This window comes from Pan troglodytes, chromosome 2 (genome assembly GCF_028858775.2).
Source record: "Pan troglodytes isolate AG18354 chromosome 2, NHGRI_mPanTro3-v2.0_pri, whole genome shotgun sequence".
NCBI classification, from domain to species: Eukaryota; Metazoa; Chordata; class Mammalia; order Primates; family Hominidae; genus Pan; species Pan troglodytes.
The window spans coordinates 49,904,549-50,047,214 of record NC_086015.1 but is presented as its reverse complement, the minus strand read 5'-3'; the positions used below and the strand labels follow the sequence as shown (position 1 = coordinate 50,047,214).

The window sequence follows — 142,666 nt, the reverse complement described above, 5'->3', positions numbered from 1 at the left end:
AGTAATCAAGATAGTGTGACACTGGTGAAAGTATACTAGCAGAACATAACAGAGAGCCCAGAAATAGACTTGCACTAATATAGTCAACTGATTTTTGTCAAAGACATATAGGTAATTAAATGGATAAAGGATATTTTCAACAAGTGGTGCTAGAACAATTGTACATCTACATGCAAAAGAGGAATCTATACACAGATCTTACACCTTTCACAAAAAACTCAAAATGCATCTTAAATCTAAATGCAAAATGCAAATGTACAAAACTTCTAGCAAGTAACACTGAAGAAAATCTAGATGGCCTTGGATTTTTTATGAGTTTTTATTATTTTTGTTTTTCTTTAATTTTTGTCTTCTTTTTCTGATACCTAGGTAGGACCCCAAATTGAGGAGTTTTTAGATACAATACTGTGAAAGAAAAAAGTAATAAATTAGACTTTATTACAATTTAAAACTTTTGCGCTACAAAAAAAACCTTGTTAAAAGAATGAATAGACAAGCCAGATACTGGGAGAAAATATTTGAAAAAAATTTTGGATATAGGACTTATATCCAAAATATAAAAAGAACTCTTAGAACTCAATGATAAGAAAACAATCCAATTTAGAAAATGGACAAAATATCTAAACAGACCACCACAGATGATAGACAGATTCGAAATTGCATATGAAAAGATGCTCAACATCATATGTCATTATAGAATTACAAATTAAAATGTCAGTGAGGTACCCCATGCACGTATTAGAATGGATACATTTTTTAGAACCTGACATCAAATGCTAATGTGAATGTGGATGTCTAGCAATGAGAATGCTCATTCATTGATGATGGAAGTGCAAAATGATCCAGCCACTTTGGAAGACAGTTTTACAGTTTATTACAAAGCTAAACATAGTCTTATTGTTACAAGATCTTTGGGGGGTCTGTTTTCTGGCTGGAAACCTGTGGCCAGTGGTGCCTTTGCCCAAGTTTTCCTCAGGCCCACTGGGCTTATCCTGCTCACTCAGCCTGGCAGGCTGCACTAGGCTCACACTACCAGTCTGTATCCCATGCCTCCAAGGGAGACTGTGAGTCAGGCATGAAGTGGCAAGGGCTGTGTGAGCAAGTGTGGGTTCCAGCATTGCACAGTGAGACACGCCAGCTATGCTGTGGGGTGGGCAGCTCCAGGTGCCAGCCTGGGTGCTGGCTCTCTGTGAAGCTATGGCTGGACCAGATGCACCACAAGCAGCTTCCCCTGCTAGCGTAAGGGAATGCAGTGGTACACGGAAACTTAGAGATGCTAGGAACCACAAGGCCCCAAAGAGGAAGTCATGGTCCTAGCTTGGGGAGCACCCCAGGTCTGGGATCCCCAAAGGACCACAGCTTTTCTCTCCTCTTCGCCCATGTGGCAAGCAGGGGGCATGTTTCAGCACTGTTTGTGTTACAGTTCTTTTAGCGTCACCATTTGGTGGGTCCAAAGTTCTTGTCCTGCAAACCAGAAGAATGAAGTATGCAGAGAAGTGCAGCATGAACAAGATGAAGAGCTTTATCAAGCAATAGAACAGCTCAGAGAAGACTCACAGTGCATAGCTCCTTTCTGCAGCCAGGGTGTCCCAATGAGTGTTCAGCTCCTACCAGAGAGGAGATGCTGGAGTGGGAAGCTCCTCTCTGCAGGCAGGTTATCCCATTGTCTCTGCAGCTCTCAGCAGAGAGGAGGCCCTAGAGTGGGTAGCCTCTCTTAGACAGGTCATCCCATCGTCTCTTCGTCATCTCTCCATCCTCTTCCCAAATCTGGCTGAGTCCAGGGTTTTTATGGGCAGCAGAGGGGAGAAAGTCCATGGGTGGCCATGGGCCAGAACAAGGAAAGGCACCAAAATGTCCCCCTGTGGTTCGTGGGACTGTCAGCCCAGCCACCTGGCTTCAGGCCTTCCCCAGCTTGAAGGTGGGGCTTCACCAGGGACCTGGCCCTTTCTGCCCAGGAGCTTGTTCACCACCCACTACTGTTTATGGGACTCAGGCTGTTCATGCCAAGGGTTGCCTGCAGGCCAGCAATGAGCTGCCCTCAGCGCCCCCCTCCTCAGCCTTCCTCCTGTGCTCATCGGTGCCCAAAGTCCAGAGGGGGCCAAGGTGACAGGGCCTAGCATGTCAGCACTGCCCCAAGCACGCACACACCTGGCCAGGTTGCAACAGCACCCAAGCTTGGCCCCAACCTTACTCCAAGATCAGAGCAGGCAGTGACAGCGGGGAGAAGCCAAACAGCAGGAGCAGGTACTTCCAAGCCTGTGGGCAGGGGGGGACCTTCCCAGGCCCCCGACAGTGCAAAGATGCCTGGATCCATAGCCACAGCAGGGTGGCTGTAGCAGTGCCTTGGAGGGCGGGGCTCCTGCCTGTTCCTAGCTCCCAAGAGCACAGGGGTGCCCAAGTCACAGCCATGGCTTCAGCAGCTGCAGTTGTGCCTGGGGAGTTCCGTGTCCCACCAACTTCTAAGGGGCAGGGCTCCCATTTGTCCCCAGCTCCTGCCGGCTGTGTGGAGCATGCAGCCCCAGCCACACCTCCTCTCCGCATTTTCCCCACAGTGGTTCTGGGCAAGGTGCAGGTGGCGTGGTGGCCCTGGCCAACCCCGCACAAATGAACCTGACACTCCCAGGGCTAGCCCTGAAAGTCCCAGCTACACCTTTGGCCAGATATTCACTGGCTCCCAGAACATGGCAGGGAATGAGTTGAGGCTGCGGCAGAGGCTCCAGGCCTGAGAGTAGGTCCTGCCCGGCCATGCAAGGGTAGGGGTGGTGTGCAGTAAGCTGCCTCAGGGATGCAGGGCATGGGGATGCAGGGCACAGAGGTCCCACCACCCCCACTGCTGCTCCTGCAGCTGCTCCTGCCACCACCGCTCATGCCTCCCTGCTGCAGCTGGCATGATGGTAGCAGCTGCTCTGGATGGCCCGCCACTGCCATTATTATCATATAATCCAATCACACTCCTAGTTATAATCGAGCTCAAAACTATGTGTAAACAAAAACCTGCATTCAAATACATATCGCGTATAAAATACTTTTTTATACATAGTGTATAGTGTATAAAGTATTTTTCATAATTTCAAAGAAATAGGATTAACCAAGATGTCCTTCAATAGGTGAAGGAATAAAAAAATCTGTGGTATTTCCATACAATAAACTCAAGAGATGCAGAATAAGCATTTAACAAAACCCAACACCATTTCATGATAAAAACACTCAACAAATTAGAAATAGAGGGGAATTTCCTTAATCTGATAAAAGGCATGTATTAAAAACCCACAATTAACATCATACTTGTAGTGAAAGACTAGAAGTTTTTCTCCTAAGATCAGAAACAAGACAATGATGTCCATTGTCCTCTCCTATTTGACATTGCATTGGTGGTTCCAGCCAGGACAACTAAACACGGTGGGGGGAAGAGTACCCAGATTGGAAAGGAAGAAGTGAAACTATTTCTATATGCAGATGTCATGACTTTATAGTACATAGAGAACTGAAAGAATCCACCAAAAACAAAAACAAAAACAAAAAACTATTAAAGCTAATAAATAAGCTCAGGGTACAAGATCAATATATAAAAATCAGTTGTATTTTTATACACTAGCAATGAACAATCTGAAAATGAAATTAACAAAACAATTCCATTTACAATAGCATAAAAATACTTAGGAATAAATTTAACCAAGAATGCACAAAATCTACTCACTGAAAACCACAAAACAATGTGGAAAAAAACTAAAGAAGACCTACGTAAATAGAAGGACTTTCAGTGTTCCCAGATTGGAAGACCCAATATTGTTAAAACGGCAATACTCCCCAAACTGATCTACAAATTCTAAGCAATTTCCATCAAAATTCTTTTAAAATTTCTTGATAGTGTCCTTTGACACACAAAAGTGTTGTAGGTTTTTTAGCCCTTGCATCTGGCTCTTTAATCCATTTTGAGTTAATTTTTGTATATGATGTGAGGTAAGAGTACTACTTTGTCTTGTATATGACTATCTAGTTTTCCTGGCACCATTTGTTAAGAAGAATATTCTTTTAACACTGAATGGCCTTGTAAATGGTCTTAATTTTTGACCCTTGTCAAAAATCAGTTGACAATCCCAGCACTTTGGGAGGCTGAGGCAAGCAGATCACTTGAGCCCAGGAGTTGAAGACCAGCCTGGGAAACATGGTAAAACCCTGTCTCTATAAAAATTAGCCAGGCATGTTGGTGTGCACCTGTAGTCCCAGCTACTCAGGAGGCTGAAGTAGGAGGATCACTTAGGCCTGGGAGATTGAAGCTGCAGTGAGCCATGATCGCACCACTACACTCCAGACTGGGCAACAGAGTGAGAACCTGTCTCAAAACAAACAAACAAAAAATCAATTGACCATAGATGTATGGCTTTCCCCATTGTATTTCATTGATCTATATGTCTCCAATCTTGAATAGAAGAAAGAACAAAGTTGGAGGATTTGTGATTTCAAAACTTACTACAAAGGTAATCAAAACTCTATGGTACTGACATAAGGATAGATGCAAAGACCAATGGAATATAACTGAAAGTTCAGAGCTAAGCCATAGCTATAAATCCCTATAATCTGACTAGGCAAGGATTTCTTAACTACAACAGCAAAATCACGAGCAACAAAAGAAATAATTTATAAATTAGATTTCGTGAAAGTTAAAAACAGGTCAGCCACGGTGGCTCAGGTCTATAATCTCAGAGCTTTGGGAGGCCAAGGCAGGAGGATCACTTGAGGCCAAGAGTCCAAGATTAGTCTGGGCAATATAGTGAGACCCTGTCTCTACAAAAAAATTAAAATAATTAGCTGGATGTGGTGCTGTGTATCTATAGTCTTAGCTACTTAGGAGGCTGAGGCGAGAGTATCTCTTGAGCTCCAGAGTTCAAGGCAATAGTGAGCTGATCATGCCACTGAATTCAGGCCTGGGTGACAGAGTGAGGGCCTGCCTCAAAAAAAAAAAAGGAAAGAAAAGAAAAAGAAAATGTAAAGCATTTGTGTGTCAAAGGGTATTATGAAGAATTAAAAAGGAACCCAAGGAATGAGATAAATTATTTTTAAATCATATCTCTGATAAGGATCTAGTATCCAGAATGTAGAAATAACTCTTACAATTTAATAATAAAAAGACTAATAACTCAAATTTTTAAAAGGCAAAGGTTATGAATAGACACTTCTACAAAGAGATACACAAATGACCAATACACATATAAAAAGATGCTCAACATCTTTATTCATTAAGGATGTGGAAAAACTGTCTCCTACTGTTGCAGCTGTTTCACTCCTGTTGTTTGGTGAGGGGGAGGGAGTGTTACAGCTCTTTTACTCCCCCCACTGGTGAGCTCCAAGTTCTTGTCCCACGACCAAGAAAAATAAGGCACACAGACACTGGAGAGTGAAGAAGGCAGAGTTGGATTTATTAAGCCACAGAAAAGCTCTCAGCAAAGAGAGGGGACCCAAAAGAGGGTTGCTAGCTATAAGGCTGAGTCACAGGTTTTTACAGGCTTAGAATGAGGAAATACGTGCTGATTGGTTTATGGGTAGGCTTGGAAAAAGCACCACTCAGGAAGAGGTACAATAGTGTAAAGAACCAATTGGGGGCTGAAGTGAAAGCTTGGCCTGAGACCTTGGCCCAGGACCAATCAGAGGCTGAAGTGACATTACACTTTATGCAAATGAAAATTTGGCAAGCAGCTCATCACAGAAAGGTAGGTATATGTTAAACAGGTAAAAGGTAAGGACCAATCGGGAGGAAGCATGTGAAATGAGACAAAGGCGTGCCAAGGAGAGGGATATATGTTCAAAAAAGGAGTGGAATTTGTTCATCTGGATTCACAGAGTAGGTGTTTCTATTCAAACATGCAGGCTCTTTTCTTTATCCAGGGCTTGCAGCTTGATTTTCAGGCTGTTCTTGGTTTGAAGGAGTTCCACCAAGGATCCACCCTAACTGCCTGCCTGACTGGCTTCTTCCTCCCTAATCTCTCACTAGCTGTCCCCCTCTGGCCCCCTGGCTCTCTCTGAGACTCCTCCCATCCTCCTCCTCCAGCCTTCTGGGCAGGACAGGTGTTTCAGTTTCTTTAAGTGAAATATGAAACAGAGAAGCACCATTTCTGCCTCAAGACGCATGTAAAGAGGTGTAGATTCAGGTGAGTTCCTTTACAAACATTTTAAACTTATGTTTTCCTCTAATTGTAACAGCCTATATCAGGAGTTCTTAAGCTTTGCTGCACATCAGAACCACCTGGAGGGCTAGTAAATACGCTGATTCCTGAGCTACCTCTGAAGGCTCTGATTCCTTTGGTATAGGGATTTCCCAAGAATCTGCATTCTTTTCAGAAAAGCTGATCTGGGCTGGGCGCAGTGGCTCATGCCTGTAATTCCAGCACTTTGGGAGGCCAAGGCTGGCAGATTGCTTAAGTCCAGGAGTTCCGGATTGGCCTGGCAGATTTCTTGAGTCCAGGAGTTCCTTACCTAACATGATGAGACCCTATCTCTGCAAAAAATACCCCCAAAAAATTAGCTAGGTGTGGTAGCACACATCTGTACTACCAGCTACTCAGGAGGCTAAGGTGAGGGGATCACTTGAGCTCAGGAGGTTGAGATGTGATCACACCACTGCATTCCAGCATGGGTGATAGGGCGAGGCCCTGTCAAAAAAAAAAAATCAAAGAAGAAAAATTGGCTGGGCGCGGTGGCTCCCACCTGTAATCCCAGCACTTTGGGAGGCCGAGGCAGGTGGATCATGAGGTCAGGAGATTGAGACCATCCTGGCTAACACGGTGAAACCCCGTCTCTACTAAAAATACAAAAAAATAGCCAGGTGTGGTGACGGGCGCCTGTAGTCCTAGCTACTTGGGAGGCTGATTCAGGAGAATGGCATGAATCTGGGAGACGGAGCTTGCAGTGAGCCAAGAACACACCACTGCACTCCAGACTAGGGGACAGAACGAGACTCCATCTCAAAAAAAAAAAAAAAGAAGAAGAAGAAAAATGGATCTGGGAACCATACTTTGAGTAGACCTAACATATAAATAATATTTTTCTTATGCTGAAAGAAGTAGAGAGGTTTATTTGGCTATATATCTTTATGTAAGGCCTTGTTATTACTGATGGTTGTATAATTTACAGCTGTCTTTCTCAATCTAAATTATATTACAGTCCAGAAAGCTAAATTCACTCCCTTAGAGTTGAGGTGGGCCACAGAGATGGGGAGGGAGAGAGACAACCAGCAAAAGGGAGCCAGGCCACTGAATGTAACTTGGAGAGGTTTGAGATTTGACATCATTTTCCTTTATCTCCAAAGGCTTCCAGGCCCAGAACATGACTGCCTCTGAAATTTTTGAGTAAATGAATTAATAACCAGCAAAAAAAATGATTTTTATAGATGTCCAATATCCCTTTTATTTCTAATTTGCTGAGAGTTTATATCATCAAAGGGTGTTGAGCTTTGTCAAATGCTTTTCTACATTTATCAGAAAAGATCATATAGTTTTTTTCTTTATTCTATTGATATGGTGACTTAAATTGATTTTCATGTATTAAAACAATCTCATATTTCTGGGATAAACTCAACTTGGTCATGTTATATTATTCTTTTAAAATGTATTGCTGGATTTGATCTGCCAATATTTCGTTAAGAATTTTTCTGTCTATGTTCATGAGGAATATTGTTCTGTAGTTTTCTCTTATTGTAATTTGTTGGTCTAATTTTGGTATCAGGGTTATTCTGGCCTCATAAAAGGAGTTAGAAAATATTCCTTTATTTCTATTTCTTATAGTTTGTGTAAAACTGGTGTTATTTCTTCCCCAAATGTTTAAAAAAATCACTAGAAAAATCCTCTAGTTCTAAAGTTTTCTTTGTGGTAAGGATTTATATAGTTAATTATATTTCTATAACAAATGTAGGGCTATTCACATTTGCCATATCATCCCATGTCAGTTTTGATATGTTGCATGTTAAAAGAAATTCATCCATTTCATTTAAGTTGTTGGATTTTTTAACATAAAATTGATCATAATATTTATTTGTTATTCTTGTAAAGTCTATAAGATCTGTAACATATTTCTCTTTGTTCTCAATCAATCTAGATAAGGCTTCATCAATTTTTTGGTCTTTCTCTCTCTCTCTCTCTTTTTCTTTCTTTCTTTTGAGACAGGGTCTTGCTCTGACACCCAGACTGGAATGCAGTGGCGCCATTATAGCTCACTGCAGCCTGAAACTCCTGGCCTCAAGGGATTCTCCTGCCTCAGCCTTTCAAAGCATTGGAATTATAGGCATGAGCCACTGCTCCTTGCTGATTTTATCAATGTATTTAAATGTTGTCAAACAACCAATTTTGATCTTGTTCATTTTATTTTCTATTTTATTTTTTCTGCTTTTATTTTTATTAATGCCTTCCTTCTACTTTAATTAGCTCTTCTATTTCTAGCTTATGTCACTGATTTAAGTCTTAGATTTTAGACGTTTATTCTTTCTAATACACGCATTTAAAGCTATAAATTTCTCTCCAAGTACTGCTTTAGTTGCATTTCATGAATTCTGATATGTGGTATTTTCATTATTATCAATGCAAAATATTTTATACTTTGCCTTTTGATTTCTTCTTTGACTCAGATTCTAGAAGTCAGTTGGGTTTTTTTAATAAAACACAATTACTTTATTGATTTCTTACAATCAAATACTGCCAACTAGCATTACTTCCACTCATGCATCATTAAAAACAAAGGATATTTCCTCCTTGGTATTTTCAAATGATGCATTATACAATAAACAAAATTAGAACTTAAAATGCACCCTGATTAATCATGTAAACTGGTAATTTGTTTAAAAAAGCATAACTAACAATTAAGGTGTATATCTTACAACTAACAAATAAGGTGTGTATCTTACTCACCTTATTTAAACAAAATGGGCATTAACAAAATGCATACAGTCAATACATGATAGAAAGCATGTTTCAAATACAAGGCAGCCCCTTGGGCCACCATATTATTTAGGTTTTGCATTATCATTTATGACATTATAGATTAATTACACATAACATATTTTATACATTTTAACCCTGAAGATAAGAAAAATAATTGTTGCTTGAAAAAAATTATTCCAAGTAGCCATTTGGTTTGTATCAGCAGAAACTGAACCTCCATGAGTTTAGTGTCTATCAAGTTGGAATCATTAGCTCAAGTCAGTGAATGAGATATGCAACGCATTTCACAGTGACTGTTTCCCAAGTCCTGGCAATGCCTATTCTCCCACAGTCCACCAGATGATGAAACATTTCCGGGACCAGGATGCCCCTTCTACGTGGTTTTCCCTTTTCATTTTTTTTTTTTTTTTTTGCTGGATTAACTATTACTGTATTATTTCCTCTTCTCCCCTCTTCTGTGGCCTTCCATTTTAATTATTCATAAATCCTTTCAGAATATTCTCAGGGAGATCCATAAGGGGAAGTTCTGGAGATGTAAAATCCAAGGGAGGAAGACTGGGGATTGGAATGTCCTTGGCTTTCCCGGCATTTGCTGCAAACTTCTGCCAGGTTGAGGAGGCTGTAGCAGTTTCTGAATGTGGCGGCAAGCTCCGTAATTCTGACGTTTCTACAAAATCAGCATCTACATCCAGCTCTTTTTCTACTGGACCTTTTTAGAAGTCTGGCCTTTTCAGCCTTTAGTTATTTTCTTTCCTTAATCTTTCATTCTCAGCCACAAGGAATTCCACATGCCTCTTCAAATCTGCAATTTTGGTTGCCTACTCCTCTATAATTGTTTTATCATCTTCTGGGGCTTTGCTTCCAATACATGGCTCTGCTGGCTCACTCTTTTGCTGAAGTAAATATAGTAGTGTGTTTGGATCCCTGTCAAAGATCCCCTGAATCTCAGGCAGGCGTTTCTCTGAAGAAGGGCTGTACTTCTGAGAAAGGGGGCTCTGGCCCTCCGCATCCTCGGCAGAGAGTTTGTGAGATGCCTGAAGATGGGCAGCTACATCCTTGTCTGTGTTCTGCTAGGCTTTCAATCTTTCCTCACGCTGGGCCCTTTTCCATCTCTCTTGGATGAGGAGGAGCTGTTTCATGTGGCTATCCCTTTGCAATTCCAGTGAAAGATGAGCCTGCTCAGATTGTGTCAGCTTCATGGCTTCAGAAAGATATGCCGCAGCCTTTTTGTGACAAGAAATCGCCTCTTCGTATTTGCCTGCAGCTAATAAACGGTCGGCTCGTCTGCTCTGCTGATGAGCCAGGTTGAGGGGTCCTTCCATTACTTCCATAGACAGCAGCAGCCTTAGGAAGGGGAGCGGTGGGGCCAGGGAACATGGAGGGGACCGCAGGGGAGCACGACGCAGCCGCGTCCTCTCTGGGCGCAGAGGGAGCAACAATCTCGCCACTTCCTCCTCAGGCCCCGCGCCACGGGCCCGCCCCCTGCGCCGCCGCGACCCCGCACGGCGCCATGGCGTCACACGCGCTGGTGTTTTTAAAATTATTTCCAAATTATTGAAGCTTTTCTTGATATCTTGTTATTGATTTGTAATTCCTTTTGGGTCTTTTATATAACTTTTCTTTCTCTGCTGAGACTTTCTATCTCTCCTTTCATTATGAATATAGTTTCCTTTATTTCCTTGGGAACAGGTATAATAGTTAGTTACATTTTGATACATATTTACAAATTCCAACATGTGGCCCCTCTCACAGGCAGCTGCTTGATTGTCTTTTCTTTTGAGTATGGGTCATGTTTTCCTATTTCTTTATATGCTGAGTAATTTTGGATTGTGTCCTAAACATTGTTAAGTTGTGTAGACTCTGGATTTTGTTTCATTTTTCTGAAAAGTGTTGATTGGTTATTTGGTGTTTGTCTTAACAAGCATTTAAGTTTTATAAATAAAAAATATAATTCTAAGCCTCACAACTAACTGAATGGACTCCTCAGCCAAGGAAGGGCATTCTAAAGAAATATTAGTTCAGGCCATGATGGGAATAGGTAGTCAGACATGCCTCATTATACTCTCCTCCTTTTGTAATTCAGCATAGCTGACCAGCATTAACATTAAAGCAGCCCTTAAGCCTGATAGAATAGACTCTTTGTAGCAATAAGATACCAACATGACAGATAGGAATATTTTGAAATGGTCTTGCAAAGCTATCTCTTGTGGGGAAAATACACTCTGTAGAGAATCCCCTTCCCATTCCAGGTCTTTTCTCTGATCCAGGAGAGAATTAACTAAGAGTCTGGCATCTTATTTGGGTTTTTTGTTTGTTTTTGAAACATGGTTTTTCTCTGTCACCTAGGTTTAGGTGCAGTGGCGTGATCACAGCTCTCTGCAGTCTCGCCCTCCTGGGCTCAAGCAATCTTTCCCCACCCCCCAGTTTCCTGAGTAGCTGGGACTATAGGCATGTGTCACCACACCCGGGTAATTTTTAAATTTTTTGTAGAGACAGGGGTGTCACTATATTGCCTGGGATGGTCTCAAACTCCTGGGGTCAAGCAATCCTCTCCCTTTGGCCTTTCCAAAGTGCTAGGATTACAGGTGTTAGCCACTATACCCAGCCACCACATGGCTTTAAACTCCATGTCTCTATCATTTCAGATGCTCTAAACATCCCTGCCATCTGGTCCAGATGGAGTCCTCAGGCAACCCAGAGAGCACCACCTTTTTTTACTATGACCTTCAGAGCCAGCCGTGTGAGAACCAGGCCTGGGTCTTTGCTACCCTCGCCACCACCGTCCTGTACTGCCTGGTGTTTCTCCTCAGCCTAGTGGGCAACAGCCTGGTCCTGTGGGTCCTGGTGAAGTATGAGAGCCTGGAGTCCCTCACCAACATCTTCATCCTCAACCTGTGCCTCTCAGACCTGGTGTTCGCCTGCTTGTTGCCTGTGTGGATCTCCCCATACCACTGGGGCTGGGTGCTGGGAGACTTCCTCTGCAAACTCCTCAATATGATCTTCTCCATCAGCCTCTACAGCAGCATCTTCTTCCTGACCATCATGACCATCCACCGCTACCTGTCGGTAGTGAGCCCCCTCTCCACCCTGCGCGTCCCCACCCTCCGCTGCCGGGTGCTGGTGACCATGGCTGTGTGGGTAGCCAGCATCCTGTCCTCCATCCTCGACACCATCTTCCACAAGGTGCTTTCTTCGGGCTGTGATTATTCCGAACTCACGTGGTACCTCACCTCCGTCTACCAGCACAACCTCTTCTTCCTGCTGTCCCTGGGGATTATCCTGTTCTGCTACGTGGAGATCCTCAGGACCCTGTTCCGCTCACGCTCCAAGCGGCGCCACCGCACGGTCAAGCTCATCTTCGCCATCGTGGTGGCCTACTTCCTCAGCTGGGGTCCCTACAACTTCACCCTGTTTCTGCAGACGCTGTTTCGAACCCAGATCATCCGGAGCTGCGAGGCCAAACAGCAGCTAGAATACGCCCTGCTCATCTGCCGCAACCTCGCCTTCTCCCACTGCTGCTTTAACCCGGTGCTCTATGTCTTCGTGGGGGTCAAGTTCCGCACACACCTGAAACATGTCCTCCGGCAGTTCTGGTTCTGCCGGCTGCAGGCACCCAGCCCAGCCCCGATCCCCCACTCCCCTGGTGCCTTCGCCTATGAGGGCGCCTCCTTCTACTGAGGGGCCTGTGGCGGTGCAGGCGCAGGTGCAGGTGGACAGGGACTGGAATGGGGGTCATGGAGAAGCGGGCCTGGAAGGAGCATTGCAGAACACAGCAGGGTGGAGACGTCTCCTCCGCTGCAGGCGTGCAGTGAAGATCATTCATTACACCAGTGGGTCCCGCCAGCCTCTCATCTGCGGGAAAGTGGCTTCCTACCTGGGAATTTTATACTGCCATCCAAAAAAACATTTCTTGAACTCTGAGTTCATCTTGCACGCTCCTTCATTTAGACATGTGTTTCTAATCACTGTTTAGTTCAGAAGGTTCTAAGACATGAAAGGATTCTGAGAAAGGTGCTTCCTTGGAGACTTCACAGGGCCTAAAGCTCGTTGTGTGTGATAACTGCACGATGCTGACAAGACAGTGCCTCCCTTCCCTGACTGTAGGGTCGTCCCTACTGGTTTATTCACTTTGGAGGCGCCTGGCTCCGTATTCCTCAGGTACTGCTGGATGAGGCTGTCTGGAAGACAAAAGTCGCCATACCCTGAGATAAGCAGTCATGTTGATATCTGGATTCTAAAAATCCACAACTAGACTGGAGAAATGTTCTGTATCCTGGATCCAAGTCCTAGCCCACAAACTGGCCCTTAAAAATTTAGCTCATAAAATTTGATTGAAGGAATGAATTTAATAAGTGCTACCTTCTGCACTAAGTATTTATTCAGAGAATACAAAGATGAATGAGATACAGTTGCTACCCTCCAGGGGCCAACAGCCCAGCCCCAAAGGCTCACCTACCTTGGTGAACACCCACCTTGGTGAAGGCATCTAGGGTGGACTCCTCCAACATCTCATCCTTCCCAGGTGGATAGTGAGCTGACTTCAGATTTATCACTTTGTACCTAAAGTGTCCTCCTTCTATTTGGTTGATGGTGCTAGCTTCCCCCCACCCACCCACACTCCAAACCTCAAGTCCTCTTGGAGGCCTGTGTTTTCTTTTCCTCAACGCCCACAGCCAGGTCCAAATGACTATGCCTGTCTAGTGGCTTTCAGAGTTGACTCATTCTTGCCATTGCATGCCCATGGTTTCATCCCTGAAACAGGGCCTCACTTCCTTGGCATCTCCCCACTGCTCCTCTCTTTCCCCACGAGGCTGCCCTCTGCCCTTACACCAGGTGCTTCAAAACCCTTAGTGGCTCCTCATTACTTACAAATGAAGTCCATACACTTTAGCAAGGCTTTCAAGGCCGCCACAATCCAATGCCAGCCAACTTTTCCATTCTTATTCCACTCTAAGTCTCCTCCCCACAGCAGCTTGGGATCCAACCCCAAAACACCACTGGCCTTCTTTCAGACAGATATCTCCCCAGTACCCTACCTCTAGGCATTTGTCATGCTGTCACCTGGGCCTGGAACATGTTCTAGCTGACAGGCCAGCTTCTCCAGGAAGCCCTCCCCAATCTGCAAATTAGAACACTCTCTGGGTTGTCGTGGGATTCTGCTTGTCCCCTCTAAAATAAAACAACCTTGTGTTGTAGTTACACACATGCAATGTCTTATCTCCCTGCCCCATCAGGCTGCAAGCTGCTTGAGGGCAGGAACCTGGTCTTGAACCCCAGTGTTCTATCACTGTGCGCTCAGTGGGAGCAAAGAATCAACAGCTGTTATTATCCTTCAGATTTATGCTTCTTGGGGAGCCATGCCCTGGGGCACACTTTACCTTCTTTGTCCCAGGCTGCTTCTCTATAAATATTAACCTTTCTTTCCTAGTCTACACTCTCAGAGAGTAGTAGAAAGAGAGTAGGGTGTAGTAGTAGAGAGATTGCTTATCTCTCTCTGTGGCGATGGCTATGCTTCACCTTGCCTTCTAGTTCATGGTACGCATCCCTGCCTCTCACACTGGCCCATTGCTTCATACCCAAGGGCATAAATAAAAGCCACTCTCTAAACTTTGCCATGCCACAAAGACCTGGGCCCAATCTGTGAACCTGATTCGGCTCTGGCGTGGGGATTTGGAAAAGCTTCCCATGTGATTCTGACATGCACCTCCATTAGGTATATTTGGCTGCAACTTTTTTTAAAAATGAGTCCAGAGTCTTCTACAGTCCCTTGAGCAGGGATTTGCACACAGAAGACACTCAATATCTTGTTATTGAATAAAGTAGATACCAATATAGCCCTCTGGCCAACCTAGAGAGAGCTTGTAAGGCATTTCCCCTTCAGTTCCAGATGCAACTTGAATGATCTATTTGCCAATGGGGCAGTAGATCTGGAGGAGTTTATCAGTCTAGGGAAGAGCCAGGGCCTAGTTTTAATAATGAGGCCAGTAGCACCTGCTGGACAGGGCTGGGCGGCATACCAGTGAAGGGAAGGGGCTCCCATGGACCTACCTGCCAGCCTACAGGTGGGGCCACTACTCACCACCGATGGGAGAAACAGCATAAGGAAGAGATAATGAGGTAGTTTGTGGTATCAGAGCTAAGCCTATGGGCTTCTAGTTGGCCTAATCTTTCAAACACAGTTTCACACTGATTCTTAACATTTTGTTCAACTTTTACTCAGAGGGCAGGCTGAGCCAGGGAGCAAAAAGGCAAAGGACTCCTACTCACATACCCACTTAGCAAAACCAAAGCACCTTGGGCTTTGAACCCACCCTTCTTAGAAGGCAGGTTTGGGGGTTGAGGCCCCTTGAGAAGCTCACTTCACCCTCTCCCCATGCCATCCCATTCCTACCCATCCCAAGATGCTTCTCTTGTATTTCTTTCAGCACATCCAGCCATCTCCCTGGGAGCGTTTCATATCTGACTCTTTATACTTCCAGTGATGTTTTGGCATCCCTAATAGACTGGCTCCCAAGGCAGTCTTTAATCAGGAGTCTTCCCCTAATCTAGCTCCTCAAGAACCCAAGGGAAGAGGCACAAAGAGAAGTATGAATAGGAAGATAGAAGGGTAACCCAGTCAGAGAGGGAGTGGCGGATGAGACTGCTGAAAAGGAGTTGCCAGAGAGTTGCACACCATGAGCCACGCTGTCTGTCCCTGACCACAACCTCCACTGGCCACCACCTCCTGGGCTTCCCCTCCCTCCACCCACAGAAACCACTGCCCAATCTCAACTGGACTCTTGCAGGCCTATCTCTCCCTCCAAACAGAGGTGTCCTGGACACAGAGCTGCAGACCTCTAACCACTCCTGGAATATAAAAAAACCCACAGTGGTTCTACAGCATTTACACCTCCAGTTTCCCTCAGACAGAATCCAGAAGAGAAGAACCTCGCTGATCTCTGAGCAGAGCATGTCTCCAAGCTCGGGCCAGCCCCAGACCTCCAATGGCCTCAACTGGAGTGGAAATCCCTCAAAGGCACAAACCCAGTTCCTACCATCTCCCTCAGTGCCTGGCAATGTTTGTGGTTGGTTGAGTGAGTTAACAGGAGACCATCTTTTGGCTTTTTTTCTACCTCTGTTTTCTCTTACTATACTTGCCTACATCTCATCTTCTGGTCAACACCAGGTACTCACCCCATGAGCTTCTTGTGAACTCGTCTGGGGCCCACCGGCCTAAACATCATCTTTTTTGTTTGGAATTAAGCTTTGTTGAACTTTTCACAGGTTTCATTTGTGCAAATGCCTGTGATGGGACAAAAAAGTCTGCAAACATGGAAACCTGGTCTAAAGATGTCCAAAGTAAACTGTCTGTGGAGTCGAATGACATTTGAGCCCTGGACCTAAACTCCAAATCCAAGCTCTTTCCCACTGTGACCTTGGGCCTCTCAAGGCTCAGTTTCCTCACCTATAAACTGTAGAGAAGCCAATAACAGACTCACCCACACTATGAGGCTGTGCATGAAGTCATGTATGTAAAACTACTTGCTTTGTTGATCATTCTGTCCCAGATAAGTATGAATTATTATGCATCATTTCATTAAACAAGAAAGCTTCGCTGTGTTAATATGCACAAGTAAAAGATTAGCATGTATTGTCTTACCTTTGGCTGGCTGTCTTAGTCAGTTCGGGCTGCTATGACAAATACCATAAACTGGGTGGCAAACACTCAGCCCACAGCATTGATTATGTCCCCTCATTTCTACCAAGAGCATATAGGTTCTTAAAAGTCTTCTACTTATGGAGGATCTGGGTTAGGGATTCAGGATTGGAGAACAAAGTGTGGAAAAAGGCCTGTGTGAGTCAGGGTGGTGGGAAACTGGCTCAATTTAGACCTTAGGTGAAATTGTCCAGGAGACCAAGTCTATCTTGAATGCTCTGTGACTCAATTTCCTATCCCCATTTCTCCCCTGGCTTGACACCCAAGTCTTCTGTCTCCAAGTCCAAGGCTTTTATTTTCTGTATTATAAAATATTTGGGTCTGAACAGGGACCGTTCAGAAATACAGTCCTACAATCAGAAGGTATGATACTATTATTGGCTGGAAATTTCAGGCATGCTGAAAACTTGGTGGGAGATACTTGGGGGTTTCAGGGAAGATTGGGAAGGGTAAGAGGGATTATCCTAACTCTTCACCAACTTATTCTGAGCACAGAGCTTTGCTCTCTACCTTAAGGCCAGCCCAGATCATAGATGTGGGGTTGCTGCAACCGCCCCCCCCACATGTCCACTGGCCCCTCCACAAAAGGAAGTGAGACCAGAGGGACCAAAGAAAAACAAAGGAAGCCTGGTTCCTTGACTTTGACCATGTCAGAAAATCAGCGTTGAGCATCATTCATGGTTAGAAAGAAGAACTGGACAGTTGGATGGTTACAGGAGTGAGAAGGGAGAGAAGGGTGTGAGACAATGGCATGCAAACCTCCAGGCAACCCCTGGCTACTTTTGTGGAGTATTTTCCCAATGCAAGAGCAGAGCAAAGCCCATGTTGTGGAGAGTGAGACCACAAAGATGAATTGGCCCCACTCTCAAGTTGGCCACCCTTTAGTCATACCCATTTGAAGAAAAGTTCCCATAGGATTACTCCAGGCCCAAGAAATTCCTGTTCCTTTTCCCAGACCACCTTGCTGACCTCTCTTGACTGAAAGAAAATGACCTGGCTTGATTGTCCACACAACTGGGGATGCTCACTTTAAATGTATTATTAAAGCTCTTCCAAGGCACTTTGCAATGAACTGTGGGAATGTGGGGTAGGAGGTACCCACCTTTACCTGCTCCCACCCTCAACTTTGGTTGCAATTGGTTCAACGATATGCCAATATACAGTTTCCCAATAGTAAGGATAAATTGCGGGGCGGGGGTGGGGGAGGAAGAACCACTGGGCCCTGCTAATTTATCAAAGAATCTTCTGTTTACTTCAAAATTAGAGAAAAAAATACAAATCAGGCCCACTTTTCTGGCTGGGTCTTTAGCAAGTCACTTCCCCTCCTTTGAAGCTTATTTCTTCATCTTAACTAGAGAGGTTTGCACTCAGATCTATTCTTATGCTTAAAAACAAAGTCTATAGGTCTAAAATTTCATGGCTTACATTTTGATGAAGTTCTTCAGGGGATACAAATCTGTAGCTTAGGGCAGGTTACAGGTTGAATTGTGTCATCCTCTGCCCCCAGATTCATATGTTCAACTCCTAACCCACAGTCTCCCTGAATATGACCTTATTTGGAAATAGGATTATTGCAGATCATATAAAATGAGATTATGCTGAGGTAAGGTGAGTTTATAATTCAATAGGGCTGGTGTCCTTGCAAAAAGGGTAAATTTGGGCACAGACACAGGAGAATGTCATGTGAAGACTAGAGTTATGCTGCCACAAGCCAAAAAACACCAAAGACTGCCAGCAAGCGACCAGAAGTAAGGAGAAAGGCATGGAGCAGATTCTCCCTTACAGCCCCAGAAGGAATGAACCTGACACCTAGATCTCAGACTTCCAGTCTCCAGAACTGTGAGACAGTATATTTCTCTCGTTCGAGCCACCCAGTCATGGAACTTGGTTAATGGCAGCCGGAGCAAATTAATACAGGACACAAATTTCAGTGTGTGGGAGCGGAATCCCAGTGCACCTCCAAATCTTCCATGATGTTCCAGTGTCTCCTGCACCTACACAGAAGGCTACACCTAACTGAAGACATGCAGAGGAGATTGGAAGCTAGTGTTTACTGAGACCTACTATGTATTAGGTCCATACATTTTCACGTCTCACAGCTACCTTACGAGGTTTCTGTTTTCTCCAGTTTGACTAAGGAGGATACAAGGGACCAGAATAGGTCACACTCCAACATCCAAGGCTACATGTCAGATCACACGCGGAGCTTAAAAAATACTAATGTTGGCCAGGCACAGTGGCTCATGCCTGTAATCCCAGCACTTTGGGAGGCCGAGGCAGGTGGATCATGAGGTCAAGAGATCGAGACCATCCTGGTCAACATGGTGAAACCCCGTCTCTACTAAAAATACAAAAATTAATTGGGCATGGTGGTGTGCACCTGTAGTCCCAGCTACTCGGGAGGCTGAGGCAGAGGTTGCAATGAGCTGAGATTGCGCCACTGCACTACAGCCTGGCAACAGAGCAAGACTCTGTCTCAAAAAACAAAAACAAACAAACAAAAGAAACACTAATGTCTGAGTTTCTACCCCAAAGGTTCTGATGCAATTGTTCTAGGGTACAACCTGGCCTCAGGATGTTTTTAAAGTCTCCTGGTGGTTCTAATGTACAGCCATGTTTGACAATCACTGATCTAGTGTCTTTATTCATTCAATCATTCACTCAATGAATATTTATTGAGCCACTACTGGGTGCTAGAAACTGTGCTATATCCCTTGCACACATTATGCCACATTCTCACAATTTTACAAGGTAGGCATTGTCACTACCCAGATGAGAAAAGGGGGGCTTGGAGAGATAAATGACTTTCTTAAGTTAAAGCCAAACTCAGGTCTGTATTGTACCCAAACACCTACTCTTTCCATCACATCTTGCCAATTTCCCAAATGATATGCCCATCAGGACTCTTAACCATAAGCAACAGAAATTGCCTCTAGTTGCCACGGCAGAAGAAAATGTGTGGAAAAGATACTGCACGTGATTTCATTGTAATTGCATCAGAGATGCGGCAGGGTACAGTGTCATGATGTCTGCAACTACATCACAAATGATTCGGCAAAAAATTAAAAAAAGAAAAATGTGTGTAATTATACATTAAAATTGGAGAGAAATGACATATAGAAGAGGTTATACTCAAAGAAAGAGAAAAGCTGTTGGGTAGCTCACAAAACTGGTGGGAAGGCAGAAGAAACAGCTAGAACAAAGGGAGGTGGTCTCTGGCACAACAACCGCAGGAGCCAGAGGTTACAGTGACTCTAGAAAGACTTCTCCCACCCGCATTACAAAACACAGGTACACGAGGCTCACAGAGTGAGCCAAGGCCACACACCCACACTCTGGCCTCAAGGGAGCTGGGAAAGAGCGCCCAGGCTTCCTTATCTCCTACAGAAGTGGGCTCTGCCTCCCACCAAGACTCATGTGGTGAGGAATCCCCCCAAGCAGGGAGAGTTCAGCCACAGGATCAGCTAATGGCCACCACAAGTGTGAAAAAGGTTACTGAGGTTTTCTACTGCTCTGCCAGTAGAGAAAGCCAGTGGCTTACAGTCTAAGCCACTAAGATAGGAGGTCAGAGGTGTGACACCACTGGGCACACCAAAAACATTTTAGGATAAGCCTTTGACAAGTGATACGATCAAACCCCACCCCAAATTGCTCCCATCAGCAGTACTGCTCCCTGCCCACATCAACAGAACTACTCAAGAGACAGTGAAGCACTTGGAAAATGGCGGGCTCAATTTTCTACAATAGTACTATTGAGAATTTCCTTCCTACCAGCCATTTACTTAAAGGTTATTTCTTGGTAGCAAAGCTGAGTTTTTCCAAAGAGGTTTTTCAATTTCTTCTCATGTCTTAGATGGAGTTGATTTCCTTTATTCTGAGTGTCAAGAGCCAGTTTGAAAATAAAAGAACTTGGGCCGGGTGCGGTGGCTCACACCTGTAATCCCAGCACTTTGGGAAGCTGAGGCGGGTGGATCACGAGGTCAAGAGTTCAAGACCAGCCAGGCCAACATGGTGAAACCCCATCTCTACTAAAAATACAAAAATGAGCTGGGCGTGGTGGTGGGGACCTGTAATCCCAGTTACTCGGGAGGCTGAGGCAGGAGAATCACTTGAACCTGGGAAGCAGAGGTTGCAGTGAACTAAGTCACACCACTGCACTCCAGCCTGGGTGACAGAGCAAGACTCCATCCCCCTCCCCCCACCAAAAAAAAGGAAAGAAAAAAGAAATTAAGAGCAATTTATTTTTCCACTCAGAAAAAAAAAGACTTTGTTACACTGTCTTGGCCAAGGAAATACTTAAGTTTGTGTTGAGAATTTGGAGGCTTCAGTAGTGGAAAGGTCACTGAATTTGGAGTCTGAAAACCAAAATCGTCCCAGCTCTGCCACTAGCTGGCTGGGGGGCACTTTTTGAAATAGCGATGATGAAAATGATGATGATAGTGGGGGTGGTGGGGGTGGTGGTGATAGTGACAATAATGATGACAGTGGTGGTGATGGCGATAATGATGACGGTGCTGCTGCTGCTGATGATATGACAATGTAGCCAGCAATTATTCGGCAGAAACTTTACATCAGGCACCATGGTAGAGGGCTTGGATTGCCTTAGCTCATTTAATGCTCCCAAAACCATTTGGAATTGCTGTTACTGCCCCTTCTTCTAGATGAGGATGGTAAAGCATGGAGGGATTAAACAAATTATCCAAAGTCACATAGTCAGGACTCAAACCTAAGCTTTCAACTAGCACTGTGCCTCCTTTCATAACCCTATTGACATTTCTAGACCTTAGTTTGTTCATCTGCAATACAAGGAATTAGATCAGAGGGTTTTTACCAGGAGTACATGACAGTATCACCTGGAAAGGTACTTAAAACTACAGATGCCCTGACCCTGTCTAGACCTAATAAATCAGAATGCTGCAGAGGGTAACGCTCCAGGACATGTATTTTTTGTTAAGCCTGGATGGGCCCAGGCAACTATATTTTTAAGTACCTTCATCAGAAGTGATTCTGATGACCCCAATGAGAACCAGTGAACCAACATACTGACACTGGTCCCTTCTGTCTCCTCTGGTTTTCATCTGCATGTGCCAGCGTGTTTCCTGGAACACTAATCCTTAACATGGTTCATGACCAGGGGTTCCTGGGGTGATTCAGTTGTAGAAATACCATCATCTCCCTTTTCTCCATTGTGGAGACTCCCAGCACTGCCTGAGGCTACTTCATGAGGAGGGGTTACCAGAGAGTGGTGATGCCAAGCCCCACCTGCTACTCCGCTTGACTCAGCCTCTCACAGAGATGCTGTCAATGTGAGCTGAGGACCATGGCTGCTGAGCTTTTCCACCCAGTCTTCTCAGGAAGTCACCTCTCCACTGTCCCTCTGCCAGGACACTGCAATGAGTTTTCTCCAGTTTCCTCCTGCAACTCCAGCTTATGCTGTCTCCCTCAGGCCATTGCCTCCTTCCATCAGTGTGGCTTGGAGGGACTGGGACAAGGATGAAGGAAGAGGGACTCATCCTTCTCGTTGCCACTCTATCCCAAGCCCGACCTCTTTTTTTGAGAGAAAATCTCACTCTGTCACCCAGGCTGAAGTGCAGTGGTGCAATCTCAGCTCACTGCAACCTCCGCCTCCCAGGTTCAAGTGATTCTCGTGACTCAGCCTCCCAAGTAGCTAGGATTACAGGCGCCCGCCACCACATCCAGCTAATTTTTGTATTTTTAATAGAGATGGGGTTTCACCATGTTGGCCAGGCTGATCTCAAACTCCCGACCTCAAGTGATCCACCCACCTTGGCCTCCCAAAGTGAGTTATAATTTCTAATCTTGTGGCTAATTTGTGAGTTTTACAAAGGCAGTCTGATCCCCAGGCAAGGAGGGGGTTTGTTCTGGGGAGGAGCTCTTAACATCTTTGTTTCAAAGTTAAACTGTAAACTAAATTCTTTCCAAAGTTAGCTTGACCTATGCCCAGGAATGAACAAGGGCAGCTTGAAGATTAGAAGCAAGATGGAGTCAGTTAGGTTAGATCTCTTTCACTGTCTTATTTTCTCACTGTAATAATTTTTGCAAAGATGATTTCAAATTATTTTCATTTCCTTCATGATAAAGTAGTCAAAAGCATAGAAACAGAAAGTAGTAAGGTGGTTACCAAGGGCTTGGGGGTGGAGGAGCTAGTGTCTAATGAGTATTGAGTTTCAGTGTTGTGAGATGAAAAAGTTCTAGAGATCTGTTGCACAATAATATGAATATACTCAACATTACTGAACTGTACACTTAAAATGATTACGATGATAAATTTATTTTGTTAGATAATAAATTCAATGTTACATGTTTTTACTATAATAAAAACAATTTTTTTTTTTTTTTTTGAGACGGAGTCTCACTCTGTCACCCAGGCTGGAGTGCAGTGGTGCGATCTCGGCTCACTGCAAGTCCGCCTCCCGGGTTCACGCCATTCTCCCGCCTCAGCCTCCCGAGTAGCTGGGACTACAGGCGCCCACCACCACTCCCGGCTAATTTGTTTTGCATTTTTAGTATAGACGGGGTTTCACCATGTTAGCCAGGATGGTCTCAATCTCCTGACCTCATGATCTGCCCGCCTCGGCCTCCCAAAGTGCTGGGATTATAGGTGTGAGCCACTGCACCCAGCCAATAAAAACAATTTTTTAAAGGGATCTGAGATCAAACTGAAAGTCATTGCTTTAAACCAATTGTATGTTGATGACACCCACATTTATATCTGCCACAGCTCAAACCTCTCCCCTGCATGTGGGCTCATGCATCTTGGTCAGAGGTGTCCTAACCAGAGTGATTCCATCTTTAATAAAGCTGGGATAAAGCCAAACCTGCTGAGTTACATTCCCAGGGAGCTGGGCACTCTTGGTCACAAGATGTTTATGGTTGAGGGAATGAGTTAATAGTGTTAACTAACTAAATAAAGACCCAGAACTTATGGAAACGTCCCAGTACTTTAAGAAGAAAAAGGATTTTTAGTTTAAGAACAGGTTTTGCTTTAAAGATAATAGTAACAGGAAAGTAACAATACTAATAGACTGTTACAAGCTGATCACAGGCCTTTGTGATAGAGTACACTATTCTTAATAACTTAGATAAGCCAGCACTACGTTTAAGGTAGTGCATTCCTCCTCTTGCTTTCTGAGGATGCCCTACTTTGTAATTGAGTAGCCTCTAATAAACTTAACTTCAATATATTCTGTGACTCGCCCTGAATTCTTTCCTGTGCAAGATCCAAGAGCCCACTCTTGGGGTCTGGGACAAGACCCCTTTTCTGGTGATAGCTTCTGCCTGCCGGACACCTCCACTTGGATGTCTAATCAGCATCTGAAATCTATGTCTAAAACCCAGCTCTTGACCTGCCCCCTACATACAACCCCACATCTGCTTCTACAGTCTTCACCATTTCTGCTTTTGCTAATTCAATTCTTCCATTGGCCAAAAAGCTAGGAATCATCTTTGGTTCCTTTCTTTCTCTCAGTGTTTACGACCAGTTCATGACTGAATCTTCTCAGCTCTACCTTTTAATCCACTTCTCACCCCTATCTCTTCTGTGACCAACCGCACTGACTCACCTGCACTCTCATAAGTGGCTCCCTGCTTCTTCCCTTGCCCCTACAGTCTATTCTCTTCCGGCCACGCTGGCCTCCTTGTGGCTCCTCAAACACACGAGGCCCAGGTCTTGACTCAGAGCCTTCGTGCTGGTTGTTCTTTTTGCCTAAAATTATTTCTCCAGTTATCCCCAAGGCTCACTCCATATCCATCTCACCATGTGGCCTTCCTCATGGCATGACTGTCTCAGGGTAGTCAGATTTCTTTTTTTTTTAGACGGAGTCTCACTCTGTCACCCAGGCTGGAGTGCAGTGGCATGATCTCAGCTCACTGCAAGCTCCGCCTCCCGGGTTCATGCCATTCGCCATTCTCCTCCCTCAGACTCCCGAGTAGCTGGGACTACAGGCGCTTGCCATCACACCCGGCTAATTTTTTTTTTTTTGTATTTTTAGTAGAGACAGGGTTTCACCGTGTTAGCCAGGATGGTCTCGATCTCCTGACCTTGTGATCCGCCCCCCTCAGCCTCCCAAAGTGCCGGGATTACATGTGTGAGCCACCGCACCCGGCGGGTAGTCAGACTTCTTACGTGAAAGTTCAAAACTCCAACTACATCATTTTTCGTGACTCAGCCTTGGAAAACACAGTGTTGCTTCTGCATTCTGTATTGGTGGAAGCAGTCGCCAGCGACTCAGGATCAAGTTGAGGGGAATTAGACTCCGCCTCTTGATGGGAGAGTGGCAAGGTCACATTGTGGAAAAACACAAGGGATGGGAAACCGTATTGTGACCGTCTTTGGAAAATACAATCTGACACAGTTCACTTTTCCCAGTCCACTTTTAGCAGATTTCTATTTCAGATACCATTTCTGCCTAACAAATTATCCTGAAACTTAGCAGCTTAAAGCTATCATTTTATTTGTTTATTGCTCACGGATTTTGTGGGTCAGGAATACAGGAAGGGCTCAGCAGGGCAGTTCCCACCTAGGATCACTTACACGGTTGCAGTCAGATGTCGGCTAAAGCTGCCATCATTTCATGGCTTGACTGGGTAGGACGTCCAAGATGGTGCAATCACACGGCTGGCAGGTGACACTGGTGTCAGCTAGAAGCTCCACTGGGCTATAGATGTGGACTCTCCAGCAGGGAGTTCTCAGTGAATCAGATTTCTTACATAGCATCTGGCTCCCACAGAGAACAATCCCAAGGCAACCAGATGGAGACTGCACTGTCTATTCCCACCTAGCCTCAGAAGTTCCATAGCATCACTTGCTGCGTTCTTTAGGTTACAAGCAATTCACAAAGGTCAGCCAAGATTCAAGGGGAGAAGACATAGAATCCTCCCACCCACCACCACTACCTCTGGGTGAGAGTAATGTCAAAGACATGCTTATGAACATGTTTTAAAATTGCCATACTCATCTCCTTCAAGTTTGCTAAAATGTCACCTTCTCTTTTTTGTTTTTTTAGTTTTTGAACATTAAAAAAAAAAATAGAGACAGGGTCTTGCTATGTTTCCTAGTCTGGTCTTGAACTCCTGAACTCAAATGATCCTCCCACCTAGGCCTACCAAAGTGCTAGGATTACAGGTGTGAGCCACCATGCCCAGCCAAAATGTCACATTCTAAGAGAGACTTTTTCTTCCCACCCAACCCCCGATCCCAGCCTTGCAATTCCTTTTCCACGGTTTCTTTTTCCCCCATAGTATCTGTCACCTTCTAACTTAACATTTAAATTATCTCTTTATCATGCTTATTGTCTCCCTCCTCTAGAATATAAGTTCCATGAGAACAGAGATTTTTGTCCATTCAGTCCACTGCTGAAGCCCAGGCATCTAAGCCAGGAGTCAGCAAATGGCCATATCTGACCTGCTGCTGTTTTTTTTAAATAAAGTTATGTTGAAACACAGCCATGTCCATTCACCTATGTATTGTCTATGGCTGCTTTTGCACCATAATGACAGACTTAAGCAGTTGCAACTGAGACCATATGAGCCACAAAGTTTAAAATATTTACTTCTGGCTCTTTACATATAAATTTTGTCAACCCCTGATCCAGAATAATACCTGGAGTGCTCCATAAATATTTATTGATGAATAAATAGCTGTGATTTAACCAAATACAACTTTTCTATTACCAAACAGTTTCTATTACCAAACTCTGTTTTTGTTTTTAAGTATAAAACAAAGAATGGGCACAAAGAGGCCCACTTCAGTGTTTTTTCCCAAAATAAAGAAACATTTTGCCCAAAGGTGAATTGAAGTCCCCATCCCTTACAAGATAAACTGCTCACAAGTATGAAATGGCAAATCTCCAGCTGCAATTGCTTCCTGGACTCCCGGAAGCAACTGCAACCAGGGGCTCATTTTTAAACATTTGGAGGTTCCCCAGAGTCCTGTGGTATAGGACTTTGTTTTTTGTCTTCATCCAATCCTGTTTTCAAAACTTATTTGACCACAGGGTCTAATATTGTTGATGAAACACTCTTTACTATCTCAGGGAACTACTTGACTCATGGAGAGAGTGACTGTGATATTATGCAATAGATATTTGGTCTTCATCCCCATTTCCTGGCATACAACTCCTAAAATTCTTGGAATCTTCCAAGTGCTATGTTTTTTGTATGCTAATGTTGACTTGTTAGTAATGCCGAATCTGCATGGGTCTGCAGCAACTCGATTCTGACCTCCTCAAAGGAAAGAATTCAACTGAGGGGCATAAGGCAGAGGGAGAAACAGAGGCAAGTTTTAGAGCAGGAGTGAAAGGAAGTAAAATACACTTGGAAGAGGGCCAAGTGGGTGACCTGAGAGATCCAAGTGCCCCATCCGGCCCTTGACTTGGGGTTTTATACGTTGGCATGCTTCTGGGGTTTTGCATCTCTCTTCTTTGATTTTTTCCTTCAGGACAGCTTGTCCTCAGTACACTGGCCTGCCAGCACTTGGGAGGGGCTGCATGCGCAGTGTGTTAAGGAAGTTGTACATATGCTCACTTGAGGCGTTTTTCCCTTACCAACTGAGTGTTCCTAGGTGAAGGTCATATACCAGTTAAACTCCACCATTTTGCCGCTTAGTGTGCATGCTTGAGCCCATTTTCCCCAATTCCTGAGATCTTACTGGGAAGCCACTGATCACCAGCTTCAAGTGTTTTCTGTCTATTGGGAGACTGTCTAGTTGCCAGCTGCAACTAATTACTATTTTAGAGAGACAGTTTGACAACTGCCTGACCATCATCGGATAGTTGCCTGACCATCATCGGAGAGTTGCCTGATATTCCTGGTGGGGAGGAGGGCCCCCTTGTGCCCTGCTCATGTCTGCCTAACTACCTACTCTAACATTTCCCCCCTAAAGAGTCCAAGACCCAATTCTTTGGCAAAATGGACGAAGAACAGTCTTCTGTAACTGCTTCCTGCTGACAGAGGGGCAGTGGTGGTTGTTCTGTGGTTCTTGGCCTCTTGCTAGCTGTCAGGGCAGGTGGATCCATGGGTTGGAGTTGAGTTTCACTCAGCTCCTGTAGCATTTGGGAAGCTGAGTGAAGTCCATCTGCCAGTCCTCCCCAGGATATGTGCCTCTCCTTTGGATTGCACTTATTAATGGAGGGGGCTTCTCTCTCAGAGGATTATTTATGGTGCACAAGGTGCAGGCTTGACAAATCTGTTGAATAGTTTTATTTAGTGCCTTCCTGCTAAACGCCCATTTACAAATTTGCCCCAGTCTGTCCTTTCCAAGGCGGCAGGAGTTGTGGAAACTCTTGATGACTTTCTTCGGGAGGCTTTAGGTAGATAGAGAAGCCCTCCCAACCTGTACCAACCACTGATTTCTTCCTTATACCCACGTTGGGTGGCCCAATCTATTTCTTCCTTAGTGTACTGGAAAGGGGGCAGTTCACTGGTGGGAGAGGGGAGCGAGGCCTCCATGAAGGTATTTTTTGAGACGGCTGCCTCTTTAGCTTTTTGGTCAGCTAACCGTTTTCCTCATGCAGTTTCATCAGAACCCTTCTGGTGTCCTCTACAGTGCACTACTGCCACTTCCCAGGGCAAATGAACAGCCTCTAGGAGCTCTAAGATTTGAGGCCCATACTTAATAGGAGTATCCCAAGCTGTTAGGTACCCGCCTTTCCTTTCAGATAGCCACATGGACATGAGACACCAGAAAGGCGTATTTAAAATCTGTATACATGGTTATTATTTTTCTTTCCCTAGTTTTAGGGCTCTGGTTAGTGCAATGAGTTTGGCTACTTGCACTGAGGTCCCCGGGGACAGAGCTTTAGCCTCCAGAACTAGATGAAGGGACACTATAGTGTACCCTGCATATCTAGTTCCATTCCAGATAAAACTACTTTAATCTGAAAACCATATTTCGTCCAGATTATCTAGGGGCTGATTCTTTGAGTCTTCCCAGCTGGCAAAAATTTGGTTAAGTATCTCACAACATGAATGTGTTGAGTTATAGTCTCCTCGTAGTGGCAGTAAGGAGGCTGGGTGAAGGGTGGAATACCACTCAACTGTTACCTGTTGGTTTTCTAACAACAAGACTTGGTACTTTAGCAGTCTGTTATCAGTGTGCCATTATGGCACTTTTATGTTCAATAAGGGGCCTACTTGCTGGGATGTCAGGAGTCGGACTGACAGTCCCATGGTGATTTTAAGGGCCTCCTCAAGTAGGATGGCCACTGCAACAAGTGTGACCACACTTGCACTACTGGGTCTAGGTTCTTTAAAAAGTAACCTACCGGATGTTTGATTGGCTCGATGGTTTGAGTTAGAACTCCTAGGGCTACACCTTGCCTTTCAGTGACAAAAAGCTGAAATGGATTGGTTAGTGTGAGTAGCCCAAGGTCTGGGGCTTGTAAGAGGGCAGTTTTTAGCTGTATAAAGTCTTGCTCCTGATCCTTTACCCAAAGAAGTGGGTGCCTATCAGTCCCTTCTTTTAGAGCCTGATATAAGTACTGAACAATCCCACCATGTCCCAGTATCCAAAGTCTGCAATATCCTGTGATCCCTAGAAAGGCCTGATGCTGCTTTTGGGTGGCTGGGAGAAGTATTTTAAAGATGGCCTGTATCCATTCTGGGGAGAACTTATGTTCTCCAGGGGTCATGATTATCTCCAAGTATTGGACCTCTTGTCTTAGTAGCTGTGTCTTGGCCTTGGACACCTTGTGCCCTCTGTCTGCCAGTAAATTTAGTGTCTGGACTAGATGTTGGATTCCCAGCTGTCTTGTGGGGGAGCAGATTAACAGGTCATCCATATGCTGTAGGAGCCATCTGCCCCACCTCAAGAGTCAGGTCCTGCAAATCTCTAGCCAAGGCTTGCCCAAACAAATGGGAACTATCTGTGAAACCTTGTGGAAGCACTGTCCAGGTGAGCTGTTGATGCCTTGCTTTCTTATTCTCCTACTCAAATGCAAATAAAATTGGGAGGATGAGTCTAGGGAGATACGAAAGAAAGTGTCTTTGAGGTCTAAGACTGAAAACAACTGAGTATCTGGAGGTACTTCTCCTAGAATTATTAATATATATGGGTTGGGGACCACTGGGACTACTGCCTCATTTATGATTCGCAGGTCCTGGACTAGCCTGTATTTGTCATTGCTCTTTTTTTTTTTTTTGAGACGGAGTTTTGCTCTTGTTCCCCAGGCTGGAGTGCAATGGCGCAATCTTGGCTCACTGCAACCTCTGCCTCCCAGGTTCAAGCGATTCTCCTGCCTCAACCTCCCGAGTAGCTGGGATTATAGGCATGTGCCACCATGCCTGGCAATTTTTTTTTTTTTTTTTTTGTATTTTTAGTAGAGACGGGGTTTCTCCATGTTGGCCAGGCTGGTCTCAAACTCCTGACCTCAAGTGATCCACCTGGCTCAGCCTCCCAAAGTGCTGGGATATAGGTGTGAGCCACTGCGCCTGGCCTCATTGCTCTTCTTAACAGGTAGGATGCAGGTGTTACAGGGCAAGTTATCGAGTATTAATAATTCACGTTACAGAAATTTTTCAATCAGGAGCCAAAGTCCCTCTTTGGCCAGCTGCCTTCTACAAGGATAGCAAGAAGGATCCTTGAGATGAATTACTACAGGCATTGCCATTATGGCCTTTCCATGTATTCCTGTGGCCCAGACCTCTGGATTAATGGAAAGGTCTGTCAGCAGTTCATCCTGTGTGTGGTTTCCTTGAGGCATAAGATTGCATTTGGAAAAGGAGGTGTTGCCTTGGAGGAAAGGTTAACTAAGCCTCTAGTCTAAATAAACTATCTCTACCCAAAAGGGGCATAGGACATTCTGGCATCATTAAAAATGAATGAGAAAAGATAGTTTCCCCCTACAGGCACCAGAGAGGAGGAGTAAATCTTCAGCTTATAGGCACCTCATTTAGCCCCAGCACCAGCGAGGATTTGGAGGATAATTGCTCAGGAAAAGAGGTAAGCACTGAGTAGTCCGCTCCCATATCCAAAAGAAAACTTATAGTCCTACCTGCCATGTCCAAAGCAGCCCTCGGGTCTGTCCCTTCAACAGTGATGTTCAATCTGGGAGCTGGCTGATGTGTAGGGCTCCTTCAGCTCAAGGCCATCAGGGGTTGGGATTCTGTCCCAGAGTCCCTTCGATCCTCAGGGCAGTCCCATTTTCAGTGGCCAAGCTTGTGGCAGTGGGGGCAAGCCATGCGGGGCTTTTTTCCATCAGTCCTATTGGGGCAGTTTGCCTTCCAGTGGCCTGCCCTCCTGTGCTGATGGCAGTTACCTGCGAGGGTAATCTGAGGGCAACCTGGAGGGGGCTGGCAGACTTGTAGTGCAGCCAAGAGTTGGAGCTGCTACTTTTCCTTTTGTCTCCCTTTTCCTGAGCTCTTTCCTCCTTCTCCTGGTTTTGGTTGTAGAAGATTGAGGAAGCTATTTTGAAGATGTCAGGCCCGGGGTGTTGGGGCCCAGTGCTAGCTTTTGGAGTTTCCTCTGAATATCTGGGGCTGCCAGAGTTAGGAAATGGTCCTTTAGGGTCAGTTGTCTTTCTGGTGTGTCTGGGTCTAGGTTAGTATGTTTCATTAGGGCCTCTTGTAGCCTCTCTAGGGGTTTTCAAGAGGGCCTTGATCTATTAAGGCCGATTTATTATAGTTCATAGGCTCTGTTTTGCTAGCTTTCATTCCTTCTATCAGACAGAGAAACATGTGGTTCCTTGCCCATATACCCCCCCCCAGGTATGGTAACCCGAATTAGGGTCAACCTAGGGAACTGCGGTGGCCCCCACAGTGTTGCCACCAGAGTCAGTCATGTGCATTGTAGTTATAAATTGCTGGGTCACCTCTGTAATGGAGTCACATTCTCCCTTAGACAGAGTTTGCCATAGTATGACTGAGAGGACCCTCCAGGTGGTTCAAATGTTTAGCCCAGTTTACGGAACGCTTTGATGTATTTTTCAGGGTCTTCCATAAACTTCCTATTTCCATCTTAATCTGGCTCAGGTCTTACATAGTGAACGGAGTCTGGACTCTAGTGGGTCCACTGGGGCTGCTAACCTCTTGAAAAGGGCATAACTTAAGGCGGTGGTGTCCAGAGGGTGGCCCTGGCTAGAAAGAGCAAGGCTCCAAGGCTGGAAGACTTGGATATAAGGGGTAGAAGGGGCAGTGGGGTTTGACCCAAGCTCTGCCCTTGGTTCCTCTGGGGCTTGAGCCCTGGGTAAACCCAATAAGAGGCCTCCCAAACCAACTGGTGGGAGCTGCCTGACAATGGCCGCTATCATCACTGGATCCATTTTACAAGCCTGACAAAGGCCATGGTTGTTTATTAGGGCCACGAAGGCCTGTACATAAAGGATTTCTGTTCATTTTCCCTGTTGACAGCAAAACAAATCTAGTTGATGGATTGTATTAAAATTTATGCTTCTGTTTTCTGGCCAACATTACTGGTCCTGGAGATTTTATTCAACCCAAGCTGTGTTACAGAAAAATATTAGCCTTTTCCTTTTTAGGGTTTGGGGTTCAAACTTTTCTCACTTCTTGAGGATGCATCCGAGGGGCATGTCCCATGGTATGAATATGTGATTATCCATCTGTGAAGAGAGAATAGAGGATTAAAAAAAAGGGAAAAAGAAGGTATCCTCTCTTATTTCCCTATTATCCCTTCCTGAACAGGGTATCCCCCATTCATCCTTGGGGCTCCAGAGTGAACTGGTCTTACCTGGTACCCTTAAGCTTGCTCCCGTCTCATCATGATTATCCACCTGAGAAGACAGGAGATACCAGAGTGAATAGGGGGCCCCTTATTCATCCTTGGAGTTTCAGAATGAACTGGTCTTACGGATACCCCTAACCTTGCCTTCATCTCTGTTCTAGGGTAATCTATTCTGTGCCTGTAGCCTGGGACCAGCCTTCATCTCTGTCCGGTGGGTACTTTTGTCTCTTGAGCCTGTGGCCTTGGGCCAGCCTATATCCTTGTATCCATGAACTTACAGTGACTCTCTCAGAGCATTCTAGCAACAAAGTGAGTATCTCTTTTCTTATCATCTCATTTCACATTTTTCTTAAAGTAGATGAGAAGCCTGTGTCTGTACCAGTTCAGCCAACTGCCAGAATGGAATGGACTTCTTTCCCTTCAAATATGACCTTGAAGGTCTGGATGCATATTGGCAAGGGCATGGAAGTGATTCAAGAAATGGAGGAAAACGTGTATGTGAGATTCCTCGTCCTCCTCCCTAACCATCACCTGATGGTTGCCTGACATTCCTTGGCAGGGGTGAGGGGGTCTCCTGCCCTGCTCATGTCTGCCTAGCTACCTGCAATAAGAGACTGACAGCTTCAGGGTGGGGCTGGTCACCATAGACAGAGGCATGATTAGAGGGTTGGGACTTAGCTCCACCACCAACCTACCGAGAGGGGAGAGAAGCTGAAGGTTAAGTTGATCACCAATGGCCAATGACTTAATCAATCATGCTTATATAATGAAGCCTCCATAAAAACCCAAGTGGCCTGGGTTCACAGAGTTTCCATACCACGTGGAGGTTCCTGGGGGGTGGCATGCCCAGGGAGAGCATGGAAGCTCTGGCGCCCCTTCCCCCATACCTTGCCCTGTGTATCGTCTCTTTATCTGCATCCTTTGTAATATCCTTTTAATAAACTGGTAAATGTGTTTCCCTGAGTTCTGTGAGGTGCTTCAGTAAACCAATCAAACCCAAAGAGGAGGTCTTGGGAACCCCAACTCAAAGCTGGTCAGTCAAAAGTTCTGGAGGGCCGGACTTGTGACTGGTATCTAAGGAGGGAAGCATGATTCTTGGGTTGTGGGCCCCAAAGTGGCAGGCTCTGACACCATCTTCAGGTAGACAGTGTCAGAATTGAATTGGAGGACACCCAGTTGGTATCTGCTGCAGAAGTGATTGCTTGCTTTGTGGTGGAAAGGAATCCTCAGGAAATGCAGAAGTCTTCTGTGTTGATTGTTGTGGTGTGAGAACAGAGGAAAACCGGTTTGAGAGTTTTTCCCGAACAGTAACTATAATGTATTGAGAAAATGGGACACCACTGGGAGTGAACAGAGGTGCTGTGAATATTCATGCTGGGATAACAGGGCTCTCTTGGCTGAACCAGGAAGTATAGTCCCCTTATTCTGTGGGAAATGCTATTTTCTATTATTATCACTTAAAATGGAAAAAGTCTAAATCTGTATTATCAAGAGCTTATTTTAAAATTTCAAAAGTTTTCAGTTGATGAAGGGTTGAGGAGAAAAGTCAATAGTAGAGTTATGAAGAAAAAATTCTGGAAAATATACATGTCAGAATTCAAACCAAATTCCGGAGCCCTGAGGTCCACATCCTTCTGCATTGTCTATGAATCATTACTGAAAAGCTGTGTTCTGTAGGGGAAGATAGCTCAACCAGCTTAGAGCTGTTGATTCTGCAGTCAACTTCTGATTCCTTCCCTGGGTCTTACACTCGAATTTTCCAACAGAGAGATTAATTGACCAGTGACTATCAAGAGGAGGCTGACTCTTTTGAGCTGCCACCCCATGCCATTGGCATGGCTGGCATCCACTTCTGGCCTGACCAGCAGGGGCCACAATGGTAGGGTCCTTGGCAGAGCACATGGCTGCCCCATGGAAGGAGCTGCCATCACAGTGGTTAAAGGCTTAAACTCTAATTGGACAGACCTGAGCTCAAAATTTGTCTCTGCCACTATAAGGTTTGGGCTTTAGGCAAATTAGCTAACTTCTCTAAGGCTGTTTGCTTATCTGCTTAATGTGGATAATTAGGTATCATGAGACTGATATAAGGATAAAACTAAACCAGGTGTGGAATACACATAACATGGCACCTGGCACATACAAAGCCCTTAACAATCATTCCAAGAGCCTCATCCCTCCTCAGGGCCGTGGGCACGGTCAGCTTCCCGTGAGGAATAGTCTCCTCTTCTGCCACTTGTTAAGGCTGTAAGGAGAGGGTGTGGGGATTTGGTGATTTTGAATCTGATCTCTTAATGTGTATTCACATCAGAACACAAGAATATGCTGCGTTTGTTTGTATGTTTGTTTGAAAGATTATAGTTTGAAATACTCTGCTCTATCTATAAAGGAAATCCAAGTTAAACTACCTGAACAGTAGTGATTTTGTTAACCTTCCCTGTATCTGACAGTGTGCTGGGTGACAGAAGACCCCTCAGGAGCCCCCAGCTCTACCCCAGCCTCCACCACTCTCCACCACTTATTAGGTGAGTGGACCAGGACAGTCATTTAACCTCTCTGAGCTTCATCTCCTCATCTTCAAAGTATGATAATGAATACTAATTTTGTCACCAAGTGGCTGCAAGTTTTAAATATAATGCTGTATGGGTTTTTGTTGTTGTTTTTTGTTTTTTTGCTGGGGGGCTAGGGACTGGCATATAGGTCCTCAATAAATATTAGGTTTGTTTTCCTTTTCTTTTCAAACTCCTTTTGGGTTTAAGTTTCTGTGGTATTATGATGTCTGTCTGTCTATCTGTCTATCTATCTATCTATCTATCTATCTATCTATCTATCTATCTATCTACCTACCTACCTATCTATCTTGGTTTTCTTCCATGGTTCCTGGCTCATAACTCCCATAGCCCTTGTTACAGTCTTTTGTTATGTTAGGTATGTTAGGCTTCAGGAAACCGAATCTCTCTGGCCTTCTGCCCTCCTTTCACCTGCTTTAAGGCAGGACTCTAATCTTCCCCCGCCTTTCTTTCTTTTTTTTTTTTTTCTTTAAGATGGAGTTTTGCTCTTGTTGCCCAGGCTGGAGTGCAATGGCTCGATCTTGGCTCACCGCAACCTCCGCCTCCCGGGTTCAAGTGATTCTCCTGCCTCAGCCTCCCTAGAAGCTGGGATTATAGGCATGTGCCACCACGCCCGGCTAATTTTGTATTTTTAATAGAGATGGGGTTTCTCCATGTTGGTCAGGCTGGTCTCAAACTCCCGACCTCAGGTGATCCGCCCACCTCAGCCTCCCAAAGTGCTGGGATTACAGGCGTGAGCCACCGTGCCCGGCCGCTTCCCCCGCCTTTCTGATTATAGGTCTTAAGACCCTCCCAAGAGAGGGTCCTCCCCTATACCCTGGGGGGAGCAATGCTGACATCACGAAGCTTCCATAAAAGCCCAAGAGGACTGGATTCGGGGAGCTTCGGGATAGCTGAACACGTGGAGGTTACTGAAGAGTGGTGCACCCAGGGAAGGCATGGAAGCCCCACGCCCCTTCCTCCACCCCTCATCCTACGTGTCTCTTTATCTGCATCCATTGCAGTATCCTTTATAATAGACCAGTAAATGTGTTTCTCTGAGTTCTATGAACCACTTTAGCAAATTAGCTGAACCCAAAGAGGGTATCGTGGGAACTCAACTTGAAGCCAGTCATTCCGAAGTTCTGGAGGCCTAGACTTACAACTGGTGTTTAAAGGTGAGGAGGCAGTCTTGGGGACTGAGCCCTCCACTTGTGGGATCTGATACTCCAGGTAGATAGTGTCAGAATTGAATTGGAGGACACCCAGGTGCGGTCCGCTGCTCAGTGTATGGGGAAAACCCCACACACATCTGGTCACCAAATTATTCTCCTGTGTTGATGATTGTTGTTGTGTATGAGTAGAGGAAAAATACGGTTTGAGGGAGGTTTTTTTTTCCCCACACAGTTTCAAACAAGGATATTGGACCAGATGACCAACATTAAAATCTCTCTCATCCTTAATATTGCATGAAGCTGTTCAGACAGTGGTTGGAGCAATGATTTCTCTTAGACCACTACATTGATTACTTTTCTCTTTGTCATCTTCTCACTCCCCCCGTTTTCTTTCTGTTCTCCTTTCTGTTAACAAGAGTGGAAATCACTTCTATTCATGTACCTCCTCCCAACCCCACCCCCAAACTGACTACTCCATCCACCCAACTCACTGTTTTAGCTACATCTAATTCATAAAATTAGATGGCTAATGAGATGTCATAGCCTAAAATCGACTAAGAAATTGATTTTCTTTCTGTATTATTCCACCCAGACAACATCCTGCTTCCTCAGTTTAGAATGTTGGGCCACCACGGTTCCTGACTGGATACCACGAGCTAGGTCCTACAAGGGAGAGAGCTGTTTCTGGCTTAAATGATGAGAACTAGGGCAGAGAGTAAAGGATAGCCAGCCACAGCTAAGGAATGCAGTCAGTTAGAAGCCAAAGTCCCCGTGTAGCATTCCTCTTTTCTACTGTGCCCATAGCGGACACTGATTGAATGCATTTTGTTCTATCGTATTCAGTTCCACAGTGCTTTGCAACACCCATCTTATAAACAGAAGTTGGGCTGAGGATGGGGCCAAAGTTAGGGGTGGTAGTTCATAAACACGTAGTTTTTGAGCACTAATTTTAAGTAAGACCCTGATATTAAGAAATAAGGGGGATTAAAAGATGGGAAATTAGGCCCACCAATACATGTTTTTCTATTTCTCAATATATCAAAATATTATCATTTTAACATGCAATCACTAAAAATTAATGAGCTAGTTAACATTCTTCGGACTCTTTGGTACCTAGGTGTATTTCACACTTACAGCACGTGCACGATTCAACTCGAACTAGCTACCTTTGGAGTGCTCCTTAGCCACACAAGAACAGCGTTGTTGTCAAGATGCCAGACCTTTGATTTGTGGCCCTCCGGGGTTGCAGGCGTTAACCTGGGGCCAGCATGGGTCGCGGGTGGGACAGTCGGTCCGGGGACTGGGCGGTGGGAGCAGTTAACCCCCGCCCTGCGGAGTCGCCGGGAGTTGTAGTCGGAGCCCCGGGAGTCCGATGGGAGTTGTAGGCCTCAGCCCCGGGGAGCACGCCGGGAGTTGTAGTCCGCCCCCGCCAGCCTCTTGGTGTGCGCGTCATGGCCGTCGGCACCGCGGTCCCGTCCTCTTCCGCTTGGCCCCAGAAAGTTTCGGTTCTGCCCGGCGGTGGACCCACGAGCGCGTAAGTGCCGCGGAAGACCGGCTGGACTATGGGGGCACCTGGGTCGCTCACGATCCCTGAGCCGAGAGCTTCGCTCGGGGCGCGGCTTGTCACCTGTTGCCCTTACAGTCCCCGCCCATCCCAGGTCTCCCTCAGACCCTGCCCGAGCGCCCCCGCCCGTCCTTGCCCAGCGGGCCGGGAAGCACCTTGGGCCGGTGGAAGCCGGCCCAGGCACCCAGCCTGCCTCTGTTGGTCGGTTAGAAAGACAGACCCCAAACACCAGTTCCAAGACCCCGGAGGGCGGAGGGCCCGCAAAGGAAAGGAGCCCACCATGCGGCGTCTCAGAACAAGCCTGAATGTCTTAGCGCAGGATGGGGCAGGCCCCGGAGTTCCTGCCTGCGTGGTCTTTAGGAAGTTTAGTCTCTGGCCCAGTTGGGCCGGGACAGCCCAGACCTTCACTTTGCAAGGACTCCGCTGGTGCTCGGATCTCTGCCCTCTTCCCAGGAGGGGAAGAAGCTTCTTTCTTCCTGGCCCATCCTTTGGCCAAGACCTATTCACTATCCACTGCCCCTTGTGCCCATGCGCAGGGTCTCGAGCTAGCCCCCAGGGGTCTTTTCCCGAAACACCTGTTGTCTCTGGTGTGGCGGCACTGCACTGGACTGGAGTCCGTGCTGTTGAAACCTGGCGGGGGTGGGGCGGGGAGGGGGGAGGATGGCGGAATTTTATTTTTTGTAAGAAAAGCACATGTGGTTGACACGTTAACCGCGTGGCCCCCTGTTAAAGCACATGTATTCTCTGATGTCCCTGTCACTCTTCACTGTTCCCATTGGGTGTCCTCTCCAGAAAAAAAAATAGAACACTTGTTGAAACTGCCTGTGTTGGCCAGAGCCTCTCAGCCCCTCTGCTTGTCTTACCACAGCAGTTTCCTTTCCCGACAGAGAAATGGGTCAGGGGCTTTTGCGGGGCAGAGGATCCAGGGCTTAATCTGCTCACTGGTTCTCCTGCCCCTGCAGGCCTTGTGGTCTCAGGCAGCAAGCTTAATTCCCCTGCCATCTGCCTAATGCGGCTGGAGGGTGTTGGGGGCTGGTGTGGGGGAGGGGTGGGGAGCTGGAGCTATCATGCCAAGGTTTTCTGCTTTCAGTAGTTCCCACCTTCTGAAGTGGACCCCTGTTGAGTGAGCTCCACTTGACCCTCCCTTCTGTGACAACCACTGTTCTGAAAGCATTGAATGCCCCATACTAGTTGTGCACCGTGGTTATTATCACCCTGAAAATAAGAGCTAATTGTCACAGTGATGGATCTCAGCCTCCTTTGATTAATAGGATCTCTCCTAAAGGCTCTTGCTTTAGGAAATTGAGTTTATCTGTTTATGTTCAAAGTGACTATCTTTGTGTAGCACTTCATTTACTTTTTAAATTGTTTTTAATATTTTATTAGAAAAATAAACATACAGAATCACTGAAAGGATTGTATGGTGAATATCCGTATACTCAATTCTTAATATTTTACTTTGATTTTTTTTTTATTTGCAGTTACTTTAGAGATTGGTAACAGTCTCAGGCAGTGATCCTTTAGCTGTTGTTCGGATGACCTTTGCCCCTTGGGGCTGGGTTTGGAGCACCAGTATAATTTCAGGAGCCAAGTTTTTAACCTGGTCCTTTTTGAGGGGGATGGCCCCCACAGATGTTTGTGATGAGAGGAATCACCCATAACAGAGCAAGATCAGAGCAGCTGGTAGCTTTGACCCATATTGGTCACCGAGGCTATGGACTGCTGACTCAAGAATACAAAGTAGGTACGCAAGAAATGGCAGCCCTCTCACCCCCACCCACCCTGCTTCCCTTTAGGGGAGATGTTTAGCTGATAGGTAACTTTTGTTTACTGAAGATTCCAAAGACACAGCTTTGGTGACTCAAGACTAGAATGTCTTTAAACATGAGGCAGAGGAAGTGTGTTGTCTAGCTGTGGTCTTATGGTGGAAATCACTGGTAGGCACCTAGATTTAGGAACCACGTTCACTGCAAGCAGCCCTAGGCAGCAGGTAAGGGTCATTAACTGGTGCCTGTGATTACAGAGGCAACTTGTGAGCACAGATGAGTCCATTATGGTCAGGGCAACATCTGCTCACGTCATGACTGCTATGTTCTTGTCTTAGTCAAAAGATAAACAGTATTTTGTTTGTGAGCTCAATGCCAGTTTCAAGAAAATAAGAAGTCTTTATTGGTATAAGAGCCTCTATCTGAGCAATTAAATAAATCAATAGGGTGGGAATTGGAATGTTTCTGTGGTTCTACCTATGGAAATGCTGTTTACCTTCTTGCTGTTCGTTGATACATCACAAAAATGGCTGAAATATCTGTACTACCCCCATAATAAGAGCCATTGCCTTGGAGCAAATGGGCCCCATGGCTTTGAGAAGAGGAGGATGGCAGAAGCTGTGCTCAATTGGGCAAGAGCAGTTTTATCCCTTTTCTCACATGGGAGCCAGTCAACCTGTTGATTTTAGTAACCTCCAGTGGTCCTTCCTGTTCACTTGGATCTCTGTGGCATTTGAAAGGCACCAAGGGCCTGTTTCTCATTAGGCCGGATGCCATTTGGAGGATGTGTACATCAGTGTGGTTCTGATGAAAGACTTAAGGAGAATCTGTGGTTTGGGTATAGTATTGTGGCCCTGTGGCTGGGACCCAAGGGCTGATCTGGCCAACTACCTCAGGAATCTAGAGTACTATACCCTAGGCCAGTCCCAGGAACCCGAGTTAGGGGAAGTCCTTAGCATACAAAAGAAAAGCTTGGACCAAAAAAAGCATTCCAAGAAAACCATTAGCATGCAGGGGGCAAGGCCAAGAGAAGAATCCCTATGTGAAGTCCAGGATAGGGCTGGACAGCTGAATCAGAAACAGTGGTTTAAAATGGAGCTGGAAGGAATTTCCTGAAGTTGACTCTGCAGCCCCAGATGCTTTTTCCAGGGTATCTGTAGACTTGGTCAGGAGCAGGGAGGGGACACTTAGAAGCCTCAGCCACTGAGAATGTCTGTTACCCCCCCTTTCCCACCTCCTTCAAGGGTTGCGATTCTTAATTAATTCACATGAAGGAAGTTTACCTCTCAACATTGCATCTGAAAAAAGAAAGGTAGGAAGATGTCAAATGACTTCCCCAGGACAGATAGCATGCCTAAAAATAGTTGAGTAAGCTAAATATACCTTGGGTCTCACCCAACCATGGCATGATCTTTGTTGCATTATTTGTTGCATAATACATAATGGAAAGTTCACGTAACTAGTCTGATTCCAAAATCTAAATAGGGTCCCATTTGACAAAACTTGGCTACCACTGGTAAGAGAGAAGAAAATATCTTGCTCATTGCTCCAACTCCAGCTTCAGAGCCATCCTGGGTCCTGCTTGCCCCTCCCATCTGCAGCATGGCCCCACCTCCTGCCTCTCTGCACCTACGCTGGCACTGCTGTTGTCATGCTCCTCCCCAAGAAGTGCAACAGAACCCAGGCCCACCAGCACCTCCCCTCCCCAGGTTGCCTTGTTGATGGTGTCACATGCACACTTTCAGGAATGGAGAGACAAGGGCCTTGGGAGGTGTATTTGTGCTAGGGCTGCCATAACAAAATACCACAGACTGAGTGGCTTAAGCAGCAGAAATGTACTTTCTCACAGTTCTGGAGACTGTAAGTCCCAGATCAAGCCATTGGCAGGTTTGGCTTCTCCTGAGGCCTCTCTCCTTGGCTCTCAGACAGCCGCCTTCTTGCTGTGGCCTCACACGGCTTTTCCTCTGTGCTCCTGCATCCGTGGTATCTCTTGTGTGTGTCCAGAATTCCCCTTATAAACTCACCAGTTCCAATTGGATTTGGGCCCACTCTCATGGCCTCATTTAATCTTCATTACCTCTTTAAAGGCCCTGTCTTCAAATGCAGTCACATTCTGAGGTATGAGGGTTAGGGCTTCAACATCGAAATGCGGTGGGGTGGCGTGCACAATTCACCCCCTGACAGGAGGTTTGGGTTAGCAGGGTTGTTTGTGAGGGTGGCGGTGCTTTTCATTTTCCAGGATGGGGTGAAGGAGGCTGTGGGTAAGGCTTCCTCGGGAACCGAACTGTGGTTCACACTTCCTCCTGTCCACACCAAACCCAGCGAGACTGGAGCAGCTGGCCAAAGGAAGGTGTAGGGAGCATGAGCTGGGCAGGGCATGGCCTTGGCAGAGGGAGCAGAGCATTCAAACCCTGGAGGCAGGGCCCAGCCACAGAAGGGCATCGCAGGGATGCCTGAACGTAGGCAGAGGGGAAGGAGGGAAGGAGGAGGGACAAGAAGATGGGCCTATCCCTATCGAGGTCAGGCAGCCCATCTGTAAAGGGCCTCACAAGCTGAGTTAAGAGATTTGTACCCATGTCTGACAGCAGTCACTGAGCTCTCAGGACACCAGAGGTCTGTTTATAAAGAGAGGCTAGGTAGGCAGTGTGGAGTAGACACACTTCATCCATCCCTGAATTATATTATTCTATTCACTCTGGGAATAATAGCTCACAATATTTTTACAATAATTACAACATAATGTTCACAATTTCTACATGGTGTTTTAAGTGCATTATTTTAGTCAACATACAAATAATTTATGCTCAATAAAGGAAAATTGAAAAATCAGAGAAATAGAATTTTTAAAAAAATGTGCTCATGATGGCCAGGCGCAGTGGCTCATGCCTGTAATCCCAGCACTTTGGGAGGCCAAGGCGGGTGAATCACGAGGTCAGGAGATCAAGACCATCCTGGCCAACATGGTGAAACCCCGTCTCTACTAAAATACATTAAAAAAAAAATTGCCAGTCGTGGTGGCGTGCGCCTGTAGCCCCAGCTACTCAGGAGGCTGAGGCAGGGGAAATCACTTGAACCTGGGAGGGGGAGGTTGCAGTGAGCTGAGATCGTGCCACTGCACTCCAGCCTGGCGACAGAGCGAGACTCCATTTCAAAAAAAAAGTGCTCTTGTTGCCACCATTGAAAGATTAGTAGTATTTACATCTTTGTACATTTCTATGCCTCAAAGTTTAGTTTGTATGGTGGGGCAAGGTATGTGTTTTGTTTTGTCTAATTCATTCATTCATTCAGCAGTAATTTATTGAGGGCTCTCCATGTGCCAGAACTGTGCTAGGGGAAATCATGAACAGCAACGAAGTTTACAGTCAAGTGGAAAGAATAGAGATTCAACAAAAAATTACCATTGTGACAAATGGCCCCAGAAGCCACAGAAGCATAACGTGAGACTCTGCAGTGAGGGCTGAGAATCATGAGCGGAGTACAGTGTGGTACCTTGTATGTTCACTTGTTCTTATCAAAGCACTTACCAGGCCTCAAGTGCTCCTTCTTACTAGTTTTTATTGGGGTATATGTTATCTATTTCTCCTGCTGAGCCTGAGTTCCTTAAAGGTCAGAGCTCCACCCACTGCCCCTTTTCACAGCTATAGCCCCGGCTCCTGGTTCAGGCTTGCCTCTTAATCGTGCTGCCAAAAAATACCTTTTACCTGGCTGGCAGTTTGTTAGCACACAGAAGTTGCCTGCTGCTTCCTCAAGGCCATGTTTTGTGGCTATGTCATATTCTATCAGAGATTCAGTTCTTAGTTCATAACTAGCTGGATTGACCCCCTGACACTTCGGTCAGGAGAGGTCCCAGAGCATATAATTTTGGAGATCTGTAGTTTTTCCCCATCTAGGTTGGGCCTGTATTCTTTGGAGCAGGAGTAGATGCACCAGTTGAGTTCTTAATTATTGATGCAGTTGTTCCAGAGATTGTCCAGATTCTCATGCCTGTCATTGTCACCTCTTGGATATTTTCTCAGCCCCACAGCGTCAAGTACAGAGGTGTGGCTCCTCCCTTGAGCAACTGCCCACCTCACTAAAAAAAGACTTGGCTTCCCCAGATCCAAAAGCAACACCTCAGAGCCCTCTAAGTCCTGCTCTCTGGGGTCCATGGACTCGAATAGTGGCTGTTTTGTATGTGTTCTGGGAGAGCAACCAAGGAACCTGCTATTGTTGGTGGGGGGGAGGGGACCAAGAGAAGGTTCAAGAAGCCATGGCAAAGCCTCAAGTTCTCATTCCCTTTAAGAAAGAGAGAAGATGACAAGCAAAAAGGAGTGTTTGGGAAAGATGACCCAGGCATGCAGTGGGTTAACACTTTAATCATAGGTCCAAGGGGTTGGGTCACCTAATGAGTCTTTGTTCACGTGTGCTGAAATGCCTGCCTCTGAGCTGGCCTCTGGCAAACTCCGGAGCACTGTCCTAGCCACCCTCTTGAAGCTCTGGGAAGGGCAGTCTGCCTGCCCACTGATTGTTCCAGCCCCTGGGCCAGCAGGACCTCCAGGCCTTCGAAGCTGCAGGTACCAGCCAAGTGCCTCCCTTTCTGTAGGTGGTAACTAGATAGTTGCCGTTGGGTGTGCTGAACCAGGCCTAGGCAATGGACTCTTCCAGAAAGGCTTTTCTGCCTTTTTAACCATCCTTGTCCTTAACATTCTTTCTTGGTCAGGGGAGACTTTACAACTGGTAGGCTCCTCCTTATTTGGGACTGGGGGAGGAATCCAACTGTAAGGTGTCCTCTCTGGGTCAGCCCTTAGCTATTGTGTTGGGAGCAAAATTTTGAAGGTGGAGAAAGGTTGACTTCCACGCCTCCAACCTCCTCCTCCCCTGATGATTCTTCTTTCCTTGTGTGACTACTCAGATGCTGTCTGAGCCAGTTTCTGGGCAATATTATGAGTATTAGTCACTTGGACCATAGCATAAATAGGTTTACATGAGTCAGTCAGCATCTTTGTATCTTAATTTGACTAAATTGCCGTTGCTATTGTTTAAGGCATTTAGGGCATCTGGGCAGGTATAGAAAAAACTTGGAGGTCAGAGAAGGTCCTTTACTTCTAAAATGATATCTAGGTCATGACTAGGAACTCATACAGTAGTACCAAGTGGAAAATAAGAATTTTTAAAAATGCATTGAGTCCCTTTTCCTCTTTGTCAGAAAATTGGATGTTTTCAGACATTTTGGATAGGCTTAAACATAATTTTGAGTTGTTGGCAAGGAAATTCAATGCTTCCAAAGATTTTATAAAATGCATTTCTCTGATATTTGAAAGAGCCTGTCAGAGACAGCAACGAAGGTTTTTACATGTTGTGCAACAAGGACTGTGGGTTTATGAGGTGATTGGCACACTGGGGGCCCTGTGAGGTGTGTGAGTCCTGGAGTCCTTACGCTGGTGCTGAGGCAGCCGTGGTAGTATGTACAGAGCTTTGAGTGTCTCCTGAGTTAGGAGAGCCATTTGCTAATGGGTTGTAGATGTCAGGATCAGGCTGGTTCATGCCAGGAGTCTGTGATTCCCTCAATGAAAGGGCAAGCTTATCTAGAGACACAAGGAAGTTGGCCATGTTTGGAGAGTGATCTTGCCCATTCTGTGCCTTTTGTTGGTTAGTAATGACCTCAGACCGAGACGGAGGAGCAAGGAGGGCAAGATGCTGAGTTCCTGAAAATAGCATCCCCATGGTGACCATGTTCTCTATGGAAGCTCTGATTTACTTCCTGAATCCCTGTGAGGTGATGACCCAGAGCCAGAGTGGGGAAGCCCACCACACCCCACAGGCCTGGCAGGCAGTTTCTTAGGGCTCATTACGCTGGTGGCGACACAGGCTCTTTGAAAAATCAGCTTGTGTAATGAGTGGCTGGGAACAGCTCACCCCACGACCTGGGAACTTGACACCAGCCAAGAGCACACTCCCAAGGTCAGACAGAGAAGGTCTCCTGCCTTGGGCTGACACAAGGGCAGTGTCACCAAAGCACCAAGAAGTCTTAAAGGAGTGTGTTGCCATCTGTGTTCAGGCTTATGATGCTGTTTGGGTTTGCAGACATTGTTTCCCTTGTGCCAGACTCCAGTTAGGGCTGGTTTCCAGAAAATCCAGCTGGTTGGTTCCTTCATTGTCCTGGCCGCAGCCCGGATGAGCTACTCAGGATCTGTTGTTGCTATCACCTCCTTCCCAAGCTCCACCCTCTCCACAGACATGGTCAGAGGTGTACACACAGACCCAGTGGGCTGCATTTAAAGATCACAGGGTATCACTCCAGTCGTCTTTCTCCAGGATTATTTCTCTCAGAGACTGCAAACTCCTCTGTGTTGGCAGCAGCCAAATAAGAGGAATGCAGATAGAGAAACAGCCTTTACTCTTGTGTGCCTCCGTCCCAGCATCCTTTTCTTCTTGGCTCTCTCCAGTGACTGCCTGTTCACTTTTTAGGCCTGGCCATCACAGAGTGTCTACCACTTCTCCCTTCCCCAAGCTGAATTAAATTTTCCCTTCCTCAGATCCCATTGCATTTTTTTTTATAAATTCATCCCAATGCTGCTTTTTTGTGAGATATAATTTATAGTTATATGAGTCGTGACAAGTATATGTTTGTCAAATACATATAGTCATGTAACCATCACCGTAATCAAGGCAGTAAACAGAATTGCCCCCCATATTTTCCTGTGCTCCTTTGTAGTCAGACCCTCCCTTCTCCCCTAGACCCTGGCAGCTACTGATGTGATTTCTCTCCTAATGATTTGCCTTTGCCAGAATAGCATATAAATGGGATTGCACAGTTGTGGTGGTTTGAGAGGCTTCTTTGACTCAGCACAGGGCATTTCAGATTCCTCCATGTTGTTTTGTATGCCCATAGTTCATATCTTCTCAGTACTGAGTGCCCATGACTTTTTATCCATATCTCTACGTGAGCCTCTTCCATTGTATCTGGATATGTGATATTTTTCCATCTGTCTCCTTGATGTGTAGCCAGGCTCTTCCAGGGCTGGACTGTGTCTTGTGTGCCTCTGTATCCCCAGCCTGCATGTAGCAGACACTTGACGGAATGTGCTAGGGCAGCTGTGTGTTGATAGTGGAGGTTCTTATCCTCTCTGACTCTCTCTAGGGCCCCGGCTGGTCCCTGCTCAGGCCTGTGTTCAGCTGGTGACCCGGAGAGACACCCAGGGATGTGCAGGCAGGCTTCTCATAAAGCACTCCCATCCTCAGTTTGGTGTCCCTGATGAATGGGTGCCAACACTTGTTGGGAGGTTTGGGGGGTTCTCTGTGGCTCCCCTGAAGCTCTTCTCTCTGGGACTCATGAATTCCTGGGACTGTGGTACGGGCATGTGTCTGTTTCCTTCCTCCTAAGCCAGAGAAGCCCTCTTTGGGCCTTGTTTGCACTGAGTCACAGCTACATTGGCTAGTTAGTTAAAAATAGGCTCTAGTTATCTCTGCCCTGTGATAGGCCCTCTCCTCGGGCAGAGGCAGGAATCCTTATGTAAATATTTGGAGGAGCTTGTGGCTGGGGTGGTTTCCATGCCAGGATCTGCTTGCCTGGACTCCTGGAGCCACGAGGGCAAGGTGGCAGTGGGAGAGTGAGAGGTGGCATGTGTTAGAACACTCAGGGTGTTCACATTACTTGGGAGATGCTGGAGTTCATGGTAGTACCTCGAGCCGATGGAAGTGGTTGGTCATTTGCTGTAGTGACAATGGCTGAGTCTTAAAAAGTCACTAGGACTTATTGGAAAACCACCAGGTTTGAAATCAGACTGACCAGAGTTCAGTCTCTGTGATTCCTCGCCTTACTGGCCCGTGGCCTAAAACAAGTTACATGACTCCTCTGAGCATCATTTTCTCCTTTGTAAACAGGGACGATGTTATCTGCTCCACCAGGGTGATTGTGAGAATTAAAAGTGATCATGTATGTAAAGCACGTAACAGAGCCCTGCACGCAATAGACCCTCATTTAGTGCTGGCTGCCGCCACAGCCAACTCTAGTCTTGCTATCTACTTTGCCAGCAAACATTACAACCTTGCACTGGATATCTAAGGGAAGAATGAGAGGTCCTGAAAGGACGTAGGATCTCCAGATGCATGTCCAGACCTCTTTCCAATGTGCTCACATCTCTTTAACTTCTGTTGGCCTTCAGCCCTACGGTTAAATCACTTCAACAGCTGCCCATGTAGGGCTGATAACTCAGGACTCACCAGCTGGGAGAGGACTGTAACCAAACTTAAAAATAGAGACACATCCATTGCCTGGTGCAGGGGCTGTGCAGGCCTCTGGAGAGAAGGCCAGGCAGCATCTGCACACCCAGGCTGAGTTGGACTCTGGGCAGCTGGAGGCTTCAAGCCTCACGACGAAGGGGACCCTGCCAGGCAAGCCCGGCTTTCCTTGGTCCAGAAGTTCTGAGGGTATGTGTCCTCATCCTCTCCCCCAACTAGCACTGCCTGGCTAGAGACTGACCATTCTTCAGAGAAAGAAAGGTGGAGAGGGTGTGGGGCCAGGTGTGGGGGAGATGGGGATCCTTAGGCTTAGCAGAGCTGTCTGAAGCTGGGCTGCACTGATTCCGTGTAGCCTTTGGTATAAGGGGATGGAGAGAGCCACTAGGTGGCTTTTTAAAGGAAAGTAAGGCAGTCCTATCTAAGGTGAATGGAAAGCGAGCTCAAAAAGATAGGCTGCAATATGATTGATCTAATTTCTTGTTTAGCCCCAAACCAGGTCACTGTGTCTGAATATAAGTGTGTCAGAAACAAACCAGAGAGTGCCCACAGAACAAGGCCCACACAGAAAGGTCAAGCCCTCCTGTTGAGGGAATACACCCAGATAGGGTGACCTTTGTGCCCAGAGCAGAGTTCTCTAATATTGTCGTTAAATTGTGTCTGTGTCTGCTTCCTCCATGGCCTCCCCTTCCTCTGTGCAGGTGCCACCATGGAGTCTGACCACTGCTGAGCAGACAGCCACCGAGGGCCGAAATTCTGAGCCTTCCTCTGGACCCAGGCGGGAGACACACAGACAAGAAAGGCAAACTCACCATGGCCTCCACCAATGCAGAGAGCCAGCTCCAGAGAATCATCCGAGACTTGCAAGGTATGGTAGGTTGCTGGGCAGGCTGAGTTTGGTTTTGAGGGACTTGTGGCAGGGCTTTTTGCTGTTGCCAGTTGAAATTCAACCCTTTCATTTTTGTTCACACAACGAGTAATTGGAGTCCTCAGGTCACATCATATTGAAATATTTGGGTCTCAAATATCCACCTTGTGTAAGGCTTGGAAAGCTTGCCTGGTTTCCTTTCAGAGAACTGTAAAGCCAGTTTGTAAACAAAATCATACACCCGGCTCCAGGACTGGGTCTGATTTCCATTAGTGCACACATGTGTGTTTTGAAGCTGCCTGTTAAGTCTTTGGCTAAATCCCAAACTTCTGGGCTCTGATGAAGTTGGCTTCTTTGGAAAAGAATGTTCTTTCTCCCACTGAGCAGGAAGGACAGAGACCCACCTGTCTTGTTTTGCTGCCCAACCGGGTCCTGGCTGGCGGATGGCCCATTGCCTGGGATGCACTGTAGGTCCAGTCCTGCTGCCTCCCAGACTTCCCTGAGCTCAGCGTTGTCCACTGAGAGAGGCTATGACTTGTATCCCTTATCTCACTGGAGAAAAGCAAGGCAGAGGAAGGTGCAGATAAAGTTTCATAGACTCAGGAGAAACGGACTATTTTCTTTTTGGCTGCAAATTCCAAGTTTCACTCTTTCAGATGCTGTCCCAGGGGTCAGAATTTTTATAAGTTTTCCATCCCCACTCATCACCAGTGCTGACCTTTAAGCTCTTCGGAGCTCTAGGACACTTGATACTACACAGTCTGAAGCTGACCACTTCCTCCGTGCCTGCAGAGTCCGCTGTGACACTTTTCTGACAGACTAAAGGCCCAGGCTTCTAACTGCTTGGGCACCACAAGCAGTTATCTCCCATACCAGGAGCCATTGGCCTAGCATGGCCACAGTGCAGTTCTCATTCTGAAGTTCCAAAGTCAACAAGATAAAAAACATTTTCTCAGGCTTTTAATCTTGTGTCTACCATGCCTTGGGCCTCTGATAGCTAACAATTTCATGGCATTTGATGTGCACCGGGCACTTTCTATACCAACAGTCTGGCACCAGTCTATGCTCCTAACCACTCTAGTCTACTTTCAGCTAAGACGTTAGATGCTTTTTTAAATCTACACGGAGAGGCAGAGAAAGTGAAATGCCAGTCTCTGCAAATCTGAGTTTGCCACTGGCTTTAAGAGGTTTCTCCATAAAGTAGATAGTCTTTTCTGTGTTTCAATATCTGGTTCTTGAGGATAACTTTGAGACCTGGAGGTCCTTATTGGGAGGGAAGAGGGTGAAATAGGGGACCCTCAGGTAGAGCTTCTGATCTAGACCATTGTCTATCCCATGTACCAGCTGAGTCTGGCCACCCCCAACATCCTGGGCTGATTTCAATGTCCTTTACGTAGGCCACAGAACACTTTGGTGGGAATTCTTGAAAGGTGCCACTTTCTCAGTACCCTCCACTTTCATCTGTTGGTAAATGTCTTAATAAGCATACAAATCTACAGCATCTACCATGAGAGTGGAGTGTCCTTAACTGAGGCATCTTTGTGCGGTACACAGCCTTCACTCCTCTGCAGGGCAGCCCACTTATCCTCTTGGTGACAGCAGTTTCAAAGACTTTGGAGTCAGGCAGGGGTGTGCTCAGCTTCTGGCTTCTCTTTTAACCCTGGAAAATGTTGGACAAGTCCCTTCACCTTTCCAACGCACAGTTGCTTCCTTCATGTGCCAGGTGGGTTTGATGATAACACCCACTTCTCAAGATTATTGAAAGAATCAAATAGTAATTCCTGCAAAGCTAATATTACTTAGAGTGTCAGAGATTAGAGCTGAAAATTTCATATTTCATATCCAGAGTCTACTCCTTCAAAGTTTCAGGAGTTCCCAGATCAGGTTGCGAGTGTTTACCTGGCCTGAGGAGGCAGGAGGGTGGAGGAGGAAGGCTCTTTGTCTCTCCCAGGCCCCTGGCTCACTGGCTGTCAGTGCCAGCCATTGCAGACACTTCTAGCAAGGTACAGTGGACAACAGTCACTTGTAAGAATCAGTCCCAAGAACCTGTCTCCACCATTTGCTAATCTTTGCCTGAGGGGTCGTGTTGATTACATTTTCAGCCATCTTAGGCTTGGCTTCAGTCCTGGACAGGTCTGCTTCAAACCATGGTTCTTGGGAGCAGGGTTTAAGAATTTAAGAATTGCCAGAGAGTCAGATAGTTTTGTGAAGCACATCCCAACCATCTCTGCTGGGGAAATGTTTTCCAGGATCTAAACCAAATCCAGTGTCTCGATAGTCCCTCTGTCCCACAGCAGAGGCAGTGAGTGAGAGTCAAAAGTGGGTTTTCCTCTTTTCTACACAGGGAGGTGAATTATCTTAGAAGTTAAGAGGTGGGCTCTGGAGTTAGACAGCTCTTGAGAAAACCAGGGTTCTTATTCCAGCTCTGCTGTTTGCCACCCATGATCTTTGGCCAAGTGCTCTGATTTCTCTGTACACTCCTCATCTGCAAAATGGGGATAATCATAGCAGACTTCATAGATTCTAAATTGTACTTTTTTTTTTGACATTTTAACAGCTCTGAAACTGTAATGTATATTATAATTAATTGTATCTTAGATTCATCGAAATAAGGCAATCCCTGCCTCTCAATGCCATATTAAATGAGAAAAATACACGTAAAGGCCTAGCCCCTCAAGGACACTCAGTTAACAGAAGCGGGTGCGGTTGTCATTGTTGGAATTGTGATTGTCACTACTATTATTTGCACATACTGGGTATTCTGATCCTGCGCTTACCTATAATGAGCAGTAGGATTATAGTGAAGAACCTGAAATATGGCTAGAATAAAGGTAAAGCTTTCTGGAAGTCAGTATTCAGGGACTGAATTGATTCATCCACACAGCAAACATTTGTTGTCCAGCTACTATATGCAAATTACTAGCCCTGGGTGGTGGACAGACAAGGGTGAACAAGAAATGTGCCCAGTCAACAAGCATTGTAAAGTATCTGTGGGCTCTCAGGACATTTCAACACTCCCTGACTTGGAGTTATATCTCATGGATACTTACATACCCTTTTATGTTTCAGAGGTGATTTGTATCACTGACCACTTGCTCCTCATGCTTCCTGGATTATTTCTGCTTCTCTGTCTGAGTTTAGTCACTATCTGGTTACATGTTCCTATTTGTTGTCTTAAAGATGCTGTGACAGAACTAAGCAAAGAATTTCAGGAAGCAGGGGAACCCATCACGGATGACAGCACCAGCTTGCATAAATTTTCTTATAAACTTGAGTATCTCCTGCAAGTAAGTGACGCCTGTAATGTGTTGATTTTTGCACTGGTATCTCTTTTCTCCCTCTTGGGTGACTCATCAGCATTCAAGATATGGTTCAGAAAGCCCAAGGAGCCAGTAAGCCCTTGTGGTTAGATTGAAGGTCAGAGCAGTCCCCAGTGCCAGCTCAGTCCTCCAAGTGTGATCCTTTGGGGAATTGCAATGTTGCCCCTTAGGATGGCTTTGAGAATCAAGAACATCCTTTAGAGATTTAGGTCATTGTAAGGTAGGTCGGAAGGTTACTGTATGGCAAAGATCTTAACTTTGGGACAGTTACATACCCCTTTGGGAGTTTAGTGAAAGCTATAGAGTCTTCCCAAAAAGACATTCGTGTATGTATACACACAATCACGCATTTTTGCAGGCAGATTCTAAGAGTGTGTGGACCCTCTAAAGATTATCCATGGGCTTCTGTTTTAGAGCTTTGCTACTCAATGTGCAGTCCATAGACCAGCAGCATCAGCATCCTCTGGGAGCTTATTTGTAGTATATTCTTGGCTCCCACCCCCACCTACTGAATCAGAATCTCTGGGGTCAGCCCAGGATATTTTCTTTTAACATATTGATGGTATAACTCTTATCCCTGCTTAGCCCAAAAAGTGCTGATGTAAAAAACACTGCAGATGTGGAAAAATGCATGCAACTAAAATAGGCAGGAAAGAAATGCTGTAGAAGTTATTTTAGGGTAGTGGTATTAGGTGTTAAATTTTTTTCTATTTTTGTGTTTTGTTTTATCTAGATATCCTAATAACATACGCATATCTTGCTTCTGTAATCAGAAAAAAAATGCTATAAAATGTTATAGAAAGATATACCTGTGTCATTGTGAACACCATTATTTTGCAACGTCACATCCCACCAAAGCACGTAGTATGCGGGCCCACTAGAGGAAAGGCCCCTAACGTGCTGAAGGGCTTGCCTCTCTCATGACATTTCAGCTGGTTCTTTAACATTGTAAAAATGTTTTTGAGCCTTTCTTTTTTTCAATTAAGCCCATTTTGGTTTTGGGTTTGAAATGACTCAGAGCTGACATTTATTTAAATTTATTGTAGGTGTATTAAAACGATATTGAAACTGAAGTGTTGAGTAACTGGGATAAAAGGTCATTATCTTATTTCCCTAAGTCGAAGCATAGTTAACACTCTTCATATTGCCCTTAAGACTCTTTTCTTTTTCTTTTTTTTTTTTTTCTTTGAGACAGGGTTTCACTCTTGTTGCCCAGGCTGGAGTGCAGTGGTGCAATCTTGGCTCACTGCTACCTCTGCCTCCTGGGTTCAAGTGATTCTCCTGCCTCATCCTCTTGAGTAGCTGGGATCACAGGCACCCTCCACCACACCCAGCTAATTTTTGTATTTTTAGTAGAGATGGGGTTTCACCATGTTGGCCAGGCTGGTCTTGGACCCCTGACCTCAGGTGATCCACCCACCTCAGCCTCCCAAAGTGCTGGATTACCAGCGTGAGCCACCGCACATGGCCAAGACTCTTTTCTTGTATTTCTTTCTCATCCGTTAATAACACCTTCGGTGGTTTTCCACCCAGCTGTATGAACAGGGTATTAACACACCTTGATTTGCCAATAAATAAAAATAATGCCAATAAAGGGCCTCACCCAGTGCTGGCACCTAAGAAGCTATTGTTATTATTTATCATTTAAATGCCGGGATGAAGAGCAGTGGGTTTGGACCTCATCTCCCTTTCCCTTTCCCTACCCAGTTTGATCAGAAAGAGAAGGCCACCCTCCTGGGCAACAAGAAGGACTACTGGGATTACTTCTGTGCCTGCCTGGCCAAGGTGAAAGGAGCCAATGATGGGATCCGATTTGTCAAGTCTATCTCAGAGGTAAGCTGAGCAAGCAGCCAACAACTTCATGTCGTCCTTTTGCCTGCTTAAAGCAGCTCTTGCAGAGACCTTTGCTGCAGACAGCTAAATAAGGAAGTGGGAGTTTGTGGGTGGTAAAGAAATCTAGTCCAGGTATACGTAATGCCCATTGTTGCAGTGGCTCAAGGTTGGGGAAACCACTTCAGTGAGTGTTTATCAAGGGGAAGAATGCTGAGTCCTGAATGTACCTTAGGCCACAACCCGCATGTTACTTAACAGGGTGGCCTATTCACATACATTGTAGTCTGCTAATGGCAGCCCTTGAGGCGTAAAGCTTAGGATGACTCCATCTTTTTAAAAAACTCATTTTCTGAGATAAAATTCTTTAGAGTTTGCTATGCTGCTTTCCCTACACTTTGCCCAGGAAACTTAGATTTGAAATAAGAATGATGTGGGATCTCAAGAGACATTTCTTAAAATAGTGATGTGCCAACTTTCTACTTTCAATTCTGAGCCCCTCAAGAGCAAAATGCCATGGCTTTGCTGTTTTACAAAACTCCAGAACAACAAACACACACACATACTTCACATACACACTCACACTCTCCTTTCTGTTTATTTTCCACCCTCAACCCCCAGAGAATCTTTCTTCTCTCTCCTCAGCCTATTCCATCCAGGAGTGCAGAACTTTGCATATCAGGGAGCAGGTAAACCCCTTGATTTGAGACAGGAGGTTTGTACATTTCTTCTTTCTTTTCAGTAAGTGTGAAGTCAGTTTAAAGTCAACACACCTGCTGCTTGGCTGGCTGCCCACAAATACCACAGCCTAAGGTATTCTGGGAAGGGCTCCTCACCAAACACGCCAGCTGGAGCTAAATGACTTTCTTCTTATAGAGAATGATGGTGTTAAATATGCTGACATCAATGGCTGGACATTTCCCACCATTTGCACTCTCTGACATCTGAGACGATGAGGAAGGATCCTGGCTCTAAAGGGCTGGTTCTGCGAGTTTCTTTAATGTCCATGTTAGTGTGGATGAGTCTTGTGAGGTCTGGTGGGATACTTGGGTCCATGAGGTAGAGCAGTATTTTAATTTTAATGCGTCATAAATGTGGAAGAGGTTCTCTTTGTCTCCTCTCTTCATTCCTCAGCTGCTGCATCAGAGCAACTAAAGCCTTTAACTTTATGACTTTGGACAGTTGAAGTCTGGAAATAAATTTAGTTTTAATCCGCATTCCCCAGGATTATGAAATGCTTGCTAAAACTCATCTACTTTTTGGCTAGTTTCTTCTTCTTTCTCATAATGCAGACAGATCTTTAGATAGTCTGAAGCCATGGAAATTGACTTTCTAGAAGCAAAAAACATTCCTTGCTTGCATGAATGTTGGTGTTTTAGTGGCTGGCATAGGCTCTGCTTCCCATAGGGTCCAGTTTCATCTCTGTTGAAGACTGCTCTCTGGGGCATCATTGGTTGGAATGGCTTGGAACATCCCTAGGCTAAGTGAGTTGCTGGATACTTGGTTAATTTTAATAATCAAGTAGCCATCTGGGTCTTTAACTGAGAGGGCAAGAGTTAATGGATAAGAAGCATTTGTAGGTCCCCTCAGACCCCTTTGAGGTAGGCGGTAGCTATTTAGGCTAAAATAGGTGAAGGTTCTAAGAAACCATTTCTGGAGATTCAGTAGGGGCTCAGCTTGGACTGTGTTTCACTGTGATGAGGGTGTAGCTCGACGTCGGGCTCATGGCACAATGACCTGGTTTAAAGCAGAATCAGCTCTCATGTACCCTGCAGATTTCCTGTCCTTTGCTGCCATTGTATTGCTTCTCTGGATAGTGTATGTGGGTTCTGATTAGAAGCTAAAAAAAATTAAGGAATTAGTTAATGAAAGTGGATCCATAATCTCAAAACATAAAAAGGCCATGCAGCATTTTGATTTGCAGTACAAAGGAACTATTGTTCCCTTCCCCCTAAAAATACCTTTTAAAATAAATAGTTCCATATATATATATATATATATATATATATATATATATATATTTAATTCAGTTAATGGGCCTGATTAACAAAGGAACTATTGTTCCCTTCCCCCTAAAAATGCCTTTTAAAATAAATAGATCCCTTTATATATATATATATATTTAATTCAGTTAACGGGCCTGATTAAAAGTATAGCCTTAAATGTTTGCCATTAAAAAAGTTTTGATGTTCTAAAGGCTGGTATAATGGTAAGTTTGCCAAAAATAAGGACAAGTTCCTGTCTTTGGGAACTTACAGACCTGGGCTGTGATGTGAGGGTCTTAATGAAATTCTGCAGGGTGTGTGTTTGTATAATTGACACGCTTCACTTTACAATGCCTTGCTCACCTCTTTCCAATGGCCTGAATTTCCTGGTTATCACCACTAAACACTTTGTTCTCACCTCAATCGTCAGTGGAAAACTGATTTAGACAGGATATACCATCAAGATTCTCCCCCGCGCATCTGCTGAGATCGTCTATCTGCAGACATGTCATGGTGGTTTTTATAAAGCCTATAAACCAGGCTGCTGCCTGCCTTCACTTCCAGGTGTCCTGGCTGTACCCAAAACATACATGGGGAAATGTCTTACAGCTTCTGTAGTTAAAGAGAGTTAACACCTTTTTGTTTTTTAAAACTACTTCATATGGTATCATTTCCTTGAGTCAGCAGTAAGAAGAAATATAGCTCTGAGCTAAAAGGTGCTATACACCAGGATGTTTACCCCATTGAATCAGGAAATATGTGGTACAGCCTCAATCACTGGCATTTAATGCCAATATTTCCTGACTCAATATAGTGTTGGAATTAAAATTTGAATAGTATGAGGTATAGGAACCCTCTGGCAAACCACTGCTCCCCCTTCCGCCATCACATATACACACTGTAAATATTTCTGACCTTTGAAGGGGTGGGGAGGGTATTGGTCCCAGCTTACCCTACCCAGAGCCAGAGCCTGAGAGAGCAGGTGCTTGTGGTAGGTCAGGAGGTTTTGAATTCCTGCCTACTTTCTTGAGTTTCTGGGCTGACCTATAAGGAATATGAATCCTAATTTGCAAACTTGCCCAAGTGTCTTCTGTGGCTGTCCCTTTTATTCCATCCGCCTTGGCCATTATATGCTCCCAGCTGACAGAGCCCTGCTTTGCAGCCTCATGGCAGAGTCTCTGACCAACATATCCCATTTCCATCACAACAAGCTTTTGAGTGGTGAATTTAAGCCTCAAACAGTTATGGTCACATCTTCTCCTTCCTCTGAATTGGATTTTAGGTATAAGCTCTGTGGGGAGAGGTTTTGAAGACAGGCCTGCACCTGGGCCTTCCTATGCCATCCATGCCAAACTTGTGAGACAGACCCATATCCATTTTATCCTTAGCCCACTGTGACTGGGCTGCCTAGAGACACCCCTGGTCTCACCCCTGGGCTCCTTCTGATTCAATGTAGTGATTTGGCATATCTGATAAAGAACAGGAAATCCAACCAGGAAAGCGTTGGCAGACTTGTAGATTTTACTGATGGTTTCATGGGACACAGATGAGGCAGTTACACGGCCACACTCACGCACCTCTGCCCTTGTCCCTCCCTTCCTCCTTCTGCACATGTTTCTGCCAAGCCCTTTAGGCCCTTCCCCTGCACCTGTTCCCCACGCACCTTAAAAACAAACCAGCATTAGCTGAGCTGAGCCCATCTCTTCCTCCTCAAGCTGACTTCTGGTGTGAGAAGTGCTTCATTTACCTACCTCCAGGTTTTACTCTAATATAAAACTGAGTTTTATTTGGTTCCTATCTGACTCCAAACCCAGAGATTCTGATAGAGCAGAGGAGGGAAAGTGACATTCCAATAGAATCCACAGATGTTTGGAAGCCTCTTGTTAATATGTTTTCCATGATATGTTTGCTGGAGTCTGCAGATTATTCTCAGATGAAGGCCTGCAAGTAGTTCACCCACTTCAAGCCTTACTCTCTGCGGTAAGAGTATCAAATATGTTGTGTCCTTTGAAGGACAACGTATAGGGTAAAATTGGGTGACATTTTTTGCCCTGTATCTGCGTTTCACAAGCCATCTATGAGACCAGGTCTGTATTTGGAGTTAGGCTGACAGCTCTTTGGCTCTATGTAATCTGCTTTTTCCAGCTCCGAACATCCTTGGGGAAAGGAAGAGCATTTATTCGCTACTCCTTGGTGCACCAGAGGTTGGCAGACACCTTACAGCAGTGCTTCATGAACACCAAAGTGACCAGGTAAATACAGGACAGGGCTGGGGTTTAGCATCATCCCGTGCAGAAATGAACTAAAGTTAATTAATAATAATGACAACTGCAACAGTAGTGCTCATTTGTGTCCCCCGTGACACTGCAGACTCCTTCCACATCTATCATTGTCTTCCACCCCTCCTCCCAAAGTCCTTGACACATGTGGGCAAGTAGCACTGTGTTTTTATAGGTAAGTGAGGCTCAGAGGGGCTTAATGCTTTTCTCTAGGCCTCACCCGTTGCTCTCTTAACTCCCGATACCAGGCATTTTCCCTGGTGGATGGCATGTCCTTGGTGCCAGCACTACTGGACAGACAGGTTACAGCCTTGGCCTCTCAGCAGAATCACCTGTAAGGCTTTTAACACTACTGAGCCTGCGTCCTCACCTGGCATACTGAGTGAACACACTGGAGACTGTGGTGGGTAGCCAGGACTGGGAGCCACTGCAGAGCTCAGGTCAGGTGTGCAGTCAGCCTTTGTGCGGGTAGTGCTGAAGCCTCAAAAGGGAAGAGAGAAGGGAGGAGAGAGGCAGGGATTGAGTCTATAAAGGGGAGAATGGGTGTCAGCTTAGAAGCTGCAAATCAGGTACCACTCAACAAAACCTCTTTGGGTTTTCCAGCATCTCTTGGCCCCTTTCCTTTTGGAGTATTCCAAATTTTTTTGAATCTAAAAAAAACTACAAAGGGAAAACCTTTTGTTTCATTATGTCACCTTAAAGATTGATTTGCATAGAGATGCACTCATATTTCTCATGCATGTGACAGGCCTTGTGAATTGATGTGAGCTGAAAAAGTTTGCATATTTGATTTGAAGGTTATTTTGTTTTAGATGTTTGGTGAAGATCGTCATCAACAGCTTGACTTAATCACAGTTCACAGACAATAATGTCCCACTTTTTTGCCCACGCGGGAGTGCAGTGGCACGATCATAGCACACTGTAACCTCAAGCTGCTGGGCTCAAGTGATCTTCTTACCTCAGCCTTCGAGTAGCTGGATAGGCATTTACCACTGTGTCTGGCTAATTTTTTACTTTTTATATAGACAGGGTCTCACTATGTTGCCCAGCTTGGCCTCAAATTCCTGGGCTCAAGTGAACCCCCTGCCTAGGCCTCCCAAAGTGCTAGGATTACAGGTGTGAGCCACTATGCCCAGGCATCTTTTTCATTTTAGGCAGGGGTTGGGGTAGGGGGTTGGGGTAGTCTTAACCTGTCACACAGGCTGGAGTGCAGTGGCATGATCATGGCTTACTGTGGCCTCTACCTCCTGGGTTCAAGCAATCCTCCTGCCTCAGCCTCTTGAGACGCTGGGACTACAGGTACATGCCACCATGCTCAGCTAATTTTTTGTGTTTTTTTGGTAGAGATGGGATATTGCCATGTTGCCCACCCTGGCCTCGAACTCCTGGGTTCAAGCTATCCTCCTGCCTCAGCTTCCCAAAGTGTTGGGATTACAGGCATGAGCGACTGTGTTCTGATGCATCTTTTTAAAATTCTTGTTACTTTGCCTGAAATGATACAACCACTACCTCAAAATGCAGATAACATTTATTTTATTTTTTCTCACCCTGTCTTACGGTGCTGAACCATTTCTGAATAGTTTGTTCCTTGGCTTTTAAATTGGTATCTGGACAGAAATTAGCAGTGAGTTTAGTGTCCCATATTGAGTTCTGAAAATGGGATAGGAAGTAATCTTTCAAAAAAGAAGTTTTCTTTCTCCTACAATTCCCCTTTCTTGGCAAATAATTGATGTTTAAGGTTTCCCATATCCTTTTTGAGAAGTAGATATGATATATATAATAAATGAATAAGCATCCAGATCATTGCAGTAATTTCTTTGAAGAAGAGCAAGCTTATTTGAGAGTTATGTTCTTCTACCATGAAAATGAAATTGGTTTGTGTGCCTGTGTCTTTTAATTTAGTAACCTGAGTTGGAATTCGATGAGGCAGAGCCACAGTGGGAGGACTGAGTAAATTCATACTTTATCTTTATTACTCTTATAATTGACATGTTTTTCTGCAGTGACTGGTACTATGCAAGAAGCCCCTTTCTGCAGCCAAAGCTGAGCTCGGACATTGTGGGCCAACTCTATGAGCTGACTGAGGTTCAGTTTGACCTGGCGTCGAGGGGCTTTGACTTGGATGCTGCCTGGCCAACATTTGCCAGGTACTTTGAAGGATTGCTTGGTTTAAAAGACAGGAAAAGAGACATTTGAAGTTTTGAAGATTGCCACCAGTCTACTCAAAGCAATTTTGCTTGCTCAGTAAATTACACAAACCTGTTCAACTCTTATTCCAGCTCCTTTTACAGACTTTGTTGAATCATGACTAACAATAACATCTGAAGGCTCCAACCTTAAACCAACTTAACTGGCCAGAGCATGAGTCAGTGGAGATGTGTATTGCAAAAGCCAAGGCTTTAAAATTTTTTGAAGGCACTTGTTGTTACGGGCATTGGGGGAGGAGTGGGCTTTTTGCCGTGCCTGTTCTTATGGAGTTATTACAGAAGGCTCCTAAGCAGTAGGAGAGGAAGTGAAAGCCACAGCTTGTCCACATAAGGGTTGCAGGAAAGGTTGCTGCATTTTTGTTTCTTGTTTCTTCTTTTTTTCTTTTCTGAGGCCATCAAGCCAGCCATATCTTACACCAGTGTGGCACTCACATACCACCAGAGTCCTTACATGAGCTCCAGGAAGGAGGTGTGAGGAACAGGCTCAGAGGATCAGGGGACTTGACAAAGTCACCCAGCTGGTGGGCAGCAGGCCTGGGACACCTGACTTGGGTTAAAATCAAGTCCAGTGTTCTTTGTTTTGTTTTGCTTTCTGTTTATAAGGCTTTTAAAATTTAACATTCATATTTTTTATTAGGAAATACTTCATGTATAGAGAAAAGTGGTGACTATGATAGTCACATGCAAACCACTAGGATTTAATTTTGCCATATTCAGATGTCCTTTTTTTATTTTTATTTTTTGTAGGGATGGAGTCTTGCCATCTCTCCCAAGCTGGTTTGAACTCCTGGGCTCAAGCTATCCTCCTATCTTGGCCTTCCAAACTGCTGGGATTACAGGTGTGAGCCACCACGCCTGGCCCAGATACTCTTTTTAAAACTTTTACATTTTGAAATAATTTCAGAATTACAGAAAAGTTGCAAAAATAGTACAAAGTACTCATCTGTCCTTCACCCTGATTCCCTAGTTATCGATATTTTACTATAATTGTTCATCATTTTTTCTATTTACATGTTGATTTATTTCCTAAGCCTTTTGAGAGTAAATTACAGACTTGATCCTCTTTTCTCTTAAGTACTTAATTGTGTATTTTCTAAAATCAAGGACATCCTGTTATGTAACTCAGTACAGTTATTAAAATCAGAAAATTAGCATTGATACAATACTGCTATCTAATTTACAGATCTCATTTAAATTTTACAAATTATCTCAGTAATGTCTCTCATAATCTAAGGTCCAATCCCAGATCACATATTAATTGTTAATTCATTAATTGCTATGCCTCTCTAGTCCCCTTTAATTTTGAACAGTTTTTCAGTCTTTGTCTTTCATAACATTGACATTTTTGAAAAATACAGGCCAGTTATTTTGTAAAATGTTCCTTAATTTGAGTTTGTCTGATGTTTCCTCATTATTGGATTTAGGTTAAGTGTTTTTGGCAGGAATACCTTAGCTGTTGTGTCCTTGTCAGCACACTGTATCTGGAGGCACACAGTGTTGATTTGTTTCATTACTAATGAGGTTAACCCTGGTCATTTGGGTAAGGCGGTGCTTGCCAAGTTTCTCCAAAAGTTACTATTTCTTCCTTTGTAATGAGTATATATCTTATGGGAAGACATGCTGAAATTACATTATTATCCTTTTTTCTCTTAAATCTGTCCTGTATTAGTTTTAATACCATTTGATCATTCTTGCCTGAAGCAGTTATTACCATCATCATTACCAGAGTGATTTTCTAACTCCATTATTTCTTTTACATTATTAGTTGGCATTCTACTGTAAGGAAGATCTTTTTCTTTTTCCCCATTCATTCATAGCAGTATTGACTCATGGATTCTTATTTTATTCAATAGGTTGCATTCTGTCACTGTCATTATTTATTTTGAAGCTTACATTATCCCATTTATCCAATTACCCCAGTGGGGAGCCCCCTTCAAGCTGGCTCTTGTGGGGAGGTTTGGTTACATCTGATACTTTTTTTAAGAAATAAAATATTATAGATCAGCTAAAGCCCCACCCCATTGCCATCCTTTCTCCTTTGTTCCCCTTTCAGAAGTAATCATGTAATCAATGCATTTCATTCTCAGATCTTATGCTTTCATTATTAATTGTGTATTTGTAAATATTTTATATAAGTATATATATATAGTTTTATTTTGTAAATGTTTTAAAATTTTACACATGTTGAATCATGTAATAGCTATCCTTTGCAACCTGCTTTTTTCATTTTGCCTTGTTTTTGAGATTTTGTATCTGCTTATACATGGAGTTCTGTAAGTGTAGAGTTGGGTTGGCAAAGCACAGCCCAGAGGGCTGTGTGGAACACAGCTTTGCCCATTTACTCACCTGTTGTCCATGGCTGCTTTTATGCTAACAGTGCCAGTTGAGTGACAGAGACCATATAGCCCACAAGACCAAAATATTTACTATCTGGCCCTTTTCAAAAAAAAAGAATGCCAACCCATGGTGTAGAGAATTCTGTTGGGTGAATAAGCCACAGTGTATCTCTTTCCATAGCAGTGTAGAGTTTGTTTGGTTTCCCTTTTTCCAGTTACAGTGCTGCCAAGAGCATCCCCACTGTCTCCTTATGTACATATGTGACTGTCTTCAGGGAAGATACTGTGAAGGGCAGTTGCTGGGTTTTGGAGACTAGGTTTGAACACACAATAATTTTAGATTTAGGAGATGATTCTGATGAAGTAAAAATGTGTTTAGTTTCCAGTGTTCCTGCTAAACGAGAGTTATCACACAAGCCTTTGTATTTCTAAAGCAGTGCCATCCAATGGAACTTTCTGCATGAGGGAAATGTTCTGTATCTGCACTGACTGGCCTGGTTATGTGACCTAGAAGCAGGCCTCCCAGCCACACTGTTGCTGTGTCATACAGAGCGGGCAGCTGAGCCCCCAAGCACAGTGTGACTCTTATTTACCAAACTGACTGCTGCTTGTTCCTCACTGGCAGACAAACTGAGGCAGGCACCAAAAGCTCAAGGAAAATTTAAACCAAATAGTGGGAAATACATGTTCACTTAATTCTTTTTTGGCAGTGGGAGGAAAGCCATGATGGTAAAACTCTAGCCATGGAATTCATCTGTTACAGACCAGTGTAGCTGTGCTCTTTGGTGGAATCTGTTGGGTTTGATTTTCTTACATTCTACCTGGGAAGGCAGCCCCCTACCACCACCTGGTTGCCTAGTGACCAGCAAGGCCTCCATGTGTTAGGTTTCCTGCTCTGAATACAGGTATGTCTGTTTTGTGGCCCCACAGGAGGACGCTGACCACTGGCTCTTCTGCTTACCTGTGGAAACCCCCTAGCCGCAGCTCCAGCATGAGCAGCTTGGTGAGCAGCTACCTGCAGGTAAGGCCAGGAAGGCTGGGAATTATCTTCCTATAGCTTCTACCAGGGTATGTCCTTGCCCCTAGCAACTCAAGGGTGATGTTCTCAGATGCCCGTTGTTCCAGCCAGAGCAATAGAACCACTCAGTTATGGCTGCTGTTCCCGGGAGTCTGGGTTTTTCAACCAAATAGAATCTAGGCTCTCTTAAAATTACATTCTTCTAAATGATTTTAAAGTATTTTAAAAGAAGCAGTTTAGCACCGTGGTTAAAAGTGACAAGAGTCAAATCCTGACTCTCACCTACCAGCTGTGACCAAGGGGAAATTACTTAACCTTCAGCTCTCTCATCCACAGGTTGGGGATAATAAAACTCATTCTAGCTCATAAATGAGGGGTGCGCATGCAGTTCTTAAGCATATGTTAAGTACTTACGGGCTTGACATATGCAAGGGCTCAGTCAATGTTAGTAGGTAGTGGCAGTTTGTTAATTTTTTTTAGAAATGTGAATTTATCACAGCTGTATATAGTTCTGTGGAAACTGAACAGCAATTAAAAAAATTAAAATGATCAATATAAGGAGCATTAAGAGTAGAAAATAGATGAATCTTTTACCTTATTTTGTGGCTTAATCATGCCAGGAGTTGCAGTTACGGGTATGGCACAATGAATGAACAACAGCTTAGATATAACTGAATTTATCTCAGAGACAACGTCCATTAAGTTAATAAGGCTGAAGAAGGCTGGATGGGAAATGCAAGTCTGTATCTCAGTGGAGCTCACATGGGTGGCCTCATAGCTTTGGAATGTGCTGCTGAATCTGTGGCAGATGCTTTGAGCAAAGGGATTCTAGTCTTTTGAATAGTTCTTTAGACTAACCTTAGGGCAGGTAATGCCTGTATTTTTACCTCTGCTCTCATTAAACTCTAAAGCTTTTCTGAATAGCCCTGTAGCTTCATCCTAAAGCCACTTGTCTTTTGTGTTTTCCCTCCCAGACTCAAGAGATGGTGTCCAACTTTGACCTGAACAGCCCCCTAAACAACGAGGCATTGGAGGGCTTTGATGAGATGCGACTAGAGCTGGACCAGTTGGAGGTGCGGGAGAAGCAGCTACAGGAGCGCATGCAGCAGCTGGACAGAGAGAACCAGGAGCTGAGGGCAGCTGTCAGCCAGCAAGGGGAGCAACTGCAGACAGAGAGGGAGAGGGGGCGCACTGCAGCGGAGGACAACGTTCGCCTCACTTGCTTGGTAGCTGAGCTCCAGAAGCAGTGGGAGGTCACCCAGGCCACCCAGAACACTGTGAAGGAGCTGCAGACATGCCTGCAGGCCCTGGAGCTAGGAGCAGCAGAGAAGGAGGAGGACTACCACACAGCCCTGCGGCGGCTGGAGTCCATGCTGCAGCCCTTGGCACAGGAGCTTGAGGCCACACGGGACTCACTGGGCAAGAAAAACCAGCATTTAGCCAGCTTCCCAGGCTGGCTAGCCATGGCTCAGCAGAAGGCAGATACGGCATCAGACACAAAGGGCCGGCAAGAACCTATTCCCAGTGATGCGGCCCAGGAGTTGCAGGAGCTAGGGGAGAAGCTTCAAGCCCTAGAAAGGGAGAGAACCAAGGTCGAGGAGGTCAACAGACAGCAGAGTGCCCAACTGGAACAGCTGGTCAAGGAGCTGCAGCTGAAAGAGGATGCCCGGGCCAGCCTGGAGCGCCTGGTGAAGGAGATGGCCCCACTCCAGGAGGAGTTGTCTGGGAAGGGACAGGAGGCAGACCAGCTCTGGCGACGGCTGCAGGAGTTGCTGGCCCACACGAGCTCCTGGGAGGAGGAGCTAGCAGAGTTGAGGCGGGAGAAAAAACAGCAACAGGAGGAGAAGGAGCTGCTGGAGCAGGAGGTCAGGTCTCTGACCCGGCAGCTGCAGTTCCTGGAGACCCAGCTGGCACAGGTGAGCCAACATGTGAGTGACCTGGAGGAGCAGAAGAAGCAGCTCATTCAGGACAAAGACCACCTCAGCCAGCAGGTGGGTATGCTCGAGCAGCTTGCTGGGCCGCCTGGCCCAGAACTGCCAGTGGCAGGTGAGAAGAATGAGGCCCTGGTCCCTGTGAACTCCAGTCTGCAAGAGGCCTGTGGGAAGCCAGAGGAGGAGCAGAGGGGCCTGCAGGAGGCACAGTTAGACGATACCAAGGTGCAAGAGGGCAGCCAGGAGGAAGAGCTCCGGCAGGCCAACAGGGAGCTGGAGAAGGAGCTACAGAATGTGGTCGGGCGTAACCAGCTCCTGGAGGGCAAGCTGCAAGCCCTGCAGGCCGATTACCAGGCTTTGCAGCAGCGAGAATCAGCCATCCAGGGCTCCTTGGCCTCCCTGGAGGCCGAGCAGGCCAGCATCCGGCACTTGGGTGACCAGATGGAGGCGAGCTTGCTGGCTGTAAGGAAGGCCAAGGAGGCCATGAAAGCCCAGATGGCAGAGAAGGAGGCCATTCTACAGAGCAAGGAGGGCGAGTGTCAGCAGCTGCGGGAGGAGGTGGAGCAGTGCCGGCAACTGGCAGAGGCCCGGCACAGAGAGCTTAGGGCTCTCGAGAGCCAGTGCCAGCAGCAGACCCAGCTGATTGAGGTCCTCACAGCAGAGAAAGGCCAACAGGGAGTTGGCCCACCCACCGACAATGAAGCCCGTGAGCTGGCTGCCCAGCTAGCCCTGTCTCAGGCGCAGCTGGAAGTCCATCAGGGGGAGGTCCAACGGCTGCAGGCTCAGGTGGTGGACCTCCAGGCCAAGATGCGGGCAGCCCTGGATGACCAGGACAAGGTGCAGAGCCAGCTAAGCATGGCTGAGGCCGTCCTGAGGGAGCACAAAACCCTTGTGCAGCAGCTGAAGGAGCAGAATGAAGCCCTTAACAGAGCCCATGTCCAGGAGCTGCTGCAATGCTCGGAGCGTGAAGGGGCACTGCAGGAGGAGAGGGCCGATGAGGCCCAGCAGAGGGAGGAGGAGCTGCGGGCCCTGCAGGAGGAGCTGTCCCAGGCCAAATGCAGCTCCGAGGAAGCACAGCTGGAGCACGCTGAGCTGCAAGAGCAGCTGCACCGGGCCAACACGGACACAGCCGAGCTGGGCATCCAGGTTTGCGCACTGACCGTGGAAAAGGAGCGAGTGGAGGAGGCACTGGCCTGTGCTGTCCAGGAGCTCCAGGACGCCAAAGAGGCAGCCTCAAGGGAGCGAGAGGGCCTGGAGCGCCAAGTAGCTGGGCTGCAGCAAGAGAAGGAGAGCTTGCAGGAGAAGCTGAAGGCGGCCAAGGCAGCAGCCGGCTCACTGCCTGGCCTGCAGGCCCAGCTCGCCCAGGCCGAGCAGCGGGCCCAGAGCCTCCAAGAGGCTGCACACCAGGAGCTCGACACCCTCAAGTTCCAGCTGAGTGCTGAAATCATGGACTACCAGAGCAGACTTAAGGTAATCCTAGCTTCAACCACTTGGGCTCTACCCCTCTCCCTGGGCAGGCCTGGTGGGTCCATGGGAGGATGCACCTTTAGCCATGAGGCAGGTGAGGGCTGGAGAATGTACTGTGGGTGCAGGCAAACACCTTGTGGCCCTGTCCTATCACAGCTCCCAGTAGCATCTTTCTCTCTGCAGGAATATGTTAGGCGCAGAACATTGGGAGTGATGCCTTAGCCCAGAAGTTTAAACTCAAGACCATTGCAAACAAGATTAGCCCACACAGAAGTTTGTAAAATTAGTAGCCAACATTGAAAGAGCAGGGTGTTTACAAATACAGTTTGAGGGCTTTTGAAAGCCTGCGTCCTCACCTTGCCCCCGCCCTGTGGCAGCAGTCAGCAGGAACCTGAGGGTGTCTGCCCACTTTAAAGGAGGCACACATCCTCTGCACTTTTCCTTACACTGGTTTCTGTACTTGCCCAGCCCCGCCGGGCATGTGAGTGTGAGAGCCCTGACTTGGCCTCTAAAACCCCTGCAGAGGGCCAGCAGTTCACAGCTGCCTCATGTCCTATCTCTGAGTTCTTAATGAATAACCAACCCCATCAGGTGCTCTCCTGACAGCAGATACAGGGAAGGGAACAAGCTCACTTCATTTTCACAAGGCCCTTGGGACAGACAAGTTAATGAGATGAGCAGTTACTATGTGCCTTTGATAGTACACAAAGATGAGGGGTTAAGGACTGTCTAGAGTGAAGACAGCGCAGAATGGCCTGGGGCTTTGATTTCCAGGGCTTGCCACTAGTCTGTCTGCATCAAGGTCTGTGCACTCTCAGGCTACTCCTAACCCTCCTCTCTGAGGCAGCTCCACCGCAGTGCCACAGATGTGCCTCCCCACCCAGTGCCACCCCACTCCGTGAAACTCCATGTGGCTTATAGCCAACTTTTTCTCTTGCGGAAATTAAGTTCTAAGTTTGGGGACCAGGCTAAGTCTCTTTTCTTAGTAAGCTTGAAAGTGTTTCACTATTAATAAACCCAAAGCTCATTGAGGAGCCAGTTTGCAGGGAAAAAGAGAAAGGTAGCTTGGTTTTATCTGTTTGGGTGAGGGGGCTGAGGGATCCTCAGAGCAAGGACCCTACTTTTATGATCCCTTTCTTGTCCTCTCTAGAATGCTGGTGAAGAGTGCAAGAGCCTCAGGGGCCAGCTTGAGGAGCAAGGCCGGCAGCTGCAGGCTGCTGAGGAAGCTGTGGAGAAGCTGAAGGTAGGCCCTGGTAGTGTAGACCTGTCAGGGAGAGGGCATCTGGTGTGGTTTTGACTGGACCATTTAAGAGGGCTCCCTGCATGCCTCCAGATTCCCAAGCTGAAGCCGTCCTCAGTTCACCTTTGTAGACACCCTAGTTTGTACCCTGACCCCCTCCATCCATTCCCTGGATACCTGGCCGGAGCTGCCAAATGCAGAAAGGAAATAAGTGTCCTCTTTGGCCATCTCTATGGGTGATCGCCAGCCAGTGATTCTAAAATGGGTGGGAGCAGGGGTGGCACTGGACCCACAGTCTTCAGAGCAGTGACTTGTTCAGGTGAATCCTGCTCCCTGCCACCTCTACCTTCAGTGTTACCCTGGGAATTCTGGTACCTGCCACTTGCCAACCACCACAACTAGTTGCAACTGAGGCCCCACAAATATAGAGCAGAGGTTCATGGCCTCTTGAACTTAATAGGAAACAACCCTCCATTTAGAAGTGACCCAGCCAGATGGGGTGGATGGCACACCAGCCACTTTATGGTACGTTGCATGGCCTTCTGCAAGCTGAGTGTCTTCTCCCTGATGTCCTGTGCCAGGCCACCCAAGCAGACATGGGAGAGAAGCTGAGCTGCACTAGCAACCATCTTGCAGAGTGCCAGGCGGCCATGCTGAGGAAGGACAAGGAGGGGGCTGCCCTGCGTGAAGACCTAGAAAGGTTAGTCACAGTCCACCTACGCAGCTGTCGGTAGTCTTCAGGGAAGGAGTGTTTGGTCTCGTCATTTAGAAAGTCAGTCACTCATATTAGGTTTAGGAAGTCCTTTTGCACGAAAAGCCACAAACTCGGAAAGTGCTTCTGCTGGAAGCATGCCACAGAGAACCTGGCTGCCTGCCCATCACAACCTATACACGGCTAAAGCACCTTTCTCCTAACTCAATTTTCTTCTCTCTGGCAGTGCATACTTCAGTAACTGCAAGCTTTGGAAAAACTAAAATGAAATAAAAGTTAGATCATAATAATAATGGTAATAGTAGCAGCATGTATTTAAATAATGCTGAAAACGTGGCCGACTCTGTTTTGAATACTTTGCATACATTTGCCCATTTAATCCTCCTAACAGTCCTATGAGGAAGGTGTTATCATCTATCCCCATTTTATGGATGAGGAAGATGAGTGTGCCAAGGACCAGGATCAGCCTGTCTTTGTGCAGACTCTGATGCCATATCTGTGGATAGCAGATCACGCTGCCACCCAAGGCCTCCTTGACCCCCTCATTTTCAGGCTTGGGGCCACGTGGAGTTGTGAGCCTAAGTCCACCATGTGGTCATGGGACACAGCTAGTTGAGCCAGGACCTGATTAAGAAAAGATGTAACAGGGAGGAAGACCTGATTTTAAAAAGGTGTAGCAGGGAGGAGGAGTTGCTGGAATCGAATTGCATGTGTGCCACCAGCAAAGATAAGCACACCAATTTGTCCCAAGTCTCTAACTTTTCTATTTATCTATTACCTCTTCCCAACACCTGCCTTCTAGGCCTGGGCTCTGGCTCAGTAGGAGATCCAGGATATCTTTGACATTTGGTAACCTGGACATACGTTTTTCATCTTACCCTTCTAGTGTTCAGATCCTACAGGGCACTGGCTGCCCTTAGTTAAGTCATGTTCATATGACAATTTAAACAGAGTCTGAGTTGGTGGCATGAAAACATGATAAACAGTGGTTTTTTGTAAGATCTCAGAGCATTTGTTTCAGTTGCTCAAAGCTGTACAGTCTATTTGCCAACTTATTTTATTCAGTGTGTGTGTGTGGTGTGTGTGTGTGCAAGCACACACATATGCTGCCTGTGTGTGGGGGTGCACCTATAAGGCCATTTTGGTGGACAGGGTCTACTAAACAACCTCCTGGCAACTTTATACTAGATGTGGAAGGTGTAAAGTAATCAGTCTCTCTGCAGAACCCTTTGTTTAATGGAGTTTTATTATGTCCCACTGGACCATCCTTGGAAAACCACTGCCTTAGGAAATAGCTGCATTAAAAATGGAGTGGGTGGGGTGAGGAAGACAGCGAGATTCAGCCAGCTCCCTCTGCTATAGACTGAGACACCCTGCAGCACCCAAAACGGAATTCCTTGGGCCTCAGGGGGGCTATCAGGTAGAACAGCTGGCAGTGCAGATTAAGACTGAGTGCCTGCCGTGGGCCCAGGGCCATGCCCCATGTGTAGAGTCCCAAGGACGTGTGGAAGACAGGCCCTCCTCTGTGTGGCCACCTCCAGGAAGCTACACCTCTGTCCTGCCTGTCCTGACTCCTTTCTCCTCCTGCCCATCCTCCCCATCACCAGCCCATGAGCCTTGCCTATCAGGCTTCTCTTGTAAGCCCAGCCCCTGTCCAGGAGCCAAGGGGTGCAGAGTTCTATTCACTTAGGGTGCTTCTGGCAACCTGGGGTCAGCCTGCTTTCCCTCCCAGAATGGCCCTTTGTATGTGGGGGTGAGAGGAGAGTCTCAAAAGCTAGGGGACTGCATAAGCTGTGAGCAGATACCAAGGGGCTCCCCCATGGCGGAGGGCAGTAGCACCCCTCATTAGAGTCCTGGGTGAGCCTAGAGCCCTGGGAAAGCTGGAAGTCCTGGCTAATCAAGAAAACTTACCACTCCTCCCCCAGGAACCAGAAGGAACTCGAAAAAGCCACAACAAAAATCCAAGAGTATTACAACAAACTCTGCCAGGAGGTGACAAACCGCGAGAGGAATGACCAGAAGATGCTTGCTGACCTGGATGACCTCAACAGAACCAAGAAGTATCTCGAGGAGCGGCTGATAGAGCTGCTCAGGTTAGTGCTGTGTCAAACCAGCAGCTGGGGTTTTCCCCACACTTGGGTTTTCTCTAAAGAAATGCAGCTGTTCTTGAAAGCATACTTCAGAAATTTCCCCACTTTCTTGCTGCTGTCTCAGGAGCCCCTCTCTCCTTCTCCATCTCACTTTCCCCAGTACTAGAGTCCCAAACTCCAGTGCCTGCAGGTACCAGGCAGCTGATACAAGTGGAAGCTTGTATCAGGAGGGGACTGTGAGAAACTGAGGACACAGCTGGGCTCTGCTTCTGCCATATGTCTTGGCCTAGAACTGCCAGACCACCTTACTTCTTGAGAGAAGGTGGAAACCTGGATCTTAATGTGAAGTGTCCTGATTTTTTAATGCTGACAAGTCATTCAAAACTTATTTTAACTTTTCCTTATGGAAATTTTCAAATATACAAAAATGGAATCATTAATACACCTCCAGGTACCTGTCACCCAGCTTCAACAGTGTTCAGCTCAGGGCCAGTCTTGATTCATCTGTAGACCCACCTGCTTACCCACCTTCCCAGATTATTTTGAAGCAAATCCCAGACATATCATTTCATCCATAAATATTTCAGTATGTACCTCTCCAAGGTAAGGACTCTTTTATTTTCTATTTTTTGAATTTTTTTTTTTTTTTTTTTTTTGAGACAGAGTCTCACTCTGTTGCCCAGGCTTGAGTACAGTGGCGTGATCTTGGCTCACTGCAACCTCTTCCTCCTGCATTCAAGCGATTCTTGTGCCTCAGCCACCCGAGTAGCTGGGATTACAGGCACACACCACCACTCCCAGCTAATTTTTATATTTTTAGTAGAAATAGGCTTCACCATGTTGGCCAGGCTGGTTCTGAATTCCTGGCCCCAAATGATTTGCCTGCCTCAGCCTCCCAAGTCCTGGGATTACAGGCATGAGCCACCATGCCTGGTGCCAGAACCCTCCATTTTTAAACAACCACAGTGTCCTTATTACACCTTAAAAAATGAAGTATAATTTCTTAATATCATCAAGTGTCTAGTCAGTTTCAAATTTTTCCGATTGCCTTAGAATATTTTCAGGTCGTTCTAATCAGGATCTAAATTAGATTCATCTATTGCAATTGCTGTGTCTCTTACATCCCTTTTAGTCAATGGGTTTCCCTATCATCTCTCTACTTTTGCCGATTGCTTCCCCATGGTGTCATTTAACATGATCATCCATCCCTTGCATTTCCTGTGAGTCCATAGTTAGAACTATTGCAGTGGTTCTCAATCCTGGCTACATATTAGAATCACTAGGAAAGTAATTTAAAAATGCCCATGTCCAGGCCCCACCAAGACTAACCGAATTGGAATTTCTGGGAGTGAGACTCAGACACCAGTGAGCCAGAGCTGAGAACCATCATTCTACTGGCAGCTTGCTTAGACTCAGGTTCAAAATTTTGGTAAGAAGCCTTCATAGAATTGGTTTGTAGTTTGGGGTCTTTCCTTCAAGAGGCACATACAATCTGATTAGCCCTGTTTTTGTGATGTTAGCAGCACCATGGATCAGCAAAGCCTAGATATGCTAATTCATTAAGTGTTAGAAAACAGTGATATTAAAATTATAACCAATTTGAAAGTTTAAAAACTCTGCCTTCTTATCATCAATATACAGAGTTAGAACTCAGGGTATTTGTGACCTGAGGGGTGTGATGGAAAACACCAGCTCCTGGCAGCATTCCACATTCCCAAAGTGTGGGTGGACCAGCCTAGAGAATGAGGCTGCTTCAGAGAATGAGTCTTCCTGCTTCCTGACAATTTCAAGTGTCCTTGAAAAAGCCAGCCAAGCCCATGTTCAAACTTTTTTATTTAAGGCAAAAGATCTGGGGTTGATTGGGAGTTCCTGGTCAGTGATGGAGCCTGTCTCTCTCAGGACCTGAGTGGCTCGGGTGTCACATTACCGGTGGCTGAGGTGCTGCTAGAGCCACGTTAGCCCTGAGGATGCTAGCTGGGGCTCCATGTGAGAAAGAACTAAACTTCCCATGTCAGAAACCATCAAGCCTGAACATGCTCATCAGTATCCCTGAGGAAGCCTCTGTTCACATCCTCCCCCTCCAGTGCATCAGGCACATTCTGACACTGCCAGACCTTTCTGGAAAGCCTCACACTTCTTTGAGTCTGGCTTCTTGGAGTGACCTTACCATCTCTCTGAGGGGCAGAGGAGGCTAACATCTGATCAGATTTTCACACTAGGAAATCTTTGATCTTCTCCACTGATTAATTGTTACTTGGAGCAACCATAGAAACATAAAGGGCCCCAAGCACATTAAGATTCAGGTGGGAAGTACATTCATGGTCCTTGGGCTTACTGCACGCCGTCGGCATGGCAGCACGTTTTAGCTTAAACTCCCAGTGGTCCCCAGCACTGTTGTTTAGGTGCCTGAGTGGTGGCTCTCTTTGGTGCTGGCAGCTCTTTGCATTTAACAGTGCCTTCTGTGTACATCTTTTGCCTCCCGCATGTTCTCACACATGTGGTGTCAGTTAAGTCTGCATGTCGGGGGAGATGGAGGAGACTTAGCATGGGCTGGGGCAGATTTCCAAGGTGAAAGTGAATTTTCTTTCTATGACTTAGGAAATTTGATACCAGTCTTTTGAAATGAAGCAAGGATCATCCTATTGTTTTCATGGATTCTCTCTTCTTTTCTTCCAATGTGGTTTTGTCCCAGGGACAAGGATGCTCTCTGGCAGAAGTCAGATGCCCTGGAATTCCAGCAGAAGCTCAGTGCTGAGGAGAGATGGCTTGGAGACACAGAGGCAAACCACTGCCTCGACTGCAAGCGGGAGTTCAGCTGGATGGTGCGGCGGCACCACTGCAGGTCAGCAGGGAGCTCGTGGGTTGGCACCAACACCCTGGTGGGGCCCAGGACCAGAGCAGACAGATCCAAAAGAGGACTCTGTGATAGGTGTTGGCACCATGGCTGACTATTTAGGAAGAGCACATTGCGTTTTGGCTTTAAGGGAACCAGGTAAGGAAGGTGTATTAGTTGGGATCCTAACAAGACACTCAGGGCTCCCTGAAAGGAAAAAATACAGAGATGTGGATGGAGTTAGGGGGCCCCACAGGGATGGGGCATACCCAGAGACTAGCAGTTCTTCTACCATTCCTATAGGGACCAGAGGGGAGCAGCATTACTGGAAGCCAGCAAGAGCTGGCCTGAAACCTCACTAGAGGAACACAGGCAGTGCCAGGGGCATGAAGGCCAGAGAAGGATGGATAAAGATGAATCTCGGCTGGGCTGGGGGCAGGTGCAGAATAATCAGCATAGCTGTGAAGGTCTGTGGTCTCTTAGAGCCTTAGCTTCTGAGATATGGGAGGCATACCTACAACTTGGTGCCAGGGAAGGTGGGCTCAGCCACACTTTGTCTCCCTGCCTCCCAGGACCTTAGGAAGTAAACCATGCTTTCACCAAGCTGACAAGAAGGCTTTGTTGGAATCTTAGGAAATGAGCTCATGGCCACATCCTAACTTGGGGGCAGAGCCAGGTCTGATGAGAGTCACATGGCATCCAGAGCCCAGTTTGGGTGCTGAGCAGATCACACAAGATCATAGTGTGTCATCCTCACAGCCTGGGCTTGTTTTGTTCCCAGGATATGTGGCCGCATCTTCTGTTACTACTGCTGCAACAACTACGTCCTGAGCAAGCACGGTGGCAAAAAGGAGCGCTGCTGCCGAGCCTGTTTCCAGAAGCTCAGTGAAGGCCCTGGCTCCCCTGATAGCAGTGGCTCAGGCACTAGCCAGGGAGAGCCCAGCCCTGCACTGTCACCAGCCTCACCTGGGCCCCAGGCCACAGGAGGCCAAGGTCAGTCTCCTGCTACTACTGCCTACTATGTTCTCTAGGTGCCACTTCCTCCCCTACCGATGTTGTGGCTAGTTAGTGCTAATAAGCTGAATTCAGTGTTTTCTAAACTTAGGTATTAAAGAGGTGCTAAAATATATTACCACCAACTTGAGACTTTCATTTTGATATGTTAGGATTGAAAGAGAATTGAAAAAGGAATAACTTTGCCCTGATAAGATTCAGTGTGATTTAACCTGAAGTCTATGTACCTGTTAATGCACATTCATGAAATACACCCCATGCTTTGGAGAATGCTGTCTACCAGAGCTGCAGCCTTGGCATCCAGAGTAACTCAAGGCTAGGAGTTGTGTCTGGAACCATCCATATCCTTCAGTCTCTTCCTGAAGCTCGCTCTTCCTTCATGTCCAAGGAGGATGTAATCTCCTTTGTGTCCTCCCACTCAGCCCAGTGAAGGAAGTAGAGTTTGGGTTCTGCTGCTTCTGTTTTGAGCACACCCTAACAGACAGGCCTGGGCTGCCCTTCAGGGCACTGGACTTTGGATGTGGAACACAGGGAGGCAGAGCTGAGATGGCACAGGCAGAAGTGGTCTCAGCTTGTCTCTGCTCGAGCATCATTGCCATCTGCAGCTGGTCCCTGTGAACTCCTCCTTGGCTTCTGCCTGGATGCAGGCCAGCCAGCCTTTAGAAATACTGTCCATTCCTCTTTTGTTTGAGTGGATTACCAAGTGGTTGGCAGGCCCCATTATGTTGTTGGGTACAAAGAACTGACAAGGATGGGGAGTGTACTTTGCACAGCTTTAGTTTATCTTCTTCAAATCTTTTGCCCATTTTAAAATGTTTTTTAAGTATTGAATTTTGAGAGTCCTCTGTATATTCTCTATGCAAGTTCTTTGTCACATATGTATTTTACAAGTATTTTTTCCCAATCTATACCTTATCTTTATATTTTCTTTCAAAGAGCAAAAAAGTCTTCAAAGAGCAGAAGTTTATCATTTTAATGAGGTCCAATGTATCAAGTTTTTTCTGTTATGCATAAATGTTTTTCTTTTTGTTGTCATGTCTGGCTTTACTTAGCCCAAGGACTCACAGACCTTCTTCTGTTGTCTCTTAGAAGTTTTACAACTTTAGCTTATACATTTAGGCCTATGATGCATTTTCAGTTATCTTTGTGTATGGTGCAAGGTATGAATAGAGATTCATCTTTTTGTATGGCTGTCCAGTTATTTCAACACCATTGATTGAAAGACTGTTCTTTGCACCTTTGTCAAAAACCAACCTTATTTTTTTTTATGCTGCCATGAGAAAGTAGGCAATTGACCTTATATGTGTGGATTTATATCTGGACTTTTATTCTATTCCATTTATCTATGTGCCTATTCTTTCACTAATACCAAACTGTTATGATGACCATGGTTTTATAAAGCATCTTAACATCACGTAGAGTGACTCCAGTTTTGTTCTTTATCAAAGTATTGGCTATTCTAGGTTTTTTGTTTTTCTATATAAGTTTTAGAATCAGTTTGTCAATTTCTACAAAAAATCCTGGTGATATTTAAATTGAGATTGCATTGAATCTCTAGTTCAGTTTGGGGAGAATTGACATCTTAATAAGATTGACTCAGTCCATGAACATGATACAACTTTCTATTTATTTAAGTCTTTGGTTTCTCTCAGTGGACATCATTTTAGATCCCTGCTGTCTGCTTTCCCTTCCCTCTGCCAGCCTTACAAGGCAGGTTCAGGAGTGTGGCTGAATTGATGGAAAAAAAAAACAATCCCTGGCCCCTTTTTTCAGCCTATGCCTCAAGCTCTCTATTACACAGACTTGAAACAAGAAGAAGAACTTCACTTCTAAAGCAGGGCCTGCCTTAGTGGTCATGTGGCAGGTCCAGGTGGGAACTTTAAGCTCACCTGAACCATTTTTCTTGCTAAACACCCCAGGAACTTTGCATGGGCTTGCCCTGACTCATTAGTGACCACAGAGTGCTGCGGTCACTTGTTTTGATTTTTGACATTTCCTGTCTACTCATTTATTTATTTATTTATTTATTTATTTATTTATTTTTGAGACAAAGTCTTGCTCTGTTTCTCAGGCTGGAGTGCAGTGGTACGATCTCAGCTCACTGCAACCTCTGCCTCCTGGGTTCATGTGATTCTCGTGCCTCAGCTTCCTGAGTAGCTGGGATTACAGGTGCCTGCCACCACACCTGGCTAATTTTTATATTTTTATTAGACACAGGGTTTCATCAAGTTGGCCAGGCTGGTACTGAACTCCTGGCCTCAAGTGATCCACCCACCCCGGCTTCCCAAAGTGCTGGGATTATAGGCATGAGCCACAGCACCCAGTGTTTTTTTCATTTTTGCCTCAAACCTGCTCTCACATTTTTCCGTGACATATGCTGGAGAGTGTTTGTGGGCAGATGACTGGTACAGGAACATTTCTACAGTGGCCTTCCTACTAAGTGGTTTGCACAGTCGGACACAAGGCCCCTGGTTGGAAACCCAGTGCCTGCTGCAAGCCCTTGAGCACTGGGAGGTTCTTTCCCATGCATCAGTGGATTAAGGGAAAATGCAGGTCAGACAGACTCCTGCTTTCAAAAATACATGAATAAGTACTGCCTGTGTCTTATGGAGCAAGGATTTAGTGGCATAGAAGTGTGTTTTCTGTTATTAGGTTCTTTCTTAGTAAGATTTTTCTTTCTAAATAAGGGACCTCAGAGAATATGCAAGAGGTTGAAACCTCTCTAAGCCCCTGACTTTGAGAAGTCTCTTAGGTTATACATTCCATTTCGTCTGTAAGCCTTCCTCTACTTTTTTGGAATGTTCCAGCAACCAACCATTTCTCTCAACTCTGGACAGAATAGCTGTCAGTTGAGTGACCACTTAAATTGTGCCTCAGCAGCTTGTTCTGCATAGCTGCACTCTCTCACTTTCCCAAGGGCCCTTACCCAGCCTATGCATAACAGTGTGTTGTGTCTCTTCTCTCCTGATCTGCCTCTGCTGCCCAGGAGCAAATACAGACTACAGGCCACCGGACGACGCTGTGTTTGATATCATCACAGATGAGGAATTGTGCCAGATACAGGAGTCCGGCTCCTCCTTGCCTGAAACACCCACTGAAACTGATTCTCTTGACCCAAATGCGGCTGAACAGTGAGTAGAGGTCACCCCCATTTCCTGAGTGCTCATTACAGGCCTGGCCCCTGTGCTTTCTTATCAAAGGATGAGGAAAGTGAGACACTGGAAGCAGGATTGACTGTCCTTGCCTAAGGGAACAGTGCTTGCAATGGCCTTGAAGAGCATCGGCACTCGGGAAGTTGTCAGTGTTGAGCCTTGCAGAGAGTTCCTGAGAGATTTCAGTGGCCCCAGGTTTTAGCATCACTATTAAGGCCTGTCTTTCTTGGCTTGAGCGACTATATTAGTTTGCTTGGGTGCTATATAAAATACCGCAGACCGGGTGGCTTAAATAACAGAAATTTACCTTCTCACAGCTCTGGAGGCTGGAAGTGCAAGGTCAGGTGCTGGCAGGGCTGGTTTCCTGCAAGATGCTTCTCCTTGGCTTGCAGATATCTGCCCCCTTGCTGCCTCTTCATGTGGCTGTCCCCTGTTGCATGCCGCTGGTGTGTCTCCATGTCTCTCAATCTCCTCTTCTTACAGACACTGGTCGATTGGATTAGGGCCCACCCTAACGGCATCATCTTAACTTAATCATTCCTCTACAGGCCTCATCTCCAAATGCAGTCACAGTCTGAGGTACTGGTGCTTAGGGCTTCAGCATGTGAATAATTGGGGCATGGGGAGACAATTCAGCCTATAACAGCAACCCTTGCTGGGCCGCCCTTGGCAGTTGCTCAGAGCAACATGCTGCTCTTTAAAAGCCTTGCTCCCAGGCCCCTGTGCTCCTGGTCTTACTCACCTTACCACCTACCCACCTGGCTTGCTGAGTGATGAAGGCAGAGTATGGCTTAGTGCTAATGGAATGAAGCATGCCCTAGGGACCACTGGACTATAGGGGTTGGGAGAACACTGCAGGCTAATACTGTCAGGGAACGCATCAGAGCAGGGGTGTCCAGTCTTTTGGCTTCCCTGGACCACACTGGAAGAAGAATTGTTTTGGGCCACACATAAAATAAACTAACACTAACGATAGCTAATGAGCTTTAAAAAAATCGCCTTACCCCCCCCAAAAAATGTCATAACGTTTCAAGAAAGTTTATGAATTTGTGTTGGGCTGCATTCAAAGTCATGGGCTGCATGCGGCCTATGGGCCACAGGTTGGATAAGCTTGCTTCAGAGGAAGGTGTTCCAGGAAGGGAAGGCAAGGCCCAAAGTCATAGAGGCAACAGTGAGTAGGGGCTGTCTTGGGTCTCCAGTTTGGTGATTGGATTGGCTTTGTCCATGAGGCTCCAGCACGGTGAGTTTAGTTCATCTTTTGGAAACACTAATCAGGCTTGGCAAGGATGCCATGAGAAAGGAAGCTCAGATTTAGTTGCAATTGTCTCTGATAGATGCGCCCTCTCAGAGGTTCCTTTAGCTGCAGATAAACCCACTCAAAGCCTCAAAGTTTTAGCAGTAAGAAAAATATGGACAGGCCTATTACTCTGTACCCTGTGGAACCCAAGGGACTTTCCACTCACCTAGCCTGCACTTTGCCCTAGCACTGGTATTTTATGCTGCTTTTAATCAGTGACCTGGATCCACTGAACCTTCCTGACTGCCGCAAGAATGCTATAGCTTACACAGGCAGAGCAGGCTTCAGAGGGACAAAGCAGCCACGGCAAGGATATCCTTAAGTACTTATTCTCCCTTGGCCTTCTCATTTTTCTAGTGTAGCTATTTGCCAACAAGGTTTTCAAGGAGAGTTTCACAAGGTCAGTTTTTAAAAATATGAGTTGTATAAAGTGCCACCATGTTAAAATGTCAAGAGTTTATGACATGGGACCCATAAGAAAAGGAGGTCCTTGCTTGATGTTTCTCAGTCTCTGTTGTCTGGCTTTAGAGCAGTTTACAAAAAAGCACTGGCTGTTCAGAACCTCAAGAAAGAATTTGTGTGGGTCCCAGGTCCCAGACGTTTCTTGACCCATTTTCCCTCTGGTTAAGGACATTTTTTATGATGCTCCTGCCTCAACATTGAGATCTGTCCCTCTTTTCCTGCCCAGAATTCAGAGGAGAGCTAGGACTGATCTGTCAGATTGATCATTCAGGATTTCTGCTGCATGTCTTTAATCTTCATGACGCTGCCATTGTAAGGGACTTTGGGCTTACATGTATCTCCACAACCCTCTGTTCCCTGACTAGAGAATAACTGAACTTATCATGTTATAGCTTCATGGATAAAGCCAGCCTGATCACCAAACTCACCAGACCCAAGATCATGTCTACTACTGTCACTTCTGTGACTTTAGGCTTTTCCTTTCCTTCCTGGGACACCCCTCCAACCCCTGACCATGTAAGCCTGCAGTGTTCTCCCAACCCCCATGGCTCAATGGTCCCTGGGGCATGTTCCATTCCACTAGCACTAAGCCACACTCTGCCTCCATCACCTGGAAAGCCAGGTGGGTAGATGATAGGTGGTAAAGTGAGCAGGACCAGAAACCTGGGGGCCTGGGAGGACATTCCGGCTTGAAATTGTCTTGTTGCTTCCTCTAGCCTGAGTGAGAAAGTGACTATCCACCTTCCCCTGCCCAGTAGGAACAAAAACAGAAGGCATTCTGACTGCTGACAAATATGTGTGGTTTGGTCTTGGGAAATCAGGAACTGTTCCAGGGAAAGGAAACTGCCAGTGTGCTGGTCTTCGGCCACCAAGGCGGATCTGGGACTAACTGATAGGAACCTGTAATCCCTGCACTTCTGTTGGGGTGAAGAGCCACCCCACCCTTCCAAGTCAGTTAAAGGCTGCATTGTCAGACACTTTTTTTGTGCATTAGCTAGAGATAAACCCAAGCATTTCTGGTAGCTTTTTCCTACATACTTTTTCTTCCTAAGTTTTAAGACCTAAACCAAAAACACCGAGAGTCTGAGAAAGTGTGGGAGATCTAGAGCCCTAGATTTGTGTAAGCATCCCTGGCAAGAAACTTCGGGAAAAAATAAGCAAATTCAAGATAAGAAGGGATCCGGGAGAGATTAAACACTAAGTCCAAATTCATGAGGAATATTAGGCCACTTGGAAGTAGTGTTGTTGAAAGTGATGCTGTTGAGCGCCTCCCTTGCACCAGCTGCTCTTACACATGACCTCACTAGTCCCTGTGCAGCCCATCAGGGAGTGGGAATTATCTCATTTTATAGGCAAAGAAGCTGAAGCCTCAGGAGGCTGGATAACTTCTGTTGTTGGAGGTGCCAGAACTAGGCTTTAGACTCCAGTCCACTGGCTTAAGATTCATTTGGAAGAGTTCAGCTCTCTTCTCTCCGTCCCATGTCCGCATTTTGCCCATCTCCCCTGCCTTCATGTTCACTCTTTCGCACATGTACACAGTTTTGGGGCTAAGGAAGTTGTTTGCCTTGCCCCTCCTCCTGGCAGAGATGGGTCAGGAAGGGGTCCCAAAGTCCAGCCTGCCAGGGAGATGTGGCCTGATGCTGGGACTCCCTAAGCAACCTCCTAGTGGTCCCTGTGCGTGGCTCAGACCTAGAATGGTGGTGCAGAGCAGGAGCACAGCCCCTGACTTCTGGAGAAAAGATGGTATTCGTCATAGCCCTCCAGACACACCCATGCACACCTTTTCAGTCATTCAGGCCCACCCTCCACCATCTACCCTGACCAGGTGTCCAGCTGTTCTCCGGACTGAGGCAGAGAAGGAAATCAAGCTCTTGGCAGCTGGTGAACCAGGCCTGTGGAGTAAGGGCTGGCAGGGGCACTGGGCTGTGACTCCCTCAGCCTTTGCTCAGCCTCTACCCAGTCATGGCCTCCTTGAGGCCCGGCCTTCCCCTCTAGCTACCAGATGAACAGACAGTATGGTGGTGAAGAGCTTGAGCTCCAGAACCAAACATATCTGGTCTGCCACCTCCAGGCTCCATGGCTCTAGGTAGTGCAGCCCACAAACTCAGTTTCCTCCCCTATACCGAAGAGACTGGAACAGCACTCACCCCTAGGGGTGTTAGGAAGATTGCATGAGAACTGTGTGTGTGGAGCACTGAGCCCAGCCCAGTGTCTAATGCCTGGGAAGACTTTCATGGAGTTATGTTGCTTTCCTGATGTGTCATCAGGGGCTGAGCTGTGTGTGCTACTGCTACCACCTCAGTACCTTGCACTGCGCAACCCAGTCGTCTCCTGCAAAGAAGATCCTTCAGATACCCAGATGACCCTAAGTGAGCTTAAACTCTCCCACAGAAACATTCCCTGAACCCTCAGAGCATCTTTACCAGTAATTACTTCAGAACTGGTGCTTCATGGTCAGAGTGTTTAGGGGAGCTGTGGTAGATTTGTCACCCACCAGGAGATTTGATGCTTGGTATCTCAGAAACAAAATGAGAACAGGATATGGTGAATGGTTAAGGTTACAAAGCCACCTTGCGCGTGGGTTGACCCAAGATCTCTGCCTTCAGCTGAATACAGAGGTGACAGGTACCCTGTGGCTTGTCAGTGGCAGGAAACCTTCTTGGAGCCAACATTTCTGGGCAAAGAAAGGCTGTTTACTGAGATTGTAGTCCTAGCTCTGTTGTGTGAGCTTTGGCAGGCATTAATCTCTCTGAACTAGTTTTCTTATCTGAAAATGGGGATGATAGTGCCAGGCCTTCTACAAAATGGCATTAGTTACCAGGGACCAACAAGGACTAGGCAGCTGGAAGGGGGTGCTGCTTTGAGAGCCCCTTGGAGGAGGAGGCCAGAGTGACTGCCCTGACCACTTCTGGGCCCCATCCTCTTCGCTTTGCCTCCACCCCTCCAGTAGGGGTAGCTCCAGGCTTTTCCCTTCTATGGCACCATCTCCTCAGTCCAGAACACCTACGGAGGACACCTGGGCCCCTAGCACCCAGGTAGCCCCTAGAGTCAGTGTCATCTTGTGTTCCCCACATCTCAGATGATGTGGCCATTAGTGGCCTCTGCCATATCTCTGAAGGGATTGGAGCCCATAAGTACTGCAGCCACCCCCAGGTGTTGGGAACTTGGTAGGGAAAGAGCACATCCTTTACCCTCCAACCCTGAGGCCACACCAAGGCAGTATGGACTCAAGCAGAGCCCACACCCAGCCTCATCCCCTCCCCCAAGGCCTCTGATGCCATGTGCTGGTGTGGACGAGCAGAAGGGAGAGCCAAATGGAAGGGAGAAGGGTGGGCTGAGATTGGGAACTGGCTCTGCCCCACACATGACCTCAGTCTCCTCTGTGGAATGGAGCCTGTACCAACAGCATCTTCTGCTTCCTGGGCTGTGATGTGGATGGAGTGAGATCAAGACGTGAAGGCCCTTTGTAATCTGCATGTGCTGTGCCCGCGTTTATTCCCCTATCCAAGGGAAGGGGTTGGAAAACTGACATCTACTCCAAAGAGTGGCAGGTAAGGGCCCAGACGCATAGGATCAATTAGTGGCTGAGGAGGCAGGGAAGGCAAAGAAAGATTTTGCTGCTGTGCTGTTCCTGGGGCCAGGCAGGCAGGGCTTTCCTAAGCTACAAAAGGCCAGTGCAAGGACCCTGGGAGGGAGCGGGCACCTGGTCAGGGAAAGCCCCATGGTCCCAGCGCTGCTTTTCTGTTGCTGTGGCCAGGCAGGCCCAAGCATGGTGCTTGCAGTGTGCTGGCCGTGCTCATGAGCACCCCAGGAGGGAGGGCCTTCATGACCCAGTGGTGTAGGTGATGAACCAGGGCTTGGGTCAGGGGTACTGCATCCCCTGCACAGGGGTACATGGTGGTGGAGCTGTCACTGAACACTGTCAGAGTGAGCCCAGAGCCTACATTCTCATCACACCTTTCTGCATCTCTCCATGGGGACTCGTGGAAATGCTGCAGGGCCCTGTCTCCTGACTCTACTTCTGCCTCTGTCCCTTGGGCCGGGACACTGTCAGGGATACCAGGGACTGGTGGCCCCTCTGTCAGAAGTGTTCCAGGTTAACATGAATGCACAAAGGGGGAATGACAGAAACTCTCTTTGAAAGCCACTTAAAAGATAAATGTCAGCCTTGTCACCCTAAAAGGGCAGATTTTGTAGTTGGAGGAAGCACTCGGAGGTCTATGTGGCCTGAGTACAGTAAAACTCTGCTTGTAGATGCATTTAGGCATGTTTATGAAACAGTAGGTAGGATCATGTGGGCTCTGAAAGGCCCAGCCTGTGCTCAGCTGCACCAGGTGCACATGGTATGCCACACACCTGGAAGGCACGATATAAACCCTCCCTCGCCTCGCTAACCCACTGAGCTGACATGGAGGGCTTCCATTTTGTGTCACCAGTTCTTGTAAGAAATAATAACTACTGCTATTTTTTGGACCTTTTCTCCCCAAATGCAAACTGTGCCAAGTGTTTTACATGCAGTGTCTCAGGTATTCACACCAACCCATAGAGGTGGTGCTGTTATGATCCATGTTTCACCAAAAAGAAAGGAAACAGGTGCTCAGAGGCTAAGAGATTCGCCCAAGGTCTTACAAACTGGTGAGTGGCAGGGATTCAACTCTCGTCTATTCAGCCCCAAAACCACACTGTTAAGTCAGTTCTGGCCTACTTCTCTGTGCATTCTACTTAGCTGTTGTCAGTTGGTTCTCTGTATTTTGGTGAGTGATTTTGGGATACATAAGCCCAAAAAACATCTTTAAGCCTATTGAACAGACTGCCAGGATTTAATAAACATGCATAAAATCTGACATTTAAAACTATGCCTCATCCTGTGACCACATTCTGGAAGTTAAACAAATGTGCCCCACACTTTGGACAGGAGGTTAGAAACCACAGTGAAAGAGCAGGGTCATTATCACTGGTGTATTCCATTTCCGTGATAGAGCACTGCCATGAAAGTTTACGACTTATTTCCCAGGCTCTGAGCCCAAAAGTAACTTTTTTGTATATTCCAGGCATACCACATTAAAATAGAATGTGCCGAAGTGTAAAAGTAGTTTGGAGACTTTAAAAGTTTTATTTCTTAGCTATGAAACTCATATGCTAGTAATATATGACATATGTGTATATGTGTGTGGGTATATACATTTACATACGTTTGTGTGGCAGACATTGGAAAATTTCATTTTTAAAATGCAAAGCCACCAAAGAGTCCACTTCAGAAATGCTGCTTAGATTCATTACAGTCTTAAACGCTGTTTTGCACATTTTTCAAGCATTCCATGGACCACTGGAATTATCAGCCTCTTATAATTCAGTTTTGCCCATTCATAGTCCCTGGTGCTAGTTATTCTGGATTAATCAAAGCAATCTGAACATCTACCTATACAAAAGTCAAGCCCCAAGGTGAGGCAGAGCCTGATCTCATTTCTGTGAGGTGCCTGGTGGTGCCAGCACTTGTTTTCACTGCTGCTGTGATCTACACTCTTTGCCCAGTAGTCAGAAGAGCCTTCTGAGCTTGGGCACCCAGTGTGCCACCTACCATCAACAGCTTTGTTGGCCGTGCTCACTTCTTCAACCTTCAGCCCCAGTCCCAATCAAGGAGAACCTGAGATCATAGGAGTCACATGTCATCCCCCTTGGTTTCAGCATTCTTGGAGATGGAGGAAGGAAAGTCCTTAAAAATTTTAGACTCCCTACTTGGGCTTTCAGCATGAGTGTTCAAGAAGAGAACAGTACATGTTCATGCCTGAGAAGAAGCATTCCAAACCAGCCAGAGTGTCTGATAACTTCTCCATGAGAATGCGCAAGCTATAAACAAAGCCTGCCTCACCACATCAAGAGGGCACAGCCATGCCTTGCAAATTCCAGAGCAGCTTCTCGAAACCCTGGCAAGGCCTATAACTGGAACATGCTGGTGGCCTCCACATTGTGGGAGGCAGAAAAAGTCTTGGAATTGTCCTCAGAAGATTTCCATTGATGTGAGACCCCAAGGTAAGGGAGGCAACCAATGTCCTTCACAAGTTTCCAGAAGTTCTTTCGAAACTTCAGGCTGACAAAGGCATAGAGCACAGGGTTAAGGCAGGCCCTCAGGTATGCGATGGCCTCTGTCACCATGATGGTGTAGTGAAAGCTGGTCATGGCATAGTATTCCCAGTGTGTGCTGCGGATGAGCTTCATGAGGTTGAAGGGCATCTGGGTCAGCAGGAACACAGCCATCACCAGGAAGATGATCTTTAGAGATCTGTGCTTCTGGAAGCCTCCAGCATGAAGCAGTGTTTTGATTATGACTGAATAGCAGACAATCATGGTGAGCAGTGGCAAGAAGAACCCCAGTGTCATCTGGGTGGCAAGAACCACAGTGGAAATTGCCTCGTCATGGTAACCACATATGAGCTTGTCGAGATTAAAGACATTGCCATAGATAATTTGGGGCAAGGAAACCAGCAGGGATATCACCCAGATGAGCAAGCTGGTGACCTTGCCCCAGGTCATCCTCTTGGCTTGCTGGTTGTAGGCCTTGGTGGCCTTAACCACTACAATGAAACGATCCACAGTGATGCAGGTGAGGATGAGCATGGACGTGTAGAAGTTAATAGTGTAGATGCCCAGTAGGCTCTTGCACATGACCTGGCCAAACACCCATTCATGGATGCCTGCATAGGCCCAGAAGGGCAGAGTGCAGACAAACACCAGGTCAGCCAGGGGTAGGTTCACCAGGAACACATCCGTCAGGCTCTGCAACTTATGGTAGAAGATGGATATGACCAGCACCAGAGAGTTCCCCACCAGACCACAGACAAACACCACCAGGTACATGCAGGGCAGAAAGACCTTGCTGAACTGCAGGAAGTCTTGATGCTCCTCCTGGCTGCTGTCATTGAAACTGTTGAACCCATAGTCTTCATGGTAATCATGCTCTGCCATGGTGTCTGTTCTGATGAACACCTGTGAGTCAGAACCCAGGAATTATATTTGGGGCTGAGGATGGCATTCTTTGTCTTCCTGCTGTCCCATTGACCACATTTAGGGGGCAAATAATCATCTTCCAAACCCACCCACTGGGATGTGTAGAAACAGCACAGTCCAGTATATTGAAGATAACCAATTCTGAGGGGAAATTGCTCAGACAGGATGAGGACTCTCCATTAGCCTGAAAATTCTCAGGATCTCACCCATCTGGGAGACAACTCATAACTGACCCCTAAGCACATTCCATAAAATCCTGTGCTCAATTATTTTGAAAGCAAAAGTCGCTTTGTTGCCAGGTGGGCACAGTGCTGTTTGGAAGAGCAACACTGATGATGGATGGTTGAGCCCACTGATAATATGAGCTCATCAATGGGACATGCCTGTTTTCATCTCCCCCCGCCTCACCACAGTTGCCCACCCATCCTGAGCCCCATTTCCTAATAAATTGTGAAAGCTAAAGCAAGTGCCCCTACCAGGGGGCTCTCCTATCAAGGAGACTCCTGGAGACCACAGGTGTTTGGGGATGGCAAGACTGCTCTGCCTGGGTAGGTAGTCCTTCCTGCCTTTACTTCCCCTCAATTGCATAGATTTTCAAAGGCTACTAATGGGGAAACAAAGCATAGAAAAGCCCACGACTGCCCAGCACTTTGGCTGAGCTGGCTTCATGGTTAAAGCATTGGGTGGTTCTCCTCACTTCCCAACTAAACTTTCCCCTTCATCATTTAACACAGTTTATGGCATTCTACCATCAGAGCCTCATTTCCTGAAGACTTCTGAGCAAGAAGTCTCTTAAAAGGTAGATTTCCCCAAAGCGGAACCTTGCCTTAGCTCCTGTGATTGGCAGGTTAGGACTTAGGGGCCTCATTTAACAAGCAGAAAACCCAATTGAAATGGGATGCCAGATGGGCAACCTTTCTTACCCAGGGCACCAGCCCTTCCAGATGTCACTTCTCTCTGACCCTTCCCTCTGCCCTGTGACCCTGGCAAAGACCATGGACAGGACAAGGGATCATGTAACCTGTGGTGTGGGAGCAGGGGCAGCTGCGGCAACATCAGCCCATGAGTGCCAAGTCTGCCCTTGCTACTGGACTGCAGATACTCAACATGCAGCAGCTCATTTCCAGTGACCTGGAGCCATGTCTGGCCAGCACCTCTAGAAGATGTATGAAGAAGAGCAGGTGTTTGGACAGAATCTCTGCCAGCAAAGTCAAAATATTGCCTGACCAGACAAGTGCATATAAACGATGAGGTTACCTTTCCTAATCCACTCAGAAACACTTCTGTCCCTGACTTTGAGTCCTGACTGGGAGCAGTGTCTCCAATGCTGCTGCTTGCCTCTGTCTTTCCAGGGACCAAAGTGCCCTTTCTCTCTAGCAAGGAAGGATGCTGCCTTTGGGCTAAGACTGCTCAATAAAAATCCTTGCCCTTACGTCACAATTGTTAGATCTCTAAGGGTGATAGGTCAGCCAGTAGACATCCTGCCCCCCACAAGCTCTCTGGGGCACTGTATTAAGTAGGTCAGATGATGTGTATGTGTTATTGATTCACATGGGCAAAAACATATTTTTTCATCATTTAAAATATGAAACAGGTGGCTTTGCTCTTAAGAATAATGTTCAGCTCCCCATTATTGCTTGACTCGCTCTTGCCTTTTTTCGGTATCTTCCTGTTCCAGCTTTTGCTGGTCCCTTATGCTGCCATTACACATTTCCTCAAAGGACCTGTGCAAATTCATGTGTAATAATTGGTAAACTTTGATGTATAATAATTGGTAAACAGATTGGGCCTGGACAGTGCTGTGCAAATAGAGTATGAAAAATTACTTTCCCTTCTAGGCGAACTAAAAACATTCATTTCTTTATCCTCTATAATTAAAATCCTATTTTGTTTTCTGAAAATTAAAAAAAAATCTACAACTTTGGAAGTAGTGTAAAAGTCTGATAATGATGAAGCAAATTACAATTCATACATAAAATAGAATATACTTAAATGTTTAGGAAGTATTTTTACTGATTTTGGAAAATGCAATACAGTTAAATTGCTAAGAACAGTGTAAACACAAAGTAAATATGCAAAATAAGTATTAGCTATTACTATTACAACAAATAGATGTCAAAAGGATATAAAATTGTGATTCTTAACCTTTTTTGACCATAAACTCCTTCGAGAATCTCCTAAAAACTGCAGACCTTTTCTCAGAAATAATGTATATACACACACACACACACACACACACACACACACACACAAACAAACACCCCTACAATTCTGGGAGTCCATGAACCCCTTGAATCCTTCTGCCATGTATTCTGTGGGCCCTCACTTAAGAGTTCATGATAAACTATGTGATTTTGACTGACCGTACTTTTAGAAACCTGGAAAAAATGATCACATTTTATTAACAGTTGGCCTCCAGCTGGTGGAATTATGGGTGACTTATTTCTTCCTTTTTTTAAAATAGTTTTCAAAGTTTCTACAGTAGTATATTGATTTATATTGAAAAAAGAACATAAATGATAATCTGATAAAACAGCCTGTCTTATGCAAAAGAAATGAAAACAGAGATTATTCATTGAGCAAATATAGACAATAACTAGATTCTCCTTATCTCCCTGGGTGGGTCTGACTATGCCATTACTAGCAGTACCATCAGCCTACAAGCACTAACTGTGTGCCAGGAAACATGTTCAGTAGTTTTCATGTTTCTCCAGTTTAACCCACACAGCAGCAAATGGCAGTGATGGAATTTGAACGAAGAGCAGCTGAGCTCCATAGCCTGGCATTTTGCACTGTACCCTACTACAGACAGGAATCTGAGAATACCAACAATACCTGGGGTTAGTCCTCCCTGTCTTCTTTTCAATATAAAGAGTAAGACAAATGACTCACCAGCAGAGATGCTTTGCCAGTTTGTTCCAGAGATGAGCTTGCTCATGAAGCAAGGTCTGCCTCTACTTCTGTGATGTGGTTCATGTTTCCGCTGAACATTTTTTAAGAGCCCTCAGCTGGTTACTATAAGAGACCCACCCCCTACTCCCGTCCTTCAGATCAGAATCCATATGACCAACCCGCCCCTGTGTAACGTGTGGGTCAGAGATGGATGGGTGACTGATACCCCACACTCCCTTCATTCTGCTTTGGGGCTGATTCTTCTGTCAGGGCCTGACGGGCTTTATTCGTAAACTAAAGGGGAACAATAAGGAGGTTTGGCTCTGGCCATCCACCGAAGATGGTGGCATTTGTACCTTAAAATTACTTAATTCACTAGTCAGACATCTTTTTGGAACAGTTAGGGTCTGGGCCAATGCTGAGTCCATGGTATGGGCTGGGTTCTGCGTGCGTATGCAGCTCCAGCATATGTGATAGCTGTTAAGCCCCATAGCAGCCCTGCAGTGGATATTATCCTCCCTTTATAGATGAGAACACTGAGGACCATAGCCAAAATAACAAGCCCTGGTGTACACAGCTAGAAACTGGAAAATCGAAGATACACACTCAGGTCTCTGTCATTACCAGACCAATCAACAGCATGATGATGGGTCTGCCAGAGGGCCTGGTGCAGCCCCACCTCCTAAGCCCACACCACTCAGGCACTCAGCAGGCAGTGCCCACCCACCCTGCCTAGGCTGGCTGGAATCATCTGGTTTCCTTGGGCTGCCCTCTGTACTCCTGGAATTCCCCAGATGTTGACTACTTTGATCTCAGTACAGTTCTAGTTGTCAGTCTCCATGATCTAACATTACTGACCCTTCTGGGAAATAACGCTGGAAGGCAGGAATTGGAGGCATGTCAGCCTGGGTCACATGCCCCAGTGCCTTGTAGTGGAGAGGGTACTAGGGAGAGGCATGGACTCGATGTCTGCTTTCCCAGAAGCAGCTGCCTTCTTGTGGAGGTGCCTGGCCTCCCTTCTCTGGCTCTGCACTCCCATTCAGGCTGCTTCTCTCCAATGCTGTTGCTCTCTCCCACCTGCTAGGCAAACCTTCTCATGTGGCTCTTCCTAAGGGCAAATGTCAAGCATTGGGAGCAGGGACCGGGAGCAGCCTCAGGATCCAGAGACTAACACTCAGTTCTACTGCAAGCCTGGCCCTATGCTGGATGCTTCTATGTACAGCCATCTAATCCTAGTCACGTACAGATAGGCAAACAGAAGATTAGAGAGATTAGCCCACTTGCCCAAGAACACACATCCCCGGCAGTCACCCAGGACTGTCAGGCTGCAAAGCCAGTGCTTCCTGCCCTGCTCTGAGTATGGAGCTGTGCCAGGGGGCCCTGATAAAAGATCTGAAGACCTCTAGTAGGTTTGCAGGCCTTTTTTGAATGAATTCGTTCAGACTGTCCTTTCTACCAAACTGGTACAAATGAGTGAGGTGTTCCTTATGGGCATGAACCATGAGGCCGCATAGACTACATACCGATGGACAGATGGATGTAGGGAATGGTGGACAAATGAATAAAGGAACAGACTGAGCCAAATATGCACCTGTCTTCCTGAAAGAGACCTTTCAAGGCAGGGTGGCAATTTAATGTAACCCTGCCTGACATTTAGGAATCTGTAAGCTTTGAGAGCTGAGTTTTACCCAGGGACAACCAACCATGCCATTCAATACAGGTCCATAGGGCAGTGTTAGAATGGCCTGAGCCTTGTCAAGCACCCTTGGCCATGCTTTTCTCAGCAAGCCTTTCTACTCCATGGGGAAAAACAAGCCAGCACCTGGGGCCCTCCATGACTGTGTGTACATGTCAATATGGGGATATGTGTATTTGAGAAAGCATGGCTTGTTTATCGTGGCCATTCTTTAATAGAAACTTCTCTATAGTACAAAAGACTTTCACCTAAATTTGAGGGGCTGAGCCACTTGCAGGTTTGGGGCTAAAATTTTATTTTAATCACTTTACAAAATGCCTTTTACTATCTGCCAATTTGTAGTGTTAATTGTTTTAAGGGCATTACTTTTATTTGAAACAAAACTTTGAACTTCCTAAGGGTGGGAACCCAATCATATATGTCTTAGATTTCCCCAGAAATACCTAAACATTTTCTAAATAAAATTGAGGGAAGAGTAAAAAGGAAGTGGCCGACATACCTGCTGCAGATTTATCTTGGAAGTCAGACTGTTGGCCTGCTCTCCTTACCTGAAGACCTGGCAGAGCTGTTATCAGTTCCAGGATTCAGGGATGAGACATTTACAGTTGTTGGCAAGGCATTGGTGGATGATGGGCTGTGATCCACAGAAAAGTAGCCTAACCAGCCAGGCGTGGCAGTGGGCACTTATAGTCCCAGTACTCAAGAGGCTAAGATGAGAGGATCATTGAAGCCAGGAGTTTGAGGCCAGCCTGGGCAACATAGCCGGCAGACCTGTACCCCTGCAAGCCACCAGGATGAGCTGAGAGATCATCTGGTGGGAGCAGAGCCACTATGGCTGAGAGGAATTGTTCTGGAGGAACAATTGTTCTATAAGCAGGAGAGCAGGAGAAGGAAACCGCGTACAGGGGTTGACTACCTCCAGCGGAAGAAGGTGAGTTGTAGGAGTGTCTTATCACTAGGGAATGTGTCTGAGTCATGTGGCACCAAAGTATGTTAGCAGCAGCAAATCCATATGGGTCTGCAGCAACTCAAGTCTTGCCTCCTTGGAGGAAAGAATTTGGCCGAGGGGCAGAAGTAGGTTTAAGGCAGAGGGAGAGACTGAGGCAAGTTTTAGAGCAGGAGTGAAGGTTTATTAAAAAGTTTTAGAGCAGGAACAAATGGAAGTAAAGTATACTTGGAAGAGAGCCAAGCAGGTGACCTGAGAGATCCAAGTGCCCCGTCCGGCCCTTGACTTGAGGTTTTATACATTGGCATGGTTCCAGGGTTTATGTTTCTTCTCCCCCGACTCTTCCCTTGGAGCAGGCTGTCCGCAGGCATGGTGGCTTGCCAGCATTTGGGAGGAGCTGCATGCTCAGACTGTTTACTGGAGGTGTATGCATGCTCATTTGAGGTGTTTTTCCCTTATCAGTCGTTTCTAGAGGAAGGTCACATACCGGTTAAACTGCCATTTTGCCTCTTAGTGTGCGTGCTTGAGCCCACTCGCCCAACTCCTGAGATCTTGTCAGGAAGCTGCTGATTACCAGCTTCAGATGTTTTCTATCTATTGGGAGACTCTTTCTCTGGCTCTGGCTGCAACCAGTTATTTTAGAGAGACAGCTTAACAATTGCCTGACCATTACTTAATGGTCACCTGACATTCCTGGGGGAGGGGGGCCCTCTCCTGCCCTGCTCATGTCTGCCTAGCTACCTACTCTAACACTAGGAATTTATAAGCAATGGATTAGCAAAGTAAAATCAAGTTAATACAATAATAATAATTTGATAGCAAAATTTAAAGATGCCCCCAGATCACAGAGTGAATATGATGTGTGGGGTGTGGTTCAGCCCAACCTTCCAAACCTGCACTGGTCAGTGGAGCCTTCTGCTGTGAGAGACCTGTGCTGTACCTGCACTGCCCAACACAGTGGCCACCAGTCCAGGTGGCTAGTGCCACTTGAATTGAGCACTTGAAATGTGGCTAATGCCACCAGGCAGCCACATTTTTAGTTAAATTTATCTGATGAATTTAAGTTTATATAGCCACATATGGCTAGTGGCTACTGTATTGAAGAGTGCGGTTCTAAACTGAAGACATCTCCATTTCACAGGAGACTGTTCACAAATGGAGGCTGACCAGAGGGACGATGGGAGCCTGTGTAATCAGGAAAACAACACTTCTCACTCTGCGGGGCTTAGCGAGGCTGAGGGGAGATGGCGCCCTCTGGGGAAGATTGGCAGCAAGGCACCTTGGGCCATAGGGATTTTCCAGGCATCTGTTCCTCCCTCGGCTAGTTTCTAAACAAGCAGATCTGTACTGCAGGCAGCCTGCAGGATTAAAGTTGTGCAGTAATTACATAACAAACAGGCTGAGGCCATTTGATTCGTGACAGGGAAGGACTATAGACTCCCATTTGTAGACACCAAGCTGGAGGGGCTCCACCATGACTCAGAGAGGTGTGGACTCCAGGACTACAGTGCCAGGGGCTGCCTGGTTTGTGCTCACCACTTTATTCTGACTCGCTTCTAATGTGGAGCCTTGGGTATGTCCTCCTTTGGGAGCATTTGGGACAGAAGAAAACCTTACCCTGAGACAAATAATGTAGATATTCACTGGGCATGGGCTGTGTGCACAGCAGGCTGCCCAGGAATGCCAGGATGGCACCCACAAAGGGACAGACAAGTTGACAGACTAGAACGTGTGCTCAAGAGATATTCACTCAACTGACCACAGGCTGCAGACAGAAACTCGGAAGGAAAGGGTGGCATGCCATCAGCCAAGCTAGCAGTAGGCTGCCATGACCAGAGCAAGGGGAGGAGGAAAGCCGCGTGGGCAGTGAGTATCTGGTATCTTTGCGCCTCAATAGCAAGGAAAGGAAGCAGCTGTAGTAGGAGGTGGGGTGCCCTCTAGTGGTCATGCTTTGGTTGCTGTCCTTTCTCAAGCTCTTACATCCCTTGACATCCTCTGAGTTGCTTGAACATTTTCTACAACATCTCACGGTAAGAAATACATTTTGCACGGCTACCTAGTTTGCATGTGTGTACACATATGGTCAAAACAAGAGCCTCGAGGCTGGCCTCAGTGGCTCACGCCTGTAATCCCAGCACTTTGGGAGGCCGAGGTGGGCCAATCATGTGGTCAGGAGTTTGAGACCATCCTGGCCAACATGGTGAAACCCCGTATCTACTAAAAATACAAAAATTAGCTGGGTGTGGTGGTGTGTGCCTGTAATCCCAGCTATTCGGGAGGCTGAGGCAGGAAAATCGCTTGAACCAGGGAGTCGGATGTTGCAGTAAGCCAAGATCGTGCCATAGCACTCCAGCCTGGCGACAGAGCAAAACTCCATCTCAAAAACAAACAACAACAACAAAAAACCCCAAGAGCCTCATAAATACTTATCCTCACAACATGCAATATACTATTGTATTTTCTGTTTTATTCTATTTCTTTTAATGTTGGTCATAACCTCCTAAATTGATTCACAGCCCACTAAATGGGTCATGACCTACAGTTTGAAAACCTATTGAAAAGAAAGCCCTCTGCCCTAATTGTCACCTTTGAGACTGCATCACCCACCTATCCCATTCCTACCTCACTCATGCAGGGCGTCTGTCGGGGCCAGCAAGGGTCTGGGAAACCTGCTCTGAATCATCTGCTTGCAGGTAATCAGGCGTTGTCTGTCATCACTGTGGTCAGGGAGGAGGGTGATGGAGGAAGAGAGGAAATTATAGATTAGGACATCTTTTATCCTGAATGCGGGAAAATTGGGAGAACCAAGTACAGCTTTCAGCGTCTCTCTCATTCTGTGTTATTTCTTTATCTCATTTATGGTATTTACGCCTTGGACAAGGATGAAAGCAAACAAAAGCAGGCCTGAGTGACCCTGGCCTGTCTCCTCTGGACTTGTGCTTCCCTGCTGTCAAGTGGGTGGCCGCACAAGCTGGCTCCTTGAGCAGCTTCTTGCACTGATGTTCCCTGTTTCTGTTTGTCCCGAGGTGAGGGTGCGGGCCTGGAAACCAGCGGCTGGAAAGCAAAAAGAAGGAGGTGTTAGGCAAGGAGGAAGACAGAGAGGGGGTTGGGGCCAGGAAGAAAAAGAAATGCCAGAGTGACAAGACATGCCCCTGGTGGCAGCAGGTGCTGCAGCCCGCGTTCTTCCTGCACCTTCCCTGAGAAGAGCAGCGGAGGCTGTGGGCAGGAAGCTGCTGACCAGAGCAAGCCCACTTCTTTCTGAGCCAGTGGGCTCACACAATGCTACCTCTGAGTCCTTTAAAACTTACAGCCTTTTCAAGCCATCAGAACCCAGAGTCCATCTGGTTCCATTTGCTTCCATTTAGAGAAGGAAAACTGGGGTCTCAGGAGGAAAGAGCTCACCGTGAGTCACACAGTCACAGTGCTGAAGCTGGAACCACAATGGACCCCACTACAGTCATACCATGTCCCCTGCCCTTGGGGGCCACAGAGACCTCCAGCTAGAGGGAGCCCCACTTGCTCAGGGCTGGTGGCATTCAGCTCCTGGAAGAGCACAGATTATTTCAGCAATTTAAAAAGAAGCCACACTGCATGGGAGATCTTCCTCATTGATGCCTTCACATGAGGGCAAAGCCATTTTTTCTTTTCTGGACCTAGGTTTCCTCTTTGGCAGAACTGGGGAGTGGAGCTGGTTGGGCTCTGAGGCACCTGAGATTGTATAAGTCCCTGGCTGAGCTGGACCTGGAACCCCACAGGGAAAACACTAAGTTGCAGTCAGGGTATCTAGTTCTGGCTCCAGCTCTGCCTCTGAGGAACTGCCTGGGCCTCTGTGTCCCCATCAGTGAAGTGCAGGGACTTCAATTTGCCAAAATGTTCTAAGGATCCATAATTCAGAAGGTGTTAAAAACCTCCCCTGGGTGCCTGTTCTTGTGCCCCAGGGATAGGCCAGAGGCTTCTCTAGTTGTGCACTGGCACTGAGAAGGCAGGACCCAGTGGTGCTGGTACCTTGGTCCTGTGGCAACAGCTCTGCTGGCGTGGGCTAGGAGAGTGGTTGATTTGTGTTTCTGCTCACCCTTCCTATAGCAGGAGGTATCTTCCCTACAGCTGCTCCAGGGAAACTGCTGTAGCCCTATTGTCTTCTCCTTGTCCACCTGTTGGCCCTGGCCCCGGCCCCTGCAGCCCTCCCTCTACCCACAAAATCTGCCGGGGTCTCTGTCATGGCCTCTATGATTAAAGGATCCCCCATGCATCTGGATTTGGCTGCCTGTGACTCCAAGACTCGGACCCCAGGATGTGAGACCCTGTGTGTTGATAGCTAAATGACTGTGTTCTCATTTGTGACATTTCAGGGATACTACATCAACCTCGCTAACGCCTGAGGACACTGAAGACATGCCCGTGGGGCAGGATTCGGAAATCTGCCTGCTGAAGTCTGGAGAACTGATGTAAGTGGCAACTGCTGCCTGGGCCCTCCCCAGGTGTGGCGTTGGGAGGAGCACTGGCCTCTCCAGTGCCGGCGCTGGGGACCACCTCGGGGGCTCTAACTTAATACCAATGGGGCTTCGTTTATTCTTTTTTTTCAGGCATAGCTTATATACATTAAGATTCAAGCAAGTATACAGTGCTTGAATTTTCATTAATGATACAGTGTGATCACTACCGCAATTAAGATATAGAACAGTTCCCTCACCCTACGAAGTTGCCCCTTTATAATATTCCTCCCACACCTCATGTTCTTTTTTCAAAATAACTTTGTTAATTTTTTTATTGTATGAGCAGTACACTTACATTGTAAAAAATTAGGAAAATAGAGATAAGCAAAACATTTTGGCATATCGCCTTCCAGTCTTTTTTATACACATATATGCATATAATTTTTGACACAAACAAATATTCTAAATCTTATTTTACAGTCTTTTAAAACTTCCTATAGCATGAGTATTTTCCCATATCATCGAGTTCTCCAGTGTTGTGTCCAGTGGCTGCATAATTGTCATTAAATAGATTCAGTCACTCATTCACAGATATTTATTAATTATCACAATGTGCCAGGTACTATTTTAGGTGCTTAGAGCATGTCAGTAAACAAAACCAAGAAAGGCTGACCCCTCGCCCTCATCAAGCTTATATTCCAGCAGGGGTTGACAGATGATACGCTATAAACATAATTAAATAAGTCAATATTGTATAAATGTTACAAGGTGGTGCTTGCTATGGAAAAAGATAAAGTAGGATAACAGGGAAGGGGAATTTGCCATTTTAAATAAAGTGACAGTAAGAAGATAAGACTTGAAGGAGGTGAAGGAGTTGCCAGGCATCTATCTGCGGGTATAGCATTTCAGGCAGAGGGAACACGCAGCACAAAGGCCCTGAGACAGGACAATGCCTGACATGTTCAGGGGCTGAGAAAAGGGCCAGCGTGCCTGCAGCAGAGAGAACCAGGAGGTGGAGTCAGAGTGGAAATGAGGGTCCCAGCACATAGGGCCTCGTTGGCCATTGTAAGGACTTTGACTTTGAATCTGAGGGAAATGGGACCCCCAGAATGAGGTGTGTAGCATTAAGAGTGACTTAATCTAATTTACAGTTGAAAAAGGATTGTTCTGATTGCCATGTAGAGAATAGATGATGGAGGATGAGAGCCAAAGTGGGGAGACCAGTTGGGAGGGTATTAGAGGAATCCTTGTTCCTTGGACCAAGTGTTGGCAGAGAGCGCAGAGACCAGGGCAAATTCTGGACCTATTTTGAAGGTGGTGCAGACAGAATTTCCTGAAGGTTTAGATGTGGTCGTGAGAGAATAATCTATTCCACCAGTCCTCAGGTGACCTTGGACCACACTTGGACAAACACTATATTGAATTATGGGGCAGACCAAGCAGGAAGAATTAAATAGCTAGCCCACTCACAAGCTGTTGATGCTGGGGGAGTATGAAGTGTCAGGGCCACCCTTTCTGGAGAGCAACTTGGCTGCAGAATGTACCAAAAGTTCAAGAATTGCATTTTCTCTTTGATGCAATGGGCCTGTGTCTGGGAATTTATCCTGAGGAAATAATGACTGGAGGTGCAAAGATAAAGCTACCAAAATGTCCCTTGCATGCTACTCACAGCAGTGACAATTAGAAATAGTAACAGAGAACTTGGGTGGTCGTGAATGGCTGTTGAATTTTGCCAGATCTTTCTTCTACATCAGTTGATAAGATCATAGGCTTTTTCTTCCTTAGCCTGTTGATATGATGGATTGCATTGATTGACTTTCATATATCAAACCAGCCTTGCATACCTGGGATAAATCCCACTGGCTGTGGTATATAAGTCTTTTCACACACTGCCGGATTTGACAGAATATCTAAAGGATGTTTGCCAGATATAGAATTGAAAGTTCTTTTCTTTCAGCATTTGAAATATGTGTGCTGCTACTTCCCTCTGGCCTCCATGGTTTTAGATGAGAAATCCCCTGGCATTCAAATTGGTATTCCCCCATAGATAATAAGTTACTCCTCTCTGCCTGCTTTTAAGTTTTTTCTTTGTCTTTTGTTCTTAGACGTTTAATTATGATGGGTCTTGGCATGAATTTCTTTGGGTTTTTCCTATTTGGGGTACACTCAGCTCTTAAATCTCTAGGCTTATCTGTCATCATATTTGGGAAGTTTATAACCATCATTTCTTTGAACATTTTTTCAGATGCACTCTATTTTCCCTCTCCATTTGGGACTCCAGTGATACAAATGTGAGATCTTTTGTCCTTGTCTTGTAGATTCCTCAGGCTCTGTTCTTTTTCCTTGCACCCTGTCCCCCAATTCTCTTTTCCCTGTGTTGTTCAGATTGAGGAATTTCTGTTTTTCTCTCTTCAAGTACAACTGTCATCTTTATTCAGCTATTGAGTGTCCAGTGATTTTTTTTTATTTTGGTTATTGTAATTATTTAGTTCTAAAATTTCCATTTGGTACTTTTTTATATCTTCTGTTTCTTTGGTATGAGTTTTCCACTGTTTTATTGTTTCAAGAACATTTAAAATTGTTACTGAAGCATTTTTTTTGATGGCTGCTTTAAAAGCCTTGACAGATAACTCCAGCATCTGGTTGATGTCAGTGTCGGCTTCTGTTGATTGTCTTTCCTCATGCACACTGTGATTTTCCTGGCTCTTAGGATAATGAGTGGTTTTTTATTATGTGTAGGTGGGGGGCTCAGAGACGCTAAGCTGTTGTGATTTTCCTCATATTCTGGGGGTCCTTAATCAGTCCGCCTTCCTTCTCCTGCCCTTCACTTTTACTACAACTGCTGAATCATTTTCAGGTTTTTTAGTGGCATTTAGTGGGAAAGAACAGGGAAATGTTTGAAATCATTTATAATAAAACTGGTAAAAAACCTACCCTCAAGTAAAGGGATGAGGAAAGTTATGAGATTTAGAAATAACTAGAACACACAGATCCAAGGCAGGTCTTTGAGGAGAATAAGACAGTACGGAGAATAGGTCAGCTGGACATGGGAATAAAATGCAAGGAGAATGACAACACCTTGAAAGTTATTTTTTTCTGCCTCTTTCAAAGAGAGTGACAGCAAGCTAAGGATTAGCAACAACATCATGAGAGCATCTGAAAACATGTTAAAGGTTGGGATTATCTCAGAACGCTGCAAATGTGTTGGTACCCCTTGACTCATGTAAACTGAAATTTCTCAGGTCACTCAGTGGAATTCACATCTGTGACATGAGCCTTATAGACAATAGGCATCTTAAGATTATATTATATTTGAGCAAACCTTTGATTTGTTTTTGTTAAGATCGGCTTTGGAGAGGCTGAGTATTGTCCTTGTCACTGAATAGATGATGTCTAGATGATGTCTAGACTAGATGATTGAGGCACAATCCAAATACCTGGGTGCCAGGGGAGAATTCTGGAGCATAAAATTATAAAATGCTCCAGCATTAATGTATTAATGGGGCATTATGTCAGGGTAAGTGACTTTTTGCATGGTAATATGGTAAGATTTCCACATTACAAGAAAGATGTCTGTTCCAGAATGGACCCCCCAAACCTGCCCTCAGATTCTTGAAAATTGTAAATGTTGGTCGAGGGTTCTTAATTAGAAATAAAATTTAACACATGGAGAAGTATCGCATTGAATTGAATTCTCACAAAGGTGAGTATTGGAGCTGTTCTTTAAAGCATACTGGTTTTTTAATCATTTCTTACCCTTCTCATTAGCTTTGGGGAGTCTGTCCATTCATCTCCACAGCTTTGGAGGCAGATGAACGCTCAGCACCACCACTTGCTGCGCAGTGTTGGGCAAGTTACCTCACCTCTTTGAAGTTAATTCCCTCCCCTGTGTTAAAGGGGATAGTAATACATTTTCTCCACAAAAGGCAGTTTGGTATGGTAGGAAGATGATGGCTTTGCCTCAGACCTGTGTGAGCCTGGATTGAATTTCTCAATCTTTTAGAATCTTAGTTTCCTCTTTTGTAGAATGGCAACAGTCATGCCTTCCTCAAGGAGCCATTGCAGTAACATGCAAAATTGTTGAGCACAGGGCGTGGCCTATGATGGCCGCCACCTTCCCATTTCACAGTTGAGAAACCGAGGTTCAAAGTGAGTGAGTGACTCACCCAAGGCCACACTGCTCCTAAGTTGCAGCTCTGCACTGGAGGCTCTGTCTCCATGATCATGAGCTAACCTAGCTGCCTCCAGAGTTGCACAGTGTAGGAGGGGTGCCACTCGGCCTGGAAGGGGCCCTGAGGAGCAAGCTCCCTGGGTTCATCTTGTAATCTAGTCCTTGCAGCAGTCCTGAGGCAGGTGTGGTTGTCCTTGTTTGGCAGATGAAGAACTGAGGCTTATGCAGCAGGGATGCAGTGAGGCAGGTCCCTTGGCCCCTAACCTCACATTCTTCACGTCACACTCTGGGTCCAGCACAGAACCCCAAAAACAGAGGAACTCACTGTCAATGAACCTTATAAACTTCTTGAAGAAGCTTTTGTCTACCCAGGGAGAGTAAGAACAAGCTTTTCTCCCCAAAACCGTTGTATTACTTGCACCACCCTTGCATTATAAAGAGTATGGGATGTTGGCATTTGAGGAAAGGTCAGGGTGTCCATGTGGAATCTTACAATGGACGCCAGATGCAGCTGAGAAGATGGACTATATCGAAAGGCTGGGAGGCTTGTACTAATTAGGTGAAAGGGCGAGGCAGGGAACTGGAAGGAGAAATGGCAGAGAAAAAACAGATGGCTGAGCAGCAGGGCATCTTCAGGAGAGCAGCAAAAAGCTGTGCCTCGGCACTTGCTTCCTGTCCATGAGGGCCGTGGAGCAGGTCAGGCCATCCTCAGTTCCTTAGTTCCCATGGGCTTTAACCTCCACACAGGCAAAGGTGTCATCTGTATTTTTTACTGCTGTCTCCTCCGTGCCTAGACCTATGCCAGGCATGTAGTTAGCGCTCAGGAAGCATTTGTTGGAGTGAGCTGCCCATCCCCTAATTAAGCATGTTGGCCAAGGTTACCCAGGGCTTGTCCTCTCAAGAGTCTCCGAAGTCTCCAGCCACCTCTGAGCCACAGATGACCTGGCCAGTGGACACAAACACTTTGCCCAGTCAATCAGGTCCCTCTCTGTATTTTTATTTTAGGATCAAAGTACCCCTCACAGTGGATGAGATCGCCAGCTTCGGGGAGGGTAGCAGGGAGCTGTTTGTGAGGTCCAGCACCTACAGCCTGATCCCCATCACTGTGGCCGAGGCAGGCCTCACCATCAGCTGGGTCTTCTCCTCTGACCCCAAGAGCATCTCCTTCAGTGTGGTCTTCCAGGAGGCCGAGGAGACACCGCTGGATCAGTGTAAGGTAAGGCTGGGCTCCCTGCCTGTGGGCTCCTTACACACACATCTGGGTACTTGGGCAGGCCTTTCTCAAAGCAGGGCAGTGGCCATCCTATCCTTTGCTGGGCAGGCCTCACCTGGAATGTTCTGGGCAGTATCATGCAGAGAAGGCAGAACACCTGGGCCTTGTCCAGTTTGGGGAGAGAAAGACCCAGAAGTTCTGGAAAGTTCTCAAATGTCTGAAGGTCACACCTGTGTGAAACAGGTACAGTCTGCCCTTGGGATAGATGGGTAGGTGAAAGAGGAATACAGACATATGACTCAATTTAAGGATCATTTTCTAATAGAGCTGTGCAAAGCAGGAATGGATCACCTTGGGAGGTGGTGACCTCTCTTCCTCTAGTTTTTAGCTTAGGGTGCATCTCAACCCGGAAAGGTGTCAGTAGAGACAACCCCAATGTCACTTGGGCGGTCGAGCTTGAAATCTTGGTGGCAGGTACCAGTTTATAAATTCCTAAGACATTCTAGGCATGGAATGTTGACAGTGCTCGGACTGTTGTTCTCAACCTTGGCTGCAAATTAGAGTCTCTAGGGGTGGGATCCAGACATCTCCAAGTGATTCCAATGAGTAGCCAAGGTTGAGTACCACTGGTGTAGATCAAGGGGTTGAAGTCAAAGTGGAAAGGATGAGATGGAATCCAGACCACAGGGACAGAGGTTGGGCAGGGCTCCATGGGTGGCTGATTCAGTATGGGGCAAGGAGAAGGGAGACCCATGCCTGAGGTCTGAATTTGATGCCTGCATCTCTGCAGAGAAAGGGTGTAGAGGGATATGGAAGGGAGAGATGGTTTGCATGGAAACACAAGTTCCATTTGAATCATTCTGAGTGAAAGAAATGGTAAAAGCAGTTGGGACTGCTGGACTGGAGCTGAAAATGGATCGTAGTCTGGGAATATGACTGCAGAAATCTCCATTTTGCAAGAATTGCAAGGATCAAGATAGGGAAAAGCTAGCTGAAGTCATGTGAAACAAGAGTTCTGTGAAGTCTTTGCAGAAACATCTCATAGTCCCTTGTGTGTTTGGTCCACTGGGTGCCCTCGAGGGGCTTGAGGTTGAGGGATGAGGAAGGCCCAGAGCAGGAGAGCCCAGCTAGGAGACACATTGGGCCACACAGCAGTTCCTGCTGTGGCGCTGGCATCCCATAGAGGAACACGTACCCGTTTGGGTTTGCTCTCCTGCCATCCTGCCCTGTTGGAATCTGCTCAATGCAGGGATCGCTTTTGTCATTTCTCTGCTTTTCAAACTCACTCTCAAAATGTAACTCTACTCCCTTGGGTTGGCCTTGTTTATTGGAGTATCATATTCTGTCTTATTTAAAACCGCTCTGCCCATCTTATTCTTTTGGGGCTTATAGCCAGCTCCTCATACCTACCTCTGGAGCCCTTCCTTCTTGAGCAGTTCTGAGCCCCCGCCCAGGAGGTCCTGGTGCGGCCAACATGCCTGTCAGCTCCACACTAACAAACGGCAGCACTGCCAAGAGCTGCCCTTGCCACTCACCATCACGTTCCCCAGACCTACCAGGCCCCCAGCCTTGAATCCACCCAGATCAGACACCATGAGTGTTTGTGGCAGGGAGGGAAGGGACGAAATCAGGGATCCAGGCCTTTGCTGTTTTGCCTGCCCATATATGGCTGGGCTGTGGGCCTCTCCCCTTGCTCAGTCCCTACCCACCGAGTCCTCAGGAGCCTGGGGTTCCTGTGTGGCTCTACCAGGAATCAGGAACTTGGGGACCTACTGAGCCTTCCTCCTCTAGCTTCCAGGGGGCCCCACTGCCTTTCCCCACAGTGACACCAGGGGGCAGAAGGGGCCCGTGTACAGGATGCTCAGGTGCTCCTCTGCCTTCACAGGCCACTGTCACCAACCACAGATGGGGGTGGCTGTTATCTCTGCCTGAGGTCCCCCAAAGAGACCATGGCCAGGGTAGCCTGTTTCCAGACATGTGCCCTCAATATCTATCCCGGGGACTCCCCGAGTGCTCTCCTGACCAGCCTGGGCCTTAGAGGAAATGACAGATGCAGTGCAAATTGCAGCACTCAGACTTCATGATTATGGAGGTATAGACACAAGGAATTATGCTGTGTATTTGCAACCATTTATTGAGTGTGTCCTGTATACTGGACTCTTTAGGGCCCAAGGGGGATAGAAAGATGAAGGGATAACATGGGATCTCCCGTTGAGGAGCTCACTGTGTAATCAGAGAGAGACTCTAATAAATAGACACTTGTGATTCCAGGTGGTTTCATGACAGGGGTGGGTGGGCACTGTGGGTACCCCTGGGAAGGGTGCCTAGCCCAGCCTGGGGAACAGAGATGAGGAAAGGAGAGCCCTGGGCAATGATGAAGACCGCAGTGGAGGAAACCAGAAGCAGCATTGTGAGGTGAGGTGAGGGACCTGTGGGCTTGAGGAGAAGCATCCAGGTAGATGGAATAGCACAGCAGAAGGCCAGCCCTGTTTCTAGGGGCACCTGTCAGACACTCTCCAACCTGTGCCACCCTCTCTCCAGACCCACTTCCTCCATTATAGTCATAGACTCGACACTGAGATTAGAGAGTGAGAATCTAGGGGAGGCACTTGATGAAAGAAATTATGAACCAGGTTACCAGTGTACACACCGCTGGCCTGAGGCCCAGGGACAAAGCAGAGAGTTGGATCCAGACTCTGTCCTCTCTCTGGGCAGAGGATCCGTCTTTGGCCAGAGAAGGTCAATGGCCTGTTGGGGTGGGCTTCAGAGGGAGTCAGAGGAGGAATCAGCTGACAGCAAGGACCCTTGACTTTGTTTTTTAAAACAGCTTTATTGAGATACAACTCACGCACTTGAAGTGTACAGTTTAATGGTTTTTAGTATATTCACAGAGTTGTACCACCATTACCACTGTCTAATTTTAGATTCTTTCCGTCACTCCAAAAAAGAAATTCTGTGCCCATTAGCAGTCACTCCCCAACCTCTGCCCCCAGTGACCACTAATCTATTTTGTGGGTATGCTGATTCTAGATGTTTCATGTGAATGGAATGAATGAAAAACAGCTGGAATGAATGAAAAGGCTACAGAGTAAGATGTTTTAAAGAAATGAAGAGTATCATTTTCAAGAACACACATTAATCTATGTTAAACATGCCCTCTTCAGGGGACCTGCCTTAAGGAGCTCTTGATGTTGCTTGTAATCAAAGTAGTGGGTGCGAGGGTGTGCAGGGTGGGCACACCAAGGTCCCCATGCAAACAGCAAGCCTTCCCCTCCAGCAGCTCCTTCCCATACACCCCTGCTGCAGTGTCTGAGACCAGGCCAGAGTTGTTAGATTGTGGATCACAGAAACAGAACCAACCCCTCACTCTCCCGGGATCCTTAGTCCCTGGTGGAACTAGAATGTGATAGAATATTAATGGAAGTAAATGAGACGTCGTGTGCAGAAGAGGCAGCACAGAGCCTACGTGTAGCAGGCCCTCAGTGTACACTCTTTGTACACCTTTGTCCCCTCCAGCCTTGTCAGGGGCCTGTCCTACTCCCTCACCATTACCAGCTGCCAGCCTGAGCAAGCACACTGTTGTGTTAGGAACACAATGCTCGCTCTCCCTCCCGTGCCTTTTTGATTCCCCTTTTGATTTCCCTTCGATCCACACGTTTGAATTTGTTATTTAGTTTTCAAATATTTTGAGATTTTCCAGAGATCTGCTCTTGATTTCTAATTTAATTCCATTGTAGACCTAGAACATACTTTGTATAACTTGAATCCTTTGAAGTTTGAGAGGTGTTTTCTTAATGGCCTAGAACAAGGGTGTCCAATCATTTGGCTTCCCTGGGCCACGTTGGAAGAAGAATTGTCTTGGGCCACACATAAAATACACTAACACTAACGATAGCTGATGAGCTAAAAACAAAAACAAACAAAAAAACTCATAATGTTTTAAGAAAGTTTACGAATTTGTGTTGGGCTGCATTCAAAGCCTTCCTGGGCCGCGGGTTGGACAAGCTTGGCCTAGAATGTGACCTACCTGGGTGAATGTTCCGAGTGCACTTGAAAAGGATGTACCTTCTGCTGTTGTTGGGTGGAGCGTTCTTTTTTTTTTTTTTTGAGACAGAGTTGCACTCTTGTTGCCCAGGCTGGAGTGCAATGGCGCGATCTCGGCTCACTGCAACTTCTGCCTCCCAGGTTCAAGCGATTCTCCTGCCTCAGCCTCCCAAGTAGCTGGGATTACAAGCATGCGCCACCATGCCCAGATAATTTTGTATTTTTATTAGAGATGGGGTTTCACTATGTTGGCCAGGTTGGTTTTGAACTCCTGACCTCAGGTGATCCACCCACCTCGGCCTCCCGAAGTGTTGAGATTACAGGCGTGAGCCACCGTGCCTGGCCGGAATATTCTATTATAGATGCCAATTAGGTCAAGTTAGTTGATGGTGGTGTTGGTCTTCTGTTTCTTCATTGAGTTCCTGTCTACTTATTCTATCAATTATTAAGAAAGAGGTATTGAAATCTCCAACTATAATTGTGAATTTGTCCGTCTCTCCTTGCAATTCTACCACTTTTTGTATCATGTATTTTGAAGCTCTGTCATTAGGGGCATAAACGTTTAGGATTATTGTCCTTTTAATGAACTGACATATTTATCATTATGAAATTATCCCTGGTAATATTCTTTGATAAAAGCTATGTTATGTAATACTAATACAGTCAAACTAGCATTCTTTTGGTTAGCATGCTAGCCTGGTAATCTTGTTTACATCCGTTTACTTTTAACCTATTTGTGTCTTTATATTTAAATTGCATTTCTTGTAGGCATGATAGGGTTGGGTGTTGCTTTTATCCAGTCTGGTAATCTCTGCCTTTTCATTGGAATGTTTAGGCTATTTTCACTTACTGTGATTGCTGTTAAGGTTAGGTTTGAGTCTGCCATCTTGGTATTCATTTTCTCTTATCCCATCTGTTTTTTGTCTCTCTTCCTCACTAAGTGAGGGCAGTTGTTGGGCTCACCCTATTCCTGTCTCTCAGGGATCACTATCCTGCACTGCCTGATAACCAGTGTCTTGAAAACGGTCCTTTCATATGTTTTCTATTTTTTGTTTTGTTGTTTTTGTTGTTGTTATTGTTGTGTTGTTGTTGTGTCCTGGGAGGGTAAATCTTAGATATTCTCCCATGCCTTTAAATATGTTGTCTCCACTGCCAGGAACAGCCAGATCCCTTCTCATTGGCTAAATTGTCCTAACTCAGCATCACTTTTTCCAGGAAGTTTCCCCTGGCATTCAGCCTCCTCTCTCCCACCCAGATGCTAGAATGGCACCCCTTGCCAGTTCTCCTCTCATGGTACTCTCACCCCAGTGTAACTGAATGTTTTCTTCTCTGTGATCACCATTAAACCACAAGATTCCTGAGGGCAGAGTCCTTTGTGGGAATTCACTTCACTTTGGGGACTGTGTACCCAACATGTACAGTTTAGAGAAAGATGCAGCTGTGTTCAAGATTAAGTTGAGAAAGTAATCGCATCCTTATATTAACAACTATTTTGGATTCAGTCATTTTGTACAAGTTAAAAATGTATAATGGGAAAAAAATTAAAACTGAATTTAATAAAAATTGTATTTCTGAAAAAGAAGCTACATTTTATTTTGTAAAGAATAAAAATGGTCACTTCTGGGGAAGTTTACCTCATTAGGAACTCAGAGTTGCTAAGATGCTGCTTCCGTTGTCTGTAGACCTTCTGGTCCATATAACCATTTATGTGTAGTCAGTCTTAAATGGAAGGCTTAGGGACACTTTATAAGACAAGATCCTCCAGGTGCTAGTCACTTCTTAAAAAAAAAAAAAAAATTTAAGGGCTGGGCGCCGTGGCTCATGCCTGTAATCCCAGCACTTTGGGAGGCCGAGGCAGGCGAATCACCAGGTCAGGAGTTTGAGACCAGCCTGGCCAACATGATGAAACCCTGTCTCTATTAAAAATACAAAAATTAGCTGGGTGTGTTGGTGTACACCTGTAATCCTAGCTACTCAGGAGGCTGAGGCAGGAGAATTGCTTGAACCCAGGAGGCACAGGTTGCAGTGAGCCAAGATCACGCCACTGCACTCCAGCCTGGGCAACAGAGTGAGACTCCATCTTAAAAAAAAAAAAAATTTTAAATGTTGGTTGGGTCTAGCCTAGCATGGTGGCTCACACCTGTAATCCCAGCACTTTGGGAGGCTGAGGCGGGCGGATCACCTGAGGTCAGAAGTTCGATACCAACCTGGCCAACATGGTGAAACTCCATCCCTGCTAAAAATACAAAAATTAGCCGGGCATGGTGGTGGGTGCCTGTAATCCCTACTACTCGGGACACTGAGAAAGGAGAACTGCTTGAACCTGGGAGGTGGAGATTGCAGTGAGCCAAGATCATGCCACTGCACTCCAGCCTGGGCAACAGAGTAAGACTCCATCTCAGGAAAAAAAAGGAAAAAAAATGTTGGCTGGCTCTGCCTTATCTCCTAGCATATTTTCAGTTTTAAAATGAGGCCTGTGTCTTAGCTGGTAAGTAGGTTGAAGAGCCTGCCCTGGTGGGGAAGAAGTGAGCCATTCAAAGACCTCCCCCTGAGCCCTGGCCCTGTCTAGCACACACCCTTGGCACAGATTTTGTCTCTGACAGTGAGGCCCTTCAAAAATCATCTGGAAAAAGAATCAATATCAGTGTCTCCTGGGACTAATTTCTCATTCTCAGGGAAGGCAGAGAGTGAATAGGAGGCTGAGGCCCAGGCGCAGGAAGATGAAAGGGTCCTGGGGCACATGGACCAGCCAAAGCACAGCCAGGAGACAGACCTAGGTGGAGCCAGAGATGTCGAGCCTGGAGGAGAGTGGGCCCAGCAGCTTTGTGCCTGGAAGGTTGTTATCTGGAAGGAGGTCTCAGCCTGTCCTGCAAGACCCAAGGGCAGCACCAGGACCAACAGGAGGCAGCTGGACAGGTGGATCCCACCTAGACCAAGCTTCATATCCTGAAGGCAGAAAAGGGCTTCTCCTTTAGCCCGTGGAGTGTTCTAGCATCTTCTATGTTCAAGGCTAGGGGATGACTCCTAAAGGGTGCTGACCAAGTCGTGATTCTGGAAGAAACTCATAGCCACGAGTCATCAACAGCCTCAGGTTGTGGGATGGCACTGTGCCACTACTGGGGCTGGTCACAGCTCCGGCCCTGCTCATCTGTGAACTTGGGCAACACACTCAGCCTCCTACCCCAAAATAAAGGGTCTTCCCTGAGGATGCGGAGGGCCCTCTCAGCCTCTGTGATGTTTTTGCCTACCTGCTTTCCCTCCCAGGTCCTCATTCCCACGACCCGATGCAACTCCCACAAGGAGAACATCCAGGGCCAGCTCAAGGTTCGCACACCCGGCATCTACATGCTCATCTTCGACAATACCTTCTCAAGGTAGGGCCACCTCAGGCACCAGCTCCACATCTCCAGGCCTCTCTTTCACCTCTTCTAAAGAGCAGAGGTGGACACTCAAAACCAATTATTTGTCAGTAACTTATTATTAATTGTTCTTTGATTGTTGACCCCTCTCCTCTGGTGTTCCAGTGTTCTTTAGAGATTTTGTGACACACAGGCTCATGCTTGCAGAGTCTTACCATGTCACTGCTGAGGGGTAGAGGAGTGACACTCCTAAGTCACACAGCCAGTGGTGGAGCTGGATCTGAACCAGGCGGTCTGGCCAGTCTGAACTCTTAATAACCAAGGTGCCCTTTCCCTCTCTCTGATATTGATTCCCACTGCTCTGCCACTGCCCTGCCCAAAGAAGGGGCTCAGGAAATACGATGGAAGGACTGAATGAATGAATGAACGAGAAAGGGAAAAATAAAAGAAGGAAGGGCAGAGCTTGAGATAAGCAGGCCCAAAACTGCACCACAAAGCCCCTGGCCATGTGGCGGGAGCGGCAGGTGCCATCTCTGGGAAGCACTCTGAGAACCAGCTAAGGTTCAGGAGTGTATAGGTTGGGAGATGGGGGAGAAGCTGGACAAGAGAATGAGAATGGAGGGAGATGAGGCCAGAGGGACAGCAGGAGGGGAGTGGAGACAGGACCAGCATTGACTGAGTATCTGCCAATCATTTGGAGAGGGGCTGGGCACCTGCCCCTGTTTATGTCTTCTGCTTCAGCACAGACCCCTTAACTGGAACCGGCTCTTTAGAGAGAACTGCCTGATCTTTTTCTGGCCACATCCTCTCTGAGCAAGGTCCTGGGCTACTGGTCACATCCCCAGCATGGGTACTTGGCTCTTAGCAGAATAACTAGACAGGACACTAGGGAAAACCTGAGTCATCCCCTCACCACCTCCAGGCCTTGAACTGCCAGGGCTTGTGGCCAAGAGTGCCCACCAGAGGAGGGGTTGGAAGATGAACTTCCCACCTCACCCCCTCCTGCCCCTCCGTACACTCCCAAGTGGAAATGAAAGCACCCCTGGAGTTAGCAGGACCTCATGGCATAGACCTATCATGGCCAGAGAGCTCTCTTTGGAGCCACCCTCTACCCCAAGAGTGGACATGAGCCCCAGCCCCTCTTGAACAGGATAGGGCAGTGGTTAGGAGAATGGGTTGGGGACCACCAGGCCCAAGCTCTGCTCTTCCCCCAGCGGCCCTTAGTTGAGTCTCCATTTCCTACTCTGCAGTGGCGGCCACACTGTGGATTGATGGAGAGACCGAGGAGAGATGTGATGAGGGCAGAGCACCGTCCCAAGCCCGAGCAGGCTCCCAGTTACCCCTAGAGGTGGCCATGGTGCTGTGACAAACTCTGGCCTTGGCCCATCAAGGTCATCTCAGGGGCCTACTTGAGATTTCCAAACTATGGATATCAGAACTGAGTTAGCTGCCGAGTCGGAAAAAAATCCGTGCTGGCCTCCACCATATGCCTCCTCCCATTGCCTGCTCCTCACACCACCATACACACACTGTGCAGTCCCCACCACCAGCTGCTTCAGAGCAGCCAGGTGAGGGAGGTGATATTCACAGCCTGTGATCAAAAGGGCATTTCTGCACCCAAGCCTCAGGAGAGTCCACAGTGATGTCCCGAGACCCCCTGACCCTCACAGGGAGAGAACTCCACTAGACAGACAGGAAATGGGGCATGGGGCTCCAGGACCCACACCCAACCAGGTCACTGCAGTGACCACAGAGGCCTCAGCAGCAGCTGCCACCCCTCGGACTTTCAGCTCTCAGGTAACACCCTCCCTTTCCATTTCTGTTTCCTCAGGTTTGTCTCTAAAAAGGTATTTTATCACTTGACGGTTGATCGGCCTGTGATCTACGATGGAAGTGATTTCATGTAGCTTCAGCACCTCAGTAACTTCACTTCATCCACAGGAAACACTGCTCTTCCTCACCTGTCACATAAAGCATTTTTTTAAAAAGTCAGCTGCTCCAAAATCATCAACTCTGCCCCTCTGGAAGAGAGGCCCCTGGGCTGCCCCTCAGAGGCGGTGTCTGGGGAGGACTTTGTGCTCAGCACTCTGCACCGGCCACTCTTAGCCCCCGAGGCGTTGAAGGGCTCAGGCAATGTTTCCATTAAGTAGAGACTCAGCTGTTCTCACACCCAAAGGGATGCTCTGCCAAAGGTTTAAACACCCAGGAGACCATCAGCCTCTCCTGGGAGCACGGTTGGCTACAGGCCTCTTGTGGAGAGTTTCACGGGCAGGGGTGATTCCAACTTCTGCCTGTGGAGAGATTTTCTGCCCTGCCCCATCAGGGCCCTGCATCTTGGAGACTGAGCTGGGTGCCCTGGCCATGCCCTGTGAATCCTCGGGCTGTGACGCCCTCAGGTACTCCTGGGAAAAGGAGGTACACAGCCATCATGGGAGTCAGGGTGCCAGGGGACCCCCCTGAGATCCTGACCAGCTCCTCCAGTCATGCTCTTGTCCCTCACTGCCCCAGTAAGCTGGAGGCTGCTCCAGAACTCAGCAGTGTTGGAGGGGCCTCTAAGCTGCACTCTTTCTGGCCCTTTTGTCTGGGTGATTCTGTCCTCAAATAAAGCCCTTCACTCAGCCAGACCTCTCCACAGCTCAAAGCATTGCCCTAAGAATCAGAAGTAAAGATAATCCAAGAGCAAAACCCACTGTACTTGGGGCCTGCAGTGGCTGTGTGTACACTACATCTAATGCCCAAATGCCAGCCAGTGTGGATGTCGTGACCACAGAGCAGGATTGTGCATTGGCTTTAGAGCTACTCCTCAGCTGATGGCCCACTTTTGTTTATATAAATAAGAGCTTCTGCCCCACCTGCAGACATGTTTACTAATGATCATAGCCAGGATTAGAACCACTTTCAAACATTGGGGCCTTCTTAACAAAAGTCTTTGATAACTTAAGAACCAAAGTAACAGAGTAAACAGAGGCATGATGGATCCCTGGGCCCCACTCCCCTCCTGACAGGTTCCCCAACAGCCCATTTGCCCACTTCCCACTGCTCAGCCCACACCAGACCTCCAGGAGACATCCCCCCTCGAGGCAGAGAGATCCTGTTCCCTGTTTCCAGACAAGAATTAGTTAATCTTCCCTGTTCTCTGTGGTCCTTTTCTTCCCCAACAACAGATAGCTCACCTTGGACAGCTCTTCGTCCCTTGTTCATGGAACCAGCTGCCTGCAGTCAGGCCCCAGGTTCTTCCATGGGTGAACAGAGCATCTGACAAAAGGTCCCAGTTTGGCCAGGGGTGAGGGAGAGAGCACCAGACAGGCTATCTGAGAATCTGAGAGCTGGGCCCGGCAATTCCTCCAGCTACCCTTGTGACCCAAGTCCAGTCACACATTTCCCAAAGTTTCTCTTTGTCATAACCCTGGTCTGGCTGGTTTTAAGGGCTTGAGAATGGGTCAGGGACTCCAGACCAAGTCCAACAGAGACCCCAAACCCACCACACACCAGCAGCCACAACCTCACCACCAACAAAGAGGACTTTTGTGGGGCCACAAGTAAGAGGTCATTTCTGGAATGGACTCAGACCTTTAAACAGGAGAGTTGGGCACTTCCAGTCAGTTTTTAAGCAAGGCATGGGGAACAGGGAATAGAACCTTTCAAAGAGGCTGCCCAGAGAAAAGCTGGGCCTCTTGCATTCGGCTTCCTTGGAGCAGCCCCTTCTGGCAGAAAGCCATCAGGTGCTCAATCATCTTCCCCTGGCCAAGGCTCTGACCATGCTTAGTACTGGAATAGAAGTGGCCAGGCCCCCAGCGACTCTTCTTGGCCTGATGTTTGTCCTCACAGGCATGCCACGTGGCCTGAGATGATTCAGAGCAAATCATGCTAACTTTGAATCCATCCAGCCACTTGCAAAGGATAATCAGAAGTCAGCTTGTTCACTGTTAGAAAGAAACTAACAAAAGAGAACCCAGAGCAATCTAGAATCTTTGAGTGCTTGGCTTTCCAAGGATACTGCGGAGACTCTGGCCAAGCTGATGACCTTCTGAAGTGTCACTGGCACCATATGCAACAAGAACCACCGTTCACTGAGTAGCTAATGGGTTTGGGGCCTGGGACATTCCATCTGAGGTCCTTCCTGAACATGTCACTCATCACAGCAGAGGACCGGGTGCAGCTTACCCAGAACCACTCCTCCAGGAGAGCTGGATGTCTTGCGTGCACCACCTTGAGCACTGACTGCTGTTGTTCAAAAAAAGCCTTTGCTGCATTGGGAGGACTGCCCTGTGCCCTGAGGTGACTTCCTAACTATGTGGTTTCATTAGCGAATTTATTTTTTGTGCTGGGTGGACATTTGTATTTCATTAGGATGCTGTTTAAGCTCAAGTTTGCTGTGCTCTCTGCAGCTACAAAACATCTTGGCATATTTAAGAGTGGCTTTTATAAATAGCTTTATTCTGATATTAATCAGATTCCCAACTTTACTGAGAATTAAGGACTGGGGTACTTTAAAGAAATGCAAATAGCAATTGAAGAACCACTGCTGCAGGTGGTAGCCCTGGCTAGACTGAATTACACTAGAAATCAGCCAGAAGGAAGCGTCCTTGGGATCCCAGATCACTCTTTTTTTTTTTTTTTTTTTAAAAAGGGGCAGCCCCTTGATGGCTCATCTCTCTGAATAACAGTCACGTCTTCATATCGATACCAGATGCCTTCTTCATCATGCCACTGAAGCCACTCACCACCTTCAAGAACATGCCAAACTGTCAGATTCACTTACCCACAAACAAGGAGGCACGTTTGGCACAAAGTGTTGTCCTCCAGGTCCAAGTGGACTCTACAGAGTGCTTGACCTCAACACACTGGATTCCAGGTGGACTGGACCAAGAGCAGGCAAAGACACGGGAACTGAAAAACTCCACAGGGTTTGGAAAATGGAAATGAAAAGCCACGTCATATAACTCAAGAATAAATGGTGTTTTGGAAATTTTAAAATTATCATCGAAGGTGGTGAAACTATTTCAGGCCCAAATGAAAGGAAATCGCCAGTTGGGGATGAAATCACAGAGCCTGTGTTTTATGATATGGTTGGATGTCCACTGATGAAATTTTAAAGGAGTTTCATTTTTAAAAGTGTGCATGATTCTACATATGAGAATTCTTTAGACCAAGAAACTGTCCTTGGCTCAGAGGTGTTGGGAATTAAAGCAGAGAGAAGCCATTTGTGATGCTTAGAACCAAGGATGGTCATGTACACAAAGACCATCGAGACAGCCATTCTTGTTTACAAAACACTTACAAGAAAGCACTTTGTAGGGGAACCTTAGTAAGTTCTTCTCATTTCATTACGTTTCTTCCAAGGAAACAGGAGAGACTGAATTAATAATTCTCTCTTTCCTCTTAAGCACTTTTAAAATAATAAAGTACATCTTGAAATTTGGGGAGGCATCTCTGATTTAATAAAAAAAAAAAGGCTGCTTGACGTATGTTATGCAGAGACACTCTGCCTCTGGTGGCTGCAGAGCAATACCCAAGCCTCATTTGGAAGGCTCAACATTTGGAATTGCACTTTAATTGATTAATCCTCAATTCATGTGGCCTTACGGGATGGTGGGTCTGGGACCCCAATTCATTCTTATCTGCCAAAGAATTATCTAGAAGCACATCAAATACCAGCACCCCACCTGCACAATGGGGTGGAAAACTTTTGTATCCCTAAGCATATTATTTTATAGTGTCTGCCATGCCATGTGGAAATACTTTCCTTTTTAACCTCAGGATTTAAATAAAGTAAACACTATGACATTTAGACATTTGTCTCTCATTTTTTTGGGACATAAAGTGCATCACGAAGTTATACAGAGCTGAGTTGGGGTTGAGCTGTGCTGCTGGGAAATAGAGCATCTTTTATGGTGGCTTTTCAGGAGGACTTGAGTCAGCAGATGTTCTGGGAAGTTTCCAGGTGGCCTGGCACCTGGCTGCTTCCTGGCCTGCTGTGAGGGTGGTGTTTAGACCTGCCTGAGACAGCCTGTCTTTCAATCCATGCTGTTGTGCCCTATGCGCTTCTAGCCTCAGCTCAAATGTCCAGATCTCCCAGGGCACCCACAGAGCATGTTGAGCAAAGAGCAGACTTCTGAGTTTACCGGAACAATGGGGCTGGGGAGAAGCATCATGGATGGCCTAAAACCATGATTGGTCAATATGAGGTACAAAGCTGGGCAAGACTGCCAGGCTGAGATGGCTGGCAGAGGAAGAAGTCAGCCTTCCCATTCCCGCATACCTTTCTCTGGCTGGGTCAGCAAAGAGCCTGGACAGAGGCCTAGAGGGGCATGCCCTGGTCACTGCTTGATGTTGGACTGAGCTCAGGCTGGGCAGCCCACCCACACTCACCTCACACCCCCACTCCAGGGATGACCAGGGCTCTGTCCCTGGAGTGCTCTGCACCTCAAAAGAACACCTCCCCACACCACCCCTTCACCACCCTTCCTCCGCCAGCCCTCTCCTGCTGCCAGACTTTCGTGTAGCCTCTTCTTTAATCTGTTACTCCATGGAAGAAGTCACATTTTCTGTAACTCTGGTTCTCTCCCAAGGATAAAAGACAGTGAATCCTTCATCTTTATCTTCATCTCCCTCCTCCCTTCTCTCCCCACCGCAGCATCGAGCAACATGCCAGGCAGGAAGGGACTCAAAAAATACTGAATTGACCTCTCGGGTCAGTCCCAGTGCCCTGGGTCAGCCAAAAAGTCATCAGCATTCCCACTGGCAACTAACTCTGCCAGGAATAGAGGCTCCTGAAACACTCCGGTGGCAGAGGAGGGAAAGGGTGGGCCTGCAGGAGGAGATACGGGCAATGATAGCTGGTCACTCAGTCCCACCCCCGCACCCCCTCTTATGTCAAAGATGCCCTTGGGCTGGGCGCAGTGGCTCACGCCTGTAATCCCAACACTTTGGGAGTCCAAGGCAGGAGGATTGCTTGAGCCCAGGGGTTCGAGACCACCTGGGCAACACAGTGAGACCCCGTCTCTACATTTTTTTTTCTTTAATTAGCCAGGTGTAGTGGTGCATGTCTATAGTCCCAACTCAGTAGAGGCTGCAGTGAGCCAAGATCGTGCCACTCCACGAGTGACAGAGTGAGGCCCTGTCTCAAAAAAATAAAAAGGTGCCCTCAAATCAAGTATCTATCTAGTAACCAGATTGAAGTAATGGCAGATAGTTACTCCACCTGCCCCAAATGACAGAGCCAGAGAGTTTCTTTGTTAATACAACAGTCCTTCCTGAGGCTTGGGGGCCTCATGGGCTGGGGGCTAGAACAAGAAACAGTTGAGACATACATATATGTGTGTGCTGTGCATCTGGGGCTGGGATCTGGGGACCTCCAGGTCAAAATCCTCCATTCCACCTCACCCCACCCTGCTAAACTGCAGAGTAACTCAAGATGACCCAAGTCTTTGCTGGAGGGTTTCCAAGCCCCACGCTTGATTCCAGGTAATCTGGGCCCAGTTCAGTGTTCACAGACTCTGTGGCACATAGAGGTGCCCCGCCCCTCCCTGCCACGTCTGCCGGGTGAGGGCTGAGGATGCAGAGACTCCTGGGTGACTCAGAAGGCTCCTCACAGCAAGGTCAGCCCTTTCAGTTTGAAGATGCGTGGGAAAAATCTCCTCTTGCCACCCACACACATCTGAAGAGCAAACAGATGGTGAAACCAGTAGCCCAAGATGAGAAAACGGACTTTTTTTGAGACAGCAGTTGAAGCTGAAGCCTCAAAAGCCGGGCGGGGGGAAAGCATAGCAATTATGAAAGACATTCAAAGTGGGTTAGGGGTGAGAGAAAGGTCAGCCTTTTACTTTTCCCACACCCGCTGTTTTCTGAAGAAGGATGGTAATGCGAGCAGAAGGGTGATGGCCAACCTCTGGGCTTTGATGTGTGTCCCCTCCTCCCGCCCCCATCCTGCAAGCTCTGGGGAGGTCAGAGACTAGTGTGGTTTCCTCACACCTCCCACCATGCTGGCACTGAGGTTATCTAAGAGTTGACAGCCCCATCTAAAGCCTTGAATGAATTAAGTCTTTTTTAGCTAAAAAATGAACAAAACCTGAGATGCATGAGTGTCCTTACCAAAAGGAAGTCCTCGTTTCTAGGACAGGTCTGTCTTCGGGCCTGTGGGTCCATAGAATCATCACAGAAAAAATGATTTCAGGAGGTCTCCCCCACTTTCTGCTCCCAAGGCCGACTCTGACTGAGCCTCGGAGGAGAGAAGGAAGCCATTTCTGGGAGGCCAAAACGTCCGTCTTCCAGGTCAGTGGGGCAGGTGCTATCTTCTCCCCGGCTTGAGAGACAAAAGCTGGTGAGGGAGAAGGGTGGGGTGGAGGGGGGCGGTGCGGGGATAAAAGATAGGAGAGCAAAGCAGTGATGAGAAAAGAGGGGTAACAGAAAGGGCCTCCCTAAAGGCTGCAGGGAGGGCTGGACCCAGGGCTGCTTAGCAGAAGCCATCTTTCTCATTGGAAGAAAGGGGCAGTGAGAAATGACAGTGTCGGTGTGGCTGAAGCTGCCCCATGCATCTGGTGGAGGCAGCACTTTAATGTAAGGAAGCCTGGACCATTGAGGAAACAGACACCAAAGGCAGTGACTGCTGATGTGGAAAGACAAGCCGGTTTGTTCCTCTGCCTCAGAGGTGGCTTCAGGGCCCTGCAAGCTTTCACAAACAGGGCCCTGCATGCTTTCACAAGCAGCAGGGGCAGCAGCCTCAGTCCAGTCCTCCCACGAGGCTTGTGAATGAGCGACAGGGTTCCTATGTGGAACCCAAGGTCTTGGAAGAGGCAGCTCCTCTCCACCAGCAGGGACGCCACCCAGCTGTTGGGTGGTCTCAGAAAGAGGACCACACATTCATGCCCTGAAGGTGACCAGTGGAAGAAGGACAAGGAGACCAGAACTGGTCCTGGATCAGGCCCCCATCTTCTTTGGTTATGAAAGTTTCAGGTATTGAGCCATCAGGAAAAGCCCAAGACTCACCCAGGGCTCAGTTTTGCTCCAGAGTCAACTGTTCATTTATTAGGTGTCAGTAAATAAAAGGAAGTTGCAGAGAGATTCTTAGGAGAAGGTTCTCTTGCTTTAGTTACCTGAAGGCATATTAAAATGCAGATCCAGCCAGGTGTGGTGGCTCATGTCTATAATCCCAGCATTTTGGGTGGCCGAGGCAGGAGGATCACTTGAGGCCAGGAGTTCAAGGCCAACCTGCGTAACATAGGGAGACCCCGTCTCTACCAAAAAAAATTCAAATATTAGCCAGGCGCCTCTAGTCCCAGCTACTGGGGAGGCTGAGGTGGCAGAATCCCTTAAGCCTGGGAGTTTGAGGCTGCAACTGTGATTGCCCCACTGCACTCCAGCCTGGGGGACAGAGTGAGACCCTGTCTCAAAAAAAAAAAATGCAGATCCATGGGCACCACCCATTCCAATTCTGGTTCATCAGGTCTGGCCCATTCACAGGTCCTCCAGGTGATGCTGGAGCAGGTGGTCCTGGTGAGCATTGCTGCGTCACCACTGTTTTGATTAGAATTTGAGGAAAGGAGGAAATGAACTAATTGATCTGTCTCCTAATTTAACTCTACCTGTGATCCTTGAATCTTGGAACCAGGCTGTCTTCCTCAAATCCATTAGCCCAAGCACTAGGGCGCAATGATGGAAATTTCAGTCTTGGACAGGAGGGTGTTTCTAAATGAATCCCCTGGTATAAAACTATTCTAAGGGTAAAATAGTTTACAACCGTAACTTTTTATGGCTTATATTTTTATTCAAGTGTTCTGGTGCCAACTGGCAGATCATTTCTGAGTGGAAAAACGTCCCCTTCCCCAAATCCAGAAGAGTTCCATACATGTCTAAATTTTAAGAAATGGAGAAAGTATCCAGGGGGTATGCGTTGGGGAGGTAAGTTTAGGAGGGAGTTCCTAAGCTGGTCCGTACACAGAATCAAAGGTCTTTGAAAATGGGTGGGGGAAAAAATGACATCTTTACCCTAACTACTAATTAAAATTTAAGTCTTCCTTCAATTATGACTAGAGACAACATGCCACACTAGTACTAGCTAGACCTGTCACTTTGTCACCAGTAGAAATGGCAGATATTTTCATATTACATGACAATTTCTGCAGACTCTCAAAATATCGTTTATGTTTATCTCCACTCAGAAATGAAGGTTGTCATTAGATCTGATAGATTTTATGTAATGCATTAGTAAAAAGACACATATATTACTAGTTCATATATCTGGTTTAATATTTGGAGAATTGTATTTCAGTTTAATTGGTTTGTAATTCTATTTTATTGTTTGCATTTTAAAGCATTCTGAGAAAGGGGCTATAGGCTTTGTCAGATTGTCAAAGGTGTGGATGAGGCCAAAAAAAAAAAAGTTAAGGATCTTTAGGTTGTGGCAGGTCCTCATGAAAAACAAGAGAAAGATCAGCTCATTGCAGCACTGGTTTGTTAATAGTAACAATAGTAGCATTGTTTAATTTGTGTAATTGTATAATTTTCTAGGCTCTTGCTATAAGTCAGCCCGCTTTTACAGATGAGGAACCAAGACCCAGGGAAGATGGTAAGTCTGAACCATTTACAGAACATATTACTGCTACTGCGTTATGCTGAGACAGCTGTAGGAGTGGTTTTCTCTAAACCATTCTCATTTTACTTGAATATAGATTATCTGATGACTTATAAAAAGCTTTTCCATAAACCAGGATTTGCTATGGCAGCCCTTGACCTTCAGACCTTTACTATGATTGTTAATACAAAAGGCTGTATCAGTTACCTGTTGTCAGACCAAGCTGCATTATTCTGCGTTATTTGAAGTTGGACAACCTCAAAACCGTGGCTTAAATCACTGAAGATTTATTTTGCTCACGAATATGCAGGTTGACTGGGGGCTCTGGACTCTTGGTGGGCTCACTCCCTTGTCTGCCCATGGTCAGCTACGCATTGAGGCTGTGCTCCCACATGTCTGAGGGTTGGCTGCTCATTGGCTAATCGCGGCTGGGGTTGACTCCTACATCTGTGGTCAGTTGGTCAAAGGAAGGCTGGCTAGGCTAGGATGGTCTTGGCCAGACAACTTGGCTGTACTTCATGTGGTCTCCCTGACCCCAACAGGATAGCCTGGGCTTATTCAGATGGCCACTGAGCAGGTTTCCAAGAGAGTGAGTAAAAGTTCCCGAGCTTCGCAAAGCCCAGTCTCAGACCTGGCGCATCATTTCAACAGTGTTCTGTTGGTCAGAGCAAGTCACAGGCCAGCCCAGATTCCAGGTGTGGGAAAAGGGACTCCTCTGGATGGGAGGAACTGCAAAGTCACTTTATAAAGGGCACAGGGACAGTGAGGGGTAGAGAATTGGGACCATTTTTGTAATATTTCTACCAAAGAGTCTATAATCTTCCCTTCTTGCACATATTTCCACCTCAATTTTCATCTTCGGTAAAACACCCACCTTCTCCTCCAGATACACTCATACAAGTACGCAAAAACACACGCAACAATCTTCATGGCCACAATGTCTGTGATAGCAAAAAACAGGAAAGGATTTGTTCAAAGTGGGTTGGATTGAAGCAGTATATGACGGCACCCTGGGAGACTACGTGACGAACACTATTCACACCCATGCGACATTTCCTGACAAAGACGCTGGACACAGCAGTGGCTGCCTCGGCAGATGGAGCTGGTGGGGCTTTGGAGTTGGTGGCAGGAATAAGATGCTTTTACTTTTCTCTTTATACTTTTCTATGTCGTTTGAAGTATTTTTAGTAGGTGCCAGTTTAACTTTTAAAATGTGAAAACTAATTTCTAAAAAGACATTCACATCATCTTACGGCCATCTCAAATTCCCAGTAAAAAACCAAATGCCCAATTCCTATATGCTGGAGTCATTACACAGTTGTTGATGTCTTTCTGCATTCACCAAAGGGGTGACCTACTTACCAGCAAAACTGAACGGCATAAAGCCATGAGCGGGGAGGGCCTGGGAGGAAGCCACAATATGGCCAGAGTTCCTCTTCCCCTGCCTAGGGGCTGGCCCAGCTAGGGCCCCCTGTCCTCCTGACTCAGGGCCTCTGTGAGAAGAGCTATATCCAGATCATATGGTGCAAACTGACCACTGGAACATCAGTGCTTGAACTTCAACTGGGGAGAAAGTACAACAGCCTCTAAGAGATTGGGTTCTAGAATCAGAAAGACATGGATCCAACTCCTAGTGCCACTACCTACTTCCTCTGGCTTGGGACAAGTCACTTAGCTACTCTGTGCCTCAAAATGTGATAGCTGTTATCATTGAGAAAAACATCCACACCTTGTCCAATCCCTTTTACTCTCTTGGCTCTTTTGATTCCTTCTGGGCATTAGTCAGCTAGTCAAGTTGGGGGACCGAGTGATTGGGATCATTGAAAGATGAGTTAATTTACAGAGTAGCCACCTTTGGTGATTTTAAAACGTGGCCCCAGAGTTATTTGACACCCTTCCCATAAGAGGTGGAGTCTTGAGTCCCTTGACTCCGGGCTGGCCTCTGGCTGCTCTGACCAGTGGAAGAGCAGAGGGACACTGTGTGGCTTCCGGGGCCATGTCAGAAAAGGACCTGCAACTTCCCCTTAGTTCTCTTGCACAGGGGAAGCCAGCTGCCGTGTAAAAGGTCTGAGTACCTTGAGCCCTCCCTGCTGAAGCTGCCGTGTGCTGGGGCCCTGCATGGCAGCCAGCATCAACTACTGGCCCTGAGGCAGTAGTTAAGCTTTCCAGTGGCCACAGCCCCAGCCAATATCTAACTGCAGCCACACGAGAGAACCCAAGCTAAATATGCCCTGCTGAGCCCCTTCCAAATTCCCAGCTCACAAAATGGCGAATAAAATAAAATGGTTATTGTTTTTATACCACTAAATTTTGTGGCAACAGTTACCAGGACACAGCTGAATTGAATACAGGCAAGGTTCTTAGAATCACTTCTTTCATTTAATTGCAAATGAACCCAAAAGAGATCCATTTACATTTTCTTGTTGTTTTATTGGATTACTCCTGATACTTTATCATAGCAAACCTGACACAAGTTTCACCTACACATCCTCTTTCCACATCCTCACTTCCCATTGATTTGCTCCTCAGCCAATCACAGTCTGCCTTGTTGATGCCTGGGAAGCTGCTCCTAGCCAGGTCGCTGCCAGCCTCCACTCTCTCTTGACCTCAGCTCTTCCCATGCTCATGGCTACCATCTTCGGGGTGGCATCCCCAGACTTGCTCTCTGCTGATCATCTCCTCCCAGGGGCAGCACCACCAACCACCCAAACGTGCAGATTCAAAACCCAAGTCATCCTTGATGCCTTCCTTTCTTTCAATTCTAATCTTCACCATTGTGTCTACCCCCAGAGTAAGTCAAAAGCCATCCATCTCTCTACACCACAACCACCACCTTCACTCCAACTCCGCCACCACCATCTTTTTCCTGAACAACTGCAACAGCTCCTGACTGGCCTCCCTGCTTCCTTGCACCGCCCCTAACCCCCAGCCACCACCCTTCTTCTCCTGGGGGCTTTAGAGATCTTTAAAACATGAATTGGATCATGCCACACCCCACTTAAAAATCTTCCTGAAGTGGAATAAATCAAAATTCATCATCTGCGCCTGAACAGTGCCCCTACCTTCCTCTCCTCTCTGACTTCCCTCTCACTCATAACCCTCCAATCACCAATGGCTCTTCTTTTAGCCACTTAACTCTGCTGATCACTTTCCTGTCTCAGAGACACCTGTGAGAATTAGGGGTGATGGTCCCACCTCGTCTCAGGCAACATCAGTTTTCCTGTGGTCCTTAGAAACTTCCTGGTTTCCAAAAGTTGAACAAGAGAAACCCTGGAGCTCACTGCAGCCTTTATCAGCCTCTGTAGGGCATTCTGAGCCACCTGGAGATTACCCCCCTGAGAAAGTGCCACCCACGGCGTGAGGCCTTTCCAAGCTTGCTGCTCTATCCCCAGGGGACTCCGTCCCTCCTTCGGTTCCTTTGTTGAGTGGTGGCCTAACCACACAGAGGAAGAGTCCATCCAGTCTCCATTTCTTATGTTAATGTTTTAAAATTGTGATTTGGGGCTTTATAAGGATAAGAGCATGAGTTTTTAAGGGAATTGCATGATGTCTTGGATTTTCTTTAAAATACTACAGCAAACTTGTTTTTAAAAGGAAGAAGGTAAGGAAGGAAAAAGAAGGAAGGGAGCAGATGAAACAAAGAAGAGGAAAGGAAAGAAAAGTGGGAAGTGTAGCTGAAACCAAAAATGGACAGAATGTTAATCATTATTGAAGTTGGGTGAGGGGTATGTGCATCTTCATTATACCAGCGGTCCCCAACCTTTTTGGCACCGGGGACCAGTTTTGTGGAAGACGGTTTTTCCATGGACCTGCAGCATTGGTGGAGAGGTGATTTGGGGATGATTCAAGCATGTTACATCTATTGTGCACTTTATATTATTATTACATTGTAATGTATAATGAGATAATTATACAACTCGCCATAATGTAGAATCAGTGGGAAGCCTGAGCTTGTTTTCCTGCAACTAGACGATCTCATCGGGGTAATGGGAGACAGTGACAGATCACCAGGCGTTAGATTCTCATAGGGAGTGCACAGTCTAGATCCTTTGCATGTTCACAATAGGTTTGTGCTCCTATAAGAATCTAATGCCGCCACTGATCTGACAGTTGGTGGAGCTCAGGCGGTGATGCAGGCGATGGGGAGCAGCTATAAATACAGACGAAGCTTCACTCACTTGCCTGCCACTCACCTCCTCCTGTGCAGCCTGGTTCCTAACAGGCCACAGAGCAGTAGTGGTCTGTGGCCCAGGGGTTGGGGACCCCTGCATTAATACTATTCCCTCTGCTTTTGTGTATGTTTTTAAATTTCTATAATTAAAAAGTTTAAAAAGAAAAGAACATGAGTGGAGAAGTCCTAAACCAATTGCATGCATGGACACTTCACCAGAGAGTTGACAGTGATGTCCCACAGGTATGAGTGGTGCAGGGCCTTGGCACACACCGCCCTCCTCCCCTTTCTCCCTTGCTTCCTGTAGGTCATTCCTGTCCATTCTTCAGCTCTCAGCTCAAACGCTACCTCCTCAGGGATGCCTTCCCTGCCTCCCCTTTCCAGAGCAGATCAGAGTCCCCTGTCACACTCTCTAGCATCCTGTACTGATAACCATCAGCTTGTTCCTATGATGGTGTGACTTGTGTCTGTGATTGTGAGCTTCATGAGCACCATGCCTGTGTCTGCCGTTGCTCACCACCTTGCCCAGTGCTTAGCATGTACTAAATGCTCAATAAATGTTGAATGAGGCTAATTACAGCAACAGTTGAAATGCTGGGCCTACTTGTGGCCTCTCCAGCACGGTGGTCTCAGGGTGGGCAGACTTCTGACACGGCAGCTTAGGGCTTCCAGAGCAAGCCTCCCACGGCACAGGATGTGGAAGCTGCCAGCCTCTTCTTCTGAGTCTGCATCCAGAAACTGGCACAGCATCCCTTGCACCAAATTCCACTGTTCAAGCAAACCCAGAGCCCACCCAGATTCAAGGAGAGGGGACATCAACCCCATGTTTTGATGAGAGGAGCATCAAAGAAACTGTTGCTCCTTTCTCCCCTGCTTCCTATAGGTCATCCTTAATCTACCCAGCTGACTCACTGTCTGCAGCTATTCAGAGTTCAGTCCCTGTCTTTCTTGCCTAACTCTCCAAGTCTCCAAACATTTTCCATTGCTGTAGCTCTTTCTGGCCTCAAAGACTGTCATAACATCATGCAAATGCTAGAGACGCAGCTCTCATTCTGGGCACTGTACCTGTTGCTGGGCAGACACACGTGAGCAAGAACACGCACAGTCCGTGGCTGCTTGTTGCTGAGGGTCCAAACATAGGAGTCAGAGGATCAATCAGTAGGAAGAAGAATACTAGCGAATTACAAATGAGAGGAGTGCTGTGAAGGAAAGGGACAAGCAGTGTGCCACACAGGAGGATAACGGGGCTCTAACTGTCACTCTGGGACTTTGCCACGTCATCTTGCCATGCCCACGCAGCGAGCCACATCAGCAATTGCCATAGTACCTTTTAATACGAGAAGGGACGCTTCGGCCAGCTCTTGACTGAGGGTTGTTTACACTGTTTAGAAATTTCCAGATGACACAATTCAGATGTGCTTGAAATGTGTATTTGAAGTCTAGAAAGTGGAGAGTCTGCAGAAGGATGCTGCAGCAGACGCAGGAAGAGACAGGTTCCTTGAAGCACCTACCTGGCCACAGAGCCTGGCCTGAGCGAGGGCCGCTGGTGGAGCAGGCACAGTGTTTGTCCAGGTGGTCAGGGGCAGGGCCATCATCAGGCCAGGGAATCCAGGCAGCAGCCACAGCTTTTCAGGAAAGCCTGGAGGGTGACTCCCAGAAGGAGATGCCAGTCCCTGGGCAGGGGAGGAGGCTTAGGGCAGCTCCTCAGATCTGAGCCTGGGGTCTGGTGAAAGCCCCAGCCCAGGGAGACCCGGGACTGGGGCCTAAGCCTGGCCACCTAGACCCAGAGAGGAAGAGCCAGGGCGGAAGCCAGCCCTGCAGACCACCGGCCATGGGCAGGGTGGACAGAGCCAACCTGAGAGGCCTGCATGCCCCTTGAGATCATCTGACTGGCTGCAGAGGAGATCTGGGGCCACGTGGGGACAGCAGTGAGTAATGCCTGGATCCCGCACAGGGAATCTGACCTAAAGCCACATCTTGTACCAGGCCCAGGAAATGTATTCATGGGTCTTGCATCTGAGAGAGAGGAGCCAGGGATGGGAGAGGCAGGGGAATGGGGCAGGGAGAAGAGGAAAGCCAACAGCAGGAATTCTAAAGTTCAGACACATGTCTAGGCCCAGGTGTTGGGTCCTTGGACCTGCACACACACACCTCCGGTGAAATCTGTGGCTTCTTCATGAAGGAATTAAGGCTCCACAGCCATATGTGTGTGGGGAAGAGCCTGGGAGAGGTAGCAGCTAGGAACCTTCTCGATTCTGTGAAGATGACACCATTGTCCTTTGCCAGCACACCTTCATGGTGCACTTTTGAAGAAGGGAGTCAGCAGGGCCTTGGCTGTGGCATGTTACCATTTAGCATTTGCATGACATGGTCAGTGGGAGGAGTGCTGGCCAAACTCGTGCCTGTCCATCTTTTCAGTCCCTGGTCCTCAGCACAAAGTCTGGCTTGGCAAATGCTGGTCAACCCTCCAAAGCAAGGGCTGGTTTGTCTGACCATGTCAGACAAAGCCAATTACTAACTGCATGGGCTCAGATGAGTTACTTGATATCTCTGAGGCTCAGCTCCTTCCTCTGTAAATCAGGGTTAGCAATGGTGCTCAAAATTCTGGGAGGTATCGTGGCTGTCTCACACACCATGGGGCCCCTGGCATGCAGCTGGTGCCCAAGCATATCTGCTGAATGCTTAGGTTATAATGAGACAGGACCCGTGCTCTCAGCCTTCTCAGAGGAGTTCTGTGACTGGCGCCCAACCACACTACGGATCTCCTGCATACCCAGTGTTCTTACCCATCCAGACTTAGGTGGGCTCTTGGAATTGGCAGCCCCTGGTGAGAAAATTGTTGCAGGACGACTTCTCTAGGAGGTACTGAGCTGGAGTTTGGGGTGCAAGGTGTTTATTAGGAATCAATGCCTTTGGAGGGATGTGAGAGGAAGCATGATTGGGCAGAGAGAGAACTCAAACTGCCATGAAGGCTTCACAAAGCCCTGGCTTTGGAGAGTCGACCAGCATTTGCCAAGCCAGATTTTGTTCTGAGGACCAGGGGCTAAAAAGACCGACAGGCACAAGGTTGGCCAGCACCCCTCTCACTGACCATGTCATGCAAATGCTAAATGGTGACGTGTGACAGCCAAGGCCCTGCTGATTCCCTTCTTCAAAAGTGCACCATGAGGGTGTGCTGGCAGAGTGCCCTGGAGTGGATTCTGCCCATCAGAGTGCCACCATCGGGCTGAGATGACGCTATTCTCTGTCTCACAGGCACCAGAGACAGGTGACCCTGGGAAGGCCTGGCTTGGGCAGGGCGGCTCTGCAGTGGAGGCAGGCCCTGAAGAACTGGCAACCAGAGGGCCTGTGCCGACCATACTCCCTACAAGTTCTTTCTTGAGGCATCTCCATATGACCATAAAGGTTTTTTGCTTAGCTTGTGGTGCCACAATTGAGCGTATACAAGTAAATATATGGAGAGGACCTCATAAGGAATCACCTGTTGGAAAGACACATATTTGCATGTCATTTTTAGGCTTTGATAATATAAAAGTCAAAGAAAGACATTAAATGGGTCATTAGCTGTCTGGGTTGTCTGTTCTAATAATGTAGGAATGATTAGAGAACTAGCTCATTGTCCCAGGAGCATGTTGGATAGGGACCTCAACTGGAAGGGAGGAGCACATGAGGTGGGGAGAGAGAGAGACTTTATTGCAGAAGCACTATGGTGTGTCTTGGCTGGGAGGGGAATTCTAAGGCTGTGGTACTTACTAACCACACACAGTGACTAAACAATCAGTGACTACTCGTTGAATGGAGAGAAAGATTTTTTTTGAGTATCTAAAACATGTCAGGTGCAGGTGTTGGAGCCCATGATTACTTCTCTTTTTTCAAAGTCACGGGGAGCCCCTGAACAGACCTCACATTGAGACAAGCTGTCCAGTGTATAGGAGAAGAACCCTCCGGTGAAGCTGGAGTGGCCAACTTCAGTGAGGGACAGAGATCTGTGGGCACTGGAGCCAGGCTGGTGCTGGGGGATGATTTCGGCTGTGCTTTGTTCTGGACCCCACAAGAAGCTCCAGTTCTTGTGAGGCCAACTTAGAACTGGAAAGCCAAGCAAACCCACTCAAAGATTGCAAGCACAAAAGAACCATCTGGAAGTGTGAGACAGCTTTGCATTGATGAAGCAGAAAGACTGTGGTGGTCTCCAAAGGTGTCAACTCATGAATGCTTCACGAAAGCCTTGGCTTTGTATTCAAGTCAACACCATCACAGAAACCAAGATACCACCCATAATGGCCATACTGCAATGGCGATGGCCTGGGGGAAGGTCCACAAGACCAAAATGGAAGGAGCTCACTGTGGGCTGCTTCCTTCCTTGCTCAGGACTCTCTGTAACAACTACAATGGGCAAAGAAGAAGTTATAGCCACTCAGCTCTCTCAGGAGCTGTGTCAGCTCTCTCAGGATGCAATCAGGGCAACTCACAAGGCCAAAGCCCTGGACACCAAAGCTGGGAAAAGCATTGGCGTCCAGTCCTGGTCTAGTCAGTTCCTTCCTTGACCACCAGTCCCCCAGGCTGCCTGTAGATAGCAGGACAGCATCACTGCCCAAAGGATGTAATGTCCCAATGCTCAAGGTTGGCAATCTTTATTTTCTAGAAGTTTCCTAGCTGCTGAACTCTGACACATGAAGTACATATTTGAGAAATGATTAATTTTAAATGTTTATAAAGATATTAATTCATTATATTGTTCCTACCCCACCCAAGAAATTTGTGTGTGATGAGGAGTCTGGGCATTTAAAACATGTACCAGAACAGGTCCACACAAAGCTACTTGCCCGGGCTCCCACCTGGGAAGGCTCCATAATTGTCCTGGTGAGGCTGCCCTGTGTGAGGCTCAGCACCACTGGGACTCCCATGACAGAGCATCAGAACCGCAGTATCTAAAAATAAAAGCCAAACTCAGCTGTGTTCTTTGCACCTAACTGCACAATGTTATTTAGAAGTGGCTCATGCATCTTTTTTATTCTCTCAAGTTCCTATAAGGGTAAATATCTGGGTCTCCTCTTGGAAATGGCCAATGGATGGCTGTGTTCATAAGTGACCTTGGAGAAGTTATCCTCCCTTTAACTACGGATGCAGTGCCTGTGCTGGGCCCACGTTGATCTGCTGGTCCCAGGCCAATGTTTTCTTCCCACCCACTGCCCCCTCACGGGCAGCATGTTGATGGGGTAGCAAGGCCTGCGCTTCACCCCTTCGCCCTCCCTGGCTGCTGCCCATGTCTGCTCACTTTATTCCTCATTCTCCTGTGCTTTAGAAGTGGGCAGGGAGAAAAAGGGTGAAATGGCAGGGTCCAGTGCTTTTGTCTCCCCTTTGGGAAGGGATGGCGTTGGAACGGAAACCACAGCGATCCACAAGGCACTGGGGAAATTAGATGCTTCCTCTAAAGCAAGTGGCAAAGCCAGGGGTGGTTTACTGTGCTGTTCCAATAGTCCTCCTTGGAAATTCCATTTGACTAACACGGAAAAGCCTGAGGAGTAAGTTTGGACAGAGGAGAAATAAAAACTTGTCAGCCGTGATGGTTTTAAGGTATTTGGAGATCTTATTTCCTTATCCCCATTGCTTACTCTTCACACTTTTTTTTAAAGACTAGTCAATTGCAGTAGAGAGAAGCAGGGAAAGTAGAACAAGGAGTTCAATCTGTAACTGAGTGTGAACAATCCGATTGAGATAGCTCACTACCTTCAGACCAGCCTTCACACTCTTAATGTATCTATTTGATCTTTAATTGCACACACTTAAAATATTGAGACAGGGTAAAGAAAGTGACAAGTAATTAATGCTTCATATACACATTAAAAGGCACTTTTCCAATATGTGAAATATTTTCAAAGGTGATGCATTTTGCCAAATCATGAAAAGAAAGACACAAAAGATGCAAAGGTGAATTCCATTACTTATTTTTTTCAGCCTAATCTCTAAGTTAAAAGCTTTTAAAATGTTGCCACTATAGAGTAAGAAAAGGAGAAGCATGGAAGTAAATAGCCTTCCAGCAAGGCCTGCGCTTCACCCCTTTGCCCTCCCTGGCTGCTGCCCATATCTGCTCACTGTATTCCTCAGAATAAAGTGGGCCTCAGAAAGAAGAGGGCCAAGAGAACCAGCCCATTTTCTAGGGAGCAGACGGTGGACCCAAAGCAAGTGCCACTCAACAGAACAAGCCTACAACAGGGCCAAGGCTGGCTCCTGCGAACCCAGCTGTTATAATCTCCCTGCTCAGGCCATGGAGAGACACTGTCACCATACCAAGGAATAAGCGGAATCCTTGTCTAGGTTAAAACCTCCAGCAGGACACAGAAATGGATTGGAAGCCAACAGACTTTGGATGCCTTGTGGGTGGGGTCAGTTGTCCCGGGGTTCACTGGCCAGACCTGCAGATCGTTTCAAAATCAGAACAAGGACCTTCACTGGCCCAGAACAGAAGAAGGAGAACAGAAGGAAATTAGGTCTGAGATTGCCTGGAAAGGTTCTAGATCAGGAATCTATAAGACCTGGCATGGGTTATCAGGCTCAAGAGCAGGGTAGAAAACTTCCCAAAGATGGACATTTTCACGAAACTTTCTGCTTTTGCGGTCTGTAGCAGCAGCCAGTGCTTCTGTGTCCCCTTTTGGAAGAGGCAGCATGAGAACTGAAGCCACAGAAGTTCACAGTGCATGGAGAAAATCCAAGGGCTCCTCCAGAGGCAGCGGCATTGATGCTCCGGCGAGTGGCAAAGCCAGGGTGCTCCACAGTGCTGATCCTTAGTCCTCCTTTGAGAATTGCAGGCATTACAGTCAAGAGCCAATCAACAGCCTCCTGGACTAGTCAGTTGATTTTGAAATATTTGCTTTGGCAAATTCTGACTACAAGTAATCATATAGTTCAGATTCATCCCTTTCTGAGTTTTCTTTTCTCTTTCACTCTCTCTGGTCCCATCAGTGGGGAAACTGTTTCTGTATTTCTCATTTCTTCCAAAAGAACCATGCACCTCAGAGAAGACCCCTCAGAGGGAGAGTGCTCCTGAGGTTGTCTCCAGCAACATAGACGACAGCTTCAAGCTTCCCTCTCTCCTTGTAAATGAAACCCACTGGGCCTGGCTGATGCAACCCAAGTTCTTCAGGGTTTTCACAAGATCCCGGCGGAATCTCTCACCCACAAAAACATAGAGAACAGGGTTCAGGCAACTGTGGAAGAAGGCGATGGTCTGGGTGACCTGGAAGCAGATGTCAATGTTGGTGGAAACGGCACAGTTGGAGATGAACATGGCATAGGCGTCAATGGTCTGCACCAACAAAATGCAGTTGTAGGGAAACTGAGACAAGACAAAGACGGTCAGGACAGTGATGGTCACTTTTAGGGCTTTGTGCTTGGATGACTTCTTGGCTTGTATCAGGGTGTGAATGATGATGGTGTAGCAGCAAGCCATGACCACGAAGGGAAGGAAGAACCCCAGAATGACCTTCAGGGTCAAGACAGCTGACTTCAGTTTGGTGCTCTCGTCGCTAGGGTAAACCATGGTGCAGATAGCAATGCCGGATTCCTCCTTGATTTGGCTGTATAAGATTTCTGGGATGCAGAGAGCAGCTGCCAATACCCAGATGGTAAAGCAAACCATTTTGCTGTACAAAAGCCTTTTCTCCCTCCAAGTATGTGCTCTCATGGCCTGGGCAATGGCAATGTACCTGTCCACGCTGATGCACATGATCAGCAACACACAGCTGTAGAAGTTCATCTTGTACATACTGTTGACCACCTTGCACATGAAGGTCTGGAACTTCCACTGGTCAGCAGCGGCAATGGCCCAGAAGGGAAGAGTGACAAGAAAGAGGAGGTCAGCAATCGCCAAATTCAAAAGGAACATGTCGGTCATGGTCTTCACTCTTGTGCAGTACCAGTAGACAAGGATAACCAGACTGTTGCCCAAGGCACCCACGATGAACACGAGCCAGTACAAGGGTGGGAGGAAATGGCTCGCAAACTGCCTGACATTGTTTTTCTCACAGTAGAAGTCAGTGAAGTTGAAGTTAACGTAGTCTTCCATGGAAGATGTGGATTCAGAGCCATAGTCATCAGCCATGTTAGGAATAGGGCTCTGCAAGGGGACACAAGATGGCATTAGGTCAAGGAAAATATTTTGAAGGTCCTGTCTGATGGCAGAGGCATGGACCTCTTGACCCTTCCAACCCCAAACACCTATGATAAGGCCAAAGACACGTAGGCATTCTGAGGACATCTGCTTGGGTTGTGACATATTTATTTATTCAACAGATGTTTATTAAGCACATACTGTATGTTGGCTACTGTGCTATCTGCCAAAGAAACCATAATAAATAAGTCAGATGTGTGGCTTCACTCTCAGGAAACTTACCTACCCATAGAGCAACCAGACACACAAATGAACATTTATAGTGTGCATGCCAAGTGCTCTGATGGGGTAAGAGTGCCTCCACACTACTGATGGGCAGTTTTATCAAACTGTGATATGACTGCGATCGTACTTCTCCTATCTATTCAGTTTTTCACTGACCCTAAAAAGGTCAGCAAGGGCTCTTAAACTCATCTGGATCCCAGTCCCCTGAGTTTCCTGAAAGCTCCGGGAGCACCAGCATACACCCACATACACATGCACATACACATACACACACAGACACTCTCAACCCTACGTACACACACAAGCACCATGACCTGCTCTATAGTTAGCAGGACCCGTGGTCCAAAAATTATTAGGAATTTCAACACATCCAGCATTCAATCAAACAAGCAGCACTTCTAAGCACAGGGCCCCTGTGTGACTGTGTGGGTTGCACAGCCATGAAGCTGGCCCCAACAAGCACACACACTCATATGTACATGCATACACATAATACATGCACTTGCACATGCTCTCGTACACAAACATGCCAACACTCATGCTCACATACACATAGGTACACACTCATGCATGCACACATATATACACACATATACGCGCATACACACACACACTTCTTACACTTTTTCTGGGTTCCTGAAGCAGAAGCCATCCTAAAACCCCTGCTACGGAAACAGGAAATGAGGTCTGGAAATGAGACCCTGAGATGTAAGCCCTTGAGTCAAACCTGGGGTGGGAGGTAATGAAGGATGTGGACTGCCGATGGAGGAGGAGGGGAGAGTCCGTGCCACGCCTGCTACATTCCTTCCAAAACCTCTGCCCGCAGATCCTCAAGCACTCTCACTTCCCACCAGTTTCCTTCTGAGGGCTCCCATTAGGACTCCCAAATTCCACCAGGGACTACCAGCTCTCACTCCCTTTCCTTGAGGGACATTCCTTGCCAAATCTCATCTCTACTTTTATTTATCCTGAGGCAAATGCAATAGTTCAATTTATCTGGATACATTTGGACTAGAAGTCACCCCAAATCCACAATAAGTTTTTATTTTGTTTTGAACAGTTAATATTAACAAATATATAAGTACAAAGATGATTTTGTGTACTTAAATGTTTATATTTAAATAGCAAAATATTCTCTACCTCCTGTTAGCTGGGCTCTCCCTATCTGTATACATTGTAATATCCATCTATTTCTAGTAGATCTGACTAGCGTTTCCCAAACCATGTTTTAGGTGGAACACTAATGGTTAAAATAGTTGAGAATCTTTGCATATTCCTTCTCTGAAATTCACAATACTCCTGAGGACATTGAAGGATCTGAAAAGTCCTACAAAACTCGTTTTATTTATTTGTTTGTTTGTTTTGAGATGGAGTTTTGCTCTTGCTGCCCAGGCTGGAGTGCAATGGCGCCATCTCGGCTCACTGCAACCTCCGCCTCCCAGGTTCAAGCGATTCTCCTGCCTCAGCCTCCTGAGTAGCTGGGATTACAGGCGTGTGCCACCATGCCTGGCTAATTTTTGTATTTTTAGTAGAGACAGGATTTCACCATGTTGGTCAGGCTGGTCTCGAACTTCTGACCTCGTAATCCACCCACTTTGGCCTCCGAAAGTGCTGGCATTACAGGCGTGAGCCGCCGTGCCCGGCCCAGAAGTTGTTTTATTTTAATTGCACATTAGCACAGTAAAGACTCTGAGAAATCCTTCAGAATCTGTTGAATTTTGTTTAACAATGTTTTCTAAATTTATTGGAACATAGAACCTGTTGTGTGTGTGTTTGTGGAGGGCTTCTTAGATATCAGGGCTCACTGAATTGATTGATAAAGGACAGTAGATGTTAGTCCTATTTGGGCCCTGGCTGGCAGGAAGTAGCAGGGGGACCCAAGGTAACTTGGATGACAACTGGGAAAATCTGACATCTAGTCCTGACTCCATCTCCAATATGTGAGCAAGAGAAAATCCTATTGCAAAGAGAGGGACCCAGGAGCAGGATCCCGGAGGCGGCTCTTCAGGCCAGGGCAGCTGAAAATGGCCCACAAACGCAAAGAACTAAAGAAAACTCGTCTCCCTATTTTATATGTGATTAGTCCCTTGGCTTGATTAATCCATTTCAGTTTACACTTAGAGATGTTTCTTCTAGCATTGGCCCTTGTCTGGAAACCCAGTCTCTCGAGAGGACAGACCTCCTAGGTGACACACATTTTAGAAACATGCCAGGAGAATCCTCCCAACGCTGGACACGGGAACCAGCTGCAATCATGGCCCCACTAAGGCAGTCGTCCTGTAGGAGGTGAGGTTTGAGTGGACTTTGAGTGAAAGAAGAACTTGAGAATAGAAGGAAGATTGTGAAGAGCATGGAGACCCCACAATGGACATCACAGCAGGTTTAAGAGGTTGGGAGGATGACCTTTTGGAGGACTCTCAGTAAAACAATGCAGATGAGCAAGTACCGACTGTGAATCCACACAATGAATAAGTGCTAAACTTGCTTTTGAAGTTTTTTTTTTTTTGTTATTTGTGGATTGGTGTTTTGTGTGTTGTGTGTTTTTTTTTTTTTTTTTTTTTTTTTTGGTCAAATAGCTTTAATAGACTCTCACATGAGCCTGAGCCCACGGCTGTGAAGCAAATCGCAAGCAGCCTCACAGATGAGGGCCCAGGGGTCTTGCTGCCTGGAGTTGCTTCTCCGGTCCAGCAAGCCTGCTCTCCTCCTGCTGCAGCTCCAGGTAGCGAGGAGCAGCACGGATTTTAAAGACATGTTAAGAGGAAGACAGACAAGGAAGAAAGAAGAAGGCAAGGGAGGGAAGAGGGCATGCTTGGCAGAAGGACAAGCACAAGGGATGACTTTGGTTCCTAGGGAACAAATGAGAGGGGGCAGGTGGGAAGGCCAGCATCACTTAGCTGTGTTAGTCCTGGGCTAAGGTGCTGGAAGGAGATGGATTCCTGGGCCAGCGAGGGAAGGTGATCTGGAGCGGGGCCTGGAGGAGACTGCAGGAGCAGAACAGGAGAAATTGTGCAGAAATCCCAGGACCTGGGTGACCCAGCTTTCTCCACTGCCCGGTGAGCAGGCACAGCTAACAATCCCAAGACTGAATCCCAGACAAGGACATTGTGTCCTGCTGGAAGCCCAGGGGGCATAGTTTTTCTGCTGGGTGAGAATTAAGGACCTCGTGCTTTTGCATGAAGTTACTTAGTTAGTTAGGTTAGGGACTCCCCAGGCATATTTTTTAAGTGATTGAATTTTACACCCCAAATCTAGATTTATATAAAATTTGTCAGGACCACGAGAGGAATCCTGGAACAACACCCCCTGTGTCACGACTCACACTCACAGTTTTGCACATGCCTGATGGATCTTAGACATCAAATCCTCTGGAAATCCCTCAGTAAATGTAAACAAACCTCAGTGCACAGCCAGGGCAAGGGGCCCATCCTGCCTGTCTGTGTCCTGGCAAGCCTCTGAGCCCACAGGCTGTTGCTCCCACACAGGCACGTCCTCTTCCCTCAGGAGTCCTGGGCTCAGAAGCAGCAGCCCAGGCATCCCAGTTGGGAACACCCAGAGCAGGAAGAAGTTCCCAGAGCTTTCCAGGGCCTCCTTCTCTGGCTCATGTGTTCTCTGGAAACCCTCAGCCAAACCCAGGCTCAAGATGCCCCTCTCTGGGGAATGGACAGAGAAAGGGCAGGGACTGTGCTTGCCAAGGCTTCCATTGTGCCTTAGCACCAAGAATGGGCACAAGGCAATGGGGGAGATGGAATAAGAGAGGGCACAAGGAGGAGGGAGGTGGGGAAAAAATGAATTTGTTATCAGCAGGGACTCTGGCAGACACCTTGGCCCCACACTTGAGAAAGTATTAAATCCCAACATTGAGACCTGGATTTCAGTGCTTTGACATTCACCCTGAGGGAGGAACCCAGCAAAGCAATGATTGCCAACAGCACCCCTCAAGGGCTCTTCCTCCAAATTTCTATGAGACCTTGAACCCTCAAACCACCTTCCCCAGTCTAGGTCTCCTCATCTGTAAAAAAGGACTCTGCCTTTACTGTGACGCTGAGGGAATGTGGGGCACCTGCATGGGTGACTGGCCCAGCACATCCTCAGAAAGGTGGCCACAGGGTGCCACGGCTACTTTCCATGGAATATGGGAGTCAGGGCCACAGGGGTCCCATCTTCTTCCCATTTAGATGGCGCCAGACTCCTCTGACAAGAGAAGGTCATTACTGAGGTGCAGTTTCCTTCTTATCTGGGGCTGCTTTGCAGAGTTGGCTATTATCCAAGATCCCAAATGATAAAAGCAAATGACTGGCAAGCTCAGAAGCAGCCCTGGCTCTGCTGCCTTCATCTACTTCTGTTTCCACAGCCTCAGGGATTGAAAGGTGAATTTAATGCAGGAGAAACTGAAGAGTCTACTTTTTGTCAGAATAATAGTTACTTCACCAGGACCAAATTAATTACTTTTTTGTTGTTATGGATATAGGTGCAATTAGGTAACTATACATATGTAATACTAATGAATCATTAGCATATCATAAATAATTTAGTTGATAAACTGTTTCAACCACCACTCTCCATAGATCATGGAAACCTACAATGTACTGTGAGGCAGTTTGTTAGCCCTCCTGCTAGGAAGTCTGGATTTCAATTATCTACATGTAAAACCCAGGCTTTCCCTTGGAGAAGAGCAAAATCAAAGCCCTTAGGTAATTTTATAAAGCATTTATGAATGTTACAAAAGCATGGGAAATTAATTTGATTCTACACTTAATTACATTTGGCTGTAAAAGAAAAAAAGATTCTCTGGATTATGATTTGACTCACTGATTTTTTTTTTTTTTTTTTTAAGACAGAGTCTCGCTCTGTTGCCCAGGCTGGAGTGCAATGGCGTGATCTTGGCTCACTGCAACCTCCACCTCCCAGGCTCAAGCGACTCTCGTGCCTCAGCCTCCCAAGTAGCTGGGATTACATGTGCATGCCACCACACCTAGCTATTTTTGTATTTTTAGTAGAGATGGGGTTTTGCCATGTTGGGCAGGCTGGTCTTGAAATCCTGGCCTCGGCCAGGTGATCCGCCCGCCTCTGCCTCCCAAAGTGCTGGGATTACAGGCGTGAGCTACCACGCCCAGACTGACTCACTAATTTTTGCTCAGCTCTTGGTCTCTTTCAGGGTAATGTATACTGTTACGTGTTTTCATAAGGTCTACATAATGTTATGCAAGAAATACAACTAATGTGCCCACCATGGGTTTTTTAAAAGCAAATTACATGAATTCTCCCTTTGCCTCATTTGTCTGAGTTTTAGAACAGGCATATGGAACTAAGCACACCCTAGTTAAAGATGGTTAAAAATCCTTAGCTGTTTATAACACCACATTTTCCTCTGTCTCCACAACATACCCCAAAGCATAGCTGCCTCTTTGCATTTGCAAAACCCTCTGTGCTGGACAACAACCTACCCAGCAATGCGCATTGCCAGGCAGAGATCTTACCCTGGGAAACCACACAGATAAATCCTTCCCCCACAGTGGATCCTTCCCACACCCCCTAAAAAGGGAAGATGAGTGTGTGTTTTGAGGAGCCAGAGGAGCACGGCTGTACTCACTGTGAAGTCTGTGGGTGTCATGGTGGGTCAGTCAGATGCAAGCCTGCTCCTGGAAAAGGGACAAAAATCAAAAAGTGGACTGGCTTGTAAACGAATAGTAACAACCAAATGCCAAAAAGATGGAGATTAAATTTTAAATCTGTTTATTCTTCTGAAAAAAATATTCCAAGCAGGAGTTAGAGTCTATATAGTATTCTAGATTTCAGAATCATCTGAGTAGTCCACACAGAAATGAATGAACCTCTCCTTTGAAGTTATCATTCACTTCTTTGACTCTGAGGGTCACCTGATTCTAGCATTTGTTTTCTTTCTACTTAGACAATAATTAGTACATCTCCCATCCACAAATGAGGAATGGCAGGTGGGCTGTTACATTTTTCCCAGCTCATCCTTTCTACATTAGCTCCCTTTCCCTTGATTCAGCTTGTCTGTCAAGTCCTGTTTTGCTGACTGGTTCCCCTTCCCCCTGCTCTATCAGCTAAGGGACTCACCGAAGCTAACAGGACAGTGGTCGCTTTGAGAATGCCCTGGGCTCTGGACTCCCCAGGAAAAGGGCCTTTGAGTAACCAGGTGGCAAGAAGAACATGAGGGCTGGGTGGTGCCCACTGGGGTTGGGGCCCCCTCCCTAAAAGACCCGGTGCCCCCAGAACCCACCTTTCTCCTCTTTACCCTGACTTCAGCAGGAAAAGGAAGTCCTAGGTTTGTGTACTGAAGAAAAATGAGTTCTAGTTCCCTAATGCACAGGGCCTCGGAACTGACTGAAATAAATCTCGAGTTGTCATTTTCATGTGTTTTGAATTTCTTTAAAGCCCACCCCTACATAACCAAAGAAACAACAGCTTGACTGCCTTCGAGGACGGAGTCTGTGCCTGAGCCGGGGCATTTCCTTTTATACCCTTAGCGAGTACATTTCAAGGAAACCTGTCCAGCATCACACCCCAAGGTTCTCGAAAAAAATAGTCTCTTTCATAAATCCTATAAAGCCAACCTGTTGGCTTCCTTTCCATAACAACATCATGACCCCACCCTGCTTTTCTGAAAGTACAGTGGTTTCCAATGCATAATGTGTGGTAAAACCACTTTGGAAAACTGGCAGTTTCTTAAGACGTTATACATGCACTCACCATGTGATCCAGTCATCCCACTCCTAAGTATTCACCCAAGAAAATTGTAAGTATATGTCCCCATAAAGACTAGTATGTGAATGTTCATTACAGCTTTACTCTGTGGTAGCCAAAAACTGATAACAGCCTAAATGTCCATCAAGTAGTAAATGGATAAGTTAACTGTGAAATATCCATCCAATGGAATAGGGAATGAATGACCGATTCACACAGCAACATGGACAAGTCTCCAAACAATTATGCCAAGTAGCCAGACCAAAGGGAGTTCATACTGTATGATTTCACTTGTATAAAACTCTAGATAATGCAAACTAATCTATACTGACGGAAAGCAGAATCACTGATGTCCTGGCAATAGAGAGAGAGAGAAGGGGAGGTGGCTGGGCATGGAGGCTTACGCCTATAACCCCAGCACTTTGGGAGGCCAAGGTGGGTAGATCACCTGAGGTTGGGAGTTCGAGACCAGTCTGGCCAACGTGGTGAAACCCCATTTCTATAAAAATACAAAAAATTAGCCAGGTGTGGTGGTGTGCGCCTGTAGTCTCAGCTACTCAGGAGGCTGAGGCAGGAGGATCACTTGAACCTGGGAGGCAGAGGTTGCAGTGAGCCAAGATTGCACCACTGCACTCCAGCCTGGGTGACAGAGCAAGACTCCATCTCAAACAAAAAAAAAAAAAAAGAGAGAGAGAGAGAGAAGGGGAGTGTGGGAGGGCAGGAGGGCAGGTGGGTACAAAGGAAACCTCAGTGGGGGATAAATATGTTCACTGTCTGGGTTGTGTGAGAGCTTCGCAAGGGTGTATGTATGTCAGAACTTACATTCTGCATTTTAATATTTGCAGTTTATTATAATTGGACCTCAATAAAGCTGTTCAAGTAAGGCAGGGAAAAGCAAAGTACGATGAAAACATTCTGGCACTTCACTTCTCAGTGTCATCTCCGGCTGTCAGCAGGCCCTGAGGAGGAAAGCAACCAGAACTTCCTCCTGGTAACCTCTCTGCTGGTAGCTTTTCAAAAGTGCACTGGAGTGCCTTGTGCTGTTGTAGCCAACTTGAGAGATCACTACGGACCCACGTGGGTTTTTTTTGTTTTGGTTTGTTTTTGTGGGTTTTTTCCTTTTATTTTAGCTTCAGGGGTATATGTGCAGGTTTGTCATATAGGTAAATTGCGCGTCATGGGGGCTTGGTGTATAGATTATTTCGCCACCCAGGTTAATAAGCATAGTACCTGACTGGTAGATAGGTTTTTTATCCTCACCCTCCTACCTCCCTCCTTCCTCAAGGAGGTCCCAGTGTCTGTTGTTCCCTTTTTTGTGTCCATATGTACTCAACATTTAGCTCCCATTTATAAATGAGAACATGTGACATTTGTTTTTCTGTTCTGTGTTAATTCACTTAGGATAATGGCCTCCAGTTCCATCTATGTTGCTTCAAAGGACATGATTTTGTTCTTTTTTATGGCTGTGTAGTATTCCATGATGTATATGTACCACATTTTCCTTATCCAGTCTATCGTTGATGAACATTTAGGTTGCTTCCATGTTTTTGCTATTGTGAATAGTGTTGGAATGAACATACATGTTCACATGTCTTTATACCCATATGTTTTTAAGATTAAATTAGATAGATAGACAATTTGTATATGTATATGTATGTGTGTTTCACATACATGTTTCCTGGCTCTGTCTGCTGAGAGGACCTAAAAGCAATGATACACAGCATAATTAGCGCCTAGTGCCCTGATCTTGGAATCTAAATATCTTTCTCCACTAAACAGCCAGGGCTCCCTGGAGACATGTAACTACATGTTGATGGTGTTGGATTTGAAGACCGGCTAAGTTGGTCTTCAAACCCCATACCACCAACATGGAAGCAAACCAGTGTCACATTTGTCCTAAAGAGTTGAGGAGGGAAGACACATCATCTTTATTCCTGGAAAAAAAGGTCAACCTAAATCAAAGAATGAGGAAGCATCAGAAAAACCCAAAATGAAGGACTTTCTGCAAAGTAATTGGCCAAATATCAAGGTCAAGTGAGACAAAGAAAAACTGAGAAACCATCTCAGGTTGAAGGAGACTAAAGAGACAGGACAAGTAGATGCAAGGCAAGAACCTGGATTTGGTCCTGGAGTGGGGAAAAAAAATAATTGTGAAGGACATTACTGGGAAATTAAGGGCATTACAATAGGTGCTGTGAATTTGATGATAGTGCTGCATCTGGGTTAAATTTCCTGATTTTGCTGACTGCATTGTGGTTTTACAGGAGAATGCCCCTGTTCTTAGGAATTATCCCCTGAAGTATTTAGGGGCAAAAGAGAACAGTGTCTTTGGCATATTCTCAAAGGATTCAAAAAATAAGCAAAAAATGCAAAAAATTAATGAAAACATATGTATATAGAGAGAAGGAGAATAATAAAGCCAGTAGGACAAAATGAAAACAATGGTTTGGGTGAAGGGTTTATAAGCATTCTTTACACAATTCTTCACTTTTCAGTGAGCTTGAAATTAGATACAAGTAAGACTCACAATAAATTTTTAGAAGAAGAGAAAAAAATGTTTTGGCAATTGACCCTAAGACACAAGAAAGCCTGGAACAGGACTGTGTCTGAAATAAAAATGAGTAGCCCCAGCCTCCGGCCGTGACCTTACCCAGCCACCTGGGCATGCACCGAATTTCACTGCAGCCCTCTGGGGGCCAGGAAAACACTGACATTTATCTGAAAAATGACTTTTTTTGTTACAAAAGTAACACACATGTTTGCAGGAAATTTGACAAATACAGAAAAGCCGAGAGGAGAAAATCAAAATCACCCGTAATCTTCCTACCTTAAAATAACCACTTTTAACTTTCTGTTGTTTTCCCTCCCAGCCGTGTTTCTATGCATTCGTACACTTTGAACTTTTATTTTCTTTTTCCCACCTAACGGATTATGAACATTTCTTTCATCATTAAACATTCTTCAGACAGGTGAAGGCATCAGCTACCTGGCATTCCGACAGGGGCTGTGCCCCAATTCATTTAAACATTCCCCTCTGTGGGGCAATTCACCTGCTTCTAACTTCTTTTTATAGTTATTTTGAAATATTTCCCAGGTGAATGAAAGATGCATTTTCTTCAGAAAGGTTGTATTCTGCCCCTTTCCTCCTAAGCCGAAGAACCAAGAACTTTCCCCAGGCAGTATTTCTGAACGGTTCTGACATCTTCAGCTCTGTGGAGTGATTGCTTCCTGCTTGGCATGACTCCAGGTGCCATCAAGAAGCCCAGTGAGCCTCTGTTTTGAAACAAGAAACTCACCCAGCAAGCAGAAAAGCAGCCACTTTGGAGCTGAGCATTACTCTTCTTTTTTTTCCCCCAGATGAAAAATGCCCAGTTGATTTTGGAAGACCTCAACTCAGCAAATTTTATTTTATTACAGCTTGGGGAATACGGAGG

The 142,666-nt window shown here is 46.5% G+C and overlaps 4 protein-coding genes, 1 long non-coding RNA gene and 1 pseudogene across 10 annotated transcripts in view; 2 read left to right on the top strand and 4 right to left on the bottom strand.

Moving 5' to 3' along the window:
* Positions 1-9,327: 9,327 nt before the first annotated feature.
* Positions 9,328-11,674, bottom strand: LOC100614996 (nuclear receptor-binding factor 2-like; annotated as a pseudogene).
* On the top strand, positions 11,516-13,516 carry XCR1 (X-C motif chemokine receptor 1). Its single transcript, XM_054680656.1, has one exon. The coding sequence runs from the start codon at positions 11,604-11,606 to the stop codon at positions 12,603-12,605; it is 1,002 nt and encodes a 333-aa protein (XP_054536631.1). The 5' UTR covers positions 11,516-11,603; the 3' UTR covers positions 12,606-13,516.
* Positions 13,517-29,959: 16,443 nt separating this feature from the next.
* On the bottom strand, positions 29,960-37,472 carry LOC134809561 (uncharacterized). The gene is made up of 3 exons (XR_010155583.1): positions 37,208-37,472; positions 32,327-32,369; positions 29,960-32,198 (listed from the first exon to the last, which is right to left on the bottom strand). It is a non-coding gene; the product is annotated as an uncharacterized LOC134809561 (long non-coding RNA).
* FYCO1 (FYVE and coiled-coil domain autophagy adaptor 1) lies at positions 37,457-115,179 on the top strand. Of its 4 annotated transcripts, none has more exons than XM_003309767.7 (18): positions 37,457-37,575; positions 48,290-48,456; positions 51,637-51,743; positions 53,484-53,609; positions 57,737-57,843; positions 59,874-60,017; positions 63,344-63,434; positions 64,406-66,832; positions 67,980-68,072; positions 68,651-68,769; positions 70,707-70,874; positions 73,564-73,713; positions 74,486-74,697; positions 77,705-77,849; positions 96,518-96,613; positions 101,778-101,988; positions 109,294-109,403; positions 111,220-115,179. In XM_003309767.7, exons 2-18 carry the CDS (start codon positions 48,402-48,404, stop codon positions 111,293-111,295), a joined length of 4,437 nt encoding a protein of 1,478 aa, XP_003309815.3. In that variant the 5' UTR covers positions 37,457-37,575; positions 48,290-48,401; the 3' UTR covers positions 111,296-115,179. The 4 variants fall into 4 exon arrangements, with proteins under 4 accessions (XP_003309815.3, XP_009443624.3, XP_063662825.1 ...); XM_016940897.4 differs by lacking the exon at positions 37,457-37,575 and adding an exon at positions 47,630-47,780; XM_009445349.5 differs by lacking the exons at positions 109,294-109,403; positions 111,220-115,179 and adding an exon at positions 108,705-109,246.
* On the bottom strand, positions 85,564-86,592 carry CXCR6 (C-X-C motif chemokine receptor 6). Its single transcript, NM_001009051.1, has one exon. It carries the CDS (start codon positions 86,590-86,592, stop codon positions 85,564-85,566), a length of 1,029 nt encoding a protein of 342 aa, NP_001009051.1.
* Positions 115,180-129,885: 14,706 nt separating the features above from the next.
* Positions 129,886-142,666, bottom strand: part of CCR9 (C-C motif chemokine receptor 9) — a 16,583-nt gene continuing 3,802 nt past the window's right edge. The window contains exons 1-3 of one of the 3 annotated variants that reach the window (XM_063806756.1): positions 138,769-138,854; positions 138,115-138,163; positions 129,886-132,245 (exon numbers count right to left, since the gene is read on the bottom strand). In XM_063806756.1, the coding sequence (XP_063662826.1) occupies positions 131,157-132,245; positions 138,115-138,135 (1,110 nt within the window). In that variant the 5' untranslated portion in view covers positions 138,136-138,163; positions 138,769-138,854 and the 3' untranslated portion in view covers positions 129,886-131,156. Of the gene's footprint in view, positions 132,246-138,114; positions 138,164-138,768; positions 138,855-142,666 lie in introns of those variants that run through there. The other 2 variants (XM_003950087.5, XM_001148103.7) reach the window with 2 other exon arrangements.

Excerpts from the sequence above, each read along its gene's own strand:
- XCR1 (XM_054680656.1), top strand. The coding sequence starts at position 11,604 with ATGGAGTCCTCAGGCAACCCAGAGAGCACCACCTTTTTTTACTATGAC.
- FYCO1 (XM_003309767.7), top strand. The coding sequence starts at position 48,402 with ATGGCCTCCACCAATGCAGAGAGCCAGCTCCAGAGAATCATCCGAGAC. Across the intron at positions 77,850-96,517 it reads GACCCAAATGCGGCTGAACA|GGATACTACATCAACCTCGC; the intron begins GTGAGTAGAGGT and ends GTGACATTTCAG. Across the intron at positions 96,614-101,777 it reads CTGAAGTCTGGAGAACTGAT|GATCAAAGTACCCCTCACAG; the intron begins GTAAGTGGCAAC and ends TTTTTATTTTAG.
- CXCR6 (NM_001009051.1), bottom strand. The coding sequence starts at position 86,592 with ATGGCAGAGCATGATTACCATGAAGACTATGGGTTCAACAGTTTCAAT.